Raw genomic sequence first — 136,923 nt, 5'->3', positions numbered from 1 at the left:
TTTCAGGAGGCCTCTGACTAGAGATGACAGCTCCTTGGCTTTCTCCTGCGGGAGAAACACTTTTTTCTGTTCTGTGTCCAGAACCATCCCCAGGAACAGTAGATGCGTCGTAGGAACCAGCTGCGACTTTGGAATATTCAGAATCCAGCCGTGCTGTTGTAGCACTTCCCGAGATAGTGCTACTCTGACAAACAACTGCTCCCTGGACCTCGCCTTTATAAGGAGATTGTCCAAGTACTGGATAATTCTTTCGGCCATTACCTTGGTAAATACCCTCGGTGCCGGGGACAGACCAACGGCAACGTCTGGAATTGGTAATGATAATTCTGTACCACAATTTTGAGGTACTCCTGGTGAGGAGGGTAAATAGGGACATGCAGGTAAGCATCCTTGATGTCCAGTGATACCCTGAAATTCTCCAGTCTTGCAATAATCGCCCTGAGCGATTCCATTTTGAACTTGAACCTTCGTATATATGTGTTCAAGGATTTCAATTTTAGAATGGGTCTCACCGAACCGTCTGGTTTCGCTACCACAACATTTTTGGAATAGTAACCCCGGCCTTGTTGAAGGAGGGGTACCTTGATTTCACCTGCTGGAAGTACAGCTTGTGAATTGCCGCCAGTACTAACTCCCTATATCCGAGGGCAGCAGGCAAGGCTGATGTGAGGTAACGGCGAGGGGGAGTCGCCTCGAACTCCAGCTTGTATCCCTGTGATACTACTTGCAGAACCCAGTGATTCACCTGTGGGCAAGCCCACTGGTCCCTGAAGTTCCCGAGACGCGCCCCCACCGCACCTGTCTGTGGAGCCCCAGCGTCATGCTGTGGACTCAGAGGAAGCGGGGGAGGATTTTTGATCCTGGGAACTGGCTGTCTGTGCAGCTTTTTCCTTCTTCCCTTGTGCAGAAAGGAAGCGCCTTTGGCCCCCTGGCTTTTCTGAAGCCGAAAGGACTGTACCCGATAATACAGTGCTTTCTTAGGGTGTGAGGAAACCTGAGGTAGAAATTTTTCTTCCCAGCTGTTGCTGTGGATACAAGGTCCCAGAGACCATCCCCAAACAATTCCTCACCCTTATAAGGCATAATCTCCATGTGCCTTTTTAAAGTCAACATCACCTGTCCACTGCCGGGTCTCTAATACCCTCCTGGCAGAATGGACCTTGCATTAATTCTGGACGCCAGCCGGCAAATATCCCTCTGTGCATCCCTCATATATAAGACTATGTCTTTAATATGCTCTATGTTACCACCATATTCTCCCTGTCTAGGGTATTAATATTATCTGACAGGGTATCAGACCACGCTGCAGCAGCACTATTCATGCTGAGGCAATTGCAGGTCTCAGTATAATACCTGAGTGTGTATATACAGACTTCAGGATAGCCTCCTGCTTTTTATCAGCAGGCTCCTTCAAAGTGGCCGTATCCTAAGACGGCAGTGCCACCTTTTATGACAAACGTGTGAGCGCCTTATCCACCCTAGGGGATATCTCCCAACGTGACCTATCCTCTGGCGGGAAAGGGTACGCCAGCAGTAATTTTTTTGAAATTACCAGTTTCTTATCGGGGGAACCCACGCTTCTTCACACACTTCATTGACTCATCTGATGGGGGAACAAAACACCGGCTGCTTTTTCTCCCCAAACATAAAACCCCTTTTATGTGGTACTTGGGTTAATGTCAGAAATGTGTAACACAATTTTTATTGCCGAGATCATGCAACGGATGTTCCTAGTGGATTGTGTATATGTCTCAACCTCGTCGACACTGGAGTCAGACTCCGTGTCGACATCTGTGTCTGCCATCTGAGGTAACGGGCATTTTTTGAGCCCCTGATGGCCTTTGAGATGCCTGGGCAGGCGCGGGCTGAGAAGCCGGCTGTCCCACAGCTGTTACGTCATCCAGCCTTTTATGTAAGGAGTTGACACTGTCGGTTAATACCTTCCACCTATCCATCCACTCTGGTGTCGGCCCCACAGGGGGCGACATCCCATTTATCGGCATCTGCTCCGCCTCCACATAAGCCTCCTCATCCAACATGTCGACACAGCCGTACCGACACACCGCACACACACAGGGAATGCTCTGACTGAGGACAGGACCCCACACAGCCCTTTGGGGAGACAGAGAGAGAGTATGCCAGCACACACCAGAGCGCTATATAATGTAGGGATAAACACTATTACTGAGTGAATTTTCCCCAATAGCTGCTTGTATAAACAATATTGCGCCTAAATTTAGTGCCCCCCCTCTCTTTTTAACCCTTTGAGCCTGAAAACTACAGGGGAGAGCCCGGGGAGCTGTCTTCCAGCTACACTGTGAAGAGAAAATGGCGCCAGTGTGCCGGGGAGATAGCTCCGCCCCTTTTTCGCGGACTTTTCTCCCGCTTTTTTATGGATTCTGGCAGGGGTAATTATCACATATATAGCCTCTGGGGCTATATATTGTGATTTTCTCTATCGTCCTAGTGGATGCTGGGGTTCCTGAAAGGACCATGGGGAATAGCGGCTCCGCAGGAGACAGGGCACAAAAAGTAAAGCTTTTTCAGATCAGGTGGTGTGCACTGGCTCCTCCCCCTATGACCCTCCTCCAGACTCCAGTTAGATTTTTGTGCCCGGCCGAGAAGGGTGCAATCTAGGTGGCTCTCCTAAAGAGCTGCTTAGAAAAAGTTTAGCTAGGTTTTTTATTTTACAGTGATTCCTGCTGGCAACAGGATCACTGCAGCGAGGGACTGAGGGGAGAAGGAGTCAACTCACCTGCGTGCAGGATGGATTGGCTTCTTGGCTACTGGACATCAAGCTCCAGAGGGACGATCACAGGTACAGCCTGGATGGTCACCGGAGCCGCGCCGCCGGCCCCCTTGCAGATGCTGAAGTTAGAAGAGGTCCAGAATCGGCGGCTGAAGACTCCTGCAGTCTTCTAAAGGTAGCGCACAGCACTGCAGCTGTGCGCCATTTTCCTCTCAGCACACTTCACACGGCAGTCACTGAGGGTGCAGGGCGCTGGGAGGGGGGCGCCCTGGGAGGCAAATGAATACCTATAAAGGCTAAAAATACCTCACATATAGCCCCTAGAGACTATATGGAGATATTTAACCCCTGCCTGATTTTTCTAAATAGCGGGAGACGAGCCCGCCAGAAAAGGGGCGGGGCCTATCTCCTCAGCACACGGCGCCATTTCCTCTCACAGCTCCGCTGGTCAGGACGGCTCCCAAGTCTCTCCCCTGCACTGCACTACAGAAACAGGGTAAAACAGAGAGGGGGGGGCAAATTTATGGCGATATTTTGATATAACAAAGCAGCTATAAGGGAGCACTTATTATAAGGCTATCCCTGATATATATATAGCGCTTTTGGTGTGTGCTGGCAAACTCTCCCTCTGTCTCCCCAAAGGGCTAGTGGGTCCTGTCTTCGTTAGGAGCATTCCCTGTGTGTCTGCTGTGTGTCGGTACGTGTGTGTCGACATGTATGAGGACGATATTGGTGTGGAGGCGGAGCAATTGCCAAATATGAGGATGTCACCCCCTAGGGAGTCGACACCAGAATGGATGCCTTTATTTATGGAACTACGGGATAGTGTCAACACGCAAAAGCAGTCGTTTGACGACATGAGGCGGCCGGACAATCAATTAGTGCCTGTCCAGGCGACTCAAACACCGTCAGGGGCTGTGAAACGCCCTTTGCCTCAGTCGGTCGACACAGACCCAGACGCAGGCACTGACTCCAGTGGTGACGGTGACGATTCAACCGTATTTTCCAGTAGGGCCACACGTTATATGATTTTGGCAATGAAGGAGGCGTTACATTTAGCTGATACTACAGGTACCACTAAACAGGGTATTATGTGGGGTATGAAAAAACTACCTATAGTTTTTCCTGAATCAGAAGAATTAAATGACGTGTGTAATGAAGCGTGGGTTGCCCCTGATAAAAAGCTGATAATTTCAAAGAAATTATTGGCATTATACCCTTTCCCGCCAGAGGTTAGGGAGCGCTGGGAAACACCTCCTAGGGTGGACAAGGCGCTAACACGCTTATCTAAACAAGTGGCGTTACCCTCTCCTGAGACGGCCGCACTTAAAGATCCATCAGATAGGAGGATGGAAAATATCCAAAAAAGTATATACACACATGCAGGTGTTATACTACGACCAGCTGTAGCGACTGCCTGGATGGGCAGTGCTGGGGTAGTTTGGTCAGAGTCCCTGATTGAAAATATTGATACCCTGGACAGGGACAATATTTTACTGTCGTTAGAACAAAAGGATGCATTTCTTTATATGCGTGATGCACAGAGGGATATCTGCACACTGGCATCACGGGTAAGTGCTATGTCCATTTCGGCCAGAAGAGCTTTATGGACGCGACAGTGGACAGGCGATGCGGATTCAAAACGGCATATGGAAGTTTTGCCGTATAAAGGGGAGGAGTTATTTGGAGTCGGTCTATCAGATTTGGTGGCCACGGCTACAGCCGGGAAATCCACCTTTCTACCTCAAGTCACTCCCCAACAGAAAAAGGCACCGACTTTTCAACCGCAGCCCTTTCGTTCCTTTAAAAATAAGAGAGCAAAGGGCTATTCATATCTGCCACGAGGCAGAGGTCGAGGGAAGAGACAGCAACACGCAGCTCCTTCCCAGGAACAGAAGCCCTCCCCGGCTTCTACAAAAGCCTCAGCATGACGCTGGGGCTTCTCAAGCGGACTCGGGGACGGTGGGCGGTCGTCTCAAAAATTACAGCGCGCAGTGGGCTCACTCGCAGGTAGATCCCTGGATCCTGCAGATAATATCTCAAGGGTACAGGTTGGAATTAGAGACAGATCCACCTCGCCGTTTCCTGAAGTCTGCTTTACCAACGTCCCCCTCCGAAAGGGAGACGGTTTTGGAAGCCATTCACAAGCTGTACTCTCAGCAGGTGATAGTCAAGGTACCTCTTCTACAACAAGGGAAGGGGTATTATTCCACTCTTTTTGTGGTACCGAAGCCGGATGGCTCGGTAAGGCCTATTCTAAATCTGAAGTCCTTGAACCTGTACATAAAGAAGTTCAAGTTCAAGATGGAGTCACTCAGAGCAGTGATAGCGAACCTGGAAGAGGGGGACTTTATGGTATCCTTGGACATCAAGGATGCGTATCTCCACGTTCCAATTTACCCCTCACACCAGGGGTACCTCAGGTTCGTTGTACAAAACTGTCACTATCAGTTTCAGACGCTGCCGTTCGGATTGTCCACGGCACCTCGGATCTTTACAAAGGTAATGGCCGAGATGATGATTCTTCTTCGAAGAAAAGGCATATTAATTATCCCATACTTGGACGATCTCCTAATAAGGGCGAGGTCCAGAGAACAGCTAGAGATGGGATTAGCACTGTCTCAAGAAGTGCTAAAACAGCACGGGTGGATTCTGAATATTCCAAAATCCCAGTTAATGCCGACAACTCGTCTGCTGTTCCTAGGGATGATTCTGGACACGGTTCAGAAAAAGGTTTTTCTCCCGGAGGAAAAAGCCAAGGAGTTATCCGAGCTTGTCAGGAACCTCCTAAAACCAGGAAAGGTGTCTGTACATCAATGCACAAGAGTCCTGGGAAAAATGGTGGCTTCTTACGAAGCAATTCCATTCGGCAGATTCCACGCAAGAATTTTCCAAAGGGATCTGTTGGACAAATGGTCAGGGTCGCATCTTCAGATGCACCTACGGATAACCCTGTCTCCAAGGACAAGGGTGTCTCTTCTGTGGTGGTTGCAGAGTCCTCATCTATTGGAGGGCCGCAGATTCGGCATACAGGATTGGATCCTGGTGACCACGGACGCCAGCCTGAGAGGCTGGGGAGCAGTCACACAAGGAAGAAACTTCCAGGGAGTATGGACGAGCCTGGAAACGTCTCTTCACATAAACATTCTGGAACTAAGAGCAATATACAATGCTCTAAGCCAGGCAGAACCTCTGCTTCAGGGAAAACCGGTGTTGATCCAGTCGGACAACATCACGGCAGTCGCCCATGTGAACAGACAGGGCGGCACAAGAAGCAGGAGTGCAATGGCAGAAGCTGCAAGGATTCTTCGCTGGGCAGAGAATCATGTGATAGCACTGTCAGCAGTGTTCATCCCGGGAGTGGACAACTGGGAAGCAGACTTCCTCAGCAGACACGATCTTCACCCGGGAGAGTGGGGACTTCATCCAGAAGTCTTCCACATGCTGGTAACCCGTTGGGAAAGACCAATGGTGGACATGATGGCGTCTCGCCTCAACAAAACACTGGACAGGTATTGCGCCAGGTCAAGAGATCCGCAGGCAATAGCTGTGGACGCGCTGGTAACGCCTTGGGTGTACCAGTCGGTGTATGTGTTTCCTCCTCTGCCTCTCATACCAAAAGTATTGAGAATTATACGGCAAAGAGGCGTAAGAACGATACTAGTGGTTCCGGATTGGCCAAGAAGGAATTGGTACCCGGAACTTCAAGAGATGATCACGGAAGATCCGTGGCCTCTACCTCTAAGGAGGGACTTGCTTCAGCAGGGTCCCTGTCTGTTTCAAGACTTACCGCGGCTGCGTTTGACGGCATGGCGGTTGAACGCCGGATCCTAAAGGAAAAAGGCATGCCGGAAGAAGTCATTCCTACTTTGATTAAAGCAAGGAAGGAAGTAACCGTGCAACATTATCACCGAATTTGGCGAAAATATGTTGCGTGGTGCGAAGATCGGAGTGCTCCGACGGAGGAATTTCAACTGGGTCGATTCCTACATTTCCTGCAATCAGGATTGTCTATGGGTCTCAAATTGGGATCTATTAAGGTTCAAATTTCGGCCCTGTCGATTTTCTTTCAAAAAGAATTGGCTTCAGTCCCTGAAGTCCAGACCTTTGTTAAGGGAGTGCTGCATATACAGCCTCCTGTGGTGCCTCCAGTGGCACCGTGGGATCTCAATGTGGTTTTGGACTTTCTAAAATCTCATTGGTTTGAACCACTAAATAAGGTGGATTTGAAATATCTCACTTGGAAAGTGACCATGCTTCTAGCCCTGGCTTCTGCCAGGAGAGTATCAGAATTGGCAGCTTTATCTTACAAAAGCCCATATCTGATTTTCCATTCGGACAGGGCAGAACTGCGGACTCGTCCGCATTTTCTCCCTAAGGTGGTGTCAGCATTTCATCTGAACCAGCCTATTGTAGTGCCTGCGGCTACAAGTGACTTGGAGGACTCCAAGTTACTGGACGTTGTCAGAGCATTAAAAATATATATTGCAAGGACAGCTGGAGTCAGAAAATCTGACTCGTTGTTTATATTGTATGCACCCAACAAGATGGGTGCTCCTGCGTCTAAGCAGACGATTGCTCGTTGGATCTGTAGCACAATCCAACTTGCACATTCTGTGGCAGGCCTGCCACAGCCTAAATCTGTAAAGGCCCACTCCACAAGGAAGGTGGGCTCATCTTGGGCGGCTGCCCGAGGGGTCTCGGCATTACAACTTTGCCGAGCAGCTACGTGGTCAGGGGAGAACACGTTTGTAAAATTTTACAAATTTGATACTCTGGCTAAGGAGGACCTGGAGTTCTCTCATTCGGTGCTGCAGAGTCATCCGCACTCTCCCGCCCGTTTGGGAGCTTTGGTATAATCCCCATGGTCCTTTCAGGAACCCCAGCATCCACTAGGACGATAGAGAAAATAAGATTTTACTTACCGATAAATCTATTTCTCGGAGTCCGTAGTGGATGCTGGGCGCCCATCCCAAGTGCGGATTATCTGCATATATTGGCCCTCATTCTGAGTTGATCGCAGCAGCAAGAAAGTTAGCAATTGGGCAAAACCATGTGCACTGCAGGGGAGCAGATATATCATGTGCAGAGAGAGTTAGATTTGGGTGGGTTATTTTGTTTCTGTGCAGGGTAAATACTGGCTGCTTTATTTTTACACTGCAAATTAGATTGCAGATTGAACACACCCCACCCAAATCTAACTCTCTCTGCACATGTTATATCTACCCCTCCTGCAGTGCACATGGTTTTGCCCAATTGCTAACTTTCTTGCTGCTGCGATCAACTCAGAATGAGGGCCATTGTACATAGTTATTGTTAACTAATTCGGGTTATTGTTGAAGGAAGCCATCTTTCAGAGGCTCCGCTGTTATCATACTGTTAACTGGGTTTAGATCACAGGTTGTACGGTGTGATTGGTGTGGCTGGTATGAGTCTTACCCGGGATTCAAAATCCTCCCTTATTGTGTACGCTCGTCCGGGCACAGTACCTAACTGGAGTCTGGAGGAGGGTCATAGGGGGAGGAGCCAGTGCACACCACCTGATCTGAAAAAGCTTTACTTTTTGTGCCCTGTCTCCTGCGGAGCCGCTATTCCCCATGGTCCTTTCAGGAACCCCAGCATCCACTACGGACTCCGAGAAATAGATTTATCGGTAAGTAAAATCTTATTATTTTGCCAGCCAAGGTGTTTTTATTGCTGCTCAGGGCGCCCCCCCCCAGCGCCCTGCACCCTCAGTGACCGGAGTGTGAAGTGTGTATGAGGAGCAATGGCGCACAGCTGCAGTGCTGTGTGCGCTACCTTGGTGAAGACTGAAGTCTTCTGCCGCCGATTTTCCAGACCATCTTCATGCTTCTGGCTCTGTAAGGGGGACGGCGGCGCGGCTCCGGGAACGAACACCAAGGACTGGTCCTGCGGTCGATCCCTCTGGAGCTAATGGTGTCCAGTAGCCTAAGAAGCCCAAGCTAGCTGCAAGCAGGTAGGTTCGCTTCTTCTCCCCTTAGTCCCTCGTTGCAGTGAGCCTGTTGCCAGCAGGTCTCACTGTAAAATAAAAAACCTAACATATACTTTCTTTCTAGGAGCTCAGGAGAGCCCCTAGTGTGCATCCAGCTCGGCCGGGCACAGAAATCTAACTGAGGTCTGGAGGAGGGGCATAGAGGGAGGAGCCAGTGCACACCAGATAGTACCTAATCTTTCTTTTAGAGTGCCCAGTCTCCTGCGGAGCCCGTCTATTCCCTATGGTCCTTACGGAGTTCCCAGCATCCACTAGGACGTCAGAGAAATATTACTGGATCTAAGTTTGGAGGGATCTAGATACATTTTATGCAATGTCTATGACCCTACCATTTATGATAAATCCATTTATCTGAAAATCACTGACATTCGACCATACACTGATATCCCCATTATCTTGGGGGGAGATCTAAATTTAGTTTCTTCTGTTACCTTGGATATAAAAGCTGCCTCTTCTAGATGTTACACTCTACCAAAAACTAACCTCACTTACTTATCCATACAATTAGTCCTTATAGACATATGGAGGTTCCATAACCCTATTGAACTTGAATATACATACTACTCCACCACCTTTAACTCATTCTCACGCCTGGACTACTTTTTTGTCTCGGACACTCTGTCGGATAAAATTATTGATACTACCATTGAACCTATACTTATCTCGGATCATGCCCCTATTTCAATTACTATTCAAACCAAATTTATATTGGGCTCCTGCTCTCAATGGCGATTACCAGCTAAGTTAGTGGGTTCCCAGCGATTTCAAGACATGTTGCACGCTGCATGGGAGTCTTATAAGCTTAATAACGCCTCTCATGAATCGGATACGGCATTATTCTGGCAAACGGCGAAAGCGGTGCTAAGGGGCGACATCATCGTTTTTATGGCCAAATTTAAGAAAGACCTAAATTCCACTTATCGTGCTGCCCAATCTTCCCTCACTGCCTCGTTTCAAAAATTTAAGTCCTGCCCCACCTTGGACACGCATAACTCCTATAAACAAGCCAAAATACACTTTGACCATGTTTTGACACAACTTGACAATAAGTATCTTAATGCAGGTAAACACAATATCTTCCAATTCGGTCATAAATCTAGCAGGTTACTATTAAGGCTGATACTGGCCCTCATCATATAGCAGCCTTACGGGATGGGGAAGGCAGGTGCCACTTTCAAGGTAAAAAGATCTCTGATATTCTCCACACATTCTACAAAGACTTATATTCTCAGGAACCTATCAATGATTTAGCTAAACGAACCTTTTGGGAAGGTTTATCATTGCCACAACTCCCCTTAGATCTTGTGAATACTTTAATTGCCCCTATCACTTCCCAGGAGGTTTTGGACACAATTAACTCACTTAAAAATTTAAAATCTGCGGGCCCCGATAGCTTATCATCGGAATTCTATAAAATTCTCTCTTTAAACATCTGCAGCCCATTGGCATCTCTATATAACTCAATCTGCTCCTCGCACATAGTTCCCCAATACTTCAATTCAGCGCTGATTAGGGTTCTCCCCAAACCGGGTCGAGACCCACTGATGCCTTCCTCTTATAGACCCATAGCGCTACTTAATGTAGACTACAAGATCTTTACAAAACTTTTGTCGGAAAGGATGAAAAAGTTACTTCCGGGTCTGATTCATGAAGACCAAACTGGCTTTATATGGGGAAGGCATTCGGTAACTTTCATTAGAAAAATTGTAACGGTTATGCAGGCCTTGGAGTCGTCTCGGACGGGTGGCCCTGCTTTTCTGTTGTCTTTAGATGCTGAGAAAGCATTTGATCTGGTTACGTGGGATCACCTGTTCGAGACTCTTCGAAATTTTGTCTTTCCCTCACAGTTCATCTCCACGATACAGGCGTTATATCGTAACCCCCTCACCCAAATATTCACCAATAAGTTCCTTTCGACCCCATTCTCTACTCAAAGAGGTACCCGACAGGGATGCCCACTGTCCCCTCTCTTGTTCGCGGTGGCCCTGGAACCTTTGGCTGTAGCTCTCCGACAACTTCCAACCTTTACAGGCGTTGCAGTAGGTGATGTACAGACTAAACTAAGCCTATTTGCAGATGATATGCTTTTATTTGTAAGTAATCCATTGACTTCTATTCCGCCCATTTTTGACACCATAGCCAAATTCGGTATATTTGCTGGATACCGAGTAAATGCTACTAAATCGGATCTTCTCCCAATTGGACCTCACTTAATTCCCACTGACCTTTCAAGCTTAGTACCCCAACTTAAGCTTAACACTACCACACTAAAATATCTAGGAATACACATTCCTTCGCTGACTTCTCAAGTTTACTTAGCTTATTACACTCCAATCATTAAAAAATTAAAACTCCAGTTGGACAACTAGATGGATTTACCGCTTTCCATCCTTGGCAGAACTGTAGTCCTAAAATCAGTGTCTTTCCCCAAACTGGCATACCTTGCTTCCTGTAGTGATATCCAGAACTGACGCCTTAACTTGCTCTAGAATGTTCTCCAAATTTATAAGGAAAAATGGAAAGCCTTGAATGCCCAAGGCTCGCACGTATCTTAGTCAACAGAAGGGGGGGGACTGAGTGTCCCAAATATTCAGTTATTCGCTAGGGCGGCCTTATTCAGATACATCTCAGATTGGCTCTTGAACCAAGATTCTTACACTAATCCCTCCCTGGAAGAGGCACTTTTCTATCCATATTCCCCAGCTGCTCTTTTTGCCTTCTAGAGATATCCCTAGAGATTTCAGGACCAACATTTTATTCCACAGCACCTATAAGGCATGGTTGGCGATTCACAAACACCTTAATAGTAACCCCTTTTCTACTCCTTATATTCCTATCTGGGGTAACCCTGGTTTTCAACCATCATTACACAATACAATGTTGTATACATGGAAACTGCGGGGTATTACTGCTATTTAGGGACGTTTTTTGACCCAGGAGGCCAGTTACTTTCTTTCTCCCAATTACATGATAAATACTCTTTTCCGCAGAAACAGTTTTTTATGTACCTTCATCTTAGGCACTATATCAATGCATTGGACGATCCCCTGGGTTCGTCTTCTTTATCTAAAGTTTTGCAGACTGTTTTAACGTTTTGCTGTACCCGCCCGTTTAGAATGAAACTCTTATATACTAAACTGATAGATGCTAATACCCCGTCCTGGGACTCACTCTCTGCCGCATGGAAGAGAGAGATCCGGAACCTCCCTGACATACCGGATATATTGGCCAACACGACACACGCTCTCCAGCATTTAAAACCAGCCAAGTTACAGGAAATACACATCAGAACCATTAACCGAATGTATGTTTCCCCTTCACAGAGGAGACACTTTAACACCTCTGAATTGGGTCTGTGTGTTAAATGTTCAATGCTGAATGCCACCATCACTCATAACTTCTGGGCCTGTAGCAAAGTTAAACTATTTTGGCATAAACTTAGTAATTATATTAACAGGATATTTGATATGAATCTACCATTTATTTTTTTCAATAAATGTTTATTGATTTGTAAAGTAATAACAGATTATAGAAGACAGCATACATCTTTCAACTAATAATACAGGAAAACACAATCTGATAGGTATGAGCAAAGACAGTTAACATAGCTATCGTGGCCAGTAGTACTTCAATTCCGTGTATAGGTCATTGCCTCTAATTCGAGGTGAAAGCCGGTCTCTAAAAAAAAACTGTCTTGATACAACATTTCTTAACATTAAAAGAAATAAAGAAGAAGGAACAGAAAAGAGTACAGGGTGGAAAATAGAGATTCAAGAAAAGAGCGGTCGGGGAGGGGGGGGGGGGTGACTGTGTGGACCCTACCGGTCCAGTCAGGTTAGGATGCTAAAGTAATAACATCTGTCTCCAATTGTCAATACTAAAATAGTTAGGAATCGGAAGTAGAAGGTGACGTGCAGGGCTCAAGTTAGGACATCAGCGACAGGTAAGCATGTGAGGTTTTAAATTCCAACCAAGGGGACCAAGTGGTCGTGAATCTCCTATGTGTCTCCGGTGTCACCCGCAAATCCTCCATAGTCATATACCAATCTACTCTAGAAACCCATTCCCTCATATTTGGAGGTTCAGTAGACCTCCAGCGAACCGGAATGACCGCTTTGGCTGCGCTATTAAGAAACTTTAATAGGGAATTTTTATATGTCGACAGGGGCCATGTAACACAGTTAAGAAGCCAAAAGGCTGGCTCAGAGGGGACCTCCGGACCCACTATCAATTTTGAGGTTGCAATTACTTTATCCCAAAAGGGCCGAAGTTTAGAGCAGTCCCACCAAATATGCTTTGGGGAACCTGTTTGAGTATTGCATCTCCAGCATTTATCTGATACATTGGGGAACATTTTAGCCAGTGTTTGGGGACATCTGTACCATCGAGACAAAACTTTGAAATGTGTTTCGAGGACTGAATAACTTGAGGAACTTACAAAGGTGGCTTGAAAACACTTCTCCCAGTCCTCATCTGACAGATCTATTTGTATGTAGGGGGCCCAGTCCCTGGCATATTTAGGGAGATCCGGGAATTTGTTCACAATCAAAAATCTATAACATTTTGAGAGGAAATGCAGTGGGCGAGAGGGTTCTGAGCATAAATTCTCGAAAACCGTTAATGGTCTAGTCATGCTTGGGCGGACCATACTCCCCAGGACAAAATGTTTCAATTGAAGGTACCTCCAAATCTCTGAAGGCGAGAGATTCCACTTCGATTGCATCAAGGGGAAGGGGATCATCTCTCCATGCTCCACCAGCTGGCCAACACGCACCACCCCCTCCCGTCGCCATGAATCAAATCCCCGGCCCAAGACTGCCGGTGGGAAATCTGGGTTATAGTACAGTGGGGTCAGGGGAGAGTATTTAGAAGAAATATACGGGAGAGTCCTAAGTCTACCCCAGCGTGAAAGTGTAGGTCCAATAGTCGGGTGATCTATGTGTGGAATCCTAGAGCACCAAGGGTAGTAGGCAATGGGGGTGGGTAGCCCCGCTTCCTCAATATGGACCCACTGTTTTTTGTCACGTGGGCGTGACCATTCCAAGATTCTGTGGAGAACAATAGCCTCATAGTACAGTGAGAAATGCGGTAGCTGAAGACCGCCCTTATGTTTGGGACGAAAAAGAATGGAATGTTGAAAGCGGGGCCGTTTTTCCCCCCACACAAAGTCCCTAACTAAATTATGGAGATCCCTGAACCAAGTTCCAGGAATGGAAACCGGGAGCGCCTGGAGGAGATAAAGGACTCTCGGTAAAACATTCATTTTAATGGCACTGAGCCTCCCCAGCCAGGAAAGCCGCCTGTTACCCCAGTTCCGGAACTCGGAGCGGAGTGAGACAAGCAATTTTTTTAAGTTTAGCTCAAAAAGACGTGATAAGTCTTTATGTAGGGTGACCCCCAGGTATTTAAAGCTAGAGGGATGCCAGTGAAAGGGGAAAGATTGCTTGAGGCCGTCAAGAGCTTGGGAGGGCTTTGATACAGTCACTGCCACTGATTTAGAAAGATTAATCTTAAAGTTTGACGGAGCCATATCTATCGAGTTCAGACATCAGATTAGGGACAGAGACCACCGGGTTCGATATAATAGTTAGCAGATCGTCCGCGAATAGTGCAAGTTTGTACTCTCTGCCCCCCACCATGAGTCCCGAGATATCTGGATTAAGCCTAATGGAACTTGCCAAGGCCTCCATACAGAGGACGAAGATGAGGGGCGAGAGAGGACATCCCTGTCTAGTGCCGTTCCGAATCAGAACTGGGTGGGACAGGCCTCCGTTAATTTTGATCCTTGCAGTAGGGAAATTATATAGTGCCAGAACGCGGTTCAGGCTAACAGGCCCCAATCCCAAGTGACGCAGGACCCCCTCCATAAACACCCAATCTACTCAATCAAATGCCTTCTCGGCATCCGTCGAGAGCACCACTATTGGGTTTTGACTAATCGAAGCTAGATACATCAAGTCGATAATTTTGGTCGTATTATCCCGGGCCTCCCTACCAGGGACGAAACCCACCTGGTCCGAATGCACAATGTTGGGGAGTAACAGCCTCAATCTGTTTGCTATAAGTTTAGCAAACAGCTTGATGTCTGTGTTGAGGAGGGAGGTCGGGCGATAACTGGCACATTGTGCTGGGTCTTTCCCCTCCTTTGGTATAACCGTGATGAAGGCCTCTAGTGATTGTGGGGAGAAACCTCGATTATCGGAGATCTCGTTGAACGGCAATAGCATTTTAGGCAGGAGAGAATCCTTAAAAAGCTTGTAATAAGAGATAGGATAGCCATCCGGGCCCGGACTCTTCCCGGAGGGAGTCTCCTTAAGGGCTTGTTCCAGTTCCGGGAGAGAGAAGGGGGATTCTAGCCAGGCGCTATCATCTTCTGATATCTTAGGAAGTCCTGCGTCACGGAGGTACCCTGCCACCAATTCCCTGGTTACCGATAATGATCCCGGGGTTTTAGGTTCCTGAAGATTGTATAATTTAGTGTAATAAGAGTGGAAAGCCTCGGCAATATCCTTGTATCGACTGGATAAATAGAGTGGCTCTCTGCGCGCGAAGCGCCCTGGCCAGAAGCTTCCCTGGTTTGTTACCCCATTGATAAAAACGATTCCTGCAAAGCCTATAGTCCCTTTTGATGTCTGAAAACAACAGGGCATTAAGAGCTGTTCTCGTCTCGGTCAGTGCGTTCAGCACCGATGGAGAGGAGCCCGTCTTATGCGTTGTCTCTAAGTCCCTCAGCCGCTGAAGTAAGGCAGTCTTTTCCCCCAGTCTTTCCTTTTTCAGCATGGAACCTAGCTGGATGAGTTTCCCCCGCAGAACACACTTGTGGGCTTCCCACACCGTGACCCGGGAGACGTCCGGCGTTTCGTTTGTTATAAAATAATTTTCCATTGTCTCAAGCACCTGGGGTTGAAATCTAGTGTCCATCAAGAGTTGTTCGTTCAACCGCCAGGTACATTGTTTGGAGTGTGGGTGAGACGTCTCCAGGGTCAGGGAGATAGGAGCGTGATCCGACCAGGTGATCAAGCCGATGAGTATCCCCAACTAGATGCAGAAATCTGTGGGGCAAGAGAAAGTAATCTAACCTAGAGTAGGTATCGTGGGGTCTGGAGTAGAACGTATAGTCCCTGTCCCCGGGGTGTTGGAGCCTCCAGGTGTCAACCAGCTGGTGGTCATGGAGAGAGCGGCGCACTCTACGGTGCGATGTTACAGAGGTTCTGGCCGGAGTCCCGGAGATGTCTACCTCCGGCTGGAGAGTCCAGTTAAGGTCACCTCCAATAACTGGGATACCTGTGATCAGGGGGGCAATGCGGTTGAGAACCCTCCCTAGAAAACTAGGTTGCGATTGATTGGGGACATATATGTTAATGAATGTATATGGCTGATCAAACAGTTTACATTTCACCAGGAGTGTCCTGCCCTCCTCTAACGACACCGATGTAAGTTCCCGAAAAGGCAAGCGTTTAGACAGCAAAATGGCGACACCCAAAGACTTGCCCTTGCTGTTGTTATTATAAAAGGAGTGCGGAAAATTTACGGTCCTTAAGGACCGGGGCCGCTCCCACTTTGAAGTGAGTTTCCTGTAGGAAGGCAACATCAGCCCGAAATGCAAAAAGGTCTCTAAGCAACCTTGAGCGTTTCTCTGGGACATTCAGGCCCTTAACATTTAGGGAAACCAATTTTATGGCTGTCACCTTGGGGTCAATCGCCATCATCGGGAAACCAGGGTAAAATGTTGAGTCTAGCAAGGAGGGCAGAACAACTCCCGGGACAGAGAACCACACATCTGGGAATAGAAGGGGAAAGAGAGAAAGAATGAAACAGAAGTAAGGAACACATAAGGAGAGAAATTCAAGGGACCTGGTCCAAACAAATATCCAGCAAATGAAGTCAGGAACGCAGAAAAAATAAAAAACACACTACCGCCTCTCGGGAGCTCGGATGCGTTACTCGCATCGGAGGCCGAGAATTCACGGGCGGTGTAGGGGCGAACTGGGGGGTCAGTGCTGACCCCAGCCCCAACAGGAATGTTGATATCACAATCAGAAATATAACTAACAGTTTGATCACACAACTATAGAGCAATGTAGAGAAACATCATAGAACCAAAAACAAATACCTCCCATTCGGTCGGGACAGTTAAGTATCCGCCGGGTCGAGTACGATCCCAATGCCTCGGTCACCTCCCCAAAGGGGGTATGAACCATAGAGCAAAGAGATCCCCCGAATCGGCAGGGAACAAGTTTAAGCTAAAGTAGGGACTCTCGAAAATATTAAGGAGAATATTCCGAATCATGTAGAGGCCCTCATTTCTTCAGCGACTGCGTAAGGGAGCGCTGCTCTCTAGGGGGTTTCGAGTTCCGGTGGACAAGGTGCCAGTCGTCGTCAGGGTGAGAGAGTTCTGGGGGTAGACCGCATGTCAGAGGCTCCCGCCAATCTGGGAGAGAGACCTGCGGCACACCCAACATTTGGCTGAAAAGGGGCAAATCAGAGGGGTCCTTAAAGGAGAGCAGTTTCCCATTTTGCGAGACCTGGAGTCCAAAAGGAAAGCTCCATCTATACTTAATACCCAGCTTCCGGAGTTCCGCGGTGAGCGGGTATAGGGCTCTTCGTTTCTGAAGGGTCGACCACAATAAATCCTGAAAGATCTGAAGTCTATGAGATGCAGTCTCTATCACATCCATGCGACGTGTTTTGCGGAGGATCTCCTCCTTTTCTGTGTAGTAGTGTAGACGGCAGATTATGTCGCGGGGGCGGTCGGAAGGTGTACCTCTGGGTCTCAGGGCTCGATGGGCCCTATCGAACTCTATGGTCGAGGCAGGGTCACGGCCCAGGAGATCGTTGAATACCGTCGTAAGGAAGCCTATAAGACAGTCGGACGAGATGTCCTCCGAGACCCCCCGGATCCTCAAATTGTTTCTCCTTCCGCGGTTATCTAAATCTTCTACACAGTCCTGGAGTTGTTGAAGGCTTGATGCTTGCTTAAGAACTGTGGCTCTAAGAGCGTTGTGTGCCGCTGCCGTGTCTGAAGAGAAGCCCTCCAGTGAAGACAGGCGGGTTCCAATGTGCGTTATTTCTGCCTGAACCGTTGCGATCTCCGAGCGAATAGTTACCCTCCAAATGCTCAAAGTCCTGCTTCGTAGGGAGGGCCTGAAGGAGGTTCAGGATCTTGGAGAGGCTTCCCGGGTCCATCGTAGTGTGTGGGTCTGCCAGTTGGAGTCCCCCTTGGGAGGCCGAGTCTGAGACAGGCGAAAGTCGTGGGGTCGAGGGCAAAGAGACATCCGTCGTGGAGTTGGAGCCCTGGGGAAGGAGAAATTGTCTCATACCGGCTGAAGTCGGAGTATCCATTGCACACGTTGGAGTGGTCTTTTGCGACTTCCTTCCTCCTCCTTGCGATCCCTTCTTACCTCTCACCATGAGGCACCCTAGTTGCTTCAGTGAGGCATCAGGGTAAGTGTTGTGTGATCAAAGCAGCATCCCGTCGGGGCCAGCGCCCGCACGCCACCCCAGAATCTAAGTGGCTAGCCGGACATCAGTGCAGAAGTAAACTTGCAGAGAGGAAACAGTAAGCCTGCATAGCCTCTGGGTGCCGACACAGCGGCGCACTGTTATGAGCAAAAGGTTAAATGGCAAAAATCCGGGCTCCGCTGTTTCACAGGTGTGATAGTAGAGTGGTCCAGGGGGAGCTGGGCATGGGGGTATTTGTAGTTCAGGTAGAGGTGGCTGCAGTTTTCAACCCGGGCCGCAGCTCCAGTAGAGCTCAGGGAGGGGGGGTAATTCCTAGCACTGTGAAAGGCCCACTAGGGACAGGCTGCCGGCTTGGGGGCCGCGGATAAACAGTGCCAGGGAAGGAAGCTGCAGGAGGCTCTATTCACTCCCTCACCAGAAGCAGCTGTTCGTCCTGGGGGCGAGTGAGGGCTCCGCCAGCCACAAGATGGCCGCCCTCCAATCACTAGATCCTATCTCCCCGCGGGCCCCCCAGCCGCCGTCTAACAAAGGGGGTTCAGCCGTGTGGGAGTGTAAGGGTTGAGGACCGTGGGTCTTGGAGCTCCGGGAGGCCGCTCTGCACACGCAGCGGGCCGCGGGCGCCGAGCAGCGCCAACCGCAAGATGGCCGCCGCCCGCCCGCCAGCCACACGTCCCGGCCGTTACCTTCAGCGGGTCTCGCTGGCCTCGAACTCCGGGAGGAGCCGCTGCTCGTCGGGTGCCTTGTCCTGCAGTGGGGAGCAGCGCTGGGACGGAGGAGAGAATCTGCGGTGCAGGAGGGTCCAGCGGCGATAGTCTTCAGCAGCCTGCTTCCGTAATTGAGGTCCCGGCTCCCGCGACGGAGGTAGGCCGCAATCCGCAGGGGGCAGCGCTGGTCCCCCCCGATTCCGCAGCACTACCCTCCCGAAGCAGGGCAGTTCTGCTGGTCCAGGCAGTGTTAATAGGGCCAGCTGTCGATTAAATTGCAGGCTAGGGCACCCTTTTTAGGGAGATGCAGGCTGGAGCTCCACTGCAACACAGCCTTCCCTGATGCCGGCCAGGCCACGCCCCCGAATCTACCATTTTCTATTAGACCACTGTTATTTGCAGACTTCTCAGAATGGGTGGCAACCTCGGGTATGGTCCCCTTGACTCCGGCACTCACTGTTATGGTGACCATAGCAAAACAAATGATTCTCTCTCACTGGATATATCCAACAGCCCCAAAGATACGGGAGTGGGAAAATGCATTGATTGAGGTCATCTATCATGAATGTCGCATGGCGACTTTGAATGCAATTAATGGGATTACTCTGTTTTATAAGAAGTGGGGTGCATTACTTCTCAATATGTCCCAGCTGACGCGGGACCGCATGCAAGAGGTGTTTGACCCGATATCAGGCCGTTGGCGGTCCCCTCCTGGTACCTCGTAGATGCAGTTACGTAAGAGATAACTAATACTTAATTGTGTCGTTTATTTGAGTGGTGTTTTTTGACAATGGCGGAGCAAAATGTTTAATCCCAAATGCACGGTATTAATCGAGATCACCCCCCCCCCCCTTTTCTCTCCATTTCCCATCTGTCCCCCCTGATCTTCTTATTCTATCTATTTTCCTTCTGCCATCTTCCTTTCAATAAATAAAACATAAAAAGGGACTGTCGATATGTATATTGTACTGCTCTAGAAATATACTAGTTATGTGTATTGCTGCTACCTTAATTGTGTGATTTATTGATTCTTGTATGTTTCCATTTCTGTACTTGTTGACAGTTCAATAAACAGATTTATTTTAAAAAAAACATGAGTTCCTCTAGGGCTCTCAAAGCCTGTTGTTGTTCTTGATCAAACTGAGGAACAATTTCAGAAGTTGGACTTGCTATCTTGTCTCTGTTCTTATGAAACTTTTTAAATAATAATTTTCGTGCATACAATTGTAAGTCCTTTTGTATATCAAACCTATCCATATTTTTAGTTGTTGCAAAACTAAGACCTCTGGATAGTATTTGAGTTTGTATGGGTTCCAAAATCCTCTGTGTCAAATTTATGATCTGGAGTTCCTCATTGTTTAAGTTCTTTTGTATGGGCGTCTCACCCTCTGGGGGGTATCTGTCACATTCTTTTTTGTTGTTGTTCCTTCTTCTTGTGCTTTCTCCCTCCCCGTCTTGTCTTCTTGATTCTATCGGACCTCGATCCCCATCTCTGTTTTTTGGGGCTTGACCTAAAAAATGAGCCCGTTGCCACTTATACATGGATGTTTCACTGGTCCCTTCTCCTTCCGATGATTCCAGTTCAGATGAACTGTATTGGGAGGGATTGCCTGGATCCTTTCTCCTAGATCTAATATTCCATTTGTAAACAGTGTTTTGCATGTAATCATTTTTGTCCCTTGAGAATTTGGATCTTTTTCGCTCCATTAAACCTCTCTCAAACCTATCCAAGTCATTTTTGTATTTTTCATAAGTCTTCTGAAATTCCTCCTCTTTCTCGAATATTTTTAGTTGTTCTCCTATTTTTTCTTTGTCTTTGTTGCATTGTTCCAAAGTTCTTGAATCATGTTTGATAAGTATATCCATGAGGTTTTTGGAACACGTCAGCAAGACTATTTCCCACTCCTTCTTAAGATCTTCCTCCAATTCGAAGGAGGGAAACAATTTAGGTCTTAGGCCCCTAGGGGTCATCTCAAATTTTATATAGTTTTCAAACGTGATCTTATTCCAATGTGTCTTAGTTTGTTTATAAAGTAAATTCTTTAGTTCATTGAGATTTTCGGTCCAATGATTGGCAGTATTTGTTAAACTGGCTTTCCCAAACCATGTATGCTGCCGAGAGATCCAGAAGGATTAATATTGAACAGTCACCATAGAGGTAAGATCATCTATATTAACCAAATTATTGTTATTCTCCCCCTCCCAGGATTCCTCAATAAACAAATCCCAGTCAGTAAATTCCAACATATCTTGAAGTTTGACCATAGCTTCTTTTGGCCATGTCACAGTAGATTTAATTTCAGGTTTAAAACGCTGGACTAGGGGTTTGTATGTGGGCACCAGAAACATAGAGATATGATCCGATTTGTCAGTGTTAGCATGCCTAAAAGGTAAATAAACTTCCTTGATGTTACAATACACATGGTCCAGTACATTTTTCCCTCTAGTAGGAGTATTAATGTACTGATAATATTTAGGCAAAACAGCCTTCAATCTAGCCTGATTAAAGTCACCCGCAACTAAGAATACACCATCAACATATTTAGATTCTAATTTAGCTATAGCAGTGTACAAACACCCCAAAGCTGATACCACATGAGCATCTGGGGGAATATAGACAACAACCACAATCACCACTGAAAATTCTCTCTGAAGATAAAAAGGACGGCATTTAACAATAGCATACTCTATATTTGGCGAACAGAAATTTTCAATGAGGAGTGCGTCAGAACACCAATTATCATTCACATACACGCAAACACCTCCGCCTTTGGATTTACCAGAATCCAAAGTCCTATCTGATCTAAATAATGTTCTGTCCGCAAGCTGTACAGCAGTATCCAACATATAATCGTTCAGCCAAGTCTCCGTAAATATCATAAGGGAACACGATTTTATAAGAAACTGGCTAGCTATTGTCGCCCGGATCTCATCTAATTTATTTGGAAGCGACCTCACATTTGCAAGAAACACACTGGGAAGAGCAGGTCTGTAAGGGCATAGACACAATCTCAGTCTAATGCCAGCTCTTTTCCCATGTTTCTGCTTCCTCTTCCTCCGAGGTCTGCGTTTCCACATGGACCTAATCAAGCAACCGGGCCTCCAGATTCTCTGTCCCTGATGCCCATGGTCCTCAGCACCTGTATCCTCCTCAGGCACAGTCTTCCTCCAAGTATGCACCCCCCCGTGCCTCCACTGGATGCCGCAGCAGAGCCGGCAGCACTAGACCTGCGCCCATTCCACAGGCCACGAGATCCTTCAGCAGCATCAGCCTTCATCCTCGGGTCAGGTTGCAGTCGCACTCTACAGAGACGCTGACCCTGGGATCTCCCAGCAGCCCCGGCTGCAGCATCCAGCTCCGAGTCACATAGTGATTGCACACTGCGATGACGCTGACTCCTTTGCCGGGACGAAAACTCCTCCGCCACACCACGGCCCCGCCACCTTGGACTCTCCTCCGCACCTGCGGTCGCCACAGGACCCGCACCGATCCCATCGGGGTCAGGACCCCTCAGCAGCAGGACTCCTTGCCAGCCATCCGCCGACCACGGATCACCAGTGGGCTCACCAGCACCGGGCTGATCACACCAGGCAGCACGAAATGCCAGCAGCTCGCCACGGGTGTACACGGCTCTGTCCACTCCCAGGCCCCCAGGACCAGGCTTAGCACAGCCAGGGTAAGAGCAATGATACTGTGGAGTTCCATACTTCTTTTATTATCTTTTTCCATTATTCTTGTATAGTATACAGTTCCGTGCCTCTGCTCTCCGCTCACAGCCGCTGCGTCTGAATGCGCCGCCACCTCTCCTCCTCATCCTCGTTATAAGCCAATATAATACGTTTGTGTAACAATGACAAAATGTTCACCCAACATGTTTCATCTGTGGCAACATCTTCAGGGGTGGTAATTTTTTTAGAACATTCTGTATCTTGTGACAGGTGCAGCTTTCACGGGGTTCTCTGAATACAACCTCCCTTTCGCCCTCCGACAGCACCATGGGACCTCAACCTGGTCCTCTCTTTTCTGCAGTCTCCGTTATTTGAGCCTCTGGAGTTGGTGGAGATGAAAAATCTCACCTGGAAGGTGGTCCTTCTCCTGGCTCTGGCTTCGGCCAGACGGGTGTCGGAACTTGGGGCTCTCTCTTGTCGACTTCTTTACATGGTATTTCATGAGGATAGGGCAGAGCTTCGTACTCGTATGTCTTTTCTTCCGAAGGTGGTGTCCGATTTTCACATCAATCAGCCACTTGTGGTTCCGGCCCTCTCGGCGGACTCACCGGATTCGAGTTCGTTGGATGTTGGCAGGGCGCTCAGAATCTATGTGGATAGGACTTCGGCTATTCGGAAGTCTGACTCCTTATTTGTTCTGTACGATGCTGCCCGTCGTGGATGGCCGGCTTCTAAGCAGACGTTGTCCCGATGCATTCAGCTGACCATCAGACAAGCTTATTTGGCGGCTTCTTGAGAGCCTCCATCTTCCATTTCGGCGCACTCTACGTGCTCTGTGGGTCTTTCATGGGCGGCCGCCCGTGGGGTTTCCATGACTACTTTGTCGCGCTGCTATTTGGTCGGCCCGACATACGTTTGTCAAGTTTTACAGGTTTGACACTTTTGCGGCCTCTGCGTCACAGTTTGGCTGGGCAGTTTTGCAGGAATCGCCGCGCTCTCCCTCCCGTCTTGGGAGCTCTGGGACGTCCCCATTGTGACTGCTCTCCAGTGTCCCCTAGTGGATGAAGGAGAAATCAGGATTTTGGTACTTACCGATAAATCCCTTTCTCCGATTCCACAGGGGACACTGGATGCCCACCCAGCGCTGTTTCCTCCTTTTTCACTTCACGGTTTGCATGTCACTGAGTGACTGCTTGTTTTGTTCAGGTTAACCTTTCTCTACGGTTATAGGGTTCCAGGTTTACTTGGTGTTATCCTGTTTTACATGGCTTAGTTAACCTCCTCTATTTTAACGTTGGTCTCTTCCCGCTCTCCTCGGGCACAGTTTTAGGTAGACTGGCTTAGAGGGGGGACATAGTAGGGGAGGAGCTATCCGCATTGTTAAAGTTTTAAAGTGCCAGCTCCCAGTTACTGCCTACTATATCCCCATTGTGACTGCTCTCCAGTGTCCCCTGTGGAATCGGAGAAAGGGATTTTTGTACATTTTTTGGTGGTTTGAAGCCGCACAATTTAATAAAGCATAAACTGCTAGAAAAGCATCAGATAACAGAAGTATTACAAAATGCCACAGTATACATCACCATTGTAACAAATACATAATAAAAAAATTAAAAAAGGCAGGTTCGCAAACCCCCGGGAAAACACAGCAGAGGGTGTTTGTGACAGGTGATAGCTAAAATTTCAGCCAATTGGTCCAAGAAGTATTATGATGCCTATAAAAAGGGACAGCAACCTGTGCACTAGTGTGTGAGGTTTCTAGAAGTACAATGCATTCATGCAATAGCTGTATGGCACTTTCACCAGTGGAGAAGGGAGAAGCACCAGAGCCCGGACATTTTTCTTTACGTGTAAACCCTGCACTGCTTTCAGATCAGGGAGGGGGACAAAAGTTTCACCTCAACCACATAAACCCCTTGAATCTTTATAGCCGGTGAGAGAAGATTTGGAGTCAGTAACCTTACACTCCCTTGTAGTATCTGTGCTGCACAACTTATTGGGGGTAAGTCAATTAGGTGCGATTATATCACACCTGTGAGTAAGTGTAGCTATAGGCCACACTTACAGTACATCTGGAATCACAGATCTTTGTGTAAATGCAAGCTGCAAGGAGGGCGAGTTCCAACGCTATAGCAGCTGTTTGCACGCCATCACAACAGTTACTCGTCCTCACATGTGGGTTCATTGAATGTCCCCCCAGCAGCGTCTCCGTTTCGGCCCGGGCATTTGTGAAGGTGCACGTGGCTGGGGGCGTTCCGCTAGTCAAGGGGGCGTGGACTCATGGCACCCCCCCATTTCTATAGCGATGCTTGCTGGGGGTGGGGGCGCGCTGCGAATCCGGAGGGCATGGACTGGCACCACTCCCCCATTTCCACGGAGACCGGGCTGGGGGGCGGCTAAACCAGAGAGCCGGAGGCTGCGCTGCGCTGCGCACGCACGGCCTTCCCGACTCTCTGGGGGACCGGCCCTTCTGGCATTTTTCAAGGGAATTTTCTGAAATGCTTAGTGCAGGCATGTCCAAACTGCGGCCCTCCAGCTGTTGTGAAACTACATATCCCAGCATGCCGACAGTTTTGCTGTCAGAGAATGCTAAAGCTGTGTCAGGGCATGCTGGGATGTGTAGTTTCTCAACAGCTGGAGGGCCGAAGTTTGGACATGCCTGGCTTAGTGCATCCGCTTCCCCTGCCAGGAGTCACAGTGGTATGAGCACAAGGCAGCCTTTCATTGGCTTACAGGATTACCTAATGTCTTGAGAGCTGTAGTTTGCACACAGATTGTACCAAGACCACCTCACTGCAGGGCAGAGATTTACAGTAAGCACTGCCGTTATCCCATAATGTGCAGGTCATGTTTAATGCCAATGTGAAAGTGTGTTCTATCCGAGCTCATGACACCTATATCCTCATATAATTAACCCTTCATTCTAAGGGGGTAATTCAGATCTGATTGTAGATCAGTTACTCAGACAAGTGGGGGGACGCCCAGCACAGGGCTAGTCTGCCCTGCATGTCTGGCCCTGTATACCGCCCCAGCACGTGTGCAAAAGCATTGCACGGCGGCGATGCTTTTGCACCCGCCAAGTAGCTCCCTGTCTGCGCTGGCAGGCGGCTACCCGCTGCGCCCTGGGTCGCAGGGGCTGTGTGTGACGTCACGCAGCCACCGCGGCCCGCACCAGTCCGGACCGCGCCCCACCAACGGCATTCTATCACCGTTGGCACGCCCCGCGACCGCCTCTGCCTGTTTGACAGGCATCAAAAATATATTAAAGCCCCATAGCTACTAGTGGGGTGATAGGACTGCTGAAGACAGATTCCATGGTCTTGATAAATTTGGAGGTATGAGTTTCTACATCCCTGAAAAGGTGTCCGATATTTGCAGCATTGTACATGGGAGGGGAGGAATGAAATAAATATAACCAAAGTGCTGTAAAAAATGACACCATTTATTGATCATTTCTTTCCGACTTAATAAAAAGAAAACAAAAGATCATGCAGCCATTGTTTTATAAAATCATAACATGTAAAAGTACAAAACGGCGGTCTCGGGCGTCATTACATCCGGCCCCACTATTTTATATAAAATATAATAATCTGGTGCGGAGTTAAATTAACAACTACATAATATCAAAGGTGAGAAAACCTCCCTTTATTAATAATGCTTCTACTAGAATATAATCAGGAATATGGACCCTATTGTACACAATCATCTACAAGAATCCAAGTCAGGAAGGCAAGTGTCAGATAGGGAGGGGGCATTTTGAGAAACCTGCCACGGGTCCAAATATTAGTAAAAGATTTAGAGGAAGTACAGATTATGGCAGTCATATACTCCATTGTATAGACATATCAGATATGGAATAGAATTGCCGACATAGGAAAGGTTGAGTGATTTTTCCAATCAGCGGCTATTTGACAGGTTACAGCATAGACGATGTGCCGGGATCTGCAGTTTTCGTATTCAGGGCTCAGGGTCAGCACTGTGCTAATCCTGGAGGGATCCTGGTAACATGAAAGGGCAGCTCTGGCACTTGTAGCAGTTATCAGACGGTAATTAATATGTAATGCAGCTTGAACATAGAGGGCCGATTTTCATCAGCCAACAAGGTCAGTGTACTGGAGCTCATGGAGCTAGATCACTGTATGGTTACCAGAGGGTTTTTTTATTAATACACCTTTCTCAGTGTGAAGCACAACGTTCATGTACAGTTCAGAGAGCACCGTCGGTACCAGCGGCTACAGCCGCTTGTGTATGGCACTGAATGCAGAGGGCTGATCTCTTTCTTATTCGCCTCGTGTTTACCATAGACTATTTTTTGGGATCCGGACTATAGATCTACAGTGCCTAGGTCGACAGTCAATAGTTCGACACCATATGTTTGACATGAGCAAAAGGTCGACCTGTGAAAAGTAGACAGTTGAAAAGGTTGAAATGTATAAAGGGTCGACAGGTTCAAATGGTTGACACACACATGGTCCACATATTTTTGTGGGTTTTTTTTTTTATGTTTTTGAAGTAATTCCATCCTTGACTGTCCATGTCACAAATCATAACCTTTAGTAACCTTGTGGCGAGCGGTGGTCCCAGATGGAAAAAATATTCACACTAACCCCAAAAATGCAAACAAAAGGTGTCAACCATGGTCATGGTGACATTTTGACCCTGTCGAACTTTTCCATTATCGATCTTTCATAGGTCAACATTTTGTCCATGTCGACCTAATAACCGTCAATCTAGACATTGTAGATCTTCTGCAACACACCCTTATTTTTTAAATACTAAAACAATGTATTCATATCAGTAAGTGGAAACCTGCCTGGAGTCTGATCTAGCCGCATAGGAATGGTGGTGAATCCTGGAGAATTGGACGACATCATCCACCTGTATAACAGAAGGAACACTGACAGCTTGGCAGACTTGCTGTGCAACTTGGTGGAATCGGTGATGCGGCAGCAACTACAACATCTACAGAATATTTCATCTGTATTAGTTTCCATCAGGCCACTGCACAAATAATATAGGGGGTGGGTGCCAATTTACCTGATATCAGGGCTGCAGTGGAACATCAGAGTAACACTGTATTACACCTTTCCTGGTTGTGGAGTTCAGTGGTCCCTGTTTATGTTTTACTAGCCATTGCCAACAATGAAATCACTTCTGACTTTTTATTTGAGGTGTTCTAATTGCAAAGCTTTGCACAGAGGCCTTGTCGCAGGAGTGGCCCATGTGACCAGAAGCGCTATACAGACAGTAGCACCCTCACCCACCACTGTGTGCCCCTGTGCACCTCTGCCCCCACTCATTACCAGCCCCACACATGGTGCCACCCCCTCACTTGCACCAGTGATGCAAATATTTTTTTTTCTATTACTGCTTTAACTTGACGGATGGAGTTCCAACTACAAAATTATACAGTATTCATTAAAACCGGTTCAGTAGTTCTTGCACCAACTTGGAACAAACTGATAGACACAACGTTCTTATATTAGCATAGCGATATCTTCTGCAGTCTGATCTATGTTACACAGAGTTGCTGGCGTTACCATGGAAATCACTCTCAACTCCCAGCTTAAATATAGATATTACAGCATCTGCAATTAAAGAATTAGGTTATTTACATTGCTTTTATCCATTCTGTAACGTTAGTTACATCCTGAGCCGACCCTTTATTGCTGGCGTTCTCCTACATGACTGCTTAAAAAACAACTATATTGTCAAGTCATCCAAACTTTCTATAGTTTATTACATATAAAAAGTGGTTGCATTTTGTTTTTTAAAACACTGCAAACAAAAAGTAAAATTTAAACCGGATACACATTGGGCGAATTTGGCCTAAAAAATAAACAATAACGTCATAAATGTTGTTATCGTTCATTTTTAGGCTTCTAGTGTGTATGGTGGTATTATTGGTGAATGATGAACGTTGCACGCTCCCGCACGTCGTTCAGCAAACACCAATATTGAGCTGACATGCAGCTCAACACGTCAATGTCGGGCTGAGCTGCATGTCTGGGAATGCCGGCGGTGACATCACTGATCGTTATCGTTTAACAATAACATTCAGTGTGTACGCGCTATATCATTGAACGCTATATTATTCAACGATATAGTTGTTGATCTCTGGCATTTCAGTATCGCCTAGTGTGTACCCGGCTTTACTCCACAATAAAATCACTTTTCTGATATTTGCAATCAAATCTTTTATTACTTTTTATGGCCATTTTCGTTTTGATGGTCTGCACAATTTTTACAATAGAAATTATGCTCCAGGCTGATTTGTTATGAATTCCCTTTCCAGGAATAGATGCCAAAGACACTATCACACAATACTGAACAAAGTTTATGGTTTGTACATTTCATTATCAGAAAGGAAAAATGTCCGTGCTCTGGTGGTCAGAGTAGGGGGCATCATTCCCAGAATGCACACAGGACACCCTCTCACTGCCAGACACCAAGGCCGGACTAGCCACTTGCCAGAAGGGCCGATGGCCTGGTGGACCGGTCCGACATTCAGGAGGCCTGGCTGAGCAGCTGTTTCACAGCGTTCTGCTAGACTGGCATGTTCAGACAGGGCATGATCCGTGACCACGCCCATGTTTGTGCACGCACAGACAGAAGGAATGCCAGGGCCAATCTTTATCCCCAGTTCATCCCTGGCAGCAACAATGGGGAAACATTTCCACCGGGAGTTCTAGGATTCTCTCCAGTGTCTCTTCTACCGTGTCCCATGTGTGCGGCTATCGCATGCGGAGCAGCTTACAGAAGTACATAGGTCCAAAGTTTGCAGTGAGATGAGGAACGACCAGTTCTCCTATGCGGCAATTTGTGTGGAAATTGAAAGTATTTCTGAACACATCGCGGAAGGATCGGAGGTTCTTGATCTCAGCATGGACTCCATACTCCGAGGCCGCCAGCTCGAGTGCCCTCTCCACTACACACTCATTCTGGAGCTGAGAAAGAGAGCAAGTGGCATACACCACCTCCCCTCCTGGTGCCGCAGCCCGCAGGCCGGACCTGTGGGGAAATAAAAAGCATCAACCTCCGTACAAGACAATCTGACAGAGGAAACATTTTGCCTCTGGAATAACATAACAGGAAATGAACATATAGTCAGGTGAAGATGAAAATGTACCTTCTGTTTGAGCTGTGGTTCTACAGACAGGACATAATGGTCATCTAGTCCTCACCAAGAGACGTTTGTGTACATCTCCAATGGTTACTGATCAGAACTGCACAATGTGCAGATCAGTGGATGTGACGACAGATGACAAAGCCCCTAAGCCTCAGCATGGCCAATTTGGGGAGGGTAAGGGGCAGCAATGGCCAGCAGTTTACAAAAGCACACAGAGGTCTGCTGCGGGATTACACCAGGCATCCTGAGTAATCAGAGGGTTACTCAAGCGACCGATGTTCACGCAGAGGATCTGAAGCTGCAGATCAGAGAATCCGACAGGAAGCGTCTTTAGCCACAAGATGCATCATGCCGGATTCGTATATTTCCAAAGACGCAGCTGCAGAATGAACTGCGTACATCTCTGATCCAGGCCCAAGTTCCAGTATTTGATACATAGGGGGATATTCATTTTTCTCTAGATCAGAGGTTCTCAAACTCGGTCCTCAGGACCCCACACAGTGCATGTTTTGCAGGTAACCCAGCAGGTGCACAGGTGTATTAATTACTCACTGACACATTGTAAAAGGTCCACAAGTGAAGCTAATTATTTCACTTGTGATTCTGTGAGGAGACCTGCAAAACATGCACTGTGTGGGGTCCTGAGGACCGAGTTTGAGAACCTGTGCTCTAGATCACTCCGTTATATGGAGGAGTTCATGGTGGAATCAGTGACTGCAATTCTGCATGTTTCGGTCTTGTGGCTGCAAGTCAAACTCAAATCATCAACTATACATGCTTAATGACAGGTTCATCAGCCAATATCTGCAAAGGAAAGTGCTGATCAATTTTTAATAGGAGAAGGTGGGCACAGGGAGTGATGTGGCACACTGCTACATGGTGACAATGGGGAAGCGGAAGCAGCTATTAAAAAATGATGTCCAGGAATCCCTGACTCAGTCAGGAATTTGAGGAATGGTGTAAGATGCTGGTCAGACTCTGTTTAGTGCGCTGGATACTATTGCATACTGGGTGCAGTATGTTGCTTACAATCTGACCCTTACTGACACGTTGGGGATGATTCTGAATTGGGGGCAAAGCAAACAAGAGCCAGTAACATTGCACCATGGCAAAACCATGCAGCACTGCAGACGGGCAAGTGTGAAACGTGCAGAATGATTTAGGTGTGTGCGGGGTGCGTCCAAACTCACATCTAACTTACAGTGTAAAAATAAAGCTGGCCAGTATTTGTGGGCTACATGCAAAAGCAGACAGTATTTACCCTGCATATGTAAAAAAAAAAAAAAAATGAAATATATTTGCACCCCTTGCATTACAGCATGGTTTGTTCAATTTAAAAAGTTACGGGCAGCATGGTTAGCGTTATGAGGCATACACACAGGGTGACACAAGTGACCAAGGTTAGCACTGGGGTGGCCGATCCCGGTAATTAGTCCAAAATCAGGCCGGGATTCAATCCCGGGATTGGAAGCTCCAATCCCGGGGATTGCGGGATCAGGCGTCCCTTTCATGCCGGGCAGCGTTGAACGTCCTCAGGACGCTCAATGCTGCCCGCTCCCCCTGCGCTGTGTGACTTCTGACTCTGAGGTCACGCTGCGCAGTCACCCGCCGCTGAGCCAACTAGTGAGGCGGCCATCACCCGCCGCCTCCTCCCGGCTCCCCCTGTAGTCACCGCGTCTGAATAAAGTCTCCCACCATCCCGTCCCTGCAGTTTTGCGAGGTTATTTAGGTTTGCGGGGTGGGGAGAGGCGGAGCAGGGCATGGGTGGACACAGTAAGAAAGCCAATTCGGGATATCTCGGGAAACCCAGGATTGAACATTTTTTCAATCCCGATACCCGGGATTGAAAAAACAAATGGCTCGAGATAGGCCACCCTAGTTATCACAGATCGCTCAGCCCACATCACTATACACACAGCGATCTACTGCTAACCAGTGTTCTGTATGCACATGCTAGGCAATCTAACTAGATGTGCTAAAGATCAAAGCGGGCGACGGAAACGTGCGGCCATCGCTATGGGGTGTACACACGGAGCGATCCGTGCTTAATTTCTAAGCGATGTAGATTAGAAAATAGCCAAAATCGGCCCGTGTGTATGCCCCATTACAGTTTCACAGCACTGAGGTCATGGGTTCAATTCCCACCAAAGCCCTGTGTGGAGTTTATATATTCTCCCCGTGCTTGCGTGGGTTTCCTCCCACAAATCAAAAATATACTGGTAGGTTGTCTCCCGACAAAAATTAACCCTAGTGTGTAAGCGTGTGCATCAACATGTACTTTGGGCAGACTAGATGGGCCAAGTGGTTCTTATCTGCCATCACATATATTTCTATGAAAGTGACCATATCTGGGTCCAGGAATAGCTGATCCGGACCCAAAAAAAAAAAAAAAAAAATGGTCTGGTTTGGCAAATTAAGGTTTTTTTAATACGCAAGGTTTCCACGATAGAACGCCGAATAATAGCCACTGACAGGCGATATTTGATCAGCAGATCGGATTGGGGAATCGGTACCCTAATGCATGGCGGCATAACCTGCTTTACTCCCAACTCAGAATCAGTTTGTTCTGATAGTGAGTGCAGATGGAACTCCTAGTGGAAGGAGAAGGAAACTGGGAGAGGAGGAGGTGGGGACGCGACTTCCAGCTATAATACTCCATTTACTAGATTTTTTTATACCTTGCCAATCTGTAGAAAGATTGCACCAGTGATACCAAATATGAAAGAACGAGCCTCCCACAGGACAACCTCTCCACCTTCTGTAAAGCCGGATACACACTAGACCATATGCTCCATAAGCAATATTGTCCACGATTTCCCTTAAACTCCCTCTGTTAGCTCTCGGACAAACGGTATAGCGCATACACACTAAACGATAACGGTCAGTGACATCACCCAGCCCAGTCCCGAACATGCAGTTGTCAACGACAGTCAAAATGGAGCTGCATGAACAGAAATCAGAACACCTCGCTAACGAGTCGCAGAAGCGCGCCTTGTTAACGATATAGTGCATACACACTGGGCAATATTATAAAACGCTATCACTCAGAAGGATAAAAAGGAGGAATATCGTTAACAATATTGCCTAGTGTTATGGGGTTTTAGAGACATGCGGACCAACACAGCGCAGTCCAGCAAAACATTACATTCTACACATTTGAATATTGTAATAGCGCACACTGTGTTGTTTCTTTTAGATGATAAAATTGGTGATTCAGCTCCAATAAGGACTGGAAGGAAATTGCACAGCTTTAAGCTATGATAATAAAATTATTATTTCAATAACCAACTAATGAAGTTGTGGCCACAGCGCAGGTCTGGAGCCTGCAACAAGTACCACCAAATAGAACAATAGTAGAAGCACCTTCAATGATCAGTTGCTGGATTGAAATGAAATATAAAATGTATTAATTAAATCATGGCTAAGCAAAACACGATTAATAAATCAGCTTACACAGGTTATAATACTGGGAAGCCCAATATAAATGCAGTTGCGATACAGTCACGCAGCGAGCAGTAAATCTTAGTGATAAAGCAGGAGAATATTGGTTTGTAACCATAAAGATATTGTGTCACTAGGGAAGCCAATCCCGGGCCATTTTTTCAATCCCGAGTATCGGGAATGAAAAATGGCCAATCCCGGGATTCCCGGGGTTGGCTTTTATCTAGCTGGCCGCCCCCTCGCCCCGCACATGTAATTTACCATACACCGAGGGCAGGCGGGAAGGGAACATCCGTTGATCGCTGCTAGGTGCCGCTGACAGCGCAGCGTGACCTCTCTCGCTGCGCTGGGGACCCGGAAAGAGGAAGCCGGGCAGCGTCTGAGCGTCCTGTGAACGCTCAACGCTGATCCCTGAATCCCCGGGATTGGTGCTTCCAATCCCGGGATTGAATCCCGGCCATTTTTGGGCCTAAATCCCGGGATCCCGCCGATCCCGATCCCGGGATTGGCCACCATATGTGTCACAGTCACGATGAAGGAGATCAGTAGGATGTAACAGTCTATCACTCCCCCAGATGTGGCTTCTAGTAGTGAGTGTATTAGAAATATATGGGTACCTGCGCCAGGTTAGTTTTACCTTTAAAAAAACCTGCAGCTTTAAATCACATGGCCGAGAGTCCAGGGTGTTTCTAGTACACAAAGGGCCTAATTCCTGTTTGTATGGAATTGCACAGCTACAAGGAAGCGGTTGTACAATTCCATGCAATTAAAAGTCAAATGCAGCAGGAAGAATCTGTAGGAAGGAGACGCCATCTGCATACATTTGCGAGATCTGAGTGCTGAGTCTGGGGAAACAGCCTCAGATCACCATCGGGGCTGAAATGTTTCCAGTCAGCAGTCAGTCTGCTTAAGCTGAAGCTTACTCAGGCTGGACATCAGCTCTGGACGCCTGTTGTTCAGCAAGTCTGCATCAGATGACGTAGACCATGGGCCCATCACACCCTTAAAATAGTGTCGCCTTCACTCTGCCTCCCCAAATGCTGTGGCATATTAATTATACCGCGGCTGACAAGGGACTGCGTGCGATCAGATTTGTACGTAAACCATTGTGATTGTGTACAAATCTGAAATAGGTCCAAAGTTGGTAAAGTGTTGAAAACAATAAGATTACATGGACAAGCAGCAGCTTAAGCTTAAAACACTGGTCCATTCTGTGACTGGGCAGGAGGCGAGGCGGTGAGGGCTTACATATGGAACCGTCCAGTCATACATGTCCTAATAGCCAAACTGTGGCAGGGCATGCTGGGATGTGTAGTTCCATAGCTGGATAGCCGCATGTTAAATAGCCATGCTACATATTTTCATGTGCGCTCTCTTTTCTAGCTGCGCTCAGCTAAGGTATTAACCCATTCATAGACTGCTGTCATGTGGTAATTCAAGTAAAAGAAAGTAAAATACAACTATATTATCTAAATCTCTAATGAAGAGAATCATTGAGTGCTGTAGCTCTAAAAGTACTGGTGTAATACAGTGACCTAGGTAGCAATCACTTACACCAGGAGCATAGTCTGCAGCAGTGGAATCATCTGACGCTCCTTTGTCCTCATACGATGGAAGATGTTGTTCTCCTCCTCTAGAAGAGAATGTCTGTCTGTGGTACACGGAGCATCCACCAGAACCTGCAGATCCAAGATGAATAATTACATTCCAAAACAATACTGGGCAAAGTGATGGGGGAGGGGGGCATAGTGGCCTGCAACAAGAGCGGCTTGTGGTCGTGGGCGAGACATGCAGGGGCCAGACACTACACAGCATAAGATCTTGGGGAGTTAGGAGACGTTGGGATGTGGAATGGGGAGGGGGAGTCATTCAGATCAGATCCGAACTATGCATGCATCGTGCCAGTGCGTCGCACGGCTGCAACAGGCATCGACGCCCTGCGACGGGATGGTGCGAAAGATCTATTTGCACGGGCGTTCGCAAGAAGATTGACAGGAAGAGAGCGTTTGTTCGTGTCAACTGACCGTTTTCAGGGAGTGTCCGTAAAGACGCAGGTGGACTCAAGCGTTTTCAAAGAGGGTGTCTGACGTCAGCGCCGGCCCCGAACAGCCCGTTCTCATCGCACTGGAAGAGTAAATCCTGGGCTGCGCAGAGCTGCACAAAATCAGTTTGTGCAGCTCTGCTACACATGCGATCGCACACCTGCACAGTGAAAACCCCTCCCCCTGTAGGCGGCGACTATTTGATCACAGAGCAGCAAGAAAACGCAGCCCAGCGATCAGATCTGAATGACCCCCGTAGTTATGTGAATGGTGGTGAGGCTCTGGTTATATATAAGTCCACTCTTAGTCCAAATTCATTTAAGAGCTATTTATATTTAACAGAATTAATTTTGATGTACATGCACAGAGTAAAAAGAAAGATGATTAACCTAAATAGGTGCCCCCCAACAAAGGATAAATTGTTTTTGAGACAATTAACTGCACTAAATTCAATTTCTAAATTCCTTATATCTAACTATATTGCGATGTGGTGGTCTTAACTGTATCTGTGCTTCCATCTGAAAGTCAGTATTGAAGGTAAATATCTCAGTAAGTTACACTGCACATAAGGGGTATTGTCTGGTGCAGTTTGAGTGGAGCCCCTATACAATAAACAGCATAGAGAAAGATCACGTTTATTACAGACAAGTCACATGAGAAAGGAGGAATTAAACTAATGGTTAATCCTGATATTTTGCCATCCCGACTCAGACTAACATTATCACTGACTGGTCACTTTCACAGACAGCCTCATTTACTGGGGGTTTAGGGGGGTTTTGAATTTCCATTCCCTAATTTCTAGTTTTCGCTGCGTATTGTGCAATCTGCGCTATACTATGGACAGACAGGCACTGACCCGGTGATACACGCCCTCCTCTGGCCAGTCTGCTCCATCCCACGAAGTGACACGCACTCGGTCCTCTGTACGCAACTCCTGCGGGATGTAGGACTGCAGGACCCTGCGCAGGCGTTTGCAGCGAGAAATAGAGTCGTCGTTGGCTGCAAGGTAACCTGTAATAGAGAACTATCAGACCCTTCACCGTCTCACTGTCAGTGGGTGTTACATAACATGTACTCTGCATGTAGTGGTTACCTTACACAGTGGATGACATCTCCTGTGCTCTGTATATAGTAATCACCTTATACAGGGAGTGATTCCGCATGTGCTCTGTAGTACTCACATTATACAGGGGGTAACACAGCACAAGCTCTGTATATAGTGGTCACCATATACCAGGGATGACACCGTGCCTACCTCTGTATGCTGTAGTCACATTATACAGGGGGTAACACAGCATAAGCTCTGTATATAGTGGTCACCATATACCAGGGATGACACCGTGCCTACCTCTGTATGCTGTAGTCACATTATACAGGAGGTAACAGCATAAGCTCTGTATATAGTGGTCACCATATACCAGGGATGACACCGTGCCTACCTCTGTATGCTGTAGTCACATTATACAGGAGGTAACACAGCATAAGCTCTGTATATAGTGGTCACCATATACCAGGGATGACACCGTGCCTACCTCTGTATGCTGTAGTCACATTATACAGGGGGTAACACAGCATAAGCTCTGTATATAGCGGTCAGCATATACCAGGGATGACACCGTGCCTACCTCTGTATGCTGTAGTCACATTATACAGGGGGTAACACAGCATAAGCTCTGTATATAGCGGTCAGCATATACCAGGGTGACACCGTGCCTACCTCTGTATGCTGTAGTCACATTATACAGGGGGTAACACAGCACAAGCTCTGTATATAATGGTCACCATATACCAGGGATGACACCGTGCCTACCTCTGTATGCTGTAGTCACATTATACAGGGGGTAAAACAGCACAAGCTCTGTATATAATGGTCACCATATACCAGGGATGACACCGTGCCTACCTCTGTATGCTGTAGTCACATTATACAGGGGGTAACACAGCATAAGCTCTGTATATAATGGTCACCATATACCAGGGATGACACCGTGCCTACCTCTGTATGCTGTAGTCACATTATACAGGGGGTAACACAGCACAAGCTCTGTATATAATGGTCACCATATACCAGGGATGACACCGTGCCTACCTCTGTATGCTGTAGTCACATTATACAGGGGGTAACACAGCATAAGCTCTGTATATAATGGTCACCATATACCAGGGTGACACCGTGCCTACCTCTGTATGCTGTAGTCACATTATACAGGGGGTAACACAGCACAAGCTCTGTATATAATGGTCACCATATACCAGGGATGACACCGTGCCTACCTCTGTATGCTGTAGTCACATTATACAGGGGGTAACACAGCATAAGCTCTGTATATAATGGTCACCATATACCAGGGATGACACCGTGCCTACCTCTGTATGCTGTAGTCACATTATACAGGGGGTAACACAGCATAAGCTCTGTATATAGCGGTCAGCATATACCAGGGATGACACCGTGCCTACCTCTGTATGCTGTAGTCACATTATACAGGGGGTAACACAGCATAAGCTCTGTATATAGCGGTCAGCATATACCAGGGTGACACCGTGCCTACCTCTGTATGCTGTAGTCACATTATACAGGAGGTAACACAGCATAAGCTCTGTATATAGTGGTCACCATATACCAGGGATGACACCGTGCCTACCTCTGTATGCTGTAGTCACATTATACAGGGGGTAACACAGCATAAGCTCTGTATATAGCGGTCAGCATATACCAGGGTGACACCGTGCCTACATCTGTATGCTGTAGTCACATTATACAGAGGGTAACACAGCATAAGCTCTGTATATAGCGGTCAGCATATACCAGGGTGACACCGTGCCTACCTCTGTATGCTGTAGTCACATTATACAGGGGGTAACACAGCATAAGCTCTGTATATAGCGGTCAGCATATACCAGGGTGACACCGTGCCTACCTCTGTATGCTGTAGTCACATTATACAGGGGGTAACACAGCATAAGCTCTGTATATAGCGGTCAGCATATACCAGGGTGACACCGTGCCTACCTCTGTATGCTGTAGTCACATTATACAGGGGGCAACACAGCATAAGCTCTGTATATAGTGGTTACCATATACCAGGGATGACACCGTGCCTACCTCTGTATGCTGTAGTCACATTATACAGGGGGCAGCACAGCATAAGCTCTGTATATAGTGGTCACCATATACCAGGGTGACACCGTGCCTACCTCTGTATGCTGTAGTCACATTATACAGGGGGTAACAGCATAAGCTCTGTATATAGCGGTCAGCATATACCAGGGTGACACCGTGCCTACCTCTGTATGCTGTAGTCACATTATACAGGGGGCAACACAGCATAAGCTCTGTATATAGTGGTTACCATATACCAGGGATGACACCGTGCCTACCTCTGTATGCTGTAGTCACATTATACAGGGGGCAGCACAGCATAAGCTCTGTATATAGTGGTCACCATATACCAGGGATGACACCGTGCCTACCTCTGTATGCTGTAGTCACATTATACAGGGGGTAACAGCATAAGCTCTGTATATAGCGGTCAGCATATACCAGGGTGACACCGTGCCTACCTCTGTATGCTGTAGTCACATTATACAGGGGTGAGAAGGATTGCATGCTATGTATGTAGTAGTCACATTACACAGATTGATGCCCATTATTTCAGGTAACTAGTGTCTCTTACTGCAATTGTTCAGCAGCAATGCCAGCGTCTTCCCCCCAGGGGCTGCACACAAGTCTAGGACACAGTGTTCCGGCTGGACATTGAGGGCCAGGACAGGGAGAAGTGAAGCTGCATCCATCAAGTAATACTCCAGTAGACCAAAGATGTCCGACCTGTGACAGACACAAACTTCTACATAACAATGATATTTAAGTAACCTAGCAATGAGGATTACTGATAATATAGTACAGTATGGGCATCCCTGTGATACTATATTAGGGGACTAAGGAACCCAGTCGACTCCATATGTATGGAAAAAAAAAAAAATGTCCTACAAAAACAAGCAAGATATTTTCCATTGATCGTTTTAACCCGTGAACCTTTTTGTGACTTCACACATACAATGTTCCCACTAGTATTGGGCGTTCCATGTGTTTAAGCATACAGGAAGCTTGGACAGGAGGAAACACTGGACATACCAGCAAGGAAAAATACCTCACCTGGCTGGTGGAAAGCGGCTGATGTCACCTCGGGGGTAGGTGCAACATGTGAGGTTCGCTGTAGTCAGAATACTTCCTTTCTCCTGTTCTGTACTGTGTGTCTCACAAGGAAATGCATCCGCAGAGATGTTCTCTGTGTCCTCCACTACCTCCGGAGCCTGTGACTGAGCCATTATCTCATAAGCCTCACACAGAAAGTCAGTGGCATTTAGAGAAGTCAGATTCTCTATCACAGCCTCGTTTCTGGAATAGTTATTGATGAGTGCTCCGTACTTCTGTTCTGAGAGGAGGCCGATTCGGATTGAAGGCCAGAGGTCTCCAAATTGCAAACTGTAGTTATTGTCATAATACTGCAGGGCAAGTCTGGAACATGTGACTTTTGGAAGAGTGGTGGCCTAGGAGAAATTATAAAAAGGAGATTTATGGTAGACTTACCACAGTTAAATCTCTTTCTGCGAGGTACACTGGATTCCATAGGGAATAACATTGGGGTTGTAGAGTTGGATCTTGATCCAAGGCACCAATAGGCTAAAGCTTTGACTGTTCCCAGGCTGCACTGCATCACCTCCTCTATAGCCCCGCCTCCAGGCACTGGAGCTCAATTTCGTTAACCAATCCAATGCAGTAGCAGGTAAAAGACGGTAGATGTTAGTCACATAGAACCACATTTTCACAACAGGAGAAGGGACCAGCGGCTAATGTCATACAAACCCAAAGAATCTAAGAGCGTTAGGGTGGGCGCCCTGTGGAATCCAGTGTAACTCGCAGAAAGAGATTTAACAAAGGTAAGTTCTTACCATAAATCTCCTTTTTTGCAGCGGGGTACACTGGTATTCCACAGGGAATAACATAGGGGATGTCCTAAAGCAGATCCTCATGGGAGGGGATGCACTGTAGCGGGTACAAGAACCCGGCATCCAAAGGAAGCATCCTGGGAGGCGGAAGTATCAAAGGCATAGAACCTAATGAACGTGTTCACTGAGGACCACCGCCTTGCACAATTGTTCAGCGGACGCGCCACGGCGTGCCGCCCAAGAAGGTCCAACAGACCGAGTAGAATGGGCTTTAATAGCAGCAGGAGCTGGGAGACCAGCCTGCGAATAAGCTTGTGCAATCACCATTCTAATCCATCTGGCCAAGGTCTGCTTATTTGCAGGCCATCCACGTTTGTGAAAACCATAAAGTACAAAAAGGGTATCTGACCTCCCTAGGAAGGCAGTCCTCTACATAAATACAGAGAGCCCGTACCACATCCAAAGACCGCTCTTTGGAGGACAAACCAGAAGAGATAAAGGCCGGAACCACAATCTCTTGGTTAAGATGAAAAGATGATACCACCTTAGGTAGATAACCAGGGCGAGTTCGAAGAACTGCCCGGTCATGGTAAAAAAAATAAAAAAATAAAAATAAATATATCATAATAATATCAGAAAGGGTGGACAATAGGACAACGTGCCTAAATCCGACACCCTCCTAGCAGAGGCAATAGCCAATAAAAACACAAACTTAAGTGTAAGACATTTAAGATCCACAGACTCAAGAGGTTCGAATGGAGGCTCTTGCAGGGCATTTAAGACAACAGACTGATCCCACGGAGCCACAGGTGGGACATAGGGAGGCTGAATCCTTAAAACACCCCGAGTGAAAATAGAAACGTCAGGAATAGATGCAATTTTCCTCTGAAACCACACCGACAAGGCAGATATATGAACCTTGAGGGAGGCCAGACGAAGGCCTAAATCTAGGCCTTGTTGCAGAAAAGCCAAAAGCCTAGAAGTCCTGAATCAATAGGCATCATTATTCTTAGCAGCATACCATGTGAAAATAAGAATTTACTCACCGGTAATTCTATTTCTCGTAGTCCGTAGTGGATGCTGGGGACTCCGTAAGGACCATAGGGAATAGACGGCTCCGCAGGAGACTGGGCACATCTAAAGAAAGATTTAGGACTATCTGGTGTGCACTGGCTCCTCCCCCTATGACCCTCCTCACAGCCTCAGTTAGGAAACTGTGCCCGGAAGAGCTGACACAATAAGGAAGGATTTTTGAATCCCGGGTAAGACTCATACCAGCCACACCAATCACACCATATAACACGTGATAGGAACCCCGGTTAACAGTATGATAACAAATGGAGCCTCTGAAGAGATGGCTCACAACAAAACCCGATTTTTGTAACAATAACTATGTACAGGTATCGCAGACAATCCGCACTTGGGATGGGCGCCCAGCATCCACTACGGACTACGAGAAATAGAATTACCGGTGAGTAAATTCTTATTTTCTCCGACGTCCTAGTGGATGCTGGGGACTCCGTAAGGACCATGGGGATTATACCAAAGCTCCCAAAAGGGCGGGAGAGTGCGGATGTCTCTGCAGCACCGAATGAGAGAATTCCAGGTCCTCCTCAGCCAGGGTATCAAATTTGTAGAATTTTGCAAACGTGTTTGCCCCCGACCAAGTAGCTGCTCGGCAAAGTTGTAAAGCCGAGACCCCTCGGGCAGCCGCCCAAGATGAGCCCACCTTCCGTGTGGAATGGGCTTTTACAGATTTAGGCTGCGGTAAGCCCACCGCAGAATGCGCCAGCTGAATAGTGCTACAAATCCAGCGCGCAATAGACTGCTTAGAAGCGGGAGCACCCAGCTTGGTGGGTGCATACAGGATAAACAGCGAGTCAGTCTTCCTGACTCCAGCCGTCCTGGAAATATAAATTTTAAGGGCCCTGACTACGTCCAGCAACTTGGAATCCTCCAAGTCCCCAGTAGCCGCAGGCACCACAATAGGTTGGTTCAAGTGAAAAGCTGAGACCACCTTTGGGAGAAACTGAGGACGAGTCCTCAATTCTGCCCTATCAATATGGAAAATCAGATAAGGGCTTTTACAAGACAAAGCCGCCAATTCTGAAACCCTCCTAGCCGACGCCAGGGCCAACAGCATGACCACTTTCCACGTGAGATATTTTAAATCCACAGTCTTAAGTGGTTCGAACCAATGTGATTTCAGGAATGCCAAAACCACATTGAGATCCCAAGGTGCCACTGGGGGCACAAAAGGAGGCTGAATATGCAGTACTCTTTTGACAAAAGTCTGAACTTCAGGCAGTGAAGCCAGTTCTTTTTGGAAGAAAATCAACAGAGCCGAAATCTGGACCTTTATGGACCCCAATTTGAGGCCCAACGTCACCCCTGCTTGCAGGAAGTGCAGGAATCGACCCAATTGAAATTCCTCCGTCGGGGCCTTCATGGCCTCACACCAAGCAACATATTTTCGCCAAATGCGGTGATAATGTCTTGCGGTGACATCCTTCCTGGCTTTGATCAGGGTAGGGATGACTTCCTCCGGAATACCCTTTTCCTTCAGGATCCGGTGTTCAACCGCCATGCCGTCAAATGCAGCCGCGGTAAGTCTTGGAACAGACAGGGTCCCTGCTGCAGCAGGTCTTGTCTGAGCGGCAGAGGCCAAGGGTCCTCTGTAAGCATCTCTTGAAGTTCCGGGTACCAAGCTCTTCTTGGCCAATCCGGAACCACGAGTATGGTTTTCACTCCTCGCCTTCTTATTATTCTCAGTACCTTGGGTATGAGAGGTAGAGGAGGAAACACATAAACCGACTGATACACCCATGGTGTCACTAGAGCGTCCACCGCTATCGCCTGAGGGTCTCTTGACCGGGCGCAATATCTTGTCAACTTCTTGTTGAGGCGGGACGCCATCATGTCTACCTGTGGTTTTTCCCACCGGTTGACCAGCATTTGGAAGACTTCTGGATGAAGTCCCCATTCTCCCGGGTGGAGGTCGTGCCTGCTGAGGAAGTCTGCTTCCCAGTTGTCCACTCCCGGAATGAACACTGCCGTCAGTGCTAACACATGATTCTCTGCCCATCTGAGAATCCTTGTGGCTTCTGCCATCGCCATCCTGCTTCTCGTGCCGCCCTGTCTGTTTACATGGGCGACCGCCGTGATGTTGTCTGACTGGATCAGTACCGGCTGGTTTTGAAGCAGGGGTCTTGCCTGGCTTAGGGCATTGTAAATGGCCCTTAGCTCCAGGATATTTATGTGAAGAGATCTCCTGATCTGACCACAGTCCTTGGAAATTTCTTCCCTTTGTGACTGCCCCCCAGCCCCGAAGGCTGGCATCCGTGGTCACCAGGACCCAGTCCTGTATTCCGAATCTGCGGCCCTCTAGTAGATGAGCCCTCTGCAGCCACCACAGCAGCGACACCCTGGTTCTGGCCGATAGGGTTATCCTGGAATGTTTAGAATCCAGCCGTGCTGTTGTAGCACTTCCTGAGAAAGTGCCAACCCCACTATCAACTGTTCTTTGGACCTCGCCTTTATCAGGAGATCGTCCAAGTACGGGATAATTAAAGCTCCCTTCTTGCGAAGGAGTATCATCATTTCGGCCATTACCTTGGTAAAGACCCTCAGTGCCGTGGATAACCCAAACGGCAGCGTCTGGAACTGATAGTGACAGTCCTGTACCACAAATCTGAGGTACTCCTGGTGCGGAGGGTAAATGGGGACATGCAGGTACGCATCCTTGATGTCCAGGGATACCATGTAATCCCCCTCCTCCAGGCTCGCAATAACCGCCCTGAGCGATTCCATCTTGAACTTGAACCTTTTGATATAAGTGTTCAAGGCTTTTAAATTTAAGATGGGTCTCACCGAACCGTCCGGTTTCGGTACCACAAACATTGTGGAGTAGTAACCCTTTCCTTGCTGAAGGAGGGGTACCTTGACAATCACTTTCTGTGAATACAGTTTTTGAATAGCCACCAACACTGCTTCCCTGGCAGAGGGAGTTGCCGGCAAGGCAGATTTTAGGAAACGGCGGGGGGGGGGGGAGACGTCTCGAATTCCAGCCTGTAACCCTGAGATACCACTTGAAGGACCCAGGGATCCACCTGTGAGAGAGCCCACTGTGTGCTGAAAAACCTGAGACGTGCCCCCACCGTTCCCGATTCCGCCTGAACAGCCCCAGCGTCATGCTGTGGACTTACCAGACGCAGGGGAGGACTTCTGCTCCTGGGAACTAGCTGTGTGCTGCAGCTTTTTCCCCCTTCCTCTGCCCCTCGGCAGAAAGGATGAGCCTCTAGCCCGCTTATTTTTCTGGGGCCGAAAGGACTGTACCTGATAATACGGTGCTTTCTTTTGCTGTGGGGTAGCCTGTGGCAAAAAAGTCGATTTCCCAGCAGTAGCTGTGGAAACGAGGTCTGAAAGACCTTCCCCAAAAAGTTCCACCCCTTTATAGGGTAAAACTTCCATGTGCCGCTTGGAGTCGGCATCACCTGACCATTGCCTAGTCCATAACCCCCATCTGGCGGCAATGGACATAGCGCTTATTTTTGATGCCAGCCGGCAATATCCCTCTGTGCATCACGCATGTATAAGACCGCGTCTTTTATATGGTCAATCGTTAGCAAAATATTGTCCCTATCCATGGTATCAATGTTTTCCGACAGGGAGTCTGACCACGCAGCAGCAGCACTGCACATCCAAGCTGATGCAATAGCGGGTCTCAATATAATGCCAGTGTGTGTGTATATAGCTTTTAGGGTACTTTCCTGCTTTCTATCAGCAGGTTCTTTTAGGGCGGCCGTATCCGGAGACGGTAGTGCCACCTTCTTTGATAAGCGTGTCAGCGCTTTATCTACCCTAGGGGGTGTTTCCCAGCGTGACCTATCCTCTGGCGGGAAAGGGTACGCAGCCATTAACCGTTTAGAAATGATCAATTTCTTATCTGGGGAAGTCCACGCTTCCTCACACACCTCATTTAATTCGTCAGATGCAGGAAAAACTACTGGTAGTTTTTTCTCACCAAACATAATACCCTTTTTTGTGGTACCTGGGGTATCATCAGAAATGTGTAATACATTTTTCATAGCCTCAATCATATAACGGGTGGATCTATTGGAGGGTACACTCGTCTCATCATCGTCGACACTGGAGTCGGTATCCGTGTCGACATCTGTATCTGTCATCTGAGGTAGCGGGCGTTTTATAGCCCCTGATGACATTTGAGACGCTTGGACAGGCACAAGCTGAGTAGCCGGCTGTCCTATGTCGTCAAACCTTTTATGTAAGGAGCTGACACTGTCACGTAATTCCTTCCATAAGTCCATCCACACTGGTGTCGACCCCGCAGGGGGTGACATCACATTCACAGGCATTTGCTCCGCCTCCACATCATTATCCTCATCATACATGTCGACACAGCAGTACCGACACACAGCAGACACACAGGGAATGCTCTTACAGAGGACAGGACCCCACAAAGCCCTTTGGGGAGACAGAGTGAGAGTATGCCAGCACACACCAGGGCGCTATATAACACAGGGATATCACTATACAGAGTGTTTTCCCCTATAGCTGCCTATATATATATATATATATATATATATATATATATATATATATATATATATATATATATATATATATATATATATATATATATATACATACTGCGCCTAAATTGTGCCCCCCCTCTCTTTTTTACCCTTTCTGTAGTGCAGGACTGCAGGGGAGAGCCAGGGAGCTTCCTTCCAGCGAAGCTGTGAGGGAATAATGGCGCCAGTGTGCTGAGGGAGTTGGCTACGCCCCTTTTTCGGCGGGCTTTCTCCCGCTATTTTATCGTTTCTGGCAGGGGTTAATATACACCTATATAGCCTCTGGGGCTATATATGGTGTTAGTTTTGCCAGCCAAGGTGTTACTATTGCTGCTCAGGGCGCCCCCCCCACAGCGCCCTGCACCCATCAGTGACCGCAGTGTGTGGTGTGCATGAGGAGCAATGGCGCACAGCTGCAGTGCTGTGCGCTACCTTGGAGAAGACAGAAGTCTTCAGCCGCCGATTTTCCGGACCACCTTCTTGTTTCTGGCTCTGTAAGGGGTACGGCGGCGCGGCTCCGGGAACGGACGACGAGGTCGGGTCCTGTGTTCGATCCCTCTGGAGCTAATGGTGTCCAGTAGCCTAAGAAGCCCAAGCTACCACCACTTAGGTAGGTTTGCTTCTTCTCCCCTTAGTCCCTCGTTGCAGTGAGCCTGTTGCCAGCAGGTCTCACTGAAAATAAAAAAACCTAAACTATACTTTCTTCTAGGAGCTCAGGAGAGCCCCTAGTGTGCATCCAGCTCAGCCGGGCACAGAAATCTAACTGAGGCTTGGAGGAGGGTCATAGGGGGAGGAGCCAGTGCACACCAGATAGTCCTAAATCTTTCTTTAGATGTGCCCAGTCTCCTGCGGAGCAGTCTATTCCCCATGGTCCTTACGGAGTCCCCAGCATCCACTAGGACGTCAGAGAAATAAGAATTCCAGACCCTGTAATAAATCCGTGCAGAAGCCAGTTTGCGGGCCTCCAACATAGCTTGAATAACCGCCTCAGAGAATCTGTTGGCCCTCAGGAGTGAAGATTCAAGAGCCACGCCGCCAAAGCCAGTCTGGCCAGGTCCGGATAGACACAAGGGCCCTCAACGAGGAGGTCTGGGCACTAAGGAAGTAGAAGAGGACGCTCTATCGAGAGACCCTGCAGGTCTGAGAACCAATGCAGTCTGGGCCACACTGGAGCAACTAGAATTAGTATTCATTTTTCTTGCTTGAACTTCTGAAGTACCCAGGGCAGGAGTGACACTGGAGGAAACACGTATGGCAGCCGAAAGTTCCATGGAATTGCCAGTGCGTCCACGAACGCCGCTTGAGGATCCCTTGTCTTTGTCCTTGATCCAAAGACCGGAACCTTGTGATTGTATCGAGACACCATCAGGTCTACGTCTGGTAGGCCCCACTTGTCCACTAATAGTTGAAAGACTTCCGGATGACTACTCCACTCTCTGGCGTGAACGTCCTGATGACTGAGGAAATCCGCTTCCAAGTTGAGGACTCCGGGAATGAACACTACCGATATTGTTGGCAGATAGCGTTCCGTCCCACAGAGGATTTGTTATATTTCCAGCATTGCCATGCGGCTTCGAGTGCTGCCTTGATTACTTATGTACACCACCGTGGTGGCGTTGTCTGATTGTACTTGAACAGGCCTGTTCTGTACTAGAGGCAGTGTCAACACACTGAACACCGCCCGCAATTCCAGAATGTTTAGCGGGAGGAGAGATTTCTCCCTGGTCCCCCGACCTGGCGTGAGTGTTGCTCCAAAACCGCGACCCAACCCCACAGACTGGCATCCGTTGTTAGGAGGACTCACTTGGAGATTTCAGAAGGGACGGCCCCTGCTCAACTGTTGGTCATGTAGCCACCAGCTCAGTGACAGATGAAACGCCAGAGTCAAGGAGATCCGATGGGTCAGGCCGTCCCAATTGGAAAGATTTGCAGAGGGCGGGAATGAAATTGAGCGTACTCTACCATGTCGAAAACAGACACCATGAGGCCTAGTACTTGCCTCGCCGAGTGTATAGGCACTCTTAAGGGCCCTACACATTGGCCGATCCGCCGCAAGCTGCCCAACTGCGGATAGGGCCGACGGGCAACCCGGCGGCGGAGGGGCAGCGACGGGGGGAGTGAAGTTTCTTTCCTCCCCCCGTCACCCGCTGCACTGAAGTGCAGGCAAATATGGACGAGATCGTTCATATTGGCCTGCATGTACAGCCGATGGGGGACCAGCGAAGAACGAGCGCGGAGCCGCGCATCGTTCATCGCTGGAGCCTCCACACTCAAAGATATGAACGGTATCTCGTTTATTTATGAACGAGAACGTTCATATCTTTAACTGATGTCGGCAAGTGTGTAGGGCCTATTATGCGAGAGAGGAAATATCTGATCCTGTCCTGAAGTTTCAGGATTTTCTCTAGAGACAAAAACAATTGTTTGTTGTGTGTGTGTCCAGTAGTGCCCCCAGGTGCACCATGCTCCGAGCAGCAACCAGCGAGGACTTTTTCCAGTTGATGAGCCACCCGTGAGCTTGTAGAAACTGGACCGTAAAAGCTAGATGACTGAGGAGAACCTCTGGGGAGTTCGCCAGGATAAGCAAGTCGTCCAGATACGGCAGGATCCTGATTCCCTCACCTTGGTGACGATCCGAGTGGCCACGGCCAATCCAAAAGGCAGTGCCTGGAATTGATAATGTAGGTTGCCAATAGCAAACCGCAGATATTGCTGATGCGACATGGCAATAGGTATGTGCATATAAGCATCCTGTATGTCCAGGGATACCATATAGTCTTCAGGCTCCATGGCCAGCACTATAGAGTGCAGAGTTTCCATACGGAATTTGGATACTCACAAACTTGTTCAATGATTTGAGGTTGAGTATAGACCGGAAGGACCCATTTGGCTTCGGAACTAGAAACAGGGTCGAATAGTATCCCTTGCCTCTCTGAGACAGAGGTACCGGCACTACCACTTCTGTGCCCAGGAGGGATTGTACAACCAAGTGCAGAGCTTGCTCCTTTAACGGATCCGCAGGGATAACCGTTGTGCAAAACTGGCGAGGGGGACGTCTCTTGAAAGAGATTGCATACCCGTGAGAGACAACTTCCCGCACCCAGGCGTCCGAAGTGGTCTTTAACCAGCCCTGGGAGAACTGCAGAAGTGCCCCCCCCCCCCCCACCCTGGGATCCTCCAGGGGGAGGCCCGCCCCGTCATGCAGCAGGCTTGTCTTGTTTGGAAGCAGGCTGACGGGCGGCCCAGGATTGTTTAGATTTAGGCTTAGTGGTTTTGGAAGCACGAGCCCGTCGTGGATACGCCTGACCCTTTGCTTTTCCTGGAGGAACGAAAGATGGTACTCTTAGCCATTGGGACATAAGGATTAGTATTTGGGAGACACGCAGTCTTGATAGTAGCCAAGTCAGTCACAATCTTGTTCAGACCCTCCCCAAATAGGAAGTCTCACTTAAAAGGCAGCACCTCCAAGGTCTTTTTGGACTCCAGGTGCATCTTCCAGGACCTCCACCACATAATTGGACGAGCCAGGATAGACGTAGTAGATGCCTTGGCCGCCATTACACCTGCATCACAGGCCGCCTCCTGAATATAGTGGGAGGCTGTGGTAATATAAGACAGATATTGTCTGGCAATGTCAGAAAAATCCTGAGGCAGCTCATCCTCAATTACCTGAACTCATGCTTCAATACCTTTCACAGACCAGGAGGCTGCCATAGTGGGTCTATGTACAGCGCCAGTAAGGGAGTAAATAGACTTCAGGCAACCCTCCACACACTTATCCGTCGGGTCCTTCAGTGCAGTGACAGTGGTGACAGGCAGAGCAGATGACACCACAAGATGGGCGACATGAGAGTCCACGGGCGGTATATCTATATGGGACCCTGACGCACTTAGCCCCTCAGGGCACAGAATATAGTGATAGCAATATGTGATATAGGAGAATGGAATCTTACACAACAGCTACAGGCACACTCGGTCACATGTACAATGCAGAAGTTATTACATATAAACAATAAAACTGCACTGGACTAGTAAAACTACATATAAATATGTATGAGTATAGATATAACAATGCACAGTAGATACTGGATATATATCACAGAATACTTTTACTAAACATTCAGATAGCAGTACACTTGTTCTTAACTAACACTGTCTAAAATGACATGTAGAATACTGGGTGGTCTTCAGTTTGCCGACTGTCGGGATCCCGGTGCACAGTATACCGGCGCCGAAATCCCGACAGCCGGCATACCGACAGTTTTTCTCCCTCGTGGGGGTCCATGACTCCCCTGGAGGGAGAATAAATAGCATGCCCGCATGGGGCTCATTTGCGCTCGCCACGCTGTCGGTATGCCGACTTTCGGGCTTCCGCTGGTCGCCGGCATACCATACCACACCCAGAATACTTAAGTGCCTATAAATGCACAGTGCTGATGAGGCAGGCGGTTTTACAGAGGAGACATTACCCAGCAGTCCCGGATCAGCCCAGCTAGTAGTGAAGATGGCTCCAAAATCCCTGTCAGGGAGTGAGAGAGAGAGAAATGCAGCTCCAGGGCGGGAACACCAGCAGTAGATGGCGCCCGAAGCTGGGGGAGGGGCTACAGGTCAGCACCTTATCCCCTATGCTGGGCCTCACCACTGGGTACTATGGAGCCTATATTAAACGGATTTTAGTTAATCCGACCTGTGCTTCCTGCCCTGGTGGATATAGTGGGGTCCCTGTGCAGTACAGTGTCCACGCCAGTGGCGCGGTCCTTCTCCTGGGACTGCGACTGGACCGCAATTTTCAGCGGGTCCCACCTGGGGGACCCTCTTACCTCATCCCTAATGCGCAGCCATGCGATCCAGGAGAGCGTCAGCGGTGTGTGCCTGAAGTCCATTGCGCCTCCACTGCAAGTACCCGGGGACCAGGATGCGGGAGTATGCAGCGCTGCTGGGGGAGGTGATGGAGCCGCAGCACAGCATGTCAGAATGACATAGAAAGTGATGCGGCCCTTGAAGTCTTCTTAAAAAGCTCTTTTCAGGGCTGCCTAGCGCAGCCCCCCCCCTCCCCCCCGTTAGTGACCAACTTACAAACTGAGCTCCAGTGCGTGGAGGCGGGGCTATAGAGGAGGCAGTGCAATGCATCCTGGGAACAGTCAAAGCTTTAGCCTGTTAGTGCCTCGGATCAAGATCCAACTCTACACCCCCTGATGTTATTCCCTGTGAAATACCAGTGTACCCCGCTGCAGAAATATTATTATTAAATTAGATGCACATCTAGCACAAAGCTAGTAATAGTAAAATACAAATATTACATTATTACTGGATCCAAGGCCAAGCCTACAGGGCGGTACACACGGAGAGATATGTGTTTTTACAATCTAAGCAATCCGACTAGACTGCTTAGATTTTAAGCACGGATCTGTCATGTGCATGCCCCCCCAGCGATAGCTAAGCGCGGCCCTGTGCATCGCTATCGCTGGTGCTAGATTAGCCTGCATGCAGGCTCAATCTAGCGGGTCGCTCACTTCAGCGCCGTGTGAAGTGAGCGGCCCCCCGTCCACCCCCCTCGCTCAGCACACATCTCGCTGTGCTGAGCGGGGAGAGATGTGTGCTGAGCGGTCTGTGTTAAGATCGCTCAGCACACATCTATCTCTCCCGTCAGTACTGACCTTACCAGACTCTTGGCCAGGTTTAATTACCAGTGTGTGCCAGACACAATGGCTTCATGGGATGTCTCAGAAGCGGATTTCTGCTTGGAAGGTACAAACGGAGATCAGCCTACCGTAATTGCCCTTATAATCGCAGTGCACACTGCCGTGCCTAATTTAATCAGATCCTTTGACTCCAACTCAACTCCCACTATGTATGAATACATGAATAAAGGCCATGTGCGATCACTATAAACATTATTACATCTGCTCCTCAAACCAACAGCGCCAGGAGCCATCATTCTATTCCTACTACAAGAATGTCTGCTGAATCTGTCTCCTGCTCATTTATAAGTAGCTGAATCTGGGTTATACTTGACTTGGGCTGTGAGGTGACAACTTCCATTATCTCCTTACTGGACACGATCAGCGCCTGCCTTTATCAAGCTAGAGAGCATATTTATTGTTAAGTGTGTTCTGCCCCCCTCAAATTAAAATTCCGTATCGTGACAATAAGGAATCTTCTTTTGGGACATGGGATCTAGCAATCCATGTTCAGACCAGACACAGCCAGTGCGCATGTGGGGACATCCGAAGGATTCCTTTCTGGAAAAATTTGCATATATTTAGCTCAAAGGGCACAATAACTAATGCCATTGGCTATCAGGGTCAAGCACCAGAAAGCTATACGTCCCGGATTCTGGTAAATATCATATTTTATCACTTTCCACAGAAACCTCTGGAGGCTGTTTTGGGATACTCAAAAACAGGGACCTGCGATATCTCATATGACATATACTGTAGGGATGCATCATTTTTTCTGTACAGAGGTAATCATACACACTCTTCCGCCGGATACAGAGGTACTCACACACCACCCTCAGCCGCCGGGTAGAGGGGTACTCACACACCACCCTCAACCGCCGGGGACAGGGGTACTCACACACCACCCTCAACCGCCGGGGACAGGGGTACTCACACACCACCCTCAACCGCCGGGGACAGGGGTACTCACACACCACCCTCAGCCGCCGGGTACAGGGGTACTCACACACCACCCTCAGCCGCCGGGTACAGGGGTACTCACACACCACCCTCAGCCGCCGGGTACAGGGGTACTCACACACCACCCTCAGCCGCCGGGTACAGGGGTACTCACACACCACCCTCAGCCGCCGGGTACAGGGGTACTCACACACCACCCTCAGCCGCCGGGTACAGGGGTACTCACACACCACCCTCAGCCGCCGGGTACAGGGGTACTCACACACCACCCTCAGCCGCCGGGTACAGGGGTACTCACACACCACCCTCAGCCGCCGGGTACAGGGGTACTCACACACCACCCTCAGCCGTACTCACACACCACCCTCAGCCGCCGGGTACAGGGGTACTCACACACCACCCTCAGCCGCCGGGTACAGAGGTACTCACACACCACCCTCAGCCGCCGGGTACAGAGGTACTCACACACCACCATCAGCCGCCGGGTACAGAGGTATTCACACACCACCCTCAGCCGCCGGGTACAGAGGTACTCACACACCACCCTCAGGGTAAAGAGGTACTCACACACCATCCTCAGCCGCCGGGTACAGAGGTACTCACACACCACCCTCAGGGTAAAGAGGTACTCACACACCATCCTCAGCCGCCGGGTACAGAGGTACTCACACACCACCCTCTACCGCCGAGTACAGGGGTACTCGCATACCACCCTCACATGCCGGGTACAGGGACACTCACACACCGCCCTCTCCCGCCGAGTACATGGGTACCCACCCACTTTTTCTTGTGCCCGTATCTACAGAATGTCAGGTTGGGGTTCCTCAGTGCCCGGAGTAGGAACATTCCTCCCATGGAGGCGGCCATCTTTATGTACAGCGGAGATAATCATCCGGCCAGACACAGAGATTCGCATCATATAGTTCCTCCTGTCAGAACTGTAGGAGCCGTCACATTATACGTCACGTGGCCGCAGCCGCGCGGCGTGAACGCACTCTCCAATACAGTAACACGCGCGCCGTGCTTAATCCAAGTGACGAGCCTGCACCAATCAGAGATAGAGGTGCCATTTTGCTGGAGACAATATCGCTGTATCTAAGCGCACATTAGCACTAGGCACAATATAGCCCTACCCTAGTGTCAGGTCCGGCGAGGCAGTGGCTTCCTTGTGAGGGGCGTGGCTACGTGACATTTCCTGTTGCACGGCTGACCCCGTTTGTCCTTCCAGCAGCGGCTGCCGGTGAGATCATCATGGTGCTGGAGATGGAGAAGGTGTTTGCTGGGGAGCCTGAGGAGGTGAGAGTCGGGGGTCACCGGCTCCTGTGTGCGAATATAATGTATGCAGGACTTTAGATAGTGTGTAAAGACGTGTCGCTTGTGAGCTGCATGCTACATGCAGTGCATGTGTGTAATATGTATGTGTGTATATATATCTATATCTATATCTATCCCTATAGAAGTGTTGCTGCAATGACATAGGGTAGATGATGTTGGGCTCACATGAGATGTATACCCGGTATCTGAACCACAGCTGCTGATATACCACCTGGCCGGTCTCTGTGTCACACTTTGTATGTTCTACAATTTCCCCGTCCTCCGGGCCAGGGGCTGGAAATGAAATCTATTGGGGTAACATGCGCTGTGTCTCATCTCTCATTATGGCGTCTGATGACAGGATGGCTCTGGTCACTCTGCATACAATGTGTCTGCTGTTCTCCCATATTACCCATAGTTTTCTTTGATTACAGGAGGAAGAGGAGGAGGAAGAAATGGTGGTAAGTGGAGGAGTCGTCTCCATGGACGCAGTACAGGATGGTGAATAGAGAGCCACCAGCGTGCTCTCTGTATGTCCCCGGTTACTGTTGCAGCGGACATTAATAAAGTAGACCTTTGTATTCACCCACAATTATCGCCACTACTCTGTATCATAACTAATGTCACACATAGTACTAGAACATTCGGGCTGAGCGTTATGTCTCCAGTGTAATTCTGTCCTTTGCTTGTTTTCCTTTGCCTAGTTTTGTGTACATTTATGACACGGTGGCTCCTGCTCTATCTAGACGTTGAAAGTTAATACTGAGCAAAATACAGCGGTGGATGTAAGGGCTGGATGTAATGTTATCTTACGAGATTATTTCAATATATAATGTACTTATTACGTTGGGAGCAGATGCTCATTATTTTTATTTATGATGGTGCAAAGTATCTATGCACTGTACTGGTAAATTACAGTAGAACACAAATAATACAGTATATTCAACAAGCAATACAGTGGAAAAACAAACACTGTGATCATTATCCAGCTGAGTGACTGATAATAATGATAGCAGGCAGTGACCTAGTGCCATGAGAAGGCAGACTGGCAGGATGAGAGCTGCTGAATAAGTGGAATCGCACTGAAGAAATGGATAGTCAGGGTGAGAACAAGATGGCAGGAGGTCTCTGCCTGTGAGAGCTTATAGTCTATGGGAGTGCAGGTGAACTGGGAAGCAGTAATGATGTAGAACTGGTCTCCATGCTGAGTATGTACTGTGGTCTGTATTAAGTATGCATCTGAGCATATGGGTGCCAGTTGCAGAATAAGTTGTAGAAATACTGTGGTCTAAAATGTTATTCTGTTATAGATTGCCACCCCCAAGCTGTAAAGACATTTGTACTGTATGCTCTGAAGAGGAGAAACCCTGTTAGATACAATGGGGCAGATGTAAGAATGTGTGCATGTTATATCCCGCTGTTACCGCTTCACCTGTATGTAAGATGCGGCTAACATCAGGGTTTTAACGAATGCACACAGCGCATACAGCAGTATCGTCTGCTACGCTGTGTGCATAGGAAGGCGATGGCTAGCTGATGTACTGTATGAAGGCTGAGTTAGCTCCTCACCGTATGTTACTCCCCTCCGGCCACTTCATCAGCTTGGAGCTGGCGTTGGATCTGTTCTAAAAGAATCTTATTCATTAAACTTTATTGTTCCTCATTAGTGCTGGGCACGCTGGGAAATGTGGACGGCGCCGTCACATACTCTCAGTATGCCTCTCGCGAGAGATCTGTTGTATGCGCGCAACACACTACGCAGCGCCAGAGGAGAGGTAATGGCAGAAAGGAAAAAACCATGACAGGCGTGGGGGACACTGGGAACGGGCACTAGTGCGCGTGTGCGGGAGCGCACCGATCGGCGCTATGAGTCACAAGTGCACTTCACCTGAGGCCACACATAGCGCATCACTAGAAGGCCAGACGATCATACATCCAGGTGTTATGTGATGGTAGATCACCGTGAAAAAGTGGTGAAGTGCCAAAGCAGAAATAAGGATCTTTAAGGTAATGATAATACATCTGCCCCATTAGTCTGAAATGGAGTCAATGCTGGTTCTTTAGGTAAACTGTTAAGTAAACATGGAGGTGTTAGTATAGGTCATGGCTCTAGCATGGGGTAGGGCCCTGGGGTCTGATACCTACTATAGGTTGTCATCATGGTCACATTGGATGGATGATGGGGTAAGATGTTCTGGGAACAAACAGCCATGGTTAGGGAAGACGTGATAGGAAATTGTAGAGGCAGTGAGACCGCAGGAAACCACAATGCTGGATGGGTTACTAATCGGGACATTGTAGAGAGGGCCAGTGGGTGAATGATTGGTCTCCTTATATTTTCTCAGGACCCCCTAACCGTAGTCAGAGAGCACTGTGAAAAGAGCGAGGGTTGTGTGAAGGCACGCGAGGTGCTGGAACTCTGTGAGACCCGGGTGAACTCCCGCTCACACACAGAAGAGGAGTGCACAGAAGAACTCTTTGACTTCCTACATGCCAGGGACCACTGTGTAAGTCTGCATCCATTCACCACCCATGATACACATTTAATTTGCCATTCCCTAAAGCGCTGTCTTGTTATGTCCTAACATTGCACACCTAGGAAATATCTGCATGTGGAATATACAGTGCATCCAGAAAGTAATCACAGCGCTTCACTTTTTCCACATTTAGTTATGTTACAGCCTTATTCCAAACTGGAATAAATTAATTTTTCTCTGACGTCCTAGTGGATGCTGGGAACTCCGAAAGGACCATGGGGAATAGCGGCTCCGCAGGAGACTGGGCACAACTAAAGAAAGCTTTTAGGTCACCTGGTGTGCACTGGCTCCTCCCACTATGACCCTCCTCCAAGCCTCAGTTAGATTTTGTGCCCGGCCGAGGTTGGATGCACACTAGGGGCTCTCCTGAGCTTCTAGAAAGAAAGTATATAATTAGGTTTTTTTATTTTACAGTGAGACCTGCTGGCAACAGGCTCACTGCAGCGAGGGACTAAGGGGAGAAGAAGCGAACCTACCTGCTTGCAGCTAGCTTGGGCTTCTTAGGCTACTGGACACCATTAGCTCCAGAGGGATCGACCACATGGAACTGGCCTTGGTGTTCGGTCCCGGAGCCGCGCCGCCGTCCCCCTTACAGAGCCAGAAGCAAGAAGAGGTCCGGAAAATCGGCGGCAGAAGACATCAGTCTTCACCAAGGTAGCGCACAGCACTGCAGCTGTGCGCCATTGCTCCTCATGCACACTTCACACTCCGGTCACTGAGGGTGCAGGGCGCTGGGGGGGGGCGCCCTGAGCAGCAATAAAAACACCTTGGCTGGCATATATATCACAATATATAGCCCCAGAGGCTATATATGTGATAAATACCCCTGCCAGAATCCATAAAAATGCGGGAGAAAAGTCCGCGAAAAAGGGGCGGAGCTATCTCTCTCAGCACACTGGCGCCATTTTCTCTTCACAGTGCAACTGGAAGACAGCTCCCCAGGCTCTCCCCTGTAGTTTTCAGGCTCAAAGGGTTAAAAAGAGAGGGGGGGCACTAAATTTAGGCGCAATATTGTATATACAAGCAGCTATTGGGAAAAATTCACTCAATATAGTGTTAATCCCTAAATTATATAGCGCTCTGGTGTGTGCTGGCATACTCTCTCTCTGTCTCCCCAAAGGGCTGTGTGGGGTCCTGTCCTCAGTCAGAGCATTCCCTGTGTGTGTGCGGTGTGTCGGTACGGCTGTGTCGACACGTTTGATGAGGAGGCTTATGTGATGGCAGAGCAGATGCCGATAAATGGGATGTCGCCCCCTGTGGGGCCGACACCAGAGTGGATGGATAGGTGGAAGGTATAAACCGACAGTGTCAACTCCTTACATAAAAGGCTGGATGACGTAACAGCTATGGGACAGCCGGCTTCTCAGCCCGCGCCTGCCCAGGCGTCTCAAAGGCCACCAGGGGCTCAAAAACGCCCGCTCCCTCAGATGGCAGACACAGATGTCGACACGGAGTCTGACTCCAGTGTCGACGAGGTTGAGACATATACACAATCCACTAAGAACATCCGTTACATGATCCCGGCAATAAAAAATGTGTTACACATTTCTGACATTAACCCAAGTACCACTAAAAAAGGGTTTTATGTTTGGGGAGAAAAAGCAGGCAGTGTTTTGTTCCCCCATCAAATGAGTGAATGAAGTGTGAAAAAGCGTGGGTTCCCCCGATAAGAAACTGGTAATTTCTAAAAAGTTACTGATGGCGTACCCTTTCCCGCCAGAGGATAAGTTACGCTGGGAGATATCCCCTAGGGTGGATAAGGCGCTCACACGTTTGTCAAAAAAGGTGGCACTGCCGTCTTAGGATACGGCCACTTTGAAGGTACCTGCTGATAAAAAGCAGGAGGCTATCCTGAAGTCTGTATTTACACACTCAGGTACTAGACTGAGACCTGCAGATAGTGCTGCTGCAGCGTGGTCTGTAACCCTGTCAAACAGGGATACTATTTTGCGAACCTAAGACGTCTTATATATGAGGGATGCACAGAGGGATATTTTGCCGGCTGGCATCCAGAATTAATGCAATGTCCATTCGGTCAGGTGGTTATTAGAGACCCGACACTGGACAGGTGATGCTGACTTTAAGAGGCACATAGAGCCTTATAATGGTGAGGAATTGTTTGGGGATGGTCTCTGGGACCTCGTATCCACAGCAACAACTGGGAAGAAAATTTTTTTACCTCAGGTTTCCTCACAGCCTCAGAAAGCACTGTATTATCAGGTACAGTCCTTTCGGCTTCAGAAATGCAAGCGTGTAAAACGAGGGAAGGGGGAAAAAGCTGCACCAGTCAGCCAGTTCCCAGAATCAAAATTCTTCCCCCGCTTCCTCTGAGTCCACCGCATGGGGGGGGCTCCACAGGCGTAGCCAGGTACGGTGGGGGGCCGCCTAAAAAATTTCAGCGATCAGTGGGCTCGCTCACAGGTGGATCCCTAGATCCTTCAAGTAGTATTTCAGGGGTACAAGCTGGAATTCGAGGCGTCTCCCCCCCCCCCCCCCCCCCGCCGTTTCCTCAAATCTGCCTTGCCGACAACTCCCTCAGGCAGGGGGACTGTGCTAGAGGCAATTCACAAGCTGTATTCCCAGCAGGTGATAGTCAAAGTGCCCCTACTTCAACAAGGACGGGGTTACTATTCCACATACCGAAACCGGACGGTTCGGTGAGACCCATTTTATATTTGAAATCCTTGAACACATACATAAAAAAATTCAAGTTCAAGATGGAATCGCTCAGGGCGATTATTGCAAGCCTGGAGGAGGGGGATTACATGGTATCCCTGGACATCAAGGAGGCTTACCTACATGTCCCCATTTACCATCCTCACCAGGAGTACCTCAGATTTGTGGTACAGGATTGCCATTACCAATTCCAAACACTGCCGTTTGGACTGTCCACGGCACCGAGGGTCTTTACCAAGGTAATGGCAGAAATTATTATACTCCTTCAAGAAAGGAAGTTTCTCTATCGTCCTAAGTGGATGCTGGGGTTCCTGAAAGGACCATGGGGAATAGCGGCTCCGCAGGAGACAGGGCACAAAAAAGTAAAGCTTTTATCAGATCAGGTGGTGTGCACTGGCTCCTCCCCCTATGACCCTCCTCCAGACTCCAGTTAGATTTTGTGCCCGAACGAGAAGGGTGCAATCTAGGTGGCTCTCCTAAAGAGCTGCTTAGAGAAAGTTTAGCTTAGGTTTTTTACTTTACAGTGAGTCCTGCTGGCAACAGGATCACTGCAACGAGGGACTTAGGGGAGAAGTAGTGAACTCACCTGCGTGCAGAGTGGATTTGCTGCTTGGCTACTGGACACTAGCTCCAGAGGGACGATCACAGGTACAGCCTGGATGGTCACCGGAGCCGCGCCGCCGGCCCCCTTGCAGACGCTGAAGAGAGAAGAGGTCCAAAATCGGCGGCTGAAGACTCCTGAGTCTTCATAAAGGTAGCGCACAGCACTGCAGCTGTGCGCCATTTTCCTCTCAGCACACTTCACACAACAGTCACTGAGGGTGCAGAGCGCTGGGGGGGGCGCTCTGAGAGGCAAATAAAAACCTTATTAGAGGCAAAAAATACCTCACATATAGCCCACAGAGGCTATATGGAGATATTTAACCCCTGCCTAACTTCAAAAATAGCGGGAGACGAGGCCGCCGTAAAAGGGGCGGGGCCTATCTCCTCAGCACACAGCGCCATTTTCTCTCACAGAAAAGCTGGAGAGAAGGCTCCCAGGCTCTCCCCTGCACTGCACTACAGAAACAGGGTTAAAACAGAGAGGGGGGGCACTGATTTTGGCGATATTGTATATATATAAAAGATGCTATAAGGGAGAAACACTTATATAAGGTTGTCCCTATATAATTATAGCGTTTTTGGTGTGTGCTGGCAGACTCTCCCTCTGTCTCCCCAAAGGGCTAGTGGGTCCTGTCCTCTGTCAGAGCATTCCCGGTGTGTGTGCTGTGTGTCGGCACGTGTGTGTCGACATGTATGAGGACGATGTTGGTGAGGAGGCGGAGAAATTGCCTGTAATGGTGATGTCACTCTCTAGGGAGTCGACACCGGAATGGATGGCTTATTTAGAGAATTACGTGAGAATGTCAACACGCTGCAAGGTCGGTTGACGACATGAGACGGCCGACAATCTATTAGGACCGGTCCAGGCGTCTCAGAAACACCGTCAGGGGTTTTAAAAACGCCCATTTACCTCAGTCGGTCGACACAGACACAGACACGGACACTGAATACAGTGTCGACGGTGAATAAACAAACGTATTTCTCATTAGGGCCACACGTTAAGGGCAATGAAGGAGGTGTTACGTGTTTCTGATACTACAAGTACCACAAGAAAGGGTATTATGTGGGAGTGAAAAAACTACCTGTAGTTTTTCCTGAATCAGATAAAATAAAATGAAGTGTGTGATGATGCGTAGGGTTACCCCGATAGCAAATATTGGCGTTATACCCTTTCCCGCCAGAAATTAGGGTACGTTGGGAAACACCCCTTAGGGTGATAAGGCGCTCACACGCTTATCAAGTGGCGTTACCGTCTCCAGATACGGCCGCCCTCAAGGAGCCAGCTGATAGGAAGCTGGAAAAATATCCTAAAAAGTATATACACACATACGGTGGTTATACTGCGACCAGCGATCGCCATCAGCCTGGAGATGCAGTGCTGGGTTGGCTTGGTCGGATTCCCTGACTGAAAATATTTTATTCATGTAGAGCATTTAATAGGATGCATTCTATATATATGTATGTGAGATGCACAGAGGGATATTTGCTCTCTGGCATCAAGATAAGTGCGTTGTCCATATCTCCCAGAAGATGTCAGGGACACGACAGTGGTCAGGTGATACAGATCCCATACGGCAGATGGAAGTATTGCTGTATAAAGGGAAGGAGTTATTTGGGGGTCGGTCCATCGGACCTGGGGACCACAGCAACAGCTGGGAAATCCAACCTTTTTTACCCCAAGTTACATCTCAGCTAAAAAAGACACCGTCTTTTCAGCCTCAATCTTTCCTTTCCCATGAGGGCATGCAGGCAAAAGGCCAGTCATATCTGCCCAGACATAGAGGTAAGGGAAGTAGACTGCAGCAGGCAGCCCTTTCCCCGGAAAAGAAGCCCTCCACCGCGTCTGCCAAGTCCTCAGCATGACGCTGGGGCCGTGCAAGCGGACTCAAGGTGGGGGGGTAGTCTCAAGAGTCTCAGGGCGCAGTGGGATCACTCGCAAGTTGACCCCTAGATCGTACGAGTATTATCCCAGGGGTAAAGATTGGAGAGTCGAGACATCTTCTCCTCGCAGGTTCCTGAAGTCTGCTTTACCAACGGCTCCCTCCGACAGGGAGGCAGCATTGGAAACAATTCACAAGCGGTATATCCAGCAGGTGATAATCAAAGTACCCCTCCTACGACAAGGAAAAGGGTATTATTTTTCCACACTATATTGTGGTACTGAAGCCAGACGGCTTGGTGACACATAGTCTAAATCTAAAATGTTTTGAACACTTACATAAAAGGTTCAAATCGAGATAAAGTCACTCAGAGCAGTGATAGCGAACCGGAAAAAAGGGGACTATATGGTGTCCCTGGACATCAAGGATTACCTCCATGTCCAAATTTTGTCCTTCTCATCAAGGGTACCTCTGGTTCGTGGTACAGAACTGTCAATATCAGTTTCAGACGATGCCGTTTGAATTATCCACGGCACCCCGGGCCTTTTTACCAAGGTAATGGCCGAAAAGATGTTTCTTCAAAGAAAAAAGGCATCTAAATTATCCCTTACTTGCACGACCTAAAAAGGGCAAGTTCCAGAGAACAGTTGGAGGTCGGAAGAGCACTATCTAAAGTAGTTCTTCGACGGCACGACTGGATTCTAAATATTCCAAGAATCGCAGCTGTTTTCCGACGATACGTCTGCTGTTCCTAGGGATGATTCTGGACACGGTTCAGAAAAAGGTTTTTCTTCCCGAGGAAAAAGCCAAGGAGTTATCCGACCTGTCAGGAACCTCCTAAAACCAGGAAAGGTGTCTGTACATCAATGCACAAGAGTCCTGGGAAAAATGGTGGCTTTTTACGAAGCAATTCCATTCGGCAGATTCCATGCAAGAATTTTCCAAAGGGATCTGTTGGACAAATGGTCAGGGTCGCATCCTCAGATGCACCTGCGAATAACCCTGTCGCCAAGGACAAGGGTATATCTTCTGTGGTGGTTGCAAAAGGCTCATCTATTGGAGGGCCGCAGATTCGGCATACAGGATTTGATCCTGGTGACCACGGACGCCAGCCTGAGAGGTTGGGGAGCAGTCACACAAGGAAGAAACTTCCAGGGGGTATGGACGAACCTGGAAAAGTCTCTTCACATAAACATTCTGGTACTAAGAGCAATCTAAAATGCTCTAAGCCAGGCGGAACCACTCCTGCAAGGAAAACCGGTGTTGATTCAGTCGGACAACATCACGGCGGTCGCCCATGTAAACAGACAGGGCGGCACAAGAAGCAGGAGTGCAATGGCAGAAGCTGCCAAGATTCTTCGCTGGGCGGAGAATCACGTAATAGCACTGTCAGCAGTGTTCTTCCCGGGCGTGGACAACTGGGAAGCAGACTTCCTCAGCAGACACGATATTCACCCGGGAGAGGGGGGTCTTCATCCAGAAGTCTTCCACATGCTAATAAACTGTTGGGAAAGACCAATGGTAGACATGATGGCGTCTCGCCTCAACAAGAAACTGGACAAGTATTGCGCCAGGTCAAGAGATCCACAGGCAATAGCTGTGGACGCACTGGTAACACCTTGGGTGTACAAATCAGTATATGTGTTTCCTCCTCTGCCTCTCATACCAAAGGTATTGAAGATTATACGGTGAGGAGGAGTAAGAACAATACTAGTGGCTCCGGATTGGCCAAGAAGGACTTGGTACCCGGAACTTCAAGAGTTGGTCACGGACGACCCGTGCCCTCTACTTCTGAGAAGGGACCTGCTACAACAGGGTCCCTGTCTCTTTCAAGACTTACCGCGGCTGCGTTTGACGGCATGGCGGTTGAACGCCAGATCCTAAAAGGGAAAGGCATTCCAGAAGAAGTCATTCCTACCTTGATTAAGGCAAGGAAGGAAGTCACCGCGAAACATTATCACCGCATTTGGCGAAAATATGTCGCGTGGTGCGAGGATCGGAGTGTTCCGACGGAGGAATTTCAACTGGGTCGTTTCCTACATTTCCTACAATCAGGATTGTCTATGGGTCTCAAATTGAGATCTATTAAGGTTCAAATTTCGGCCCTGTCAATATTCTTCCAAAAAGAATTGGCCTCAGTTCCTGAGGTACAGACTTTTGTTAAAGGAGTACTGCATATACAGCCTCCTGTGGTGCCTCCGGTGGCACCGTGGGATCTAAATGTAGTTTTAGATTTCCTCAAATCCCATTGGTTTGAACCATTGAAAAAGGTGGATTTTAAATATCTCACATGGAAAGTGACTATGTTACTGGCCCTGGCTTCCGCCAGGAGAGTATCTAAATTGGCGGCTTTATCTTATAAAAGCCCTTATCTAATCTTCCATTCGGATAGGGCAGAACTGAGGACTCGTCCGCATTTTCTCCCTAAGGTGGTATCAGCGTTTCACCTGAACCAACCTATTGTGGTGCCTGCGGCCACTGGCGACTTGGAGGACTCCAAGTTGTTGGACGTTGTCAGAGCCTTAAAAATATACATTTCAAGGACGGCTGAAGTCAGAAAATCTGACTCGCTGTTGATACTATATGCACCCAACAAGTTGGGTGCCCCTGCTTCTAAGCAGACGATTGCTCGTTGGATTTGTAACACAATTCAACTTGCTCATTCTGTGGCAGGCCTGCCACAGCCTAAATCTGTTAAGGCCCATTCCACAAGGAAGGTGGGCTCATCTTGGGCGGCTGCCCGAGGGGTCTCGGCATTACAATTCTGTCGAGCAGCTACGTGGTCGGGGGAAAACACGTTTGTAAAATTCTACAAATTTGATACCCTGGCAAAAGAGGACTTGGAATTCTCTCATTCGGTGCTGCAGAGTCATCCGCACTCTCCCGCCCGTTTGGGAGCTTTGGTATAATCCCCATGGTCCTTTCAGGAACCCCAGCATCCACTTAGGACGATAGAGAAAATAAGAATTTACTTACCGATAATTCTATTTCTCGGAGTCCGTAGTGGATGCTGGGCGCCCATCCCAAGTGCGGATTATCTGCAATACTGTACATAGTTATTGTTAACAAATTCGGGTTATATTGTTAAGGAGCCATCTTTAAGAGGCTCTTTCTGTTATCATACTGTTAACTGGGTTTAGATCACAAGTTGTACGGTGTGATTGGTGTGGCTGGTATGAGTCTTACCCGGGATTCAAATTGCCTCCCTTATTGTGTACGCTCGTCCGGGCACAGTACCTAACTGGAGTCTGGAGGAGGGTCATAGGGGGAGGAGCCAGTGCACACCACCTGATCTGATAAAAGCTTTACTTTTTTGTGCCCTGTCTCCTGCGGAGCCGCTATTCCCCATGGTCCTTTCAGGAACCCCAGCATCCACTACGGACTCCGAGAAATAGAATTATCGGTAAGTAAATTCTTATTTTTAATTATCCCGTACTTGGACGATCTCCTTATAAAGGCGAGGTCCAAGGAGCAGTTGTTGGTCGGAGTAGCAAAGTGCTACAACAGCACGGATGGATTCTATACATTCCAAAGTCACAGCTGGTTCCTACCACACGCCTACTGTTCCTGGGGATGGTTCTGGACACAGAACAGAAAAAAGTGTTTCTCCCGCAGGAGAAAGCCAAGGAGCTGTCATCTCTAGTCGGAGACCTCCTGAAACCAAAACAGGTATCGGTGCATCACTGCACACGAGTCCTGGGAAAAATGGTAGCTTCTTACGAAGCAAAATTCCATTCGGCAGGTTCCATGCAAGAACCTTTCAGTGTGACCTCTTGGACAAGTGGTTGGGATCGCATCTTCAGATGCATCGGCTGATAACCCTGTCTCCAAGGACCAGGGTATCTCTACTGTGGTGGCTGCAGAGTGCTCATCTTCAAGAGGGCCGCAGATTCGGCATACAGGACTGGGTCCTGGTAACCACGGATGCCAGCCTTCGAGGCTGGGGGGCAGTCACACAGGGAAGAAATTTCCAAGGACTTTGGTCAAGTCAGGAGTCGTCCCTACACATAAATATTCTGGAACTGAGGGCCATTTACAATGCCCTAAGTCTGGCAAGGCCTCTGCTTCAAAACCAGCCGGTACTGATCCAATCAGACAACATCACGGCAGTCGCCCATGTAAACCGACAGGGCGACACAAGAAGCAGGATGGCGATGGTAGAAGCCACAAGGATTCTCCGATGGGTGGAAAATCACGTCTTGGCACTGTCAGCAGTGTTCATTCCGGGAGTGGACAACTGGGAAGCAGACTTCCTCAGCGGACACGACCTACACCCGGGAGAGTGGGGACTTCATCCAGAAGTCTTCCAACTTTTGGTAAACCGTTGGGAAAGGCCACGGGTGGGCATGATGGCGTTCCGCCTAAACAAAAAACTAGAGAGATATTGCGCCAGGTCAAGGGACCCTCAGGCGATAGCTGTGGACGCTCTAGTGACACCGTGGGTGTACCAGTCAGTTATGTGTTCCCTCCTCTGCCTCTCATACCAAGGGTACTGAGAATAATAAGAAAACGAGGAGTAAGAACAATACTCGTGGTTCCGGATTGGCCAAGACGAGCGTGGTACCCGGAACTTCAAGAGATGATCTCAGAGGACCCATGGCCTCTGCCGCTCAGACAGGATCTGCTACAGCAGGGGCCCTGTCTGTTCCAAGACTTACCGCGGCTGCGTTTGACGGCAGGGCGGTTGAACGCGGGATCCTGAAGGAAAAGGGCATTCCGGAGGAAGTCATTCCTACGCTGATTAAAGCCAGGAAAGATGTAACTGCAAAGCATTATCACCGCATATGGCGGATGGATGTTGCTTGGTGTGAGGCCAAAAAAGTCCCCAACAGAGGAATTTCAACTGGGTCGATTTCTGCATTTCCTACAAGCAGGAGTGACTATGGGCCTGAAATTAGGCTCCATTAAGGTACAGATCTCGGCTCTGTCGATTTTCTTCCAGAAAGAACTAGCTTCACTACCTGAAGTTCAGACGTTTGTTAAGGGAGTGCTGCATATTCAGCCCCCTTTTGTGCCTCCAGTGGCATCTTGGGATCTCAACGTGGTGTTGAGTTTCTTAAAATCACATTGGTTTGAGCCACTTAAAACCGTGGATCTAAAATATCTCACGTGGAAAGTGGTCATGTTATTGGCCTTGGCTTCAGCCAGGCGTGTGTCAGAATTGGCGGCTTTGTCATGTAAAAGCCCTTATCTGATTTTCCATATGGATAGGGCAGAATTGAGGACTCGTCCCCAGTTTCTCCCTAAGGTGGTATCAGCTTTTCACTTGAACCAACCTATTGTGGTGCCTGCGGCTACTAGGGACTTGGAGGATTCCAAGTTGCTGGACGTAGTCAGGGCCTTGAAAATTTATGTTTCCAGGACGGCTAGAGTCAGGAAAACTGACTCGCTATTTATCCTGTATGCACCCAACAAGCTGGGTGTTCCTGCTTCTAAGCAGACTATTGCTCGCTGGATTTGTAGCACAATTCAGCTGGCGCATTCTGCGGCTGGACTGCCGCATCCTAAATCAGTAAAAGCCCATTCCATAAGGAAGGTGGGCTCATCTTGGGCGGCTTCCCGAGGGGTCTCGGCTTTACAACTTTGCCGAGCTGCTACTTGGTCAGGGGCAAACACGTTTGCAAAATTCTACAAATTTGATACCCTGGCTGAGGAGGACCTTGAGTTCTCTCATTCGGTGCTGCAGAGTCATCCGCACTCTCCCGCCCGTTTGGGAGCTTTGGTATAATCCCCATGGTCCTTTCGGAGTTCCCAGCATCCACTAGGACGTCAGAGAAAATAAGATTTTACTCACCGGTAAATATATTTCTCGTAGTCCGTAGTGGATGCTGGGCGCCCGTCCCAAGTGCGGATTGTCTGCAATACTTGTACATAGTTATTGTTAACTAAAGGGTTATTGTTGAGCCATCTGTTGAGAGGCTCAGTTGTTTCATACTGTTAACTGGGTATAGTATCACGAGTTATACGGTGTGATTGGTGTGGCTGGTAAGAGTCTTACCCGGGATTCAAAATCCTTCCTTATTATGTCAGCTCGTCCGGGCACAGTGTCCTAACTGAGGCTTGGAGGAGGGTCATAGTGGGAGGAGCCAGTGCACACCAGGTGACCTAAAAGCTTTCTTTAGTTGTGCCCAGTCTCCTGCGGAGCCGCTATTCCCCATGGTCCTTTCGGAGTTCCCAGCATCCACTACGGACTACGAGAAATAGATTTACCGGTGAGTAAAATCTTATTTTTACCCTCAAAATTCTACACGCAATACCCTATAATGACAACGTGAAAAAAGTATTTTTTGAGATTTTTGCAAATTTATTAAAAATAAAATCACATGTACATAAGTATTCAGAGCCTTTACTCAATACTTTGTTGATGCACCTTTGGCAGCAATTACAGCCTCAAGTCTTTTTTAATATGATGCCACAAGCTTGGCACACCTAGCTTTGGGCAGTTTCGCCCATTCCTCTTTGCAGCGCCTCTCAAGCTCCATCAGGTTGGATGGGAAGCGTCGGTGCACAGCCATTTTCGGATCTCTCCAGAGATGTTCAATCGGATTCAAGTCTGGGCTCTGGCTGGGCCACTCAAGGACATTCACATAGTTGTCCTGAAGCCACTCCTTTGACAGCTTGGCTGTGTTCTGAGGGTCGTTGTCCTGCTGAAAGATGAACTGTCGCCCCAGTCTGAGGTCAAGAGCGCTCTGTAGCAGGTTTTCATCCAGGATGTCTGTGTACATTGCTGCATTCATCTTTCCCTCTATCCTGACTAGTCTCCCAGTTCCTGCCGCTGAAAAACATTCCCACAGCATGATGATGCCACCACCATGCTTCACTGTAGCGATGGTATTGGCCTGGTAATGAGTTGTCCTACTGGAAGGTTCTCCTCTCTCCACAGAGGAATGCTGTAGCTCTGACAGAGTGACCATCAGGTTCTTGGTCACCTCCCTGACTATGGATTTTCTCCCCTGATCGCTCAGTTTAGATGGCTGGCCAGCTCTAGGAAGAGTCCTGGTGGGTCTGAACATCTTTCATTTACAGATGAAGGAGGCCACTGTGCTCATTGGAACCTTCAAAGCAGCAGATATTTTTCTGTACTCTACCCCAGGTTTGTGCCTCGAGACAATCCTGTCTCGGAGGTCTACAGACAATTCCTTTGACTTCATGCTTGGTTTGTGCTCAGACATGCACCGTCAAGTGCGGGACCTTATATATACAGGTGTGTGCCTTTCCAAATCATGTCCAATTAACTGAATTTACCACAGGTGGACTCCAATTAAGCTGTAGGATCATCTCAAGGATGATCAGTGGAAACAGGATGCACCTGAGCTCAATTCTGAGCTTCATGGCAAAGGCTGTGCAAACTTATGTACATGTGATGTCTTATTTGTTTTTTAATGTATTTATTTTATTTTTTTGCAAAAATCACAAAAACGTTTTCTCTGACGTCCTAGTGGATGCTGGGGACTCCGTAAGGACCATGGGGAATAGCGGGCTCCGCAGGAGACTGGGCACTCTAAAGAAAGATTTAGTACTATCTGGTGTGCACTGGCTCCTCCCTCTATGCCCCTCCTCCAGACCTCAGTTAGAATCTGTGCCTGTACAGAGCTGAGTGCTTTTAGTGAGCTCTCCTGAGCTTGCTAATAAAGTATTTTAGTTAGGTTTTTTATTTTCAGAGAGCTTCTGCTGGCAACAGACTCTCTGCTACGAGGGACTGAGGGGAGAGAAGCAAACCTACTAACTGCGGCTAGGTTGCGCTTCTTAGGCTACTGGACACCATTAGCTCCAGAGGGATCGAACACAGGACCTGACCTTGTCGTCCGTTCCCGGAGCCGCGCCGCCGTCCCCCTCGCAGAACCAGAAGACAGAAGCGGAGAAGACATCGAAATCGGTGGCAGAAGACTCCTGTCTTCACATGAGGTAGCGCACAGCACTGCAGCTGTGCGCCATTGCACCCACACTAACCCACACACTCCGGTCACTGTAGGGTGCAGGGCGCAGGGGGGGGCGCCCTGGGCAGCAATTGTTACCTCCTGGTGAATGCTGCATATAAACAGTGGCACACTGTTATATATATATATATATATATATATATATATATATATATATATATATATATATATATATATATATATATATATATTGAAGACTACGGCACTCAGGTGCAGTTTTGTGACAATTATACCATAAGTATGAAATAAAAATTCTAAAAATATAGTAAAAAATGTAATCAAATATAATAAAACACCCCTGTTCTATATATAAACACTTCTCAATAGATTATTTGAGTGGCAGCTTGTAATACATAGACATATGCTTGGCATGCATATAAAATCTGTTGCAAGAATTGGTGAAAACAAGCGCCCAAGAGTGTGGTGACTAAAATTCAGGGGGAATGAAGGTATAGAGGAAGGGATGATAAGGATCAGCTTAAAACACTTATCTGGTAGAGAGGAACTCTGCTCAAGCAGCACTCTTTTTGTGGCTTAAAAACATGCGGATAAAACAGAAGAAAACTAACATAGTGTATACCATTTAGATTACGTATTGTGTTACTGCTTAATTTCACAGGCCCAATTAGGGAACTTGCTTATTCCCACAGGAGATAAATATATAGCCTGGGCAGTATATATATATTAAAAATACAAAGAATTTAATGACATAATCACATAAAAATACACACAAAATGGCTGGATAACATGCGTACAGAATAAAAAATTATATCAGGCTTATCTGTCCATAACAATGGCTGTAATGCATGCGTACAGGATTTAAAATTGTTTGAAGCTTATCTGTCCATAAAAGGAGATGTCTGCAGGTACTCCCAACGCGTTTCGTCCGTCAGCAACAGGACTTCATCAAGGGGATAACCACACTGAGCAAGCTTTGCTCTATTTATGCCCAAAGGAGGTGATTAATGATGACATCACTTCCTGTGACTATCATTAGTTTTGTTGGAGGAAAAAGCAATTTTTGATATTTTAATCTGCACTCAAATAAGTGACAAGTGGATTAGAAAAAGGATAGAATATGAAAGAACCGAAAATGCGAAGAAAAAACAAAGAAAAAAGGGTTTTAATACCATTAGTGACAGCTAATGCCGTCGGAAATAGCGGTGGACTGCATGTGGAACGCATGCGTCATTTCCGCCCGGCGTAGTATAGTATTAGTGCAGTGAAGTGCCGATATTATCTATCGTGTGGGTAGATACAGGAGGATCAGGGTAGGGGGTGATTATGCTCTTAGACAGAAGAGAGATCCAATATAGTAGTACCGATTAGGGAAAGGAGGAAAATAGCGGTGACACGCACCGCCATGACAGTGACGTTACTTCCGTAATAGACGCGGAAGTGAGCTGACGTGTTTGTTAATGCGGTGGAACGCACCGCCATTAGCTTCCGGCCATATGGATAGTGCGTGTAGTACTGTGACACGCATCTCCATTCATATAAGGAAGTGCATAATTATTATGATTGTGTAGTAAAATTTGAGATCACAATAGTGATTATTTAGCCGAGTGTGCAATTGTGACGTTGTAGTCATATATTGTGGATAGTTAAAGGTGCAGGTGATATTTAAAGTGACATGGCATTTGTTTAAAAAAATAAAAAATATATATACATTTCTCTATCGTCCTAAGTGGATGCTGGGGTTCCTGAAAGGACCATGGGGAATAGCGGCTCCGCAGGAGACAGGGCACAAAAAAGTAAAGCTTTTACCAGATCAGGTGGTGTGCACTGGCTCCTCCCCCTATGACCCTCCTCCAGACTCCTGTTAGATTTTGTGCCCGAACGAGAAGGGTGCAATCTAGGTGGCTCTCCTAAAGAGCTGCTTAGAGAAAGTTTAGCTTAGGTTTTTTACTTTACAGTGAGTCCTGCTGGCAACAGGATCACTGCAACGAGGGACTTAGGGGAGAAGTAGTGAACTCACCTGCGTGCAGAGTGGATTTGCTGCTTGGCTACTGGACACTAGCTCCAGAGGGACGATCACAGGTACAGCCTGGATGGTCACCGGAGCCGCGCCGCCGGCCCCCTTGCAGACGCTGAAGAGAGAAGAGGTCCAAAATCGGCGGCTGAAGACTCCTGAGTCTTCATAAAGGTAGCGCACAGCACTGCAGCTGTGCGCCATTTTCCTCTCAGCACACTTCACACAACAGTCACTGAGGGTGCAGAGCGCTGGGGGGGGCGCTCTGAGAGGCAAATAAAAACCTTATTAGAGGCAAAAAATACCTCACATATAGCCCACAGAGGCTATATGGAGATATTTAACCCCTGCCTAACTTCAAAAATAGCGGGAGACGAGCCCGCCGAAAAAGGGGCGGGGCCTATCTCCTCAGCACACAGCGCCATTTTCTCTCACAGAAAAGCTGGAGAGAAGGCTCCCAGGCTCTCCCCTGCACTGCACTACAGAAACAGGGTTAAAACAGAGAGGGGGGGCACTGATTTTGGCGATATTGTATATATATATAAAAGATGCTATAAGGGAGAAACACTTATATAAGGTTGTCCCTATATAATTATAGCGTTTTTGGTGTGTGCTGGCAGACTCTCCCTCTGTCTCCCCAAAGGGCTAGTGGGTCCTGTCCTCTGTCAGAGCATTCCCGGTGTGTGTGCTGTGTGTCGGTACGTGTGTGTCGACATGTATGAGGACGATGTTGGTGAGGAGGCGGAGAAATTGCCTGTAATGGTGATGTCACTCTCTAGGGAGTCGACACCGGAATGGATGGCTTATTTAGAGAATTACGTGAGAATGTCAACACGCTGCAAGGTCGGTTGACGACATGAGACGGCCGACAATCTATTAGGACCGGTCCAGGCGTCTCAGAAACACCGTCAGGGGTTTTAAAAACGCCCATTTACCTCAGTCGGTCGACACAGACACAGACACGGACACTGAATACAGTGTCGACGGTGAATAAACAAACGTATTTCTCATTAGGGCCACACGTTAAGGGCAATGAAGGAGGTGTTACGTGTTTCTGATACTACAAGTACCACAAGAAAGGGTATTATGTGGGAGTGAAAAAACTACCTGTAGTTTTTCCTGAATCAGATAAAATAAAATGAAGTGTGTGATGATGCGTAGGGTTACCCCGATAGCAAATATTGGCGTTATACCCTTTCCCGCCAGAAATTAGGGTACGTTGGGAAACACCCCTTAGGGTGATAAGGCGCTCACACGCTTATCAAGTGGCGTTACCGTCTCCAGATACGGCCGCCCTCAAGGAGCCAGCTGATAGGAAGCTGGAAAAATATCCTAAAAAGTATATACACACATACGGTGGTTATACTGCGACCAGCGATCGCCATCAGCCTGGAGATGCAGTGCTGGGTTGGCTTGGTCGGATTCCCTGACTGAAAATATTTTATTCATGTAGAGCATTTAATAGGATGCATTCTATATATATGTATGTGAGATGCACAGAGGGATATTTGCTCTCTGGCATCAAGATAAGTGCGTTGTCCATATCTCCCAGAAGATGTCAGGGACACGACAGTGGTCAGGTGATACAGATCCCATACGGCAGATGGAAGTATTGCTGTATAAAGGGAAGGAGTTATTTGGGGGTCGGTCCATCGGACCTGGGGACCACAGCAACAGCTGGGAAATCCAACCTTTTTTACCCCAAGTTACATCTCAGCTAAAAAAGACACCGTCTTTTCAGCCTCAATCTTTCCTTTCCCATGAGGGCATGCAGGCAAAAGGCCAGTCATATCTGCCCAGACATAGAGGTAAGGGAAGTAGACTGCAGCAGGCAGCCCTTTCCCAGGAAAAGAAGCCCTCCACCGCGTCTGCCAAGTCCTCAGCATGACGCTGGGGCCGTGCAAGCGGACTCAAGGTGGGGGGGTAGTCTCAAGAGTCTCAGGGCGCAGTGGGATCACTCGCAAGTTGACCCCTAGATCGTACGAGTATTATCCCAGGGGTAAAGATTGGAGAGTCGAGACATCTTCTCCTCGCAGGTTCCTGAAGTCTGCTTTACCAACGGCTCCCTCCGACAGGGAGGCAGCATTGGAAACAATTCACAAGCTGTATATCCAGCAGGTGATAATCAAAGTACCCCTCCTACGACAAGGAAAAGGGTATTATTTTTCCACACTATATTGTGGTACTGAAGCCAGACGGCTTGGTGACACATAGTCTAAATCTAAAATGTTTTGAACACTTACATAAAAGGTTCAAATCGAGATAAAGTCACTCAGAGCAGTGATAGCGAACCGGAAAAAAGGGGACTATATGGTGTCCCTGGACATCAAGGATTACCTCCATGTCCAAATTTTGTCCTTCTCATCAAGGGTACCTCTGGTTCGTGGTACAGAACTGTCAATATCAGTTTCAGACGATGCCGTTTGAATTATCCACGGCACCCCGGGCCTTTTTACCAAGGTAATGGCCGAAAAGATGTTTCTTCAAAGAAAAAAGGCATCTAAATTATCCCTTACTTGCACGACCTAAAAAGGGCAAGTTCCAGAGAACAGTTGGAGGTCGGAAGAGCACTATCTAAAGTAGTTCTTCGACGGCACGACTGGATTCTAAATATTCCAAGAATCGCAGCTGTTTTCCGACGATACGTCTGCTGTTCCTAGGGATGATTCTGGACACGGTTCAGAAAAAGGTTTTTCTTCCCGAGGAAAAAGCCAAGGAGTTATCCGACCTGTCAGGAACCTCCTAAAACCAGGAAAGGTGTCTGTACATCAATGCACAAGAGTCCTGGGAAAAATGGTGGCTTTTTACGAAGCAATTCCATTCGGCAGATTCCATGCAAGAATTTTCCAAAGGGATCTGTTGGACAAATGGTCAGGGTCGCATCCTCAGATGCACCTGCGAATAACCCTGTCGCCAAGGACAAGGGTATATCTTCTGTGGTGGTTGCAAAAGGCTCATCTATTGGAGGGCCGCAGATTCGGCATACAGGATTTGATCCTGGTGACCACGGACGCCAGCCTGAGAGGTTGGGGAGCAGTCACACAAGGAAGAAACTTCCAGGGGGTATGGACGAACCTGGAAAAGTCTCTTCACATAAACATTCTGGTACTAAGAGCAATCTAAAATGCTCTAAGCCAGGCGGAACCACTCCTGCAAGGAAAACCGGTGTTGATTCAGTCGGACAACATCACGGCGGTCGCCCATGTAAACAGACAGGGCGGCACAAGAAGCAGGAGTGCAATGGCAGAAGCTGCCAAGATTCTTCGCTGGGCGGAGAATCACGTAATAGCACTGTCAGCAGTGTTCTTCCCGGGCGTGGACAACTGGGAAGCAGACTTCCTCAGCAGACACGATATTCACCCGGGAGAGGGGGGTCTTCATCCAGAAGTCTTCCACATGCTAATAAACTGTTGGGAAAGACCAATGGTAGACATGATGGCGTCTCGCCTCAACAAGAAACTGGACAAGTATTGCGCCAGGTCAAGAGATCCACAGGCAATAGCTGTGGACGCACTGGTAACACCTTGGGTGTACAAATCAGTATATGTGTTTCCTCCTCTGCCTCTCATACCAAAGGTATTGAAGATTATACGGTGAGGAGGAGTAAGAACAATACTAGTGGCTCCGGATTGGCCAAGAAGGACTTGGTACCCGGAACTTCAAGAGTTGGTCACGGACGACCCGTGCCCTCTACTTCTGAGAAGGGACCTGCTACAACAGGGTCCCTGTCTCTTTCAAGACTTACCGCGGCTGCGTTTGACGGCATGGCGGTTGAACGCCAGATCCTAAAAGGGAAAGGCATTCCAGAAGAAGTCATTCCTACCTTGATTAAGGCAAGGAAGGAAGTCACCGCGAAACATTATCACCGCATTTGGCGAAAATATGTCGCGTGGTGCGAGGATCGGAGTGTTCCGACGGAGGAATTTCAACTGGGTCGTTTCCTACATTTCCTACAATCAGGATTGTCTATGGGTCTCAAATTGAGATCTATTAAGGTTCAAATTTCGGCCCTGTCAATATTCTTCCAAAAAGAATTGGCCTCAGTTCCTGAGGTACAGATTTTTGTTAACGGAGTACTGCATATACAGCCTCCTGTGGTGCCTCCGGTGGCACCGTGGGATCTAAATGTAGTTTTAGATTTCCTCAAATCCCATTGGTTTGAACCATTGAAAAAGGTGGATTTTAAATATCTCACATGGAAAGTGACTATGTTACTGGCCCTGGCTTCCGCCAGGAGAGTATCTGAATTGGCGGCTTTATCTTATAAAAGCCCTTATCTAATCTTCCATTCGGATAGGGCAGAACTGAGGACTCGTCCGCATTTTCTCCCTAAGGTGGTATCAGCGTTTCACCTGAAGCAACCTATTGTGGTGCCTGCGGCCACTGGCGACTTGGAGGACTCCAAGTTGTTGGACGTTGTCAGAGCCTTAAAAATATACATTTCAAGGACGGCTGAAGTCAGAAAATCTGACTCGCTGTTGATACTATATGCACCCAACAAGTTGGGTGCCCCTGCTTCTAAGCAGACGATTGCTCGTTGGATTTGTAACACAATTCAACTTGCTCATTCTGTGGCAGGCCTGCCACAGCCTAAATCTGTTAAGGCCCATTCCACAAGGAAGGTGGGCTCATCTTGGGCGGCTGCCCGAGGGGTCTCGGCATTACAATTCTGCCGAGCAGCTACGTGGTCGGGGGAAAACACGTTTGTAAAATTCTACAAATTTGATACCCTGGCAAAAGAGGACTTGGAATTCTCTCATTCGGTGCTGCAGAGTCATCCGCACTCTCCCGCCCGTTTGGGAGCTTTGGTATAATCCCCATGGTCCTTTCAGGAACCCCAGCATCCACTTAGGACGATAGAGAAAATAAGAATTTACTTACCGATAATTCTATTTCTCGGAGTCCGTAGTGGATGCTGGGCGCCCATCCCAAGTGCGGATTATCTGCAATACTGTACATAGTTATTGTTAACAAATTCGGGTTATATTGTTAAGGAGCCATCTTTAAGAGGCTCTTTCTGTTATCATACTGTTAACTGGGTTTAGATCACAAGTTGTACGGTGTGATTGGTGTGGCTGGTATGAGTCTTACCCGGGATTCAAATTGCCTCCCTTATTGTGTACGCTCGTCCGGGCACAGTACCTAACTGGAGTCTGGAGGAGGGTCATAGGGGGAGGAGCCAGTGCACACCACCTGATCTGGTAAAAGCTTTACTTTTTTGTGCCCTGTCTCCTGCGGAGCCGCTATTCCCCATGGTCCTTTCAGGAACCCCAGCATCCACTACGGACTCCGAGAAATAGAATTATCGGTAAGTAAATTCTTATTATACACATCCTAGATAATGATAAATTAAAGTGACAGTGCCATAATTTATATTGCTAACATTTAATTTTAAAGTGACAGTGCAACAATTAGTGTTGTATCATGCTGTTTATTTTGAGTGCAGTTAGATATCAATAACCATTGATATTAATGATTTTATGTGTAATATAAATAGGACCTAGATCAGTTATTCTTTTATGAAATAGGCGATACAGTAATGTGAACTCATTATATCTTAGTCATTCAATTGTCCATTGTTTAAATGTATCCTCAAAAAAAGTCTTGCACATCACTTGGAGTCGTCTTATACTCCTTCCCACGTTTGTCAGTTTTTTGTATCGTCTGACGGAGAATTTAGCTGAAAAAGAACCATAGGATGGCTTATGACATAAAGCCTTGACTACATGTAGTTATCAATATGCATAACAAGAAAAACCAATTTCTTACATCATTATGTGTCAAAAAAGGAGTGAAGGAGATGAAAGGTGTGTGAGAAATGAAGCATCAAAGAAAAGGGGCAATTTCAAAGGCTTCATTCAGTCCTAACGGGGATAAGGTCTTTAGTTCATATATCCAGAACATTTCACGTTTTGACAACTTATTTAAGATATCACCCCCTCTTTCTCCAAGTTTTACCAGTTCAATAGCTTTAAATGAAATATCTTCCGGATTTGATTTATGTTTTTCTGTAAAATGTTTGGAAACTGTATGGTTGTCTATCCTGTTTTTGATATTTCTAATATGCTCTTGAATTCGTAACTTAAGGACTCTTTTCGTCTTTCCGACGTACTTTAATCCACATGTGCACTCCAATAGGTATATTACCATGGTCGAGTTACAGTTTAAGAAGTCTTTAATACTGTATTCTTTGGTGCTATTGTGATTGGTAAATTTTTTCCTATTTGGATGAAGATATTTGCAAATATTACAATTTCCACATTTATAGCATCCTTTACAGTTAATGAAGGTGCTATTTCCGGGTTTATTCCTGTTTTGTAGGTGACTTGGAGCCAAAATGTCTTTCAGGCTGCTGGTTTTTCGAAATACAATATCTGGTTTTGATGGGAGGATATCTTTTAGTATTGGATCCATTAGTAAGATATTCCAGTGCTTATTGATGGATTTCTTAATGATATGCTCTTGATTACTAAATGTAGTGATGAATGGGGTGAAGTTCTCAGATTTCTTTTGTGCTTGTTTGTTAAATAGATCCGTTCTTTGTACGTTGGCCGTCTTTTCCAATGCTTCATTTATCACATGTTCCGGATATCTCCTTTCCTTAAATCTGGTGGCGTATGTTGTTGGTTATTGCAATCCTGTTCGTTACTGCAGTTGCGTTTGATACGATAAAACTGAGAGTATGGGATGTTGGTTTTCCAATTCCGAGCATGGCAACTTTTGAAATGAAGGTAGCTGTTAGTGTCTACTTCTTTTATATGATTACTGGTTATAACTTTTGAGTCGGAACTCGAAAGGGTAAGATCCAGGTAATGTACACTTTCTTTGCTAATCTCGTATGTAAACTTCAAATTGTATTGGTTTGTAGTGAGTAATCGAAAAAAACTTCTGAATAGTTCCTCATCTCCTTCCCAGATGATCAGAATATCATCTATATATCGTTTGTATACAATCAGATTTTTCAAGTATGGATTATTGTTATAGATGCACTCTTCTTCCCATGAGCCCATTAGTAAGTTGGCGAAGCTGGGAGCAAATGATGTACCCATGGCCGTTCCACAAATTTGTAAGTAGAAAGTCCGCTGGAATGTGAAGCAATTGTGACTTAGGATGAATTTCATGAAGTCGCAGATTGCATTCTTATGAGATGTTGATAGTTCTGGGTCTTTATCCAGGTATCTTCTGCAAGCTTCTATTCCCTTTTCATGGACAATGGAGGTGTATAGGCTTTGCACGTCTATGGTAATCCAAAGAAAGGAATCCTTCCATTCCACTGAGGACAGTATATTGATTGCACTGTTGGTGTCTTTCAAAAAGGATGGTAGGTTGATTACGTATTTACACAAAAAGATGTCTACATATTCCGATAAATGGCTAGTAAGGGAGTCAATCCCTGCGATGATAGGTCTGCCTGGAGGTTTGGAAAGATTCTTGTGTATCTTTGGAAGATGGTAAAATGTTGGTATTACCGGTGTTGTCGTCATAAGGTACTGGAATTCATTTTTATCCAGAGTTTTGTTCTGAAAATAGTGTACCAGTAAAATTCTGAGTTCTTCTACAAAAAGATTGGTTGGATCTTGTGGAAGCTGTTTGTAGGAGGATGCATCATGTAAAAGGCGTAAAGCTTCACATTCATATGCCTCTCTGTCAAGGATGACAATGCCACCTCCTTTATCTGCCTGTTTGATAATGATTTCATTATTTTCTTGCAGATTTTTAAGGGCTTCTTTTTCTTTATTCTTCAGGTTTGAAAAGGAGGATTTCTTAATTTCGACGTCGCAAAGGTCCTTTCTCACTAGTTCCTGGAATACGTTTATCTCCTTCACTCCTTTTTTGACACATAATGATGTAAGAAATTGGTTTTTCTTGTTATGCATATTGATAACTACATGTAGTCAAGGCTTTATGTCATAAGCCATCCTATGGTTCTTTTTCAGCTAAATTCTCCGTCAGACGATACAAAAAACTGACAAACGTGGGAAGGAGTATAAGACGACTCCAAGTGATGTGCAAGACTTTTTTTGAGGATACATTTAAACAATGGACAATTGAATGACTAAGATATAATGAGTTCACATTACTGTATCGCCTATTTCATAAAAGAATAACTGATCTAGGTCCTATTTATATTACACATAAAATCATTAATATCAATGGTTATTGATATCTAACTGCACTCAAAATAAACAGCATGATACAACACTAATTGTTGCACTGTCACTTTAAAATTAAATGTTAGCAATATAAATTATGGCACTGTCACTTTAATTTATCATTATCTAGGATGTGTATATGTATATATATTTTTTATTTTTTTAAACAAATGCCATGTCACTTTAAATATCACCTGCACCTTTAACTATCCACAATATATGACTACAACGTCACAATTGCACACTCGGCTAAATCACTATTGTGATCTCAAATTTTACTACACAATCATAATAATTATGCACTTCCTTATATGAATGGAGATGCGTGTCACAGTACTACACGCACTATCCATATGGCCGGAAGCTAATGGCGGTGCGTTCCACCGCATTAACAAACACGTCAGCTCACTTCCGCGTCTATTACGGAAGTAACGTCACTGTCATGGCGGTGCGTGTCACCGCTATTTTCCTCCTTTCCCTAATCGGTACTACTATATTGGATCTCTCTTCTATGTCTAAGAGCATAATCACCCCCTACCCTGATCCTCCTGTATCTACCCACACGATAGATAATATCGGCACTTCACTGCACTAATACTATACTACGCCGGGCGGAAATGACGCATGCGTTCCACATGCAGTCCACCGCTATTTCCGACGGCATTAGCTGTCACTAATGGTATTAAAACCCTTTTTTCTTCGCATTTTCGGTTCTTTCATATTCTATCCTTTTTCTAATCCACTTGTCACTTATTTGAGTGCAGATTAAAATATCAAAAATTGCTTTTTCCTCCAACAAAACTAATGATAGTCACAGGAAGTGATGTCATCATTAATCACCTCCTTTGGGCATAAATAGAGCAAAGCTTGCTCAGTGTGGTTATCCCCTTGATGAAGTCCTGTTGCTGACGGACGAAACGCGTTGGGAGTACCTGCAGACATCTCCTTTTATGGACAGATGAGCTTCAAACAATTTTAAATCCTGTACGCATGCATTACAGCCATTGTTATGGACAGATAAGCCTGATATAATTTTTTATTCTGTACGCATGTTATCCAGCCATTTTGTGTGTATTTTTATGTGATTATGTCATTAAATTCTTTGTATTTTTAATATATATACTGCCCAGGCTATATATTTATCTCCTGTGGGAATAAGCAAGTTCCCTAATTGGGCCTGTGAAATTAAGCAGTAACACAATACGTAATCTAAATGGTATACACTATGTTAGTTTTCTTCTGTTTTATCCGCATGTTTTTAAGCCACAAAAAGAGTGCTGCTTGAGCAGAGTTCCTCTCTACCAGATAAGTGTTTTAAGCTGATCCTTATCATCCCTTCCTCTATACCTTCATTCCCCCTGAATTTTAGTCACCACACTCTTGGGCGCTTGTTTTCACCAATTCTTGATATATATAGATATATATATATATATATATATATATATATATAGATATATATAGATATATATATATAGATATATTATATATAATCCGCCATTTATTTTACAAGAAATCGCGGGACAGAAGCCCGCCGCTGAGGGGGCGGGGCCTTCTTCCTCAGCACTCACCAGCGCCATTTTCCTTCCACAGCTCCGCTGAGAGGAAGCTCCCCAGGCTCTCCCCTGCAGAATCACGGTAGAAGGGTAAAAAAGAGAGGGGGGGCACATAAATTTAGGCGCATAAATCATAATACAGCAGCTACTGGGTAAACACTAAGTTACTGTGTAGTCCCTGGGTTATATAGCGCTGGGGTGTGTGCTGGCATACTCTCTGTCTCTCCAAAAGGCCTTGTGGGGGTCCTGTCCTCATTTAGAGCTTCCCCTGTGTGTGTGGTGTGTCGGTACGCGTGTGTCGACATGTTTGACGAGGAGGGCTATGTGGAGGCAGAGCAAGTGCAGTTGACTGACGTGACGGTGCCGACACCTGATTGGATGGATATGTGGAAGGTGTTAAATGATAATGTAAACTACTTGCATAAAAGGTTGGATAAAGCTGATACTTCGGGCCAGTCAGGGTCTCAACCCATGCCTGATCCTACAGCGCAGAGGCCCTCAGGGTCTCAAAAGCGCCCACTATCCAAAATGGTTGACACAGATGTCGACACGGATTCTGACTCCAGTGTCGACGACGATGATGCAAAATTGCAACCAAAAATGACAAAAGCTATACGTTACATGATTATAGCGATGAAGGATATTTTACACATATCAGAGGTAAACCCTGTCCCTGACAAGAGGGTTTATATGTATGGGGATTAAAAGCAAGAGGTGACTTTTCCCCCTTCACATGAGTTAAATGAGTTATGTGAAAGAGCGTGGGATTCCCCAGATAAGAAAGTCCTGATTTCCAAAAGGTTACTTATGGCGTACCCTTTCCCGCCAGAGGACAGGGTGCGCTGGGAATCCTCCCCTAGGGTAGATAAAGCTCTGACACGCTTATCTAAGAAGGTGGCCCTGCCGTCGCGGGATACGGCCACCCTAAAGGATCCTGCAGATACAAAGCAGGTAAGTATCCTGAAATCTGTTTATACACATTCAGGGACTCTACTGAGGCCGGCAATTGCGTCGGCGTGGATGTGTAGTGCTGTAGCAGCGTGGACAGATAATCTGTCTGAGGAAATGGATACCTTTAGACAGGGATACCATTATGCTGACCTTGGGGCATATAAAAGACACTGTTCTATATATGAGGGATGCCCAGAGGGACATTTGCCTACTGGGCTCTAGAATTAATGCAATGTCAATTTCTGCCAGGAGGGTCCTGTGGACTCGGCAGTGGACAGGTGATGCCGACTCCAAAAAAAACACATGGAGGTGTTACCTTACAAGGGTGAGGAATTGTTTGGGGACGGTCTCTCGGACCTGGTTTCCACAGCTACTGCTGGGAAGTCAAACTTTTTGCCATATATTCCCTCACAACCGAAGAAAGCACCGTATTACCAAATGCAGTCCTTTCGCGCACAAAGAAGCAAGAAGGTCAGAGGTGCTTCCTTTCTTGCTAGAGGCAGGGGCAGAGGGAAAAAGCTGCACCTTACAGCTAGTTCCCAGGAACAGAAGTCCTCCCCGGCTTCCACTAAATCCACCGCATGACGCTGGGGCTCCACGGGTGGAGCCAGGAGCGGTGGGGGCGCGTCTCCGACATTTCAGCCACCAGTGGGTTCGCTCACAGGTGGATCCCTGGGCTATACAGATTGTGTCTCAGGGATACAAGCTGGAATTCGAGGTGATGCCACCTCAACGTTACCTAAAATCGGCCCTGCCAGCTTCCCCCATAGAAAGGGAAGTAGTGGTAGCGGCAATTCACAAGCTATTTCTCCAGCAGGTGGTGGTAAAGGTTCCCCTTCTTCAACAGGGGAAGGGATACTATTCCACAATGTTTGTGGTACCGAAACCGGACGGTTTGGTCAGACCTATATTAAATTTAAAGTCCCTGAACATTTATCTGAAAAGATTCAAGTTCAAAATGGAATCGCTTAGAGCGGTCATTGCAAGCCTCGAAGAGGGGGATTTTATGGTGTCTCTGGACATCAAGGATGCTTAATTGCATGTCCCCATTTATCCGCCTCATCAGGAGTACCTCAGATTTGTGGTACAGGACTGTCGTTACCAATTCCAGACGTTGCCGTTTGGTCTGTCCACGGCACTGAGAATATTTACCAAGGTAATGGCAGAAATGATGGTGATCCTGAGAAAGCAAGGAGTCAGTTATCCCATACTTGGACGATCTCCTCATAAAGGCGAGGTCGAGGGAGCAGTTGCAAATCAGCGTAGCGCACTCACAGGAAGTGTTGCAACAGCATGGCTGGATTCTGAATATCCCAAAGTCGCAGCTGATTCCTACGACACGTCTGCCCTTTCTGGGCATGATTCTGGACACAGACCAGAAGAAGGTGTTTCTCCCGACGGAGAAGGCTCAAGAGCTTGTGACTCTAGTCAGAGACCTCTTAAAACCGAAACAGGTGTCGGTGCATCACTGCACGCGAGTCCTGGGAAAGATGGTGGCATCGTACGAAGCCATTCCCTTCGGCAGGTTCCATGCGAGGATCTTTCAATGGGATCTGTTGGACAAATGGTCCGGATCGCATCTTCAGATGCATCGGCTGATCACCCTGTCCCCCAGGGCCAGGGTGTCTCTTCTGTGGTGGCTACAGAGTGCTCACCTTCTCGAGGGCCGCAGATTCGGCATACAGGACTGGGTCTTGGTGACCACGGATGCGAGCCTCCGAGGGTGGGGGGGCAGTCACTCAGGGAAGAAACTTCCAAGGGTTGTGGTCAAGTCAGGAAACTTGTCTGCACATAAATATCCTGGAACTAACGCCCTGAGTCAAGCGGAGCCCCTGCTTCGCAACCAACCAGTGCTGATTCAGTCAGACAACATCACCGCGGTGGCTCATGTAAACCGCCAGGGCAGCACAAGAAGCAGAGTCGCGATGGCGGAAGCCACCAGGATTCTTCGGTGGGCGGAGAATCACGTACAAGCACTGTCGGCAGTGTTCATTCCGGGAGTGGACAAGTGGGAAGCAGACTTCCTCAGCAGGCACGACCTCCACCCAGGAGAGTGGAGACTTCATCAAGAAGTCTTCATTCAGATTACAAATCGATGGGAACTGCCACAGGTAGACATGATGGCGTCCCGTCTCAGCAAAAAGCTGCAACGGTATTGCGCCAGGTCAAGAGACCCTCAGGCGATAGCTGTGGACGCCCTGGTAACACCGTGGGTGTTCCAGTCGGTCTATGTGTTCCCTCCTCTTCCTCTCATACCCAAGGTACTGAGAATCGTAAGAAGAAGAGGAGTGAGAACAATACTCATTGTTCCGGATTGGCCAAGAAGACCTTGGTACCCGGAATTGCAAGAAATGCTCACAGAGGACCCATGGCCTCTGCCTCTCAGACAGGACCTGTTGCAACAGGGGCCCTGCCTGTTCCAAGACTTACCGCGGCTGCGTTTGACGGCATGGCGGTTGAACGCCGGATCCTAGCGGAAAAAAGCATTCCGGAGGAAGTTATTCCTACGCTGATAAAGGCTAGGAAGGACGTGACAGCAAAGCATTATCACCGCATATGGCGAAAATATGTTGCTTGGTGTGAGGCCAGGAAGGCCCCTACAGAGGAATTCCAACTGGGCAGATTTCTGCACTACAGTCTGGAGTGACTATGGGCTTGAAGTTGGGATCCATAAAGGTCCAGATTTCGGCCCTATCCATTTTCTTTCAAAAGGAACTGGTGTCTCTTCCTGAAGTTCAGACGTTTGTTAAGGGAGTGCTGCATATTCAGCCCCCTTTTGTGCCACCAGTGGCACCTTGGGATCTCAACGTGGTGTTGGGTTTCCTGAAATCCCACTGGTTTGAACCACTTAAGACCGTTGAGCTAAAGTATCTCACGTGGAAGGTGGTCATGCTATTGGCATTAGCTTCGGCTAGGCGTGTGTCAGAATTGGCGGCTTTGTCATGTAAAAGCCCCTATCTGGTTTTTCATATGGACAGGGCAGAATTGCGGACTCGTCCCCAATTTCTGCCAAAGGTGGTGTCGTCATCTTTTCATTTGAACCAACCTATTGTAGTGCCTGCGGCTACTCGTGACTTGGAGGATTCCAGGTTACTAGATGTAGTCAGGGCTTTGAAGATTTATGTAGCCCGAACGGCTGGAGTCCGGAAAACTGACTCGCTGTTTATCCTTTATGCCCCCAACAAGTTGGGAGCTCCTGCTTCAAAGCAAACCGTTGCCCGCTGGATCTGTAACACGATTCAGCAGGCTCATTCTGCGGCTGGATTGCCGCATCCAAAATCAGTGAAAGCCCATTCCACAAGGAAGGTGGGCTCTTCTTGGGCGGCTGCCCGAGGGGTCTCGGCATTACAGCTTTGCCGAGCTGCTACTGGGTCGGGTTCAACACATTTGCAAAATTCTACAAGTTTGATACCCTGGCTGAGGAGGACCTTGAGTTCTCTCATTCGGTGCTGCAGAGTCATCCGCACTCTCCCGCCCGTTTGGGAGCTTTGGTATAATCCCCGTGGTCCTTACGGAGACCCCAGCATCCACTAGGACGTCAGAGAAAATAAGATTTTACTTACCGGTAAATCTATTTCTCGTAGTCCGTAGTGGATGCTGGGCGCCCGTCCCAAGTGCGGACTTTCTGCAATACGTGTACATAGTTATTGCTTAATAATGGGTTATGTTATGTTGGCATCCATTGTTGATGCCCTGTTGTTGTTCATACTGTTGACTGGATAAGTGTATCACAAGTTATACGGTGTGATTGGTGTGGCTGGTATGAGTCTTACCCGAGATTCCAAAATCCTTTCCTTATGTCTGCTCTTCCGGGCACAGTTTCCTTAACTGAGGTCTGGAGGAGGGGCATAGAGGGAGGAGCCAGTGCACACCAGATAGTACTAAATCTTCCTTTAGAGTGCCCAGTCTCCTGCGGAGCCCGCTATTCCCCATGGTCCTTACGGAGTCCCCAGCATCCACTACGGACTACGAGAAATAGATTTACCGGTAAGTAAAATCTTGTTTTTTTCATGTTGCCATTATGGGGTATTGTGTGTAAAATTTTGAGGGAAAAAATAAATTTATTCCGTTTTGGAGTAAGGCTGTAACATAACAAAATATGGATAAAGTGAAGTTCTGTGAATACTTTCCGTATGCACAGTCCATACTGTAGCTGTGCTATGTGGAACCAGATTGTGGTTAAATTGAATGTGGTCAGCATTTATTAAACTGTTATGCAGCCTCTTAATTGGATGATCAGGTTTCCACCAGTGCTTTGAAGAGCTTACATTTCTCTATCGTCCTAGTGGATGCTGGGGTTCCTGAAAGGACCATGGGGAATAGCGGCTCCGCAGGAGACAGGGCACAAAAAGTAAAGCTTTAGGATCAGGTGGTGTGCACTGGCTCCTCCCCCTATGACCCTCCTCCAAGCCTCAGTTAGATTTTTGTGCCCGGCCGAGAAGGGTGCAATCTAGGTGGCTCTCCTGAGCTGCTTAGAAAAGTTTAGCTTAGGTTTTTTATTTTACAGTGAGTCCTGCTGGCAACAGGATCACTGCAACGAGGGACTTAGGGGAGAAGAAGTGAACTCACCTGCGTGCAGGATGGATTGGCTTCTTTGGCTACTGGACATTAGCTCCAGAGGGACGATCACAGGTACAGCCTGGATGGTCACCGGAGCCTCGCCGCCGGCCCCCTTGCAGATGCTGAAACGAGAAGAGGTCCAGAATCGGCGGCAGAAGACTCCTCAGTCTTCTTAAGGTAGCGCACAGCACTGCGCCATTTTCCTCTCAGCACACTTCACACGGCAGTCACTGAGGGTGCAGGGCGCTGGGAGGGGGGCGCCCTGGGAGGCAAATGAAAACCTTTTTTGGCTAAAAATACCTCACATATAGCCTCCGGGGGCTATATGGAGATATTTAACCCCTGCCAGAATCCGTTAAGAGCGGGAGACGAGGCCGCCGAAAAAGGGGCGGGGCCTATCTCCTCAGCACACAGCGCCATTTTCCCTCACGGAAAGGCTGGAGGGAAGGCTCCCAGGCTCTCCCCTGCACTGCACTACAGAAACAGGGTTAAAACAGAGAGGGGGGGCACTAATTTGGCGTTAGAAATATATAAAAAAGATGCTATAAGGGAAAACACTTATATAAGGTTGTCCCTATATAATTATAGCGTTTTTGGTGTGTGCTGGCAAACTCTCCCTCTGTCTCTCCAAAGGGCTAGTAGGTCCTGTCCTCTATCAGAGCATTCCCTGTGTGTGTGCTGTGTGTCGGTACGTGTGTGTCGACATGTATGAGGACGATGTTGGTGAGGAGGCGGAGCAATTGCCTGTAATGGTGATGTCACTCTCTAGGGAGTCGACACCGGAATGGATGGCTTATTTAGGGAATTACGTGATAATGTCAACACGCGCCAAGGTCGGTTGACGACATGAGACGGCCGACAAACAATTAGTACCGGTCCAGACGTCTCAAAAACACCGTCAGGGGTTTTAAAACGCCCGTTTACTTTAGTCGGTCGACACAGACAGGGACACTGAATCCAGTGTCGACGGTGAATAAACAAACGTATTCCTTATTAGGGCCACACGTTAAGGGCAATGAAGGAGGTGTTACATATTTCTGATACTACAAGTACCACAAAAGAGGGTATTATGTGGGATGTGAAAAAACTACCGTAGTTTTTCCTGAATCAGATAAATTAAATGAAGTGTGTGATGATGCGTGGGTTCCCCCCGATAGAAAATATGGGCGGTATACCCTTTCCCGCCAGAAGTTAGGGCGCGTTGGGAAACACCCCTTAGGGTGGATAAGGCGCTCACACGCTTATCAGAACAAGTGGCGGTACCGTCTATAGATAGGGCCGTCCTCAAGGAGCCAGCTGACAGGAGGCTGGAAAAATATCATAAAAAGTATATACACACATACTGGTGTTATACTGCGACCAGCGATCGCCTCAGCCTGGATGTGCAGAGCTGGGGTGGCTTGGTCGGATTCCCTGACTAAAAATATTGATACCCTTGACAGGGACAGTATTTTATTGACTATAGAGCATTTAAAGGATGTATTTCTATATATGCGAGATGCACAGAGGGATATTTGCACTCTGGCATCAAGAGTAAGTGCGATGTCCATATCTGCCAGAAGATGTTTATGGACACGACAGTGGTCAGGTGATGCAGATTCCAAACGGCACAAAGGTGTATTGCCGTATAAAGGAAGAGGAGTTATTTGGGGTCGGTCCATCGGACCTGGTGGCCACGGCAACTGCTGGAAAATCCACCGTTTTTACCCTAAGTCACATCTCTGCAGAAAAAGACACCGTCTTTTCAGCTTCAGTCCTTTCGTCCCTATAAGAGTCATATCTGCCCAGGGATAGAGGAAAGGGAAGAAGACTGCAGCAGGCAGCCCATTCCCAGGAACAGAAGCATTCCACCGCTTCTGACAAGCTCTCAGCATGACGCTGAGACCGTACAGGACCCCTGGATCCTACAAGTAGTATCCCAGGGGTACAGTTTGGAATGTCGAGACGTTTCCCCTGCGCAGGCTCCTGAAGTCTGCTTTACCAAGGTCTCCCTCCGACAAGGAGGCAGTATGGGAAAAAATTCACGAGCTGTATTCCCAGCAGGTGATAATTAAATTACCCCTCCTACAACAAGAAAAGGGGTATTATTCCACACTATATTGTGGTACTGAAGCCAGAAGGCTAGGTGAGACCTATTCTAAATCTAAAAAAATTTGAACACTTACAAAGGTTCAAATCAAGATGGAGTCACTCAGAGCAGTGATAACGAACCGGGAAGAAGGGGACTATCTGGTGTCCCGAGACATCAGGGATGCTTACCTCCATGTCCCAAATTTGCTCTTATCACTAAGGGTACCTCAGGTTCGTGGTACAGAACTGTCACTATCAGTTTCAGACGCTGCCGTTTGGATTGTCTACGGCACCCCGGGTCTTTACCAAGGTAATGGCCGAAATGATGGTTCTTCTTCGAAGAAAAGGCGTCTTAATTATCCCTTACTTGGACGATCTCCTGATAAGGGCAAAGTCCAGGGAACAGTTGGAGGTCGGAGTAGCACTATCTCGGATACTGTTACAACAGCAGGGGTGGATTCTAAATATTCCAAAATCGCAGCTGATCCCGACAACAAGTCTCCTGTGCTTAGGGATGATTCTGGACACAGTCCAGAAAAAGGTGTTTCTCCCGGAAGAGAAAGCCAGGGAGTTATCCGAGCTAGTCAGGAACCTCCTAAAATCAGTGCATCATTGCACAAGGGCCATGGTAAAAAAATGGTGACTTCCTTCGAAGCAATTCCAGTCGGCAGATTTCATGCAAGAACTTTTCAGTGGGATCTGCTGGACAAATGGTCCGGATCGCATCTTCAGATGCATCAGCGGATAACCCTATATCCAAGGACAAGGGTGTCTCTCCTGTGGTGGTTACAGAGTGCTCATCTTCTAGAGGGCCGCAGATTCGGCATTCAGTTTTGGATGTTGGTGACCACGGAGGCCAGCCCGAGAGGCTGGGGAGCAGTCACACAAGGAAAAAATTTCCAGGGAGTGTGATCAAGTCTGGAGATTTTTCTCCACATAAATATAGCTAAGGGTAAAATTATAATGCTCTAAGCTTAGCAAGACCTCTGCTTCAAGGTCAGCCGGTATTGATCCAGTGGGATAAAACATCACGGCAGTCGCCCACGTAAATAGACAGGGCGGCACAAGAAGCAGGAGGGCAGTGGCAAAAACTGCAAGGACTTTTCGCTGGGCGGAAAATCATGAGATAGCACTGTCAGCAGTGTTTCATTCCGGGAATGGAAACTGGGAAGCAGACTTCCTCAGTAGGCACGACCTCCACCCGGCAGAGTGGGAACTTCATGGGGAAGTTTTCCACATAATTGTAAACCGTTGGGAATTACCAAAGGTGGACATGATGGCGTCCCGTCTGAACAAAAAACGGGACAGGTATTGCGCCAGGTTAAGAGACCCTCAGGCAATAGCTGTGGACGTTCTGGTAACACCGTGGGTGTACCAGTCGGTGTATGTGTTCCATCCTCTGCTTTTCATACCTAAGGTACTGAGAATTATAAGACGTAGAGGAGTAAGAACTATACTCATGGCTCCGGATTGGCCAAGAAGGACTTGGTACCCGGAACTTCAAGAGATGCTCACAGAGGACTTATGGCCTCTGCCGCTAAGAAGGGACTTGTTTCAGCAAGTACCATGTCTGTTCCAAGACTTACCGCAGCTGCGTTTGACGGCATGGCGGTGGAACGCCGGATCCTAAGGGAAAAGGCATTCAGGAAGAGGTCATTCCTACCCTGGTCAAAGCCAGAAAGGAGGTGACCGCACAACATTATCACCACATGTGGCGAAAATATGTTGCGTGGTGTGAGGCCAGGAAGGCCCCACGAAGAAATTTCAACTCGGTCGATTCCTGCATTTCTTGCAAACAGGAGTGTCTATGGGCCTCAAATTGGGGTCCATTAAGGTTCAAATTTCGGCCCTGTCGATTTTTCTTCCAGAAAGAATTGGCTTCAGTTCCTGAAGTCCAGAAGTTTGTCAAGGGAGTATTGCATATACAACCCCCTTTTGTGCCTCCAGTGGCACTGTGGGATCTCAACGTAGTTCTGGGATTCCTCAAAACACATTGGTTTAAAACCAGTCAAATCTGTGGATTTGAAGCATCTCACATGAAAAGTGAACATGCTCTTGGACCTGGCCTGGACCAGGCGAGTGTCAAATTGGTGGTTTTTTTCTCAAAAAAGCCCATATCTGTTTGTCCATTCGGACAGGGCAGAGCTGCGGACTCGTCCCCAGTTCTCTCCCTAAGGTGGTGTCAGTGTTTCACCTGAACCAGCTTATTGGGGTGTCTTGCGCCTACTAGGGACTTGGAGGACTCCAAGTTGCTAGATGTGGTCAGGGCCCTGAAAATATAGGTTCCAGGACGGCTGGAGTCAGGAAAACTGACTTGCTGTTATCCTGTATGCACCCAACAAACTGGGTGCTCTTGCTTTTAAGCAGACTTTTGCTAGTTGGATGTGTAATACAATTCAGCTTGCACATTCTGTGGCAGGCCTGCCACAGCCAAAATATGTAAATGCCCATTCCACAAGGAAGGTGGGCTCATCTTGGGCGGCTGCCCGAGGGGTCTCGGCTTTACAACTTTGCCGAGCGGCTATTTAGTCAGGGGCAAACACGTTTGTAAAATCCTACAAATTTGATACCCTGGCTAAGGAGGACCTGGAGTTCTCTCATTCGGTGCTGCAGAGTCATCCGCACTCTCCCGCCCGTTTGGGAGCTTTGGTATAATCCCCATGGTCCTTTCAGGAACCCCAGCATCCACTAGGACGATAGAGAAAATAAGAATTTACTTACCGATAATTCTATTTCTCGGAGTCCGTAGTGGATGCTGGGCGCCCATCCCAAGTGCGGATTATCTGCATTACTTGTACATAGTTACAAAAATCGGGTTATTATTGTTGTGAGCCATCCTTTCAGAGGCTCCGCTGTTATCATACTGTTAACTGGGTTCAGATCACAGGTTGTACAGTGTGATTGGTGTGGCTGGTATGAGTCTTACCCGGGATTCATAAATCCTTCCTTATTGTGTACGCTCGTCCGGGCACAGTACCTAACTGAGGCTTGGAGGAGGGTCATAGGGGGAGGAGCCAGTGCACACCACCTGATCCTAAAGCTTTACTTTTTGTGCCCTGTCTCCTGCGGAGCCGCTATTCCCCATGGTCCTTTCAGGAACCCCAGCATCCACTACGGACTCCGAGAAATAGAATTATCGGTAAGTAAATTCTTATTTTTAAATGTACTGTTTAGGTTCCGATTATTAGTAAGTTCAATGTGATAAGATTATTTAAAATGAAACAACTATACATTTGCTAGTAACTGATTTTAGTGTCCTATATTTGACTTCAGTAAATCTTTTACTGCTTTTGCTCTCCCAGTGATTCAGTATGTATGCAGTGTTCCCGCTAGGAGGCGGACAGGGCGCCGAGATGTAGGCATGGGATTCTATAGATTGAAAGCTTGCGAGCAGGGCCTTCCTACCTCCTATGACTGTTTATCACCCATTTTGTTATTTGTTATTTCAAATTGTAAAGCGCAATGGAATTTGCTGCGCTATATAAGAAACAGTTAATAAATAATAATAATGGGATCGCTAGCCACGCCTGAAAAGGGGGGGCATTCCCGACTTGTCGGAAAAACGGAGGAAGCATTGAGTAGGTTGGAACAAGTAGATCAGCGGAATAGCCGCGGATCCACGTGTGTTGTCGGAAATGCAGCCAAATCCAGCAGGTTTTAGTCCCGTTTCCGACAATGTCAATCCGACTTTAAAAAAAGTCGGGTTGGCATTGTCGGGAATGGACAAATCCTGTATGATTTGGCTGCTCATTGAATACTGAGATGTCGGATCCTTTCCATCGGAAAGGATCCCACATCTATTGAATACACCCCTATGTGCGAAATAGAGAGGAGTTAAGCTAGGTACACACATACAATTGTCTGGCCAGTTGGAAATAAAATCTGGTAATGTATGGGAGTGACAATCATTTGCTCCCAAACACTGAAAAATGAACAAAAATGGTTGTTCTAATAAATTGGTTAAATCAAACGGATTTTACCGATTTTGTCTGAACGACTGTCAATTTTCCAATGTTTGGAAGTAAATGGTCGATTTTTTTTTTTTTTCATTTACTTCCATACATTACCAGATTTTCATTCCACCAGCCAGATTGGACAGATAATTGTATAGTGTGTGTACCTAACTTACGGCAGACCTTCTCGAACTACTGATTCCAACATGCCTTGCCACAGATTTAGCAGGTTGCTTACCACTGAAACAGAGATTCTCTTACTATGAAATCTTAATTATTCTCTTTCCTCTGTTTAGGTGGCTCATAAACTCTTCAAACAGCTGAAGTAGATTTGGAGTCTCCCCCGTTCCTGTCTGGCTTCTGCAAATCATCCTATGGATTGTATCTCCTGACTGTGCTGTCCGCGCATTATCCTGTGTTCTCCGCAGAGGGGACGTTGACCGCTCAGTATCTTCAGTTCTCATCAATAAATATGTGGCGTGTTTACTTGAAAGTGAAAATTTGTCTTTATTTTTATAGGTAACGTGTTAAGTTGTTGTAAATTAGTCTGTCTCCTCCTAAGGGGCAATGTGTTGGGGCTATTAGTGTACAGTAGTCGTAAGAGTACGTCTTTATTGGCAGGAAAAGAACATAAACAGGTGATATTTACTGTTAGTTCTCAGTCAGTGGTTTCCTTCTGGGGAATGTACCATAAAGAATAGCAATAGTCCCATTACATGTATCCGCTGTCATGGCAGCCGGCTCTCACTGTGTAGATTAGACATTTACTAAACGTGTCTCACTGTAACAAATACAAAAACATATTTAAAGATTTGAATGTGTAAGTAAGACCATTTACTTGGATTCCCCTTCCTGGCGATCTGTTCACCCAGAAAGATTGTGGAAAACCAGAGCAAGTTCCTATGAACAGTGGGTGTAATTCAGACCTGATCGTAGCAGCAAATTAGTTAGCAGTTGGGCAAAACCACGTGTACTTCAGGGGGGGGGCAGATAAAACATTTGCAGAGATTGTTAGATTTGGGTGGGTTATATTGTTTCTGTGCAGGGTAAATACTGGCTGCTTTATTTTTACACTGCAATTTAGATTTCAGTTTGAACACAGCCCACCCAAATCTAACTCTCTGCACATGTTATATCTGCCCCCCCCCCTGCAGTGCACATGGTTTTGCCCAACTGTTAACAAATTTGCTGCTACAATCAGGTCTGAATTACCCCCAATGTCCAGATATACCAAGTTCCCAGGGCCAGAGAGTATAGTGAATGCAATATGCTCTGTTACAGCCATAGTTGGAGCTGCTTATCCGTAAATTACGTTGGCATTCCCTCTATACAACTGTGATATATTATGGAAGATAAACCACCCAAAAATAAATGCATGTACCACTGACGCTACCCCTAGGGCAGGCCGGGCCAACCTGTGTCTCTCCAGCTGTTGTGGAACTACACATCCCAGCATGCTGTGCCACAGTTTTAGAATTCATTAATAGCAAAATGCTGGGACTTGTAGTTTTACTGCAGCTGAAGAGCCACAGGTGGGCCAGGCCTGCTCTATCGGTGTGTAGCATTGCACTACTATATAATACACTGTATCTGCTCCTAGTATTACACGACATTATAGTATACTGTATCAGTGCCTAGTATTACACTGTATTATGATGTACTGTTAATAGTGTACTGTATCGGGATCCGGGAAGTTGAAATACAGACGCCGGAATCCCGTCACTGCTCGGAAGCCCGAATGAGATCACAATGCCGGCATCAAGATCGCGGTCGAGTGGCTTTACACACAATATATGAGTGTTCATGTGGGCATTATACACAGGTAATGTGGGGGGGAAGAAGAGAGAGACACTGCCTCAGCTTCCATAGACGTTTAACTCCAGAGTTTTGACCATAAAAATGATTCGAATAATACAAAGACGATGCACTTTTTTTTTTTTTTTTTCTGTAATATCTGCATTCTGCCCTTCATCTGGATTGGCTCCCTGCACACACGTGACTTCCCAGCAGCCACCTCGCGCATGCCACGGGGATGGTCATCGGTACATCCCCAATCGATGGTTGCTAGCAATGGAGAAAGTATCTGAAACTATTGGTAGATTATGGCATATTTTATAACAATCATCAATGGTTCCTTGTATTGAATAGCCACGCATGCGCAGAAGACGCTTTGCTGGAGAATGCCCATGTGAGCAATGGTTACCTCTCCGCATGCGTGGCGTAGCTCCCCCGGCGGCTGACTGCACACAATTTCACACTCCATGATAGACACAGTGGGTAGGGAGAGGGGGGACGGGGTTGTTGAGTGCTGACTGACAGCTAAGTATGAGTGACTATGCAGTCCTCTGCCTTCCCTTCCCCGCTGTTACTGTATCACCTCAAATGACTAGGAAGGATTCATCACTGTATGGGGGTGAGCAGGAACTAGAAGACTGTCTGCCTAGTGTGTCTCTGACATGTCAGCGCACAGCGGCGCTCCCCAGCAGCACTAGACAGCAATGAGTGTTGTGGGCAGGAGCCAGGAGGTGAGGTCCGTCTGGCCGAGGCAGCATGCATCTACCCCTAACTCCAGGCACAGTGCAACGCACAGTAAAAATCCATTGCCATTGGCCCCACACCCTACCATCGATGGCAGAACACTATCTGATGATCTGCCATCGATGGTGAAAGTATTAGATAAGGGCCAAAAACCATTGGTGATTTTGATTAATCGATGGCCATCCCTAGATCATCGACTTGCCGTGTCTGCCAGGCAGTGGTGCTGATGACCGAGCTGCGGAGAGAGCTTTAACATGTCTGGTACCCCCAGGGTCTGTGCGCCGGACTTTCCCTCTCTTGCTGCCCCTTCCTGCGGTATGCCTGTGTACCGAGCCTCTCTCACCTGCTGCCCCCCCCGAAGTGTGATGATTCTCTCTCACCTGCTGTCCCGCCGGGGTGTGCCGGGTCTCTCACACCTGCTGTCCCCCCGGGGTGTGCCTGTGTGCTGGGCCTCTCACCGGCAACACCCCTACACACACCCCCACACCCCCTCAAGGTGTGACTGGGTGGCAGGAAACCCCCCTCAGCCGGCACACTGAAGTGGTTAACTCTCTGTGCTTGGCACCGTTTTTAGCAGACAATGGGTGCTTGGCGCCTTGTCATTATGGGGTATTGTGTGTAGAATTTTGAGGGAAAAACTTATTTCTGCTGCGGGGTTACACTGGGCTCCACAAGGATAGACATTGGGTGTAGAGTAGGATCTTGATCCGAGGCACCAACAGGCTCGAAAGCGTTGTCTGTTCCCAAGATGCATAGCGCCGCCTCCTCTATAACCCCGCCTCCCTGCACAGGAGCTCAGTTTTGTAGTTGGGGCTGCAGATAGCAGGCACATAACAAATAGGGGTTATGTTGTTTTGTAATGTGTATTTTTAAAGTTCGTTTCTCTTATGTCCTAGAGGATGCTGGGGACTCCAAAAGGACCATGGGGTATAGACTGGATCCGCAGGAGCTTGGGCACTCTGAAAAGACTTTGACTGGATGTGAACTGGCTCCTCCCTCTATGCCCCTCCTCCAGACCTCAGTTAGACTTTGTGCCCAGGACTGACTGGACACTCACTAGGGGAGCTCTCTTGAGTTTCTCTAGAAAAGATTTTGTTAGGTTTTTTATTTTCAGGGAGACCTGCTGGCTACAGGCTCCCTGCAGCGTGGGAGTGAGGGGAGAGAAGTCAGACCTACTTCTTCTTAGTTAAGGGCTCTGCTTCTTAGGCTACTGGACACCATTAGCTCCAGAGGGTTCGATCACTTGGTGCGCCTAGCTGCTTGTTCCCGGAGCCGCGCCGTCGCCCCCCTCACAGAAGCCAGAAGAAAGAAGCCGGGTGAGTATACAGAAGACTTCAGTAACGAGGTACAGCGCAGCGGTAGCGCTGCGCTCCATGCTCCCACACACCTCACCAACGGCACTCACAGGGTGCAGGGAGCTGGGGGGGAGCGCCCTGGGCAGCATGTCTGGGAGCTGGCAGAAGGTTTTTCTGTGCCTCGGCACCGTTTTTCAGACCCACGCCGGCATTTTTATTTTTCTAATTTTAGCGGGCTGAAGCGCGCCGGGAAGGGGCGGGGCTGATATGGATACGCTTAATACAAATGTGGCCTCTTTGTCTAAAAGGTTGGATAAATCGGATTCTCAGACTCTGGTATGGAGGATGCTTTGTCTCAGGTGCAGACCCCATCAGGGTCGCAAAAGCGGCCTTTTACTCAGTTGGTAGATACGGATACCGACACGGATTCTGATTCCGATATCGATTTCACTGAGGCTGCTTTACATCCACGGTTAGTTAAGAGTATTCAGTACATGATTGTGGCTATAAAGGATGTTTTACATATTTCTGACGAACCTACGGTGCAGGAAACAAGGATTTGCTTGTTCAAAGGGAAAAAACCTGAGGTGAAGTTTCCCCCCTCTCATGACATGAATACTCTTTGCGAAAAGGCTTGGGAGTCGCCGGATAAGAGGTGGCAGATACCCAAGAGAATTTACATGGCGTATCCTTTCCCCTCTGATGACAGGGAAAAATGGGAGTCGTCTCCAAATGTCGACAAGGCTCTATCCCGTTTGTCCTAGAAGGTGGCGCTTCCGTCCCCTGACACGGCAGCTCTCAAGGATCCGGCGGATCGTAAGCTGGAGACGTCTCTGAAGTCCATTTTCGTTAATACGGGTGCATTGCTCAGACCTGCTGTGGCGTCGGTATGGGTGAGTAGTGCTATTGCTAAATGGGCTGAGATTTTAGCTGCTGATATGGATACGCTTGATAAAGATAATGTTCTTTTAACTCTTGGTTATATCAAGGACGCTGCAGATTACCTGAAGGATGCGGCGAGGGATGTTGGTCTCTTGGGATCAAGGGCCAATGCCATGGCGATCTCGGCCAGGAGAGCGCTGTGGATTCATCAATGGAATGCTGATGCTGACTCCAAGAGAGCTATGGAAGCTCTCCCCTTCAAAGGTAATGTCTTGTTTGGGGACGGCTTGGCTGATCTGGTGTCTACCGCGACGGCGGGTAAATCATCTTTTCTTCCTTATGTTCCCACACAACCGAAAAAGACACTACATCAGCAGATGCAGTCCTTTCGTCCCAATAAATACAAGCGTGGAAAAGGTTCGTCCTTCCTCGCTTCAAAGGGTAGAGCAAGGGGAAGAAAGTCGCCTGCAGTATCAGGCGACCAGGACCAAAAGTCCTCCCCTGCCTCTACCAAGTCCACCGCATGACGCTGGAGCTTCCCTGGGGGAGTCCGGACCGGTGGGGGGCTGTCTGCGGATCTTCAGTCAGGTCTGGGTTCAATCAGGCCTGGATCCTTGGGTCCTAGATATAGTATCTCAGGGATACAAGCTAGAATTTCAAGAGGTGCCCCCTCACCGGTTCTTCATGTCGGCCTTACCAGTGTCTCTTCCGGACAGGGAGGTGGTGAAGGCAGCAATACAAAAGTTGTGTCAACAGAGGGTCATTGTTCCCGTCCCCCCGTCCCAATGGGGGGAGGGGTTCTACTCAAGCCTCTTTGTGGTACCGAAACCGGACGGTTCGGTCAGACCGATTCTGAACCTAAAGTCCCTCAATCCATACTTGAAGGTTTTCAAGTTCAAGATGGAATCTCTTCGAGCTGTGATTGCCAGCCTAGAAGGGGGGGGGGGGGGACTTTATGGCGTCAGTCGACATAAAGGATGCCTACTTACACGTCCCGATATATCCTCTGCATCCAGCTTTCCTCAGGTTTGCGGTACAGGATTCTCATTACCAATTTCAGACGTTGCCGTTTGGGCTTTCCACGGCCCCGAGGATTTTCACCAAGTCATGGCAGAAATGATGGTTCTCCTTCGCAAGCAAGGGGTTACCATTATCCCGTACTTGGACGATCTCCTGATAAAGACGAGGTCCAGGGAACGGTTGCTGAGAAATGTGAATTTGTCTCTGTCCGTTCTGCGACAACACGGTTGGCTGCTAAATTTGCCAAAGTCTCAGTTGATTCCGACCACTCGGTTGCCCTTTCTGGGCATGATTCTGGACACGGGCTTACGGAAGGTGTTTCTTCCGGAGGACAAAGCTCTGGAACTGCAGACGATGGTCAGGGAGCTTCTGAGGCCGAAAAGTGTGTCGGTTCATCAATGTACTCGGGTTCTGGGGAAAATGGTAGCGGCGTACAAAGCCATTCCGTTTGGCAGGTTTCATGCCCGGGTGTTTCAGTGGGATCTGCTGAGCAAGTGGTCCGGGTCTCACCTGCACATGCACCGGAAGATAAGTTTACCTCCCAGGGCCAGGATTTCTCTCCTGTGGTGGCTACAAAGTTCTCACCTCCTAGGAGGGTGCCGATTCGGTATCCTGGATTGGGTCCTGTTGACAACAGATGCAAGTCTCCAAGGCTGGGGCGCAGTCACCCAGGGAAGAAATTTCCAGGGGAAATGGTCGCTCCAGGAATCTTGTCTCCACATAAATGTTCTCGAGTTAAGAGCCATTTACAACGGCCTGCTACAAGCAAGAAGCCTTCTTCAGGGTCGGCCTGTCCTGATACAATCCAACAACATCTATATTGGGTGGGGTTTTTTGGAATCTGCACTGGACCAGATTGTACAATAATTGTTATACAATTTTTATACCATATGCGGCAAGAATGGTAACCAACATATAGCTACCGACTTGGCCTAAAAAGGCTTTTGAGGTAGAACAGGGTTGGCGGTGCTCCCGGACATTAGTTCAGAAAAAACTATTTAAGGGTTGTTTTGCAGAGAAGCAAAAGAAAGACTGTTTATTATGTCTCTCTGGGGCACACTTTATTTAAATTGACTGATTAGTAAAGTTATGAAACTTATAGAATGTATATGCAACAATAAAACTTAACTTTTAATATACTCTACAGACGAAAAAGATAATATAAAAATGTTGCTGTGTAAATCAGCAAAATTGGTTAAAACAAGTATTAAATAACATGTATTAGGTAACGATATGGTGATATGTCACTCACTTGATTTGAAGTGGGTGGTAGAAAGTTTGTCTGTACACCCACTGGATTTTAAGCGAGTATTAATGTTAGACGTTTGTCAAGAGCGAAAATATGAAAATTCTTGTTATCTCTATCAACTTATGATTATTTGATATACACCTGTATATTCATAAGAGAGATTCAAGAAAAAATGGCATTTGTGAATCCGGACTCCTATAGTAGTCAGCTGAGGTAAGTATTCTGCATAGTTTACTTGCAATGGAATTTGCTGATCGGCGGAAGGTATGTTCCTTAATACTACAGTACCCAGTATTCCCAGAGGGTCACCCTTTCTGGTACTGACCGGGCCCAATGCTGCTTGGCTTCCAAGATCAGATGAGATCGGGCAGGTCCAGCATGGTATGACTGTAGAGAATAAAGTGGATACCTCTCAGCATGGGGGATAGCTACTACTTAAGCAAGTTGAGGCACGGAGGTCCAGAGAATGGTGTTGTAAATAGCCAATTATTTGCCCAAGAAAAAACACAGTTTTCAGGGGAACCAAAGTATTGGTGGGTAAAGAAGAAAGCCTCAAAGGAATGGAGAGATTATTTTCTCTCCCATGGGAAATCCCCCACACAAGAATTGTGGTAAAAACACATACAAGATTTACCACGAACGAATTGTAGTGAAACAATTATGAGAGTGGTATGTCCTAATTAATGAGGTATGAATGTAGCAGAAAATATTGCAGAAATACCATATGTTGAATCATACATAAAGATTGACATAGATTCCAACACAAAGGCTGCCTGAGCAGCTATCTGTCTTATTACAGAAAGATACAATTGTATTTAAATAATGGCCACAATAATGAGTTGCTGAATATATTGTGAGAATACTAATTCATATAGCAACATGACAATACACTTAGAATACACCACACGGGCTGCAAAGGCAGCTGTCCATGTATTGCTGAAAGATACAATTGTTTTTAAATAATTGTCACAGTGATGAATTGCTGAAAATGTTGCAGAAATACTGACTCATATAACAACATAAAAAATTCCTGAGAAATTCACATTGAATCCAGCACATAAGCTGTGAAAGCAGCTGATAGTCTGTTAAGAAAGAATACAGTTATATTTAAATAATAGTCACAATTAGTGAAGACAGACTAATCTGTAAATAAACACTAGTGATAGTATTGTATAGGCAAAAGCTCTCCTGCAGTCGGGATGCCTGTGGTCAAAAGAAATGCCTGACTAAGTAGGTAGCGCTGATACTAGAAAGAATTAATTAATTGAATGAGGGATCCTCCAAAGACATTGGCCAGTATTACTGTCAGATAGTGACCTAGCGATGAGATTAAATAACACAATTGATATGAGCTGGAAACTCTCGCCTAATCTGGCAGATCAGTTGGTTCAGAGCCATTATACATCACAACCGATAAGAAATCCTACTATCCCTGTGGAGAATGCAAGGCCTGTTCTCATATCTCCAGAAGCTCAGAAATAGTTGACAAATTCAACAATAAAATAAAAATCATGAACTATTTCAATTGTAAAAGTACCAACTTGGTCTATTGTCTTACTTGTCATTGTGACAAAAAATATGTGGGTATGACCACCCGCATGCTTAAGCAAAGGGCTCTTGAGCACATTGGATCAGTTAGAAATGCCAAAACAGACTCACAAAAATTCAAACAACTGACTACAGTGGCCAAACACTTTCTCCAATACCATGCGGGCTCACCCAAGGAACTCAAAATATTTGGTCTTCAACAGATCAAATTAGGTATTAGGGGTGGCAATATAACAAGAGCCCTGCTAAAGAAAGAAAGTGAATGGACATTCAAACTTGGAACAGTAGCTCCTAATGGTCTCAATGAATACATCAATTACAGTGTTTTGCTTGAGTAATCCCCAGACTTCTAAATCAAGTCTAAATTAAGAATTCTTTCCCTCCCTCCCCCCCCCCCCCTTTTTTTCTTCTTTCTTTCTTCTTTCTTTCTTTTTTCTTTCTTCTTTCTTTTTTTTTCTTTCCTCTATAAAAAAAGCCTTATTTAAATCTGGAACAAGCCCCCTTTTTTTCATCCATTTAATACTCATCATTTAATTATTAGTAGTATTATTAGTATTTCTGAAATAGATATTTCTCTCCATCTTGTTCCAATTTCTATTAATTTTGCACAATAATTCTTTATAATAATCTTTTACAATTTTTTTTTTTTTTTATAATTTTTGGCATTTTACAACTTTCATGTGGCACACGGACCACCTCTTAGCACAATAAGCATTCTGCACCACAATACTTTGCTCCTAATAAGGTTTTTCCAATTTGCAACTGTCCCCCACACCACACCCTCTTTTACCTTTTCTTGCCATTAACTCACACATCTCTCCTTCCCCTTTTTTACTTTCTTCCTCATATCTAACACATCATCCATCAGTCACCTTTTTATTCATATTTTTCCCACCCATTTCCCACCCCTCACACCTTCTCCGTCCCCCTCCTTTCCCCCCCCCTCCCCTCTTTCCCTCCTTCTCCCCTTCCTCCCTTTCCAACCCCCCCCCACCCCCTTCCCCCCTACCGCTTCTTCCCCCTCCCCCCCCCCCCCTCTCTTCCATTTCACAATCACGTCATGGTTCTAGTTTTAGTCATCACAGCACTTGTTAAGTCTAATTCTTTACCCCAGTCTGTCCCCATTTAATCCCACACACTAGATTCCCTTACACACCTTTATATTACACTCCAATTCTAAATATTTCCACTACTCACTCAATTCACAACACCACATCTTTCACATAGTTCCAATGCTTAAAAGCACTTTTCCCACACTCTATTAACATTTTTCCGCACTGCAGCAATATCCTCCAATGGTCCGGGGAGAGATAATTTGTCCGCACACTCCTCTCCATGTGTAAAATTTTTAATCTTCATCTATTTATTAATTTTTATTATTTTTAATATTTTATATTTTTTATTATTACCATCATCATACTTACCCTCATTATTTATATTTTTATTCAGTGCCTAAGAACGCAACTTCTCTTCCTCCTTTATTTCTTTCTATTTATCAATATATACTTTTTTCCGTGAGCAGTGTTAAATTATGCCTTTAAATATATCAATAGACTTTAGACCAATTATTATTTACACTTTATTGCATACTTTTATCACAAGCCATATAGCTATTTATTCCATTATCTAAAATAGCAGGACCAGTTAATGGCATTATTCAGATATGTCACATCTGCTTTGCATTCCATTTAATAGATCAATTGTCTCTGTATTCTCAGCATAACATCCCTATTGTTCCGATTTTAGCTAGCCATTGGTCAGCCATGAGGTCAATCATGTCTCCCTACAAGGAGATTGGCTAATACATCTGTTAAGAGACACACACGGAGGGCTCACAGATCAGACGATCATGTGAATAATAAGAATTTACTCACCGGTAATTCTATTTCTCGTAGTCCGTAGTGGATGCTGGGAACTCCGTAAGGACCATGGGGAATAGCGGGCTCCGAAGGAGGCTGGGCACTCTAGAAAGATCTTAGACTACCTGGTGTGCACTGGCTCCTCCCACTATGACCCTCCTCCAAGCCTCAGTTAGGTACTGTGCCCGGACGAGCGTACACAATAAGGAAGGATTTTGAATCCCGGGTAAGACTCATACCAGCCACACCAATCACACCGTACAACTCGTGATATGAAACACAGTTAACAGTATGAAACAATAGAGCCTCTCAACAGATGGCTCAACAATAACCCGATTTAGTTAACAATAACTATGTACAAGTATTGCAGATAAACCGCACTTGGGATGGGCGCCCAGCATCCACTACGGACTACGAGAAATAGAATTACCGGTGAGTAAATTCTTATTTTCTCTAACGTCCTAGTGGATGCTGGGAACTCCGTAAGGACCATGGGGATTATACCAAAGCTCCCAAACGGGCGGGAGAGTGCGGATGACTCTGCAGCACTGAATGAGAGAACTCCAGGTCCTCCTCAGCCAGGGTATCAAATTTGTAGAATTTTGCAAACGTGTTTGCCCCTGACCAAGTAGCTGCTCGGCAAAGTTGTAAAGCCGAGACCCCTCGGGCAGCCGCCCGAGATGAGCCCACCTTCCTTGTGGAATGGGCATTGACAGATTTTGGCTGTGGCAGGCCTGCCACAGTATGTGCAAGCTGAATTGTACTACAAATCCAACGAGCAATAGTCTGCTTAGAAGCAGGAGCACCCAGCTTGTTAGGTGCATATAGGATAAACAGCGAGTCAGATTTTCTGACTCTAGCCGTTCTGGAAACATATATTTTCAGTGCCCTGACAACGTCTAGCAACTTGGAGTCCTCCAAGTCCCTAGTAGCCTAGGCACCACAATAGGCTGGTTCAGGTGAAACGCTGACACCACCTTTGGGAGAAACTGGGGACGAGTCCTCAATTCTGCCCTATCCATATGGAAAATCAAATAAGGGCTTTTACAAGACAAAGCCGCCAACTTTGATACTCGCCTGGCAGAAGCCAAGGCCAATAACATAACCACCTTCCACGTGAGATATTTCAGATCCACGGTTTTTAGTGGTTCAAACCAATGTGATTTTAAGAAACTCAACACCATGTTGAGATCCCAAGGTGCCACAGGAGGCACAAACGGGGGCTGACTCTGCAGCACTCCTTTTATAAATGTCTGAACTTCAGGTACTGAAGCTAGTTCTTTTTGAAAGAAAATCGACAGAGCCGAGATCTGTACCTTAATGGAACCCAATTTAAGGCCCATAGTCACTCCTGCTTGCAGGAAATGCAGAAATCGACCTAGTTGAAATTCCTCTGTTGGGGCCCTTTCGGCCTCACACCATGCAACATATTTTCGCCATATGCGGTGATAATGAGTTGCTGTAACCTCTTTCCTGGCTTTAGTAAGCGTAGGAATGACTTCCTCCGGAATGCCCTTTTCCTTCAGGATCCGGCGTTCAACCGCCATGCCGACAAACGCAGCCGCGGTAAGTCTTGGAACAGACAGGGCCCCTGCTGCCGCAGGTCCTGTCTGAGTGGCAGAGGCCATGGGTCCTCTGATATAAATTCTTGAAGTTCTGGGTACCAAGCTCTTCTTGGCCATCCACGAGTATCATTCTTACTCCTCGCCTTCTTATTATTCTCAGTACCTTTGGTATGAGAGGCAGAGGGGAGAACACATAAACCGACTGGTACACCCACGGTGTTACCAGAGCGTCCATAGCTATCGCCTGAGGGTCCCTTGACCCGGTGCAATATCTTTTATAGCTTTTTGTTGAGGTGGGACGCCATCATGTCCACCTGTGGCCTTTCCCAATGGTGTACAATCCTATTGGAAGACTTCTGGAGGAAGTCCCCATTCTCCCGGGTGGAGGTCGTGTCTGTTGAGAAGATCTGCTTCCCAGTTGTCCACTCCGGGAATGAACACTGCTGACAGTGCTAACACATGATTTTCCGCCTATCGGAGAATCCTTGTGGCTTCTGCCATCGCCATCCTGCTTCTTGTGCCGCCCTGTTGGTTTACATGGGCGACTGCCGTGATGTTGTCTGATTGGATCAGTACCGGCTGGTTTTGAAGCAGAGGCCTTGCCGGCCTCAGGGCATTGTAAATGGCCCTCAGGTCCAGAATATTTATGTGTAGGGAAATAACCTGACTTGACCAAAGTCCCTGGAATTTTCTTCCCTGTGTGACTGCCTCCCAGCCTCAAAGGCTGGAATCCATGGTCACTAGGACCTAGTCCTGTATGCCGAACCTGCGGCCCTCTTGAAGATGGGCACTCTGCAGCCACCACAGTAGAGATACCCTGGTCCTTGGAGACAGGGTTATCAGCCTATGCATCGGAAGATGCGATCCGGACCACTTGTCCAACAGGTCCCTCTGAAAAGTTCTTGTATGGAACCTGCCTAATGGGATTGCTTCGTAGGAAGCTACCATTTTTCCCAGGACTCGCGTGCAATGATGCACCGCTACCTATTTTGGCTTCAGGAGGTCTCTGACTAGAGATGACAACTCCTTGGCTTTCTCCTCCGGGAGAAACACTATTTCTGGTTTATGTCCAGAACCATCCCCAGGAACAGTAGACGTGTCATAGGAACCAGCTGTGACTTTGGACTGTTTAGAATCCAACCATGCTGTTGTAGCACTTTCCAAAATAGTGCTACCCCGACTACCAACTGCTCCTTGGACCTCGCCCTTATAACGAGATTGTCCAAGTACGGGATAATTACAACTCCCTTTTTTTTTGAAGGAGTATCAACATTTCGGCCATTACCTTGATAAAACACCCTCGGTGCCATGTACAGTCCAAACGGCAGTGTCTGGACTTGGTAATGGTAATCCTGTACCACAAATCTGAGGTACTCCTGGCGAGGATGGTAAATGGGGACATGCAGGTAAGCATCCTTGATGTCCCAGGATACCATGTAATCCCCCTCGTCCAGGCTTGGAATAACCGCCCTGAGCGATTCCATCTTGAACTTGAATTTTTGTGTTCAAGGATTTTAAATATAAAATGGGTCACACCGAACCATGCGGTTTCGGTACCCTAACCCGTGTGGAATAGTAACCCCGTCCTTGTTGAAGTAGGGGCACCTTGAGTATTACCTGCTGGGAATACCGCTTATTAATTGCCTCTAGCACAGCCTCCCTGCCTGAGGGAGTTGTCAGCAAGGCATATTTTAGGAAACGGCTGGGGGGAGACATCTCGAATTCCAGCTTGTACCCCTGAAATACTACTTGAAAGAAACAGGGATCCACCTGTGAGCGAGCCCACTAATTGCTGAAATTTTTGAGACGGCCCCCCACCGTACCTGGCTACACCTGTGGAGCACCCGCGTCATGGTGTGGCCTCACAGGAGGCGGGGGAAGAATCTTGATTCTGGGAACAGGCTGACTGGTGCAGCTTTTTTCCCTCTACCCTTGTCTCTGTACAGAAAGGAAGCGCCATTTGTTTCTGAAGCCGAAAGGACTGTACCTTTGTCTGTGAGGAAACCTGAGGTAAAATTATTTCTTCCCAGCAGTTGCTGTGGATACGAGGTCCCAGAGACCATCCCCAAATAATTCCTCACCCTTATAAGGCTCTCTATGCGCTTTTTAAGTCAGCATCACCTGTCCAGTGACAGGTCTCTAATACCCTCCTGACAGAATGGACATTACATTTATTTTGGATGCCAGCCGGCAAAATATCCCTCTGTGCATCCCCCATATATAAGACGACGTCTTTAATATGTTTTTATGTTTGCCAACTAGTATCCCTGTTTGACAGGGTCACCGACCACGCTGCAGCAGCACTATCTGCAGGTCTCAGTCTAGTACCTGAGTGTGTAAATACAGACTTCAGGATAGCCTCCTGTTTTTTATCAACAGGTACCTATTAAAGTGGCCGTATCCTAAGACGGCAGTGCCACCTTTTTTGACAAACGTGTGAGCGCCTTATCCACCCTAGGGGATATCTCCCAGCGTAACTTATCCACCTGGCGGGAAAGGGTACGCCATCAGTAACTTTTTATAAATTACCAGTTTCTTAACGGGGGAACCCACGCTTTCACACACTTTATTTATTCATCTGATGGGGGAACAAAACACTGCCTGTTTTTTCTCCCCAAACCTAAAACCCATTTTTAGAGGTGCTTGGGTTAAAGTCAGAAATGTATAACACATTTTTTATTGCCGGGATCACGTCACGGATGTTCCTAGTGGATTGTGTATATGTCTCCACCTTGTCGACACTGGAGTCAGACTCCGTGTCGACATCTGTGTCTGCCATCTGAGAGATCGGGCGTTTTTGAGCCCCTGATGGCCTTTGAGACGCCTGGGCAGGCGCGGGCTGCGAAGTCGGCTGTCCCACAGCTGTTACGTCATCCACCCTTTTATGTAAGGAGTTGACACTGTCGGTTAATACCTTTCACCTATCCATCCACTCTGGTGTCGGCCCCACAGGGGGCGACATCACATATATCGGCCTCTGTTCTGTCACCATATAAGCCTCCTCATTCAACATGTCGACACAGCCGTACCGACACACCGCAGACACACAGGGAATGCTCTAAACGAGGACAGGACCCACAAAAGCCCTTTGGGGGGACAGAGTAAGAGTATGCCAGCACACACCAGAGCGCTATATATATATATATAGGGACTAACTGAGTTATGTCCCTAATAGCTGCTTTTTATATAATATACTGTATACAGTGCCAATTTTAATGCCCCCCCTCTCTTTTCCCTCTTACTGTACTGTAGAATTGCAGGGAAGAGCCAGGGAGCTTCCTTCCAGCCGAGCTGTGAGGGAAAAATGGCGCCAGTGTGCTGAGGAGATAGGCTCCGCCCCTTTTTCGCGGCCTATTCTCCCGTTTTTTATGGAATTCTGGCAGGGGTATTTACCTCATATATAGCCCCTGGGGCCATATATTGAGGTATTTTAGCCAGCCAAGGTGTTTTTATTGCTGCTTCAGGGCGCCCCCCCCCAGCGCCCTGAACCTCAGTGACCGGAGTGTGAAGTGTGTGAGAGGAGCAATGGCGCACAGCTGCAGTGCTGTGCGCTACCTTGGTGAAGACAGAGTCTTCATGCCGCCGATTTTCCGGACCATCTTCTTGCTTCTGGCTCTGTAAGGGGGACGGCGGCGCGGCTCCGGGACCGAACATCAAGGCTGGGCCTGCGGTCGATCCCTCTGGAGCTAATGGTGTCCAGTAGCCTAAGAAGCCCAATCCGGCTGCAAGCAGGCGAGTTCGCTTCTTCTCCCCTTAGTCCCTCGCTGCAGTGAGCCTGTTGCCAGCAGGTCTCACTGAAAATAACAAATTCTAAGACTATAACTTTCTAAGAGCTCAGGAGAGCCCCTAGTGTGCATCCAACCTCGGCCGGGCACGAAATCTAACTGAGGCTTGGAGGAGGGTCATAGTGGGAGGGGCCAGTGCACACCAGGTAGTCTAAGATCTTTCTAGAGTGCCCAGCCTCCTTCGGAGCCCGCTATTCCCCATGGTCCTTACGGAGTTCCCAGCATCCACTAGGACGTTAGAGAAAAGCTCTTCCCAGCGAAACGCGCGTCACTTCCGGTCCGGCACCCGACTTCCGGGACCTCCGCAACGGGGCTCCGACGGGCGGACTCCTCTCCAGCACACGCAGCAAGTATAGCACCGCTCTCTGCAGCGGGTTATAGCTCCCTGGTCAGGTTTCATCCCCGTGTACCCAGCGCAGGTACAGGGGAGAAGCTTCACCCACTCTATGCATGCTGCACAGATAGGACCGTTTCCCCAGCAACAAGTTTGCTGGGAACAACACCTGCTTGACGTTTCCCTGGTTACTGTATACATACACAGGGTATTCACCCAGTGCAGGGAAACCATTTATCAGCTGTTAATTTGTGTATTAATTAATTCCTTGGATACTGAACACACATACAGGTTATTCACCCAGTGCAGGGAACCATTTGTCAGCTGTTAATTTATTGGTGCATCAATTAATTATTTAATCATTCAATTAATTAATTCTTTCTAGTATCAGCGCTACCTACTTAGTCAGGCATTTCTTTTGACCACAGGCATCCCGACTGCAGGAGAGCTTTTGCCTATACAATACTATCACTAGTGTTTATTTACAGATAGTCTGTCTTCACTAATTGTGACTATTATTTAAATATAACTGTATCCTTTCTTAACAGACTATCAGCTGCTTTCACAGCTTATGTGCTGGATTCAATGTGAATTTCTCAGGAATTTTTTATGTTATATGAGTCAGTATTTCTGCAACATTTTCAGCAATTCATCACTGTGACAATTATTTAAAAACAATTGTATCTTTCAGCAATAGACAGACAGCTGCCTTTGCAGCCCATGTGGTGTATTCTAAGTGTATTGTCATGTTGCTATATGAATTAGTATTCTCACAATATATTCAGCAACTCATTATTGTGGCCATTATTTAAATACAATTGTATCTTTCTGTAATAAGACAGATAGCTGCTCAGGCAGCCTTTGTGTTGGAATCTATGTCAATCTTTATGTATGATTCAACATATGGTATTTCTGCAATATTTTCTGCTACATTCATACCTCATTAATTAGGACATACCACTCTCATAATTGTTTCACCACAATTCGTTCGTGGTAAATCTTGTATGTGTTTTTACCACAATTCTTGTGTGGGGGATTTCCCATGGGAGAGAAAATCTCTCCATTCCTTTGAGGCTTTCTTCTTTACCCACCAATATTTTGGTTCCCCTGAAAACTGTGTGTTTTTTCTTGGGCCAATAATTGGCTATTTACAACACCATTCTCTGGACCTCCGTGCCTCAACTTGCTTAAGTAGTAGCTATCCCCCATGCTGAGAGGTATCCACTTTATTCTCTACAGTCATACCATGCTGGACCTGCCCGATCTCGTCTGATCTTGGAAGCCAAGCAGCATTGGGCCCGGTCAGTACCAGAAAGGGTGACCCTCTGGGAATACTGGGTACTGTAGTATTAAGGAACATACCTTCCGCCGATCAGCAAATTCCATTGCAAGTAAACTATGCAGAATACTTACCTCAGCTGACTACTATAATAGGAGTCCGGATTCACAAATGCCGGTTTTTCTTGAATCTCTCTTATGAATATACAGGTGTATATCAAATCATAAGTTGATAGAGATAACAAGAATTTTCATATTTTCGCTCTTGACAAACGTCTAACATTAATACTCGCTTAAAATCCAGTGGGTGTACAGACAAACTTTCTGCCACCCACTTCAAATCAAGTGAGTGACATATCACCATATCGTTACCTAATACATGTTATTTAATACTTGTTTTAACCAATTTTGCTGATTTGGACAGCAACATTTTTATATTATCTTTTACGTCTGTAGAGTATATTAAAAGTTAAGTTTTATTGTTGCATATACATTCTATAAGTTTCATAACTTTACTAATCAGTCAATTTAAATAAAGTGTGCCCCAGAGAGACATAATAAACAGTCTTTCTTTTGCTTCTCTGCAAAACAACCCTTAAACAATCCGACAACATAACCGAGGTGGCGCATATAAACCGTCAAGGCGGAACAAGGAGCAGGGCGGCTATGGCGGAGGCCACAAGAATCCTTCGCTGGGCGGGACAGCACGTGAGCGCCCTGTCAGCAGTCTTCCTTCCGGGAGTGGACAACTGGGAAGCAGACTTCCTCAGCAGACACAATCTCCATCCGGGAGAGTGGGCTCTTCACCAAGACGTATTTGCAGAAGTGACGAAGTGTTGGGGAACTCCGCTGATCGACATGATGGCGTCTCGCCTCGACAAGAAGCTTCCGAGGTATTGTTCCAGGTCAAGGGAACCCCAAGCCAGTGCAGTGGACGCCCTGGTATCTCCGTGGGTGTTTCAGTCGGTGTATGTGTTCCCTCCGTTTCCTCTCATTCCAAAGGTACTGGTAATCATTCGACGAGCAAGAGTGCAAGCGATTCTTGTCGTTCCAGATGGGCCAAGAAGGGCCTGGTATCCAGATCTTCAGGAATTACTTGTGGAAGATCCTTGGCCACTACCCCTAAGAGAGGACCTGTTATTGCAGGGACCATGCGTGTTTCCAGACTTACCGCGGCTGCGTTTGACGGCATGGAAGTTGAGCGCCAAATCTTAGCTCGGAAAGGTATTCCCAGGGAGGTCATTCCCATTCTCCTTAAGGCGAGGAAGGAAGTTACGGCGAAACATTATCACCGTATTTGGAGAAAGTATGTTTCGTGGTGTGAGACTAAAGCTGCTCCTGCGGAAGAATTTCACCAGCCTGAAATTGGGTTCCATCAAGGTGCAGATTTCGGCTTTATCTATCTTCTTTCAGAAGGAATTGGCTGTTCTTCCTGAGGTTCAGACTTTTGTGAAGGGAGTGATGCATATCCATCCTCCGTTTGTGCCCCCAGTGGCACCATGGGATCTTGACATGGTCTTACAGTTTCTTATGTCTTCCTGGTTTGAACCTTTGCGTAAGGTTGAGTTAAAGTTTCTCACTTGGAAGGTGGTCATGCTGTTGGCTCTGGCATCTGCCAGGCGGGTGTCTGAGTTTGCGGCCTTATCTCACAAGAGTCCGTATTTGATCTTCCATTCGGATAGGGCGGAATTGAGGACTCGTCAACAATTTCTGCCGAAGGTGGTTTCTTCATTTCACATTAACAAACCTGTTGTGGTACCCGTGGCTCCAGATGCTGTGGCAGTTCCAAAGTCTCTTGATGTTGAGAGAGCTTTGAAGATCTACGTCGCCAGAACAGCGGTGGCTAGGAAAACAGAGGCGCTGTTTGTCCTGTATGCTTCCAACAAGATTGGTCATCCTGCTTCGAAGCAGACTATTGCATGCTGGATTTGTAGTACGATTCAGCAAGCTCATTCTTCGGCTGGGCTACCGGTGCCGAAATCAGTAAAGGCCCATTCTACCAGGAAGGTGGGCTCATCTTGAGCGGCTGCCTGAGGGGTCTCGGCACTTCATCTTTGCCGAGCAGCTAAGTGGTCGGGTTCAAACACCTTTGCTAAGTTTTACAAGTTTAATATCCTGGCTGAGGAGGACCTCATGTTTTCTCAATCAGTGCTGCAGAGTCGTCCGCACTCTCTCGCCCGGGTTGGAGCTTTGGTATAGACCCCATGGTCCTTTTGGAATCCCCAGCATCCTCTAGGACGTAAGAGAAAATAGGATTTTAGTACCTCCCGGTAAATCCTTTTCTCCTAGTCCGTAGAGGATGCTGGATGCCCATCCCAGTGCGGACGGTTACTTACAGTGTATTCTTATTAGTTGCATTGGTTTACACACAGGTTGTGTATTTGTTGTTTCAGCTTGTTGCTGTAGTTAAATTCATACTGTTATCTGGTTTACTGTTACTCCGGTTGTACGGTATGTTGTGGTGTGGGCTGGTATGTTCTAGCCCTTAGTTTGAACTAAAATCTTTTCCTCGAAATGTCCGTTTTTCCTGGGCACAGTTTCTATAACTGAGGTCTGGAGGAGGGGCATAGAGGGAGGAGCCAGTTCACACCCAGTCAAAGTCTTTTCAGTATGCCCAAGCTCCTGCGGATCCCGTCTATACCCCATGGTCCTTTTGGATTCCCCAGCATCCTCTATGGACTAGGAGAAAAGGATTTACCGGTAGGTACTAAAATCCTATTTTTTTAATGGATTGTTCTATGTCCGTGTTGGAATAAATCTACTTGATAACTTTTTTTGGAGGGATTTCTGTTATCTGCTGACTTTTTTACAGAAATTAACCACAATGAGAGGAAACGTGAGATCCATATAGCAGGTGGCTGAGAAAAACGGTGGTGAAAGAAACCTTTTAAGGCACATAGGGCCTCGATACAAGGTGAGCGTCTTCATTAAGGGAGAGGGTGGTCTCCAATGATGTTAATAGAATATGCTGTATGAAGATTAAGGATAAAGGAAAAGAAACCTTTCAAGGCATATAGGGAGTTGTTTTTAAGGTGAGCGCCCCCACTGAGGGAAAGAGTGTCTTCGGGCAGTAGACCAATTGAGGAGGGTGCGAAAATAAACCTTTATACGCGTCTTCCGCACTGAGAGGAGGTCAGTCAAAAGGTGTGAACCTTAGGAAGGAAATCACCTATTGAACACGGAGGGAGCTCATGTGAAATTGTGACAAATTTACAAACAGTAGCGCTTGTGGACTACTCTATTTTTTTGTGGTATATGTGTTTTTAGGAGTGGTGGTCCTAAAGAGCCTAGTACAAAGCTGCTGCTGGGCGCAAGTTACATCTCTATTGTTATTTTTGGGTATTCGGTAGACACCGGCAGGGGTGTGCCTTGCAGCCTGATAAAATGTTTCTGCATAGGGCTCAAAGGAAAGCTCAGATGGATGATGTATTTGGGAATGGTGACCATCAGGATCTGGTGGACACTAACCTTGAGAATGTAATGTTTAAATTAGAGAAATTGTTGATCAAATAAGGAAAACTATGGTGGGAGGTGGTCTCCCTGGAAAGATATTGTACAGACAGATTAATACCTAGAGGTCTGAGGATCAATAAATTCCCCTCGTTCCAGAGAGTATCAGGAGAATTTATTGGGGCATGGCAAAAGAACATTAATTCTTGTTCCTTTGCACTTATGGAACTGATTGTTCAAGAGAAGAAAAGGGAGTTACAAGAGGTAGAGGAGGAAATGGAGACCTATAAATCATTAGCAGAACCATATGTAGGTCTGAAAGAATATAAGGAAATGGAAGATGGGATTACTACCAGAGTTATGAAGAATGAAAGGGAAATAAGAAACAGAAAAAATACAATAGGGACAAAAATGATAAGAATGAGGAGGCCACAGAACCTCCAAAACAAGTTGATCAGGAGACAGGAGGCACATATCAAAGAGGTCTCCCAGAAAGAATACTGGTAGATTTATGGGAAGAAAAAATATCCCCCCAAGCTATGGAGAAAGGGGAGATGCAGTTCCAAAAGAAAACTATAGAAATAAATATAGGGATAGACCCAGGGCTCCGATTCCAAGAGAGCATGAGAAAGAGGAAAGAATATATTGAAGGAACAGAATGTACTCTGGGAGGGAGAAAGAAGATAATGAGTTCAGAAGGAGACAGGAAAGGAATATGCATTTTGATAGGTATCCACGGAGGGACAGAGAAGAGGAGATAAGAACAGTGGGATCAGATCAGAGATTCAGGATCAAAGATGGGTTTCTTGGGGAGTCTCCCCGATTGCAGGACATTGCCCCTTCCACCTCATCTTCTTTTTTTTAGAGAGGGGGACTTACAAACCCCCAAGAAGAAGATAGGTTAAAAAAACGTGGTAATAGGGGAGGCAAGAAAAGATGCCGCAAAAGGATGGGGAAGGTGATTAATAAGATTGTTATTGTAGAAAGTCCAATGATTATCATTGTTGAAGAAAGTTCAATTAATGACATTGGAATGGATCAAGGAGACCCCAAGGAGGGTAAAATGGGAACCACCAAGATTTATAATCTGAGTAATTACGAACTCACCACACATGAGAAATCCATCCTTGAAAAAGGACTCAAATTTGCTCCCACAAATAGATGTCACAAGTTTGAGGTCCTGGTGGATATAGAGAAATTAGTTAGGAGACTCACTTTAAAAAGATTTTTTAGTGATACCCCCGATGGAAACATCCAGCCAAATATTAACACCGTATCAAAATTCAAAAGGAAATCTACATTTTATCCCAAATACAAAAAAGGGAGCTTTATTGAATCTTTTGCGAAAGCAGTAAAGGCAGACTTAGAGAGTGTCACTTTCAAACCGAATAGGAAAACTAATCTTAGGAACAACAAAGAGGTAGTGATTAAACTTGCCGATAAGTGGGGTAGCATCATAATCATGAACCTAGATGATTATAACAAGGAGGTTATGAGACAATTAATGGATGGTGCCACATATCAAAAACTAAGGAGCAACCCGGGTGACAATATTAGTAAAAAGCTGGAAGTCTTTCTTAGTTTGTATCTTGCGCAGGGCACCATCACAGAAGATGAATACAAATATGGTTATAGAGAACCCCGCTATACCTGTTTTGTATGTCCTGCCCAAGATACATAAAAATAGGGAAGCACCACCAGGGCGCCCTATTGTGGCGGGCACCAAATCCAGTCTGTCCAATTTATCTTGCTATGTTGACCACATATTGCAACCTATGGTTAAAAACACACGTTCCTATTTAAAGGACACAATAGCCACTATTAACCAACTTATGACAGTTGATTGGGAACCTGGGTTCCTGTTAGTCACCGCGGACGTTACGTCCTTATATACGGTGATTAATCACCAATTAGGTTTAGAGGCTTTAACTTACTTTATGGATAAAGAAGGATTATCAGTAGACAGGAGGAACTTTGTCTTAGAAGGAACATCACTTATTTTATATAATAATTTTTTTGGGTTTGACGGTTCATTTTATCTACAACTGACAGGAACAGCAATGGGCACCAGATTGGCACCAAGCTATGCAAATTTATTCATGGCGCATTGGGAGGACCAACGGGTACGGAGTGGCCATGAGTTTGGCGCCAGTCTGGTGTTGTGGAATTGTTACATTGACGATATACTCTTCATATGGAGAGGGGATCGTCCAACTTTGGATACTTTCTGTGAGTACTTGAATACCAACCAATTTAATATACATCTAACATTCAATATTAGTGAGGTGGAGGTTAATTTCCTAGACCTACGGGTCTATATTGAAGATGGTATGGTTAAAACCAGCAATTATACTAAATCCACTGATTGTAATTCATATATAGACTATACCAGCAACCACCATCAGAACTGGCTGGGGAGTATCCCAGCCAGTCAGTTCCAAAGGATTAGGCGAAATTGCACAGACATAGAAACTTACTGGAAGCAGGCACAAACCCTAGAAGAACAGTTCAAAATAAAGGGATATGATCAGGAGATAGTTCAGTCTGCTATGGAGGTTGCTGGTGGTTATAACCGTATAGATATGCTAACCAAGGGATCTACTACAGGTAATAAGATGTTGGGTGACGTACCATTTATTACGGTATTTAATAGCCAACATAGACAAGTGGAAAAAATAATAAAGAGACATTGGTCCATTCTAGGTAAAGATCCATGTCTCAAAGAAGTGGTTACAAAGACCCCCAGATTTATCTATAGAAGAGCTAAGAATCTTAAGGAAAACATAGTAAACAGTGTGGTAACGGCACCCAAGATGCCCACTAGAAATAAGTCCAAAGGGTTTTTTAGATGCGGCCTATGCGTTATGTGCAGGGCATATAAAAGCAAGGATGGTAAAGTAACAGTATAGATCTACACAAACCAACAAGATCTATGACATCAAAGAGTTTATAACATGCAACACCAAAAATTGTGTCAATCTCCTTGAATGTTCCTGTGGGTTACAATATGTAGGCAGGACCACTCGCATGCTCAAAATAAGAATGGCAGAACATACTCGTAATATTAGGAATGGGTTAGAATCCCACAATGTATCATCTCTTTTTAGTAAAACTCATGAGTGTAACATTAATCATTTAGTCAGTTTTTGTGGTATCAAAGTGGTGACCCACGGTTGGAGGTCAAATGATGGAGAATCACGGCTGGCAAAAATGGAAATGAGAACCATCTATGAGTTAAGAACTCTGGTTCCCAAAGGTCTAAAGTTCGAGATGAAATGGTCTCTGATTAATTATAATTTCCTCTCTGTCTAATATATAGAAAAAGGTGACAAACTAAGCTCTTAATTGTGCTCCACTGATATACAAAGACAGTTTGATGCTATAAACATCCAGCAGATGGCAGCAGTATGGTCATGCAAGGTACTTATAGGAATGTTTTTCAAAATATTAATTTTGGGATGTTTTTCTATTTAGGTGAAGCATGATTATATGATTGCCTAATGAATGTTTTCTGTATTTATTTTTCCCCTCGGTCCGGAGTATATATTCTGTCAGCGCTGAGGATGTCTATTCCATTAAAAGCGCTGTGAGAAGCCGATGCGTTCCACGGCAACTTCCTGTTTGCGTTCCACGAACAGGAAGTGCGTCACCGCCAGGTCCGATAATGTCCACGGCGGGGTATATGCATCAGGAACCGCTGAAAAATCCATGATGGACAAGCGATGCATTCTGGGCCACAATGACCGGGAGAACCCCTTGTGGAAACGACGTGGGTCATTGCTAACATATGGATCGGTAATCCGGATTCGATATGAGATGCCCCTGGGAATGCTATAGGGGACATTTGGGTCCGTGATCCCACGACAGTGTTTGGACTCAACCAATTTATATTAAAATTCCATTTTTTACCTTATATTGTGATTACATTTAGAAAAAGGTTATAATGTAATGCTTGTTATTATAAGACGTATATAATGTATATGGAATGTGATTATGGTTTTTGGGACATAGAACCATCATCTTCCTTGGATTGGTGACAGTGGAGGGAGGGACTCAGTGGGGTTTAAAAGGCCGACTGGGTTAGTCCTGCAATATACCCTGAGGAAGGATTTTTATCCGAAACGCGTTGGTACCAGTTTTTTTTTAAAGCCCCTGGCAGTAAGGTAGTTCTAATTGGTATTACCCTATATTAGGGACTGCATTTGGGAGGAATTTCTCTATTTTTTCCTTTTTTTATTGGGAGGAATTGATTTTCCCCATCGGTTTTCTAGGGGGATATAAGAGGATTAACCAAGGCTGCCAAATAGTGGTTATGTTGTTGTTTTGTAATGTGTATTTTTAAAGTTCGTTTTTTAATGGATTGTTCTATGTCCGTTTTGGAATAAACTTGCTTGATAACTTTTTTTGGATGGACTTCTGTTACCTGCTGATTTTTTTACGGAAATTAACCACAATGAGAGGAAACGTGAGATCCATATAGCAGGTGGCTGAGAAAAACGGTGGTAAAAGTTACCTTTTAAGGCACATAGGGCCTTGATACAAGGTGAGCGTCTTCATTAAGGGAGAGGGTGGTCTCCAATGATGTTAATAGAATATGCTGTATGAAGATTAAGGATAAAGGAAAAGAAACCTTTCAAGGCATATAGGGAGTTGTTTTAAGGTGAGCGCCCCCACTGAGGGAAAGAGTGTCCTCGGGCAGTAGACCAATTGAGGAGGGTGCGAAAAGAAACCTTTATACGCGTCTTCCCCGCTGAGAGGAGGTCAGTCCAGAGGTGTGAACCTTAGGAAGGAAATCACCTATTGAACACGGAGGGAGCTCATGTGAAATTGTGACAAATTTACAAACAGTAGCGCTTGGGGGCTACTCTATTTTTTTGTGGTACATAACAGAGGGGCTGCTCCAGGCAGCTCTAAGAAGAGCTTTTTGTGAAGAAAAAGTGAAGATTACAAGGGCAGCAGCAGTGTGTCAATGTCAGGAGACATTCACTGCTGCAGCTCCATCTCTCCCCAGCGGCGCTGTACACTCCCCTGCCCTGGTTGCCGGGTAACTACAGCAGGAGGCTCCGGTTTTCTTCCAGTTAAACACACACGGCTGGGGCTCTCCAGGATCGCATGGCCGTGCTTCGGGAGGTGGTAAGTGGGCCCCGTTCGCGGGACCCGCGCTGTATCGCGATCCGGTGCGGCCGGTGGGAGGCGAGCCGCGCGCGCTGGCGGTGGACACTGTGGCATACAGGCGACCCCACTAGGCCATGTGGTCATGTGAATATTTTTTATTATACTGCACATATAAACACAGATTCATATATTTCAAGATGATTAACTTTGGATCATTAATGAGGTCGTTTATTTGTTTACTGTGTAAAATATACCATAGCTGTTGCAGGCAACTAGATTTGTTTTAATAAACACTTTATATCCTAACTGCATGATCACTCCATATTTATATACTTAATAAACATGTCCAATTCTAATTATACGATCAAGCCATATTTTTAAACCCAATGATTGCTTCCCGTAAAGAACAGACGTCTCTCATAATACATAGCAACAAAAAATATCTGACTATATAGTATAAAACTTCCCTATGTGAAAGTCAGTGGGAATGACAAATACATGATGAACATATTTTGCTTCATTTTGGAATATTATTGTGAATGTAATAGATTATAACGGACCACGGTATCAATTAACTTTGAATCTCCCGCGAGACCAATTGATTGGTAGCGGGCAGGATAAAAGGTTATTCCAGGAACGGCCTCGGGTTACCCTGATGAAGCTAATGCGAAACGTACGTAGGACCTGAGCGTGCTACTTGTCTGCTCCGTCACAATATACAAAATGTATTAATGTGTTGTGCTCATTAAGTTAGGAAAGGCAGCTCTGTGTGATGCCGCTAAATATCATCACGGTCTAGAAAGAATGCTGGCGAGAGAGAGAAGCGCATATAGTATACATAAATCTCAGCATATATAATCCTTGTGGCATAATATATCTCTCAGTGCCTGATTGCATAATATATAGACCGTGACTCAATGATCGAGCATTTCAGTACCTCTGTCAGTATCCGCATTAATTCCACCACAGACAATTTAATATAATATCCAGGTGGATTCGATACGGATAACCTACACGTATACTTGTTCTGTTTATTGATCATAGCGCGGCCCTTCGGTATTCTCAGTAAAGGGATTTACAGTGAAGAAGTGTCCATATGCGGGTCCATACTAACCTGATTACATGGAACCCGTGCATAAGACAGCCTTATGTTCAATTCCAGTACAGAATATTTAATATAATGCTTAAGAATATGTTAGAATAATAAAACATAAACAACTGAAACAAGTCATGTAATATCGATCTTATATAATATCCAGGATAGAGGACACAAGCGGATTAATCACAGATATTTTACAAATACAATTGCCCTGTTTAATTTGATAAGATTGCTCCTGCATATTTCCAGTAAAAGGATTAATAGTGTGGACTCGTCTATATACGTGTCCCCATCAGCGTGACTACAGGGAACCCGTATACAAAACGGTCCCTATGATTTGATGGAAAATGATACAACTTGACCCCGAATAGGGATTATTTAAGGTCAGCACACATATATTGATATCTAAGTTGGACTGGCCACGGATACCAAACATATTGGAACTAGCCTCAATGACCAGCCCTTTAACAGGACACTAGCTAGCCACATGAGATTAGTGTCGTATTATGCTCATTTAATAACATATATGAATATATCCTGTGTGTCTCAATAATATCTACAGATAAATACAGAGTGAGATATATACTAAACTCTCTCTGATAGGGATAAGACTTACGGAACCAGCATTTAAAAGCACTACTTATATAATGTACGAATATTCATGAACATATGACCTCGCTGATGGGAGATACAACTACAGGAATACTCACCGTAATAACTTATATGGGGGAATCAGATGCTTGATATTAGCAATAAGAGATGTATTAATAATATATCTGACTCTACACATACAAACAATTAGAGAACCACTCCTCACGGATTCCAGCAATCTGATACTTCAAGAGAGAAGTTGAATCAGTATATATTGGGGACTAGATACTAATAATTTGACACCATAATTGAGTGGCTGAATCACTATATGCTCAATATTGTTTTTGAAACCTGATATTGTATGTGAGAGGTTATAAAAGGGCTGCTGTGCCCAAACAACTCCCAACACTATAAGTGAGAGGTAGATTAATTCTACATCCTAGAGTAATAAAACCTGACACCAATAGTTAAAGGTTTATTATTGGATTTCTCATACATCCTAGAGGATGCTGGGGTCACTTAAAGAACCAGAGATGGGATCCGCAGGAGACATGGGCACTTTAAGACTTTCAAAGGGTGTGACCTGGCTCCTCACTCTATGCCCCTCATCCAGACTCCAGTTTAGAATCTGTGCCCAGTGAGACTGGATGCACTCTGAGGCGCTCTACTGAGTTTCTCTGAAAAAGGCTTATGTTAGGTTTTTTATTTTCAGGGAGAACTGCTGGCAACAGTCTCCCTGCTTCGTGGGACTGAGGGGAGAGAAGTCAGACCTACTTCTGTGAGTTTCAAGGCTCTGCTTCTTTGGCTACAGGACACCATTAGCTCCTGAGGGTTTGATCACTAGGTACACCTAGGGACTCATTCCCAGAGCCGGCCGTCACCCCCCTTGCAGAGCCAGAAGTCAGAAGACAGGTGAGTAAAAGAAGCAAAGAAGACTTCAGTGACGGCTTCTGAGGTACCGCACAGCGAGCGCACGCTGCGCGCCATGCTCCCACACCAGGGACGTGCGGTGAGCTAAATGGTTCAGGAGGCACTGTCTAGCACCAGAACCAGATTTACACATAATATATGAGCCAAAGCGTACATCTGGGCATTATACACATGTGCTGTAGTTTAAACTCCTGGAAATTTGGTGAGTTTTGATTAGAGATGTGAGGAAAAGATAAGCAGGTGAGGCACTGCCTCACCTGCTATAGACTTTTTACTCCAGACCTTTGGCTATAAAAATTATTAGAATAATACAAAGAAGATATTTCAAACATATTCTTTGTATTTTTCATATACTTTATACAGTCAAACCTCTGGCACAAACGTTAGTATGACAGGAAAGGCTCTGCCTCACCTGGTTCACCCCACCGCACTTCACTGTCCCACACACAGAGGCACTACAGGGTGCAGGGCGTGGGGTGGGGAGGAGTGGGGGTGGGGGGCGCCCTGGGCAGCATATATACCTCAATATAAGACTGGCAACAGGGGACATAGGTGCCGGGGCACTGTCCTAACCCCCGCCAGTACAAAGATTTTAACAAAAATAGCGGGACTGAAGTGCGCCATTATGGGGGTGGGGCTTAGCCCTCACAGCTCACAGAGCCAGCGCCATTTTCTCCTTCCTCACACTGCTGAATGTATCAGGGTGCAAAACGGGGGGGGGGGGGCACAGTAAAATTGATGCAATATATGTTTAATATAAAAGCGCTGCGGGTTTGGGGGCATTCTATAGTGTTCAGAACTGTTGATTAAGCGCTGGGTTATGAGCTGGCAAATTATCTGTGTCTCTCTGACATGTTTGGTACATGTGTGTCAGCATGTCTGAGGCGGAGTGCTTCCCAAAAACGGCTGTGGGAGTGACCCTGTTGGCACCGCCGACTCCTGATGGTACTTGGTACATGTGTGTCAACATGTAGGTGGATGAATGTTTTTCCCAAGTGAAAACTATATTAGGGACACAGACGCGGGTGGGTGGCCCTGTCGGCACCACCAATATATGACTGGGTAAAAAATTGCATGTTAATGTGATGCATATCAGAAAGGGCTATATATATATATATATATATATATATAGTAAGGTTGAATAAATTGGTGTAATAGACACAGAAATATCTATGGATGCCTTGTTCATAGCTATATTTCCCTCAGACTCCTTGGGGTCGCAGACCGGTTATTTTGCCCAGTTACTACTCCCTTATACCGACACAGATGCTAATTCCTGTGTCGACCATAATAAGGACGTATTAACGTCACTGTGGACCCTGCTGTTCTGAACAAAGGGGTCTGTGTATATATATATATATATATGTATATTTGTATGTATGTGTATATATATATGTATGTGTGTGTGTATATATATATATATATATATATATAACTGTCCCAAATATACAGCGGCACTCAGAGACTCATGGTAGGTGAAAAAAAACGTGCAAAATTTATTCCATGTTACAAATTGTTCAGGCCAACGTTTCGGGGCACATCCGGCAAGAGGTCAGCAGCCTCTTCAAGGTCACAGGAGCAGAAATAATCCTCTGTTTCTGCCAGATCCACCGCATGACGCTGGGACTCTTTTGCGGGAGCCCACACCGGTGGGGCCACGTCTAAAACTTTTCGGTCAGTCCTGGAACGGACTTGGACCCGTGGGTTTTACGAATAGTGTCCCAAGGGTGCATACTGGAGTTTCCAGACTGGCCAAGGAGGGCTTGGTATCCAGATCTTCAGGAGTTGCTCATAGAAGATCCTCGGCCTCTTCCTCCTCGCGAGGACCTGCTACAGCAGCGGCCGTGCGTGTATCAAGACTTACCGCGGCTACGTTTGACGGCATGGCTGTTTAGCGCTGGATCCTAGCCCGAAAGGGTATTCCCAAGGAAGTCATTCCCACTCTTGTTCAGGCCAGGAAAGGAGTAACGTCTAAACATTACCACCGTTTGTCCTGTATGCTCCCAAAAAGATTGGGTGTCCTGCTTCCAAGCAGACCATTGCGCGCTGGATCAGAGGTACGATTAAGCATGCTCATTCTACGGCTGGATTGCCGTTGCCGAAGTCGGTGAAGGCCCATTCTACTAGTAAGGTGGGCTCGTCCTGGGTGGCTGCCTGGGAGGTCTCAGCATTGCAACTTTGCCGAGCAGCTACTTGGTCAGGGTCAAACACTTTTGCTAAATTTTATAAGTTTGACACTTTGGACGATGAGGACCTCAAGTTTGGTCAATCGGTGCTGCAGGGTCATCCGCACTCTCCCGCACGTACTGGAGCTTTGGTATAAACCCCATGATCATGATATGGACCCCAGCATCCTCTAGGACGTATGAGAAAACAGGATTTTAATACCTACTGGTAAATCCTTTTCTCCTAGTCCGTAGAGGATGCTGGGCGCCTGACCCAGTGCGTACTTTACCTGCAGTTTTGTTCAGTTTAGTTACACAAGTTGTGTTACATTTGTTTTCAGCATGTTGCTGTACATGGTTCATGCCTGTTGGCATGTGTTATGTTGAATGCCATGTTGTGCGGCATGGTTGAGGTGTGAGCTGGTATGATTCTCACCATTAGTATAAAAGTAAATCCTTTCCTCGAAATGTCCGTCTCCCTGGGCACAGTTCCTATAACTGAGGTCTGAAAGAGGGGCATAGGGGGAGGAGCCAGTTCACACCCTTTGAAAATTCTTAAAGTGCCCATGGCTCCTGCGGAACCGTCTATACCCCATGGTCATGAAATGGACCCCAGCATCCTCTATGGACTAGGAGAAAAGGATTTACCGGTAGGTATTAAAATCCTGTTTTTACGCGGTACATCACGCATGATGTCACGGTTCAGACACAACTGCAGCAAAAGACACAAGGAAGGCCACAATTGCATGCAATCAAGCCCTATGAGGAAGGACCCCGCCCCCCTCAACAGACCCCACCCCTCATCAGACTGCACCCACATAGTTGTTGAGGTTGAAAAAAGACAAATGTCCATCGAGTTCAACCTAATGTACATTACATTTTATTTGTTTTTTTATTATTAATTAAATGCTGTACCCCTGGATATTTTTTTCTGATAGGAATTTAGCTAATCCATTTTTAAACTTATCGATTGAGTCCACCATTACTACCTTTTCTGGCAGAGAATTCCAAATCCTTACTGCTCTTACTGTGAAGAATCCTTTTCTCCGTTGGGTATGGAATTTTTTCTCTTCTAACCTCAGGGGGTGTCCTCGTGTCCTATGTAGTGTTTTTTCGGTAAACAAATCGTTTGATAGATTCTTGTATTGTCCCTTAATGTATTTATAAATATTAATGATGTCTCCTCTCAGTCGCCTCTTTTCCAGTGTGAACATATCAAGCATTTTAAGCCTTCTCATAGTCCAGTGCCTCTAACCCCTTTACCAGTTTAGTGGCTCACCTCTGAACCCTTTCGAGTTCCAAGATATCTTTTTTTTAATATGGTGCCCAAAACTGTACACATTAGGGCTGCCTCCATAAATTTCCTGGGCTGGTTTTCCATCCCAATTCGCCCCTATGTCAAGCAACGCTACTGCTCTGAAAGCACTCTGAGCCACAGCGCATAGAGGAGCAGCAGCCAGAGAAGGTAGGTGTGACTGGGGCTGGAGCAGGAGGGATGTGGGGGCTGGAGATACGCTGAGGGGTTGAAGTTGGAGAGACAGAAGGGTGCTGGAGTTGCAGAAAAAGGGTGGGGGGGTGGGGAGGGGGTTTGCAATAATGTTATGCATAGGGGCGTCCTGACTTTTAAATCTGCCACTGCCACAAGGCATATTACCTATCCACTACTAAGCAACACATCGTCCACCAACACAACATACACACCACAATCCAACTTACCACCACCAAATTATACCCACAACGCATCCACCAACAAAACACACCCATCCACCACAAGACAACACACCTCACCAAGCATAACACAAACCACAACATACTCACCAACACCAATATACACCCTTTACCACAACAAACCCACCTACAAAATACTAAGGACAACTATGCAAACCCCACCAAGTATAACACCCACCACAGCTCAATATATCCCAGAAAGCATAATACCCCCGCTAATACAACAAACCCACCCACCAACACAACAAGCCCACCCCAACACATCCCACCAACCATAACACCCACCTACAAAACAAAACACCCACCACCATACATACCACCCCCACTACTACACACCCACCGCTAAACTCCGCTAACCTCCCACATTAGCCATATACTGTAGAATAATTTATCCCTCTGATTAAGCCTTAGAAAGAGATAAAGTGGACAGAAATAAAGGGGTCTATTCATGAAGCAGTGAAAATTGTGGAGAAGTGAGGCGTTGGAGAAGTTGCCAATGGCAATCAATCAGCATTGAAGTAACATTTACAATTTGCATACTATACAATTATACAGAGCAGCTGATTGGTTGCCATGTGCAACTTCTCCAATGGCTCACTTCTCCAATCTTTTCACTGCTTCATGAGTAGACCACAAAGTACCAACCAACCAGCTCCTACCTGTCATTTAGCAAACACAGCCTGTAGCATGGATGTTAGGAGCTGATTGGCTGGTACTTTATCTCCGTCCACTTTAACTCTTTCCAACGCTTAGTACATAGACCCCAAGGTTGTGCAGAAATATAAGGACTGGTCTCTGACCTTCTCAACATAGGAGTACAGGACACATTCTGGAGAAAGGGACCGGTCCTGCAGCTTCTCTGTCAGCTCCAGCAGCGTCAGGCTCAGGATAGCACCGCTGTCCACTCCAGGATTCTGGAAGAATTGTAAAAGCTCAGTCACTCATCTATTCTCATATGTGTAGCTGTGTTGCTATGTACCATGATATTACATTGTTGCATTGCTGTCTCCAGCTACAGAAGCGATGAGCAGTGATCACCAGGGTCCCATAGACATATCTGAGCTCAAATGTATATGCATACCTCCCAACCATCCTGATTTCAGTGGGATAGTCCCACTTTTTGGACACTGTCCTATACGTGGGCCGCAGTGTCCTGCAGGCGGTCGGGAGGCACTGTCACCACTGCACTAGCTACAGAGCAGTGGTGGCGAATGGATAGTAACATAGTAACATAGTATCTGAGGTTGAAAAAAGACAATTGTCCATCGAGTTCAACCTATTTGTGGTCTCCTATGCATGATGATTTGTCTAAAATTTTGACTGATGCTGATGTCAGCCGTTGCATTTTATCCCTTTTTATAGTAACTATAGTGCGTGACTACGCACCATAACCCTGGATATCCTTATCCATTAGGAATTTATCTAACCCATTCTTAAAGGTGTTGACAGAGTCCGCCATTACAACTCCCTCAGGCAGGGAATTCCAAACACGTATTGTCCTTACCGTGAAAAAGCCTTTATGACTTATTGTGTGGAATCTCCTCTCCTCTAACCTGAGCGAGTGTCCACGAGTCCTATGTGTTGATCTGGCCAACAACAGGTCCCGCGCAAGCTCTGTGTATTGTCCCCTTATATATTTGTAGATGTTGATCATATCCCCTCTTAGTCTTCTCTTTTCCAATGTAAACATGCCTAGTCTTTCAAGCCTTTCCTTGTATTCCATCGTCTCCATGCCCTTAATTAGTTTGGTCACCCTCCTCTGAACCTTTATTAGCTCCAGGATATCCTTTTTGTAGTACGGTGCCCAGAATTGTACACAGTATTCAAGGTGTGGCCTCACTAGCGATTTATATAATGGGAGTATAACACCCTCGTCCCTTGCATCAATTCCCCGTGTTATGCATGCTAGTTTCTTATTAGCCTTCTTTGCTGCCATCCTACTTTGGGAACTGCTGCTTAGTTTACTATCTATGAGAACACCTAAGTCTTTTTCCAGTACAGTATCCCCTAATTTTACCCCATTCAGTATGTAGGTGTTATTTTTGTTCTTGCTACCACAATGCATTACCTTACACTTGTCTGTGTTGAAGCGCATTCTCCATTTGGCTGCCCATGCTTCTAATTTAACTAAGTCGTTCTGAAGAAACTCAGCATCCTCCTCCGTATTTATAGCCTTACACAATTTTGTATCATCTGTAAAAATTGACACCATGCTCTCTAGACCTTCTGTTAGGTCGTTAATGAAAATGTTGAACAATAGCGGACCTAATACCGAGTCTTGTGGCACACCACTAAACACTTCAGTCCAGTTTGAAAGAGATCCATTAACCACAACACGCTGCTCTCTATTAACTAACCAATTCTTGACCCAAGTGCATATAGTGCTTCCTAGCCGTATTTCTTGTAGCTTGTAGATGAGTCGCATGTGTGGTACTGTGTCGAAAGCTTTGGCAAAGTCTAAAAAGATTACATCCACCTCTTTACCCTGATCGAGGTTTGCACTTACTGTTTCATAAAAACCAAGTAAGTTGGTTTGACAGGATCTGTCCTTCACGAATCCATGTTGATTCCTTTTAATGATTTTATTGGCTTCAAGGAACTTTTTGCAAGTACAGACTGAAGCTCCATTAGAACCCTTGGGTGAATTCCATCAGGCCCCGGTGACTTATTTTATCTTTAAATGTTTTAATGGGTCACAGACTACCTCCTCACTTAAATAAGTACCTATCAGTGGGATATTCTCATTATTGAGATTGTGTGTTAGTCCCTGAATTGGGTCCTCTCTAGTAGATACTGTTGAAAAAAATTCATTAAGTATGTCCGCTATGTCATTATCATTTTTGATTAAGACTCCCGACTTGTCTTTGCATGCATATGCGTCAATGCAATGCCAGGAGAGTCTGGGGGCAGCCCAGCAGCTGCCAGAGTGCAGACATGAGACCACATACCCTTTTGCACATGCAAGTACTGACACAGCAGATATGAAAGTTGGGAGGCATGGCTTATGAGTCAGGATATGACTCTGTTTGGCTAGGTCACTTTTACATTGCTATTTTGTGTAATGCAAGAGCCACATCCAGGGCATGTGTGATTGTCAGCATCCAATGAGGAGTTGGAGGTGATTCAGGGAAATGTTTTCCCTTATACTGAAATTTGGTTGGTGGACCTCACCTCATCACTGTGCAGCCGTGTAAAGCGCGTTAATAGGCTAAAGTCGATCAAACTAATGGGTGTGGCGCAAAAAAAGTCCCCTTTATCTCCAAGTGCCGCCCGCACATATGGGTCATTCCGAGTTGATCGTAGCTGTGCAAAATTTTGCACAGCTACGATCAACATTCCTGACATGCGGGGGGACACCCAGCATGGGGCTAGTCCGCCCCGCATGTCAGTCTGGCCCCCTCCCAAAAGTGCAAAGGCATTGCACAGCGGCGATGCCTTTGCACTTCAGGAGTAACTCCTGGCCAGCGCAGCTTTAGCGTGTTGGCCGGGGGCTACTCCTCGCTCCCTGGCCCGCAGCTCGCACGTAGCAACTTTTTGCTGCTCGTGCGATCAACTAGACGCCGCCTATGGGGGAGTGTATGTTAGCATAGCAGGGCTGCGATCGCTTGTGCAGCCCTGCTATGCTAAAAAAGTTTTGTGTAAAACAAGACTAGCCCTGCAGTTACTTACCCTGTGCGATGGATCCAGCGATGAAGGTCCCGGAATTGACGTCAGACATCCGCCCTCCAAACGCCTGGACACGCCTGCTTTTGGATCTCCACGCCCGGAAAACAGTGAGTTAACGCCCTGGAACGCCTTCCTCCCGTCAATCTTCTTGCAGTCGCCGCTGCTACCGCTTTCTTCGTACGTGGCGTCACTGCGCCCGCCGTGCATGTGCAGTTCTGACCCGTTCACACCGCTGCGATGAACACCCTAAGCTCTGAGAGCTTACTTGCTTACAGCTTTTGCTGTGCTTGGGCTCGGCTAAGGGGGTCATTCTGAGTTGTTCGCCCGCTAGCAGTTTTTAGCAGCCGTGCAAACGCTATGCCGCCGCCCACTTGGAGTGTATTTTAGCCTAGCAGAAGTGCGAACGGTTGTATCGCAGAGCGGCTACAAAGTTTTTTTGTGCTGTTTCAGATTAGCTCCAAACCTACTCAGTGCTTGCGATCACTTCAGACTGTTCAGTTCCTGTTTTGACGTCACAAACCCACCCAGCGTTCGCCCAGCCACGCCTGCGTTTTTCCTGGCACACCTGCGTTTTTCCGTACACTCCCTAAAAACGGTCAGTTGACACCCAGAAACGCCCACTTCATGTCAATCACTCTGCGGCTACCAGTGTGACTGAAATGCTTCGCTAGACCATGTGCAAAACTACATCATTCGTTGTGACCATACGACGCACGTGCTCATTGCGCCGCATATGCATGCGCAGAACTGCAGTTTTGTAGCCTGATTGCTGCGCTGCGAACAAATGCAGCTAGCGATCAACTCAGAATGACCCCCTAATACTGCAAGAATAATGCTGCCAAGTAATTGCAATGTGATGCACAGGTGACAGAGCTGTTCCACAGGAAGTGGCTGAGCTGTTCAGAACCTTCAGTGAGGACAGCGTTTCCTCCCAACTACAAGCCTCTACTTCCAAGGGGAAGGCGACTCCTCTCTCTCCCAGCTACCTCAGGAGACTTCTCCTGACAGGATACCTGGGTACCTCCATAAACTTTAGTATTCCTACAGGTTTTTTTTTTAAATAAATGTTTATAACTATGCACAATGATATGCCCCATATATATCATTACAGGTGGTTACACAAATGGGGTGTCACGTATAACTACAGATGTGCCCGCATTCATTTTACCGGTGAACATGTGTGAATATGCCGTGATTGCGGTAGGTGGTGATCTGTTTGCTGGAGTTTATGCACCATGGAGGCTGCGCACATCTGCGGGCATGCTAATCATGGCAAATAAGCCACATTTGCCTCGATTAGACTGCAAGATGGGCAGGGTCACATCAGTATATAGCTTATACACTGTATAATGTTGGTTGTCTGACACAGGACAGTACCTCACTCCAGCTCCATCTGCCGTAATATTACTTAACCATCTATAATGCAGAGCTGCAGACACCATCTCCTCTCCAGACTTGTCTGCCTATGTATAGACAGGGATAGCTATCTGCAGCAGTGGCATGGAGCAACGGAGGAGCGGGAACCTTGATTATTTCTGGAATTTGGACCAGACCACTCACAAGCATTAAACTAATGAACACAGAGGCAGATTTGAAAAGCATTACATTGAGAGGGCACAGATAATATACAGTTAGATCCATATACAGATGTGTCATCATACACAATGGCCGTGTCACAACTGAGGGCCTGAGCTGACGGGAGGCAGCCTCAGTTGTAGGGGCTGAGATGTACCGGAACCTGGGAGGTTGTATCAGACCCCTGGACATGTAAGTAACATGAATAATAACTGCCCGAAGGCGTGACCACGACAACTTGGATAAAAGTCAATGATGTTTATTATGACAACTCCGCAACACAGCAGCAGTAAAAGAAAACGTAAAAGTCAGCAAATAATAAATACAGTTCCTGGGTACTACAGGATGGCAGGAGCCACAGGGCACTGGTAGTGTGAGATAGTTCTTATGATCTTCTAGATGGAAAGTCCTTACCAGGCCCGACTGTAGCAGTGGAGATAACCCAGGATTGTGCCAGCTGGTGTTCCAGGAAAAGCTGGGTTGCTGAAGGTAAAACAGCTGCTGTGGATACTGGCTGGAACCAGACTGTTGTTAGCACGGAGTGGATACTGGCTGGAACCAGTTAAATAATAAATGAACTTGGGAGCGATGAAATATGAACTGAAATGTAGAACTTGAGAGCGGAGAAATAATAATACCGGTGGAGAGTGGTAAAGTGTAGAAAGGACACCGGCCCTTTAAGGGAAGCTGTACTCTGCTGGAAGCTGAGCTGGAAGCAGGTAATGTTGTAGCTGGAAACAGATGAATCCACAATGGATTGGAGAGTCAGGCTACACCGCAGGTGGAATGCTGGTGCGGGTCTCTATGGTGGAAGTCTTGAGACAGGAGCTGGAACCTGGAAGACAATCACAGGAGAGAGACAAACAGGAACTAGGTTTGACAACCAAAGCACTGACGCCTTCCTTGCTCAGGCACAGTGTATTTATACCTGCAGCAAGGAAGGGATTGGCTAGGCAATTATGCAGATTAACAATACTGACAACAGATTGGAGGAAATGATCAGCTGACAGAATCCAAGATGGCTGCGCCCATGCAGACACTTGGAGGGAAGTTTGGTTTGTAATCCATGTGGTAATGAAAACAGTAATGGCGGCGCCAGCCACTGGAGACAGGAGACGCCAGGCTGACAAGTGCACATCCAACCACGCGGACACAGCGGAGGCCGCGGCTGACGTAATCGCCACTCTGACACTCTGCATGCAGAAGCTCAGGGACGGCGGCGGAGGCCGCGGGAGACGCCATGCCAGATGTAATAAGGCGTTACTGTGACAGCGTCTCAGAGAGACAGGAGAGGATGCAGGAATGTGAACATTAGGATAACAGATGGGATCCGGTCCTGGAGCGCTGAGCCAGCCTTAGGAGGCATCTGATGGGTAAGAAATGGCGTCCAGATACCCGGATCGTGACAGCACCCCCCCCTTTAGGAGTGGCCCCAGGACACTTCTTTGGCTTTTGAGGAAACTTGGAATGGAATCTCCGGACCAAGGCAGGAGCATGGACATCAGAAGCATTGGTCCATGAACGTTCCTCAGGACCATAACCCTTCCAGTCAATAAGATATTGTAGTTGACCGTAACGGTGACGTGAGTCCAGGATCTTTGCCACTTCATACTCAACGCCTCGTTGAGTTTGGACTTTCGGAGTTGGAGGAAGTGAGGAATGAAACCGATTCAAGATCAGCGGTTTCAACAGGGAAACATGGAATGTCCTGGGTATTTTTAAGAAGGGAGGCAACTGGAGTCTGTAAGCAACAGGATTGATGACTTGTTCAATCTTGAAAGGACCGATATAGCGAGGTGCAAACTTCATACTGGGAACTCTTAACCTCAAATTCTTCGTGGATAACCATACCCGATCACCCACCTTGAGAGCAGGAACTGCTCGACGCTTCTTATCCGCAAACTTCTTGTACCTGAACGATGCCTTGAGCAGAGCTGATCGTACGCTCTTCCAGATATTGGCAAACTGATGCAAGGTGATATCCACTGCGGGAACAGAAGTTGCTGGAAGCGGTTGGAACTCAGGAACTTTAGGGTGGAATCCAAAGTTAGTGAAGAATGGTGTTGAAGCAGATGAAGAATGATACTGGTTGTTATGACAGAACTCGGCCCAGGGAAGTAATTGAACCCAGTCATCTTGAGAGGAGGACACATAGATGCGGAGGAAGGCCTCCAAGTCCTGATTCACCCTCTCGGTTTGACCATTGGTCTGAGGATGGTAAGCCGTGGAAAACTTTAGCTTGACTTGGAGGACTTGACATAAACTTCGCCAGAATTTGGCTGTGAATTGAACTCCTCGATCTGAGATAATTTCTTCAGGAAGACCGTGGAGTCGGAAGATCTCTTGTATGAATACTTGAGCCAACTTGGAAGCTGACGGAAGACCAGTGAGAGGAATGAAGTGTGCCATCTTGGTGAACCAGTCAACTACCACCCAGATGGTATTGAACTTGTTGCACATGGGTAAGTCTGTAATGAAATCCATCGACAAGTGGGTCCATGGTCGACGGGGAACGGATAGTGGAACCAGTTGCCCCGCAGGCGACTGGCGGGATACTTTATGTTGGGCACACTTTGGGCAAGATGCAATAAACTCCAAGACGTCCTTTTTCAGAGTTGGCCACCAATAGGACCTAGAGATAAACTCCAGGGTTTTTTGGATACCTGTATGTCCGGCAAAACGGGAAGCATGGGCCCAATGCATGAGCTTCTTCCTTAGCATCGGCTTCACAAAACTTTTCCCTGATGGGGGCGTAGAGTCCATCCCTACCGTGGAGAATGGCAACGGATTTATAATAGGATGCTTGTCTGAAGACTCTGACTCATTTTCTTGCTCCCATGAGCGGGAAAGGGCATCGGCCTTGCGATTCTGAGAGCCCGGACAGAACTGGAGTTTAAAGTCGAACCTGGAAAAGAAAAGTGCCCATCTGGCCTGACGAGGGTTGAGACATTGTGCGCCCTTCAGGTATAAAAGGTTCTTGTGGTCTGTAAGTATGGTGATTAAATGAGAAGCTCCCTCCAACAGATACCTCCACTCTTCTAGAGCGAGCTTGATGGCTAGCAACTCCTGGTCGCCAATGGCATAGTTGCGCTCAGCTGGGGAGAACTTCCGGGAGAAGAAACTGCAAGGATGTAAATGGCCATCTTTAGCCCTCTGAGATAACACCGCTCCTACTCCAACGGAGGAGGCATCCACCTCTAGGATGAAAGGAGAGTCGATGTCAGGCTGTTTCAGGACAGGCGCAGAGATGAACCTCTGTTTTAAAAGATGAAAAGCTTGCATGGCTTCTTCAGACCACTTGGATGGGTTAGCACCCTTCTTGGTGAAAGCAGTAATAGGCGCCACAATGGTGGAAAAGTCTCGTATAAACTTTCGGTAATAATTGGCGAACCCTAAGAACCTCTGGACCCCTTTGAGGGTTAAGGGTACCGGCCAATTCTGAATTGCTTGTAGTTTCTCAGGATCCATCTCTAGTCCGGAACCGGACACAATGTACCCTAGAAACGGAATGGACTTGACTTCAAAGACGCATTTTTCTAATTTGCAATAGAGATGATTGACACGGAGACGGGACAGAACCTCTTTAACCCAAAAACGATGTTCCTCTAAATCGTTGGCAAAAATGAGGATATCGTCTAGATAGACCACGACATGACGGTATAGAATGTCTCTGAAAATCTCATTGACAAAATGCTGGAAGACAGCTGGAGCATTGCTCAATCCGAAGGGCATGACGAGGTACTCATAATGTCCGTCACGGGTGTTAAAGGCGGTCTTCCACTCGTCACCCTCACGGATCCGGATGAGATTGTATGCACCTCGCAAGTCCAGCTTTGTAAAGATGGTAGCTCCGCTAACTCTGTCAAAGAGCTCAGTAATCAGGGGTAAAGGATAACGGTTCTTGATGGTAATGTTGTTCAAACCTCTGTAGTCGATGCACGGCCGCAGACCACCATCTTTCTTTTTTACAAAAAAGAAGCCTGCGCCGGCTGGGGAAGAAGAAGGTCGAATGAACCCCTTTGCTAGGTTCTCTTTAATGTATTCCTCCATAGAATGCGTCTCAGGCAGAGACAACGGATAAGTTCGGCCTCGAGGTGGAACCTTCCCTGGAACGAGATCAATCGGGCAGTCCCATTCTCTATGAGGAGGAAGGATATCAGCAGAAGCTTTACTGAACACATCCGTGAAATCTTGATATGGAGGAGGTGGAACATCAGACGACCTGGGGGAGGAAGAACAGACAGGCAATACTTTAAACAAACATGTCTCTGCACAGGAGGAACCCCATGCCAGGATTTGCGTAGTCGTCCAATCAATTGTAGGATTGTGAAGACGGAGCCATGGAAGGCCCAGGACCACAGGATGTGTGGCTCTTGGAATCACTAAAAGTGAAATAAGTTCGGAATGAAGAACTCCCACTCTCAGACGAACTGGTAGAGTCCTTAGAGCAATAACAGTATCAAAAATTTTACTGCCATCCACGGCAGTTAAGGAAAAGGAGGAAGGAAGTCTCTCGGTGGGTAGGGACCACCGTTTAACATAGGCTTCAGTAATAAAGTTCCCAGCTGCTCCGGAATCAAGGAGAGCAATGACGTTCCGATAACGTTGAGCAACTTGAAGCGAGACTGGGAGATTACAATCATGAGGAGATGGAGAGGAGATCATTACTCCTAGCCGGCCCTCTCCTGGGCGAGCTAGGGTTTGGAGTTTTCCCGGACGTTCGGGACAGGCATTGATGGTGTGAGACGGAGCTGCACAGTAAAGACAAAGAGACTCAGAGAGACGTCTTCGGCGCTCAGCAGGAGTTAAACGGGAACGGCCAATTTGCATGGGCTCATCTTTAGATGGTGACAGTTGACGAGGAGGAGGAGCAGAAGATTTTGGAGCAGATGATCTTCCACGCTCAGTTGCTCTCTCTCTGAAACGTAAATCAACTTTCGTGCAGAGTGAGATTAGCTCATCTAACTTAGAAGGTAAGTCTCTTGTAGCTAACTCATTTTTAATAAGCTCAGATAAGCCATGCCAGAATGCAGCATACAGGGCCTCGTCGTTCCATGCCAGTTCGGATGCCAGGATCTGGAACTGTATCAGATATTGTCCTACAGTACGTGACCCCTGGCGTAAACGGAGAATCTCGGATGAAGCTGAGGTTACCCGGCCTGGCTCGTCGAAGATGCGCCTGAATGTTGACACGAATGCAGTGTAAGAAGATAGCAGGGTGTCGGACCTCTCCCATAACGGTGATGCCCTGTCAAGGGCGGAGCCACTGAGAAGAGAGATGATGTAGGCAATTTTTGTACGGTCACTTGGAAAATTGCCAGGTTGTAGCTCAAACTGAATCTCACACTGGTTGAGAAATCCCCTGCAGAATCTTGGAGATCCGTCAAATTTTGCTGGCGTTGGAAGATGAAGACGTGGAGCAGAAATGGGTAAGGTGGGTGGGGTTATAGCTGGAGTCACTGTGGTTGACGCACCAGATGCGCCTGATCCACGGAGAGTTGTCTGAATCCCATCCAGCCGAGTAGAGAGATCCTGGAGACAGCGGATGATGTGGCCCTGTGCAGCCTCCTGATGTTCTAGTCGGGCTGCCAGTTCTTGCATCGGCCTGGCCGCTTGATCCTGGTCTCCGGCTGGATTCATTACGTCAGTGCTTACTGTCACAACTGAGGGCCTGAGCTGACGGGAGGCAGCCTCAGTTGTAGGGGCTGAGATGTACCGGAACCTGGGAGGTTGTATCAGACCCCTGGACATGTAAGTAACATGAATAATAACTGCCCGAAGGCGTGACCACGACAACTTGGATAAAAGTCAATGATGTTTATTATGACAACTCCGCAACACAGCAGCAGTAAAAGAAAACGTAAAAGTCAGCAAATAATAAATACAGTTCCTGGGTACTACAGGATGGCAGGAGCCACAGGGCACTGGTAGTGTGAGATAGTTCTTATGATCTTCTAGATGGAAAGTCCTTACCAGGCCCGACTGTAGCAGTGGAGATAACCCAGGATTGTGCCAGCTGGTGTTCCAGGAAAAGCTGGGTTGCTGAAGGTAAAACAGCTGCTGTGGATACTGGCTGGAACCAGACTGTTGTTAGCACGGAGTGGATACTGGCTGGAACCAGTTAAATAATAAATGAACTTGGGAGCGATGAAATATGAACTGAAATGTAGAACTTGAGAGCGGAGAAATAATAATACCGGTGGAGAGTGGTAAAGTGTAGAAAGGACACCGGCCCTTTAAGGGAAGCTGTACTCTGCTGGAAGCTGAGCTGGAAGCAGGTAATGTTGTAGCTGGAAACAGATGAATCCACAATGGATTGGAGAGTCAGGCTACACCGCAGGTGGAATGCTGGTGCGGGTCTCTATGGTGGAAGTCTTGAGACAGGAGCTGGAACCTGGAAGACAATCACAGGAGAGAGACAAACAGGAACTAGGTTTGACAACCAAAGCACTGACGCCTTCCTTGCTCAGGCACAGTGTATTTATACCTGCAGCAAGGAAGGGATTGGCTAGGCAATTATGCAGATTAACAATACTGACAACAGATTGGAGGAAATGATCAGCTGACAGAATCCAAGATGGCTGCGCCCATGCAGACACTTGGAGGGAAGTTTGGTTTGTAATCCATGTGGTAATGAAAACAGTAATGGCGGCGCCGGCCACTGGAGACAGGAGACGCCAGGCTGACAAGTGCACATCCAA

General features: G+C 46.9%; 2 protein-coding genes and 2 pseudogenes across 2 annotated transcripts; 2 read left to right on the top strand and 2 right to left on the bottom strand.

Moving 5' to 3' along the window:
• Positions 1–26,015: 26,015 nt before the first annotated feature.
• Positions 26,016–53,379, bottom strand: NSUN4 (NOP2/Sun RNA methyltransferase 4). Its single transcript, XM_063939501.1, has 6 exons — positions 53,169–53,379; positions 39,363–39,757; positions 38,884–39,035; positions 36,063–36,217; positions 34,719–34,843; positions 26,016–29,605 (listed from the first exon to the last, which is right to left on the bottom strand). Exons 1-6 carry the CDS (start codon positions 53,256–53,258, stop codon positions 29,329–29,331), a joined length of 1,194 nt encoding a protein of 397 aa, XP_063795571.1. The 5' UTR covers positions 53,259–53,379; the 3' UTR covers positions 26,016–29,328.
• A 147-nt stretch (positions 53,380–53,526) lies between these two features.
• LOC134957522 (cytochrome b-c1 complex subunit 6, mitochondrial) lies at positions 53,527–93,043 on the top strand. The gene is made up of 4 exons (XM_063939502.1): positions 53,527–53,687; positions 54,140–54,166; positions 56,051–56,212; positions 92,847–93,043. Exons 1-4 carry the CDS (start codon positions 53,643–53,645, stop codon positions 92,877–92,879), a joined length of 267 nt encoding a protein of 88 aa, XP_063795572.1. The 5' UTR covers positions 53,527–53,642; the 3' UTR covers positions 92,880–93,043.
• A 6,767-nt stretch (positions 93,044–99,810) lies between these two features.
• LOC134961634 (5S ribosomal RNA) lies at positions 99,811–99,929 on the bottom strand (annotated as a pseudogene).
• A 9,927-nt stretch (positions 99,930–109,856) lies between these two features.
• LOC134962088 (5S ribosomal RNA) lies at positions 109,857–109,975 on the top strand (annotated as a pseudogene).
• The last annotated feature ends 26,948 nt before the right edge of the window (positions 109,976–136,923 follow it).

Source organism: Pseudophryne corroboree, chromosome 9 (assembly GCF_028390025.1).
Source record: "Pseudophryne corroboree isolate aPseCor3 chromosome 9, aPseCor3.hap2, whole genome shotgun sequence".
NCBI lineage: Eukaryota > Metazoa > Chordata > Amphibia > Anura > Myobatrachidae > Pseudophryne > Pseudophryne corroboree.
Note: the sequence above shows the minus strand (reverse complement) of the source record. Positions and strands in the feature narration are given on the sequence as shown.

Bases quoted from the DNA above. Each gene is read 5' to 3' on its own strand.
- LOC134957522 (XM_063939502.1), top strand. From the start codon at position 53,643: ATGGTGCTGGAGATGGAGAAGGTGTTTGCTGGGGAGCCTGAGGAG. The intron at 53,688-54,139 runs GTGAGAGTCGGG...CTTTGATTACAG, and splicing joins TTGCTGGGGAGCCTGAGGAG to GAGGAAGAGGAGGAGGAAGA. The intron at 56,213-92,846 runs GTAAGTCTGCAT...TCCTCTGTTTAG, and splicing joins TACATGCCAGGGACCACTGT to GTGGCTCATAAACTCTTCAA.
- NSUN4 (XM_063939501.1), bottom strand. From the start codon at position 53,258: ATGGCCGCCTCCATGGGAGGAATGTTCCTACTCCGGGCACTGAGGAAC. The intron at 36,218-38,883 runs GTAAGAGACACT...TCTCTATTACAG, and splicing joins ATTGCTGCTGAACAATTGCA to GTTACCTTGCAGCCAACGAC. The intron at 29,606-34,718 runs GTAAGTGATTGC...ATTTCCCCACAG, and splicing joins CTGCAGACTATGCTCCTGGT to GTCCGGCCTGCGGGCTGCGG.